Source organism: Chaetodon trifascialis, chromosome 23 (assembly GCF_039877785.1).
Source record: "Chaetodon trifascialis isolate fChaTrf1 chromosome 23, fChaTrf1.hap1, whole genome shotgun sequence".
Lineage (NCBI taxonomy): Eukaryota > Metazoa > Chordata > Actinopteri > Chaetodontiformes > Chaetodontidae > Chaetodon > Chaetodon trifascialis.
The window spans coordinates 17,134,285-17,246,023 of NC_092078.1; the positions used below are offsets into that span (position 1 = coordinate 17,134,285).

Below are 111,739 nucleotides of genomic sequence, written 5' to 3' on the forward strand. Positions count from 1 at the left end.
TCACGTTTTACACTGTGCCCCAGCTTTTTTAGAATCGGGGTTTTATCATACATGCATTGTGTATTGTTTATTGACAAATTCTCTGTGACAAAGCCACTAAAATAAACATTTACTTTACGTGTAACTGAAGAAATGAAAAAAGACAAAACACATGGCATCAAGGTGAATCTTCAGTACCATGGACAGCTCATTGCATTTTATAGTGCCATCATTGCAGGATAAAATCCACATTTTAAAGGACCTGCACACCCCTGCACTGTTTCCACTTATTCCGACTGACAAGATCTCTGCACATGAGATGTGTTTGGGGTTTTGTGATATCACTTGGTCAACTTGTCCAGCTGTAACAGTTGAAGCAAAACTAAGAGTAAGATGTCAATCAAGGACAACCTGTATACTCATGATCCAAAGCTGCAGTTAAACCTTTTAATCAGGTACAATGAGTGACAACACACGTGTGGGTGTAATATGGGTGTGTATGGTACACTAGAAGTGCATTTAGAAAGAATCTATTAATGGCCAAAATGAGTATGGAGGAATGATCACAGCAAGTGAAACATCTGGGTTTTAAATGTTATATTCAGGTTCTCCATTCAAATGTTGTAGCTCCTGGTTCCAGGAGTATTTCATCTTATCCAATAAAATAGGAGTCCCAAGTATCAAGAAGAGAATACCAGGGACCTCCATAAGCTCTTACAGAAGATTTTGGTTGAGGATAAACAAAATAGGAAGCTACACTGGTCGGCGGAGAGAGTGAACCAAAACAATGAGCTGAAAGAGGCTAAAAAGCTCAGTATAACCAAAGGGAATAGCTACATAGCTGGTGATAATTCTCCACGGGCTCTTCCTCGGAGTGATGGTCCATTGTGGATATAAAATGTAAGTTAATGCAGGTTTAAGTGCAATAATAATAATAATTTTCTGAAAAAAATTCTGAAAACCTTTGCTATCAGCTACATTTACAGTAGTATGGGCTATAAAAAGTGTGAAAAGAATAACGTGTAAGAACAGAAATACTGAGCTTTAGTGTCAGGATGAGACATAGAGACATTTAAGTGACTGGATCCATCGCTGTAACTTACAGTATGGCAGAACGCAGCCAGTGTCAGGGAGTCCAGTCTAATTGGAATGAATAACTTGGCATGCTGACGGTTGGCTAGGAGGGACCCTGAACTCACCACCAGGCTATGAAAGGGGTCATGATGTCTGCTGTTGGTAGGCAACAAACCCTCCCCATCACCCCCTGCCAGCAGTGTAATACAGTAGATGCTGAGTGGGAAACCAGAGATGACTCTGAGCTTAACTTGCTGAAATTCTGCTCTACTTGTGTCAAAGACTGAAATACAAGTATTCAACTCATATCCTACACGAACATGAGATGAAAGCGTTGTTGAAAAGAATCATGTAGAGAATATCTGTCATCCATGGTCTTACACCTGCAGGTGGTCTATGCTTCAGCTTGTTCTGAAGACAGAACAGTATGCAGCTTGAAGTCTTACTGTCGTCTTTCTGTCTAGGTGGTCCTGAAAGTGTCAGCTTTGTAGTGATACTGTTGCAGCTAAAATTTTCACAAGTTTGACATATAAGACAAATCTAATTTTATTCTGAGTCCATTCAGAGTGCAGGAACAATGGTTCAGACCAGATACTGATCATAGTTCAAGTGAGAAAAGTGTGCAACCCAGTGGGACCCAAAAGCCCCTGGTTTACTGTTCAGCTATTGGTTTGTGGCAGTATGATTAATGGCAATATTTTTAAGGAATAAAGAAATATGTATTGTTACAGAATAGGGATGTAACAATACCAAAAACACACATGATACAATATTTATTGCAATATTTTTTTAAAAAGAAAGAAAATTAATTATTTATTTTTTTTATTCCTATAAAATACGTTTTTAACTTGAAGTGCTTCTGCTTATTTTTCATAAAGTAAAATAAAAGTAGCCAGCCATGACTTCAGCATAAGCAGAGAATTGACATGAATTGTCTTCAGCAATGAGTGACTGAACCATGTACACTTTCAAAACAGAACCTGCTTTATTCGATGACCTCATCAATGACTAGTTTGTGTACTGGCAGGTGTAACAATCTGTTTGGTGGTCAGCTCAGCTGTAGTAGCTGACCTGTGGTGAAAAAACACTGCTAGAGGTCTCACTCGACCAATCATATGACTGGCATGGTCAATGTTCAAACCTGCTTTTGAAGCAAGATTTAAAGTGTGTGCAAGACACTTAATGTGTGTGGACAGTCTGGCCTCTCTCACCACTACGTCCATATTTCATTCATTGTCTGTAACCTCAGCAATACTGTGATGATTGTTGTTATTCTTCATGTCTCTCCAAAGCAGCACATTTCAAAACATCAGCTATGAGTTCAGCTTGAGTCCAGTGTGTTGGACAAAACTTTTCATTTCCATTCGCTGCTCATAACACGAGCTGTGACTGTAATACAGCTCTGAACAGCTCGTGATGTCCACCCATCTGTGGTTATTGAGATGCACTCTGCTTCTTTGAGGCTCTGTGTCACTTTAGCTTTTGTCTCTTGGTACAGAGCTGCTATCACTGTGCGACTGAAGTGTGGCCTTGATGGAATTTTATACTTTGGCTCCAGCAAGGCAAGGCAAGGCAAGGCAAATTTATTTGTATAGCACAATTCATACACTAGGCAATTCAAAGTGCTTTACAGAAGCATAAAAATCATACATTTTGATTAGAAGAGAACAAAAAAATAAAAATAAAATACAATTAAAGGAAAATTAAAAACAGACACCAGTAAAAGACAATAATTTAGCATTTAAAATGATTAAAACCATTGAGCAAATACATTTACTTTAAGTAAAAGCTGTAGCAAATAATAATGTTTTCAACCTGATTTAAATGAGCTGACACTTGGTGCAGACCTCAGGTGTGCAGGGAGAGTGTTCCACAGGTGAGGAGCATAATAACTGAAAGCTGCTTCACTTTGTTTGGTTCTGATTCTGGGAACACACAATAGACCTGTCCCTGATGACCTGAGAGGTCTGGATACTTCATATGGAATCAATAAATCTAGAATATATTTTGGTCCTAGACCATTTAATGCTTTATAGACCAACAGTAAGATTTTAAAGTCTATTCTTTGACTCACAGGAAGCCAATGTAGTGATCTGAGGACTGGTGTGATATGGTCCATTTTTCTGGTGTTTGTAAGGACTCATGCAGCCGCATTTTGGATCAGCTGTAGTTGCCTAATTGATTTTTTGTTTAGGCCAGTAAAGACTCCATTGCAATAGTCCAACCTACTGAAAATGCATGCATGAACAAGTTTTTCCATGTCTTCTTTGGACAGACATCCCTTGATTCTGGTTATATTTTTCAGGTGGTAGTAGGCTGATTTGGTAATCAGCTTTAAATGGTTGTTAAAATTCAGGTCCGAATCAATAATTACACCAAGATTTCTGGCTTTATCTGTTGTTGTCAGTGACATGGAGTTAAGTTGAGCAATGATCTTTGACCTTTCATTTTTGGGGCCAAAAACAATCACTTCTGTCTTATCTGCATTAAGCTGAAGAAAATTCTGGCACATCCACTCATTGATTTGATGAATACACTCACTCAGTGAAAGTAAGGGACTGTAGTCATGTGATGACACAGAAATATAAAGTTGTGTATCATCTGCGTAAGTATGATAAGAAATATTATGATGCTCCATAATCTGAGCTAGGGGCAACATGTAGATATTGAAAAGAAGTGGTCCGAGAATGGACCCTTGTGGCACCCCACACATCATCTTCTTTCGTTCAGACACATGCTCACCAATTGACACAAAGTAGTCTCTATCTTGTAAATAGGATTTGAACCAGTGTAGTACAGTGCCAGTAAGTCCCACCCACTTTTCCAGTCTGTCAAGAAGTATGTCATGATCAACTGTATCAAAGGCAGCACTGAGATCTAATAATACTAAGACTGAGGTTTTGGAAGCATCATTATTCAGATGTATGTCATTTAAAACTTTGATAAGTACAGTCTCAGTGCTGTGGTGTGGACGAAATCCAGACTGAAATGCATTAAAACGATTGTTCTGCATCATGAAAGCATGCGTTTGTTGAAAAACAACCCTTTCAATAATTTTTCCTAGAAAGGGAAGATTTGATATTGGCCTGTAGTTACAGGCGTTACAGGCGATGTAGTTGAAGCATCCAGATTAGTCTTTTTTAGCAGAGGTTTTATTACTGCAGTTTTCAAGGCCTGGGGAAACTGACCGGACTGAAGAGAATTATTTATTATCTGCAACACATCTGGAGCTATGCAATTAAAAACATTTTTAAAAAAGTTTGTTGGCAGAGTATCAAGGCAGCATGTTGTGGATTTTAACTGTGATACAGTTTCTGTCAGCCTTGTATGATCTAGAAGGTTAAAATGTGCTAGATTAACTGGAGAACAAGAAGGCACAGATGGACTTATCATTTTGCCTGAGTTGGAGCTGCACACTGTTTGTCTTATCCTTGAAATTTTATCTGTAAAAAAGGCTGCAAAATCATTGCATGACTTGTTGGACAGCAGCTCAGGAGGGACTGATGCTGTGGGGTTTGTCAGTCTGTCCACAACAGAAAATAAAGTGCGGGCATTATTACAGTTTCTGTTGATAATCTCTGAGAAGAATGCTTGCCTTGCTTTCTTTAGTTCATGGTTATAGGTGTGGAGACTGTTTTTGTAAATTTCATAATGAACCTGGAGTTTGGTTTTTCGCCACCTGCGCTCTGCCTGTCTGCAGACTCTCTTCTGGACTTTGACCAGTGTGGTGTTTCTCCAAGGTGCCTTTTTCCTTCCTGACAAAACTTTGGTCTTAATTGGAGCAATGGAGTCAATAATAGTCATAACTTTGGAACTGAAATCATTTACAAGGTCATCAGTTGACACTGAGGGCAGTGTTGGTGATGCTGTAAAAGACTGAGTGAACACTGCACAGGTGTTATCATTAATATAACGCTTTTTGATTACCTCTGTTCCACTTTTGTTACGAATAGCAGGTGTGGCCATTTTAAATGACACACAGTAATGATCAGAAAGAGCAACATCAGTCACCATAACCTCAGAGATATTAAGCCCTTTGGAGATAACCAAATCTAATATATGCCCTTTGTTATGTGTTGAATGTGTTACGTGCTGAGATAGGCCAAAATGTTCCAGGATGTTTAGAAGTTCTTGAGATTATCAACATGAATGTTTAAGTCACCCACTAACAGCATGTTTACTAACCTCTGAAATTCATTGTTGTCTATAACAGAAAGTGGCCTCAAGTCTTTGGCTATATATTCACCAATGCATCTTGTCATTTCTTCAGCTATTGGACTGTTATGGGGAAATGGGGCTCCAAATCCTTCTTTCAGGCTCCTTTGTCCTGGCTTGTTGTTGTCGTGCCAAATGGCCTCTCAGGTTTGATGAGTTTCCTGTAGTGTAGCTGACCATCGTCCAGCAGTATTTGCCAGTTGTTTTGCATTTGTCAGTTCCCTTTTTTGTCATTGTCAGTACTTGAAATAGGAAAACCTAAATGTTGCCATACATCGGTTCGAAAAGTCTTTTTATTATTTACATGTTCATCCATAATTTTCTGGTTGGGCTTACTTTTAGCAGCTTGGCTTGCATGCAAAGGATGACAGGAGTCTTCTTCAGCATCAGAATCAGAATCAGCATTCCTTTATTGATCCCCGAGGGGAAATTGTTTTTTGTACAGTGCTCCACACAAAACAGAATTACAGATTAGAATAAAAAAGAGAGAAAGAACAAGAAGGAATAAATATATATATAAAGGCAATATTAAGAGACAGAATATTAATACTAAAGATATATGTAAATAAGAAATATACAACACAAATTAAGAAATATACAACACAAAATATGCAACACAATGAAATGTACAGTAATAAAAATAAGTAATATACAGAGTATATTGGATGTGCAAAAAAATGTGCAAAATGGAATCAGATGTGCAAAGTGAAATTGTAAAATATACAACAGAACAGACCAGACAGTGACAGTGAAGTCCAAGGGTCATTCAGAGGGAGGAGTTGTACAAAGTTAGTTGACTACTATGATTACACCTTCTGCTGTTCAAACAAAAGCGAGAGACAGAGAGGGAGAGATAGTAAATAACCACGTGACATTAGGGTAGACAGTGTCACAGTACCACAATGGCACTGAGCCACATTTCTATCACAATATCACGAGATTCAAAGAAGAACAATGAGTGATATGGTCCATATGGTGTTTGGATAGTGTGAGTGATTTAATAGTGATAAAATCACCTTTCAGATTCAAATGCACAGCACAAAGTGCTCAAAACCTACTCATTAGGATAGTCTGAAATCAAAAGGCTCAGGGCCAGCCCAGTATCACACCAGACCCAGGTAGCAGACCCACTGATCCACTGGAGGGTTGTGCAGAGGACAATAATGACGGGAGCAAAGGACTAATGTAGTATATAGCGCAACGAGGTCCATGTATGGAGGAGTTCAGGGTGGACACAGGACTTTATCCAGGAGGCCGGTGTTTGTGTCCTGTGTGAAACCAAAAGTCAATGTTGACTACATAACTTACATCACGTACATACTTACATAACAAACATACTTATTTTAACCAAAACCATGATATTTTCCTAAACCTGTGACTGCTATCAGAAATGTTTCTTAGCAAACTTTATTTTGAAGTGTAACCTGATGTTGTATATGTATTATTGCTAACTTGACCACAGATTGAGAACGTGTCCTTTTCATGCCTTAGCAAGGCAGAGGGTGACACTGACAAGGTGGACCAGTGAGCCCATTACACACTTTGGTATGATATCGGGTTGGCATGGCCCAGGAAGGTATTCTTTTTTCTCCATCTGGTTCTTGACATGAAAGGTTTGGCCACCCCTGCAGTAGATGATCTGCAAAGGGGTGAGTGAGAGGATCGTTATATACGCTATGCAGGAGTTTTTCCAAATGAATTCATTTGCAGATTCGCCCTCCATGACAAGTTTTTTTTAGGTTTGGTGAAATTCCAACTGTCAAACCAGTATGAGAACCTCACTTGTTGCTCGTTATGTCGACTGGAGCTGAATAACTGTAAACCCAGTCGCACAAACAGGATATATTTAGCGTACTATTTTAGAGAGACGGCCTGGTGACTGCAGGTCTTGAGGAGATACAGTTACTTCTGGAGTCCACATTAAAACAGCAGGCGGTCAATCATGTCGGGCCATTAGTCAAAAGGGATTATGAAGGCAACATAAGTGGTTAACGAGGAGCATGCACTGACAAATACACCCTTCCTTTCCTGCAACATCCACTTCTGTAATTAGTCCTTGTCACAGCCTACAGTATGTCTCCATAGCAGCAAACATAAATGTATGCATATCACTGACATTTAGGTGGTACGTGTAATACAGTGTTTGGAGATCTGAGAAGTCAAGAAATAACTTGTAAAAGCTATCTGTGTCTCACAGCACAGCAAGACGTCTTTTTCACTAGCTAATAGACTCATTCAGGCACTCCATTTATCTGCATGATTCATGATTAAAGAGTCGCTGCTGATTTTACAGAGGAAGCTAAATTTACTCATCATGAGAAATACCATTCAGCCAGTGCAAATAGTTGTCATGTCTTCTGTTGCTCTTTCAGGAAAGCTCTGTCATGTAGCGGGCGGTTGCTGCCACGGCTGCCTTCCAGAATTCTGTTCTGAATCGATGGCAGACAGACACGATGCGGCCATGGCTCCAGGCAACATCCGATCCTGCTTACCTGTACACCACCTACTCAAATCTCATCACGTAGATAAACGCAGCTGGTTGTAGCTTTAAATAGAGGAGTTTTGGCTAGCAATGCACAATTAATATAGCAACTTTTGCTAACTAGTGTCATAAATGTAATTGTGCCAGACCAGATAATCAGACTATTAAATTGATGTTTCTCTTCACGTATCTGTTTTCTCAGATACAGTAAAATTATCTATCTTTTCCCTTTACTGTAGTTCCTGTGGTTGCCATGGCTACACGTTGGGCCACAGCAGCAAGTTGAAAGAGTTGAACCATCATAAACTCTGAATGTCGCGGCAAAGAGCCAGGTCTGCTGCTGTGTTTCAGTTTAGGTGGTGGCAACCGCTTCCTGTCTGAAGGCACCTTAACCCTGATGATGTCATCAGACATGCTGGAAGGAGTTTGTATCTGCAGTCTCAGAGACTACACCACACATCCACTTCAGTACACAGCACAACACACCACTGAGATCTTTTTCCTAAACCTAACCAAGTTGTTTTGAGGGTGTATCATGCAGTATGAGCGTCCTGTAGCTATGAGTCTGGAAATAGAACTACTTGGGAGGAACAGATAAAGTTGCATTATGTATTTTTGCAAAAGTCAGGCTATTTTGGCCTCTGCTTCTTCAACTTTACAGAAAGATAATATTGAATCACTGGACTACTTTTTGCCAAAGAAGTATGATGTTCATGTCGTGCAGTATAAAGTTGGACTAAATGGCTGACATGACATTGCAGTGTCATTGGTTTGTTAGTCCACCACTTTGGTCTAGACTGAAATGTCTCAACACCGACTGGATGGACTGTCATGAAATTTTGTTCAAACGTTCACGTCCCCCTCAGGATGAATTGCAATAACTTTGGTGATTGTTTGACTTTCATTTAGTGCTATGATCAGGTCAAAATTTTAATTTGGTACTTTAGTTTATGACCAAATATCTGCAAAACTAATGACATTCCCATCATCCTCAGTTTTACTTTGTGTTTTGTGCTAATTAGCAAATGTTAGCCTGCCAACATGCTTGACTGAGATGATGAATGTGATAAATATTGTAGTTGCTAAATTTCAGCATGGTATCATTGTCATTGGGAGCATGTTAGCATGCCAAAGTTTGCATTTAGCACTAAGCACCACTGTGCCTTTGTACAGCCCCATGGATCCAATAGCATGGCTGTAGGCTCTCAGTCTTTATCATGTATACACCTGTGACCCCATAACTATGCCAAAATCTAGTTGCTATGTACTAAATAAATGGAAATGGTTTGTAGGACATAATAAGATAAAGATGTCCAGTTGAGTAATTAACTATGAATAACTGTTGGTTGTTGAGATCACTTATTGCCATTCACTTTGCTCAGGTCACACGTTGCACTCTTGCTATTTAATGAAACTGTAATGCAGCCATATGAAATTATGTTTTATGTTTTAGTTATATGACCATCAGATTTCAAGCATGCCATAAAAGCCAACAGCCTGATTTCTGAAGGAAGGTACCACAGTCTACACCGGTGAACATCCAGGGCTTGGACATCGAGATCGTGGGGGATTACAATTACCTGGGTGTTCACCTCAACAGTAAACTGGGCAAAAATGTCCTGTACAGGAAGAAGACTGAGGTCCCTTGGAGTATGTAGGACACTGTTAAAAACATTTTATGACTATGTGGTGGCACCTGCAGTTTTCTACACAGTGGTCTGCTGGGGCTGTGGAAGCTCAGTGAGGGACAAAAACACTAAACAAACTGATCAGGAGAGCTGGCTCTGTCCTGGACACCATCGAGGAAGCGGGCAAGAGAAGGATGTTAGCCAAGCTGACATCAATCATGGACAACCCATCCCACCCCCTGCATGAGACAGCGGGGACCCAGCACCTTCAGCAACAGACTGCTGCATCCACTCTGTAAGAAGGAGCACTACCACAGGTCCTTCATTCCAAATGCAATCAGACTGTTCAACTCTAGTTTTGTCTGATGCAGCACTGTGTTTACATACCAACTGCTCTGCACTGTTTTGCACTGTGTGATTCTATGTTTTCACCATCATACCTTTACATCTAATGCAATATCTAGTGCAATATTACATTTGTATCTTCTTATATCAAGTCTATGCATATACATATTTTGTACACTGTACTCTGTTGTATAGAATATATATACAGAGTTTTGATTTTTAAAAATGTTCTATTTTGTATTTTATTCCTTTTTATGTCCCAAATTCACCTACGTAACTAACCCGCTGAGCTTTCATGTTCATAAATGAATTGACAAATAATCCTTTTTTCTTTTCTTTTCTTTTCTTTTCTTTTCTTTTCTTTTCTTTTCTTTTCTTTTCTTTTCTTTTCTTTTCAGTTTTCTGTCCTCTTTGCTTTTCACTGTGTCACAAAGAAACTCAATCTTGCTTGAGATCAACTTCTTTCTGCTTTAAACAAAGACCCACTTGCTATCATGGACCAATATCAGAGGCAGAATAAAATCACTGTTTTTAAGCCTGACACCACAGCAGGGGCAGAAAAGTCACAACACAGAGCACGTAGTCGAGTGCAGGGTTCTTGAGTTCAGCATAGCACTTGATACAGAAAATGAGCTGTAATTTCAGAGAGGATATGATAGTGCTAACAAGTAGCCGAGGTCCTGAGACCTTAGAACCACGTTAATCTGTTTTCCATCTGTCACTGGCCTTTCATCAGCGCAGCGAGGGGGCTGAGATAATAAAAGATTTGAAGTGTTCATATCCATCATGTGCCCTTCACTCTAAACTTGACTCTGAAACAGCCAATGAGTGTAATTATGTGCCCATCTGTGTAAGTTCCGTGATGAAATAGAGGCCTGTGCGTTTGTTATTCTGTGCCGTTCTCTCAATGCATGCTGGAATGAGCCGCAGTCGCCCGCTGCACTAAGAAGGAATACATTTCATCTTGGAGCTCCACTGCATACAGAGGGGGTATCTAAACCAGAGACCTCCTCTTTTGAACATAGCAGTTTTCACATGTAATGTTAGTTTTGACTAACCTTGCACAGTGAGCCAGGTTAAAACGTGCTAGCTTAGCATATACTGACAGACATAACAATGTCAGTTGGTGGTCTTAGGGAGGGTTAAATGCTGTAAATATTTCAGTCAGGTGTAGCTTCCTGGACTCATCACAGTGAGGGCTTCAGGTTTGATCCCATCATGCCTGAACAGACTCATGTAGACTGAACTGTTGCTCAGTGGTTCAAGCATGGAAACGGAATCAGAAACTAAAAGCAGTACATGAAAATGAGGTGAAAATAAACAAAAGTTGATAGTGTTTTTGCAGGGAGATACAGATACTCGCATTGTATTTTTTATCTTGGTTAAAGCATAATACGTCTCTGTCCTCACCTTGACCCTCAATGCCCTTTGACCCTGGTTGTGTTTTCTGCCACCCACACAGAGGAACAGCACAGAATACACACATAGTGTGTGTATTGCATTCTGAACATTTGTGACTATGTTTATAAAGCAGGCTGGGTTCAACTGTTATATGAAGTTTCTGTATTTTCTGCTGCTGTAAACCTAAAGACAGTCAGACAAGATGTTGGAAGTAAGGCTGAAGTAACTGATAAAAACTGTTTACTGCATTGATCTGTTATTGAAAGCTTGTTGCATGCCGAATGATCTGCCTCTGGGGAGCTTTTGTCTTGTGCATGCTGTCTAAATTCATTTGAGTTGAATCTGATAGCTGCAGGGTGAATTTATTCTTTCCACCACTAGAGATCAGTGCATGCTTTTTCACTGAGAGCGCCACCTGAGACTGTTATGTATTTGCCAACTCATGAAAGCCTGTACAGTGAAATGTTAAAGCTGCATCTCATTACAACACATTACAAGCACAAAAGTAGAATATATACACTTTTTAATTGATAAATCAATATGATGACTTACTGTTCAATTACAACTAGTACACAGATGTATCTGGCTTACAATTGTGTGTGTATCAAAGCCTGATGTATCTTATTCTTCTGTGCCATAGAGCTCCATTGTTGTCCAAACACTAAACACATCACTGTTGCATTGGGTAACTTTTTTTTTGGACTTGGTTCCAGTAGTTACTCCTCAATTCCCAAATATTCACTATAGCACATCGAATGTGGATTCATCTGCCGCTGAAAATAATCCCCAACAAATGCACTTTTTGGGGTAATGTTTGATAAAAACTGCAGTGACCAGCTGTTTTATGAAATTATTGAGCCTTTCTTAAAAATCAAACTATATTTTTCTGAGGTGTTTTTAAAGATCTGCATCTTTTTTAGGAGCCAGTGGATCTAAAGCAGAGTGCCCCAACATGTAATGTGTGCTGCTGGCTCAGTAACCACGGTGCTGGTGTTTGACTCAGTCCTGCTGCTAATCCCCACATTCTAGACATGTTGTGTGGTTGTGGCTCATTGTTCTCCCATGTTCCTTGCCTCCTCTCTCTCCTGAGCCTGTGTTTTTTGGCAGACAGCTCAGAGTCTTCTTTGAGGGGGCTGGGACTATCTGACGTCACAGTCACACATGGAATGTCCACTTCCTACTCGCTGTAAAGTCAGAACTTGAACAATCAGCCTGAGGTAGCGGCACAAAGAACAGATACTGCAGCATTTTTTTTTTGCTTCCAGTTGTGAATGAGGATGATGTAAGAGGCAGGAATCTGTTTACATGGAGAAAACCGCTGCAAAGAGCCACAAACTGTACCTGAAGGAGGATTCTAAGTCAGACAGGGATTATGAGCAGATCCTCTCACCTTCAACAACGGAGCTACAGAAGACTTCAGAAGGAGAATGTGAGTGAGTTTGTGTTTCACAGCGGTGCTCTCGCTGTGGGAGGAATGTTCTGTATCTACAAGGCGTAGTGAGGAATGTCAGGCTAATTTTCCACAAAGCTGCATTTACTGTCACCTTTCCAAGCACCAACAGCTGAAGTAGTGCAAAGAAGGATTAGAGTTCAGGATTAGTACTTACTTTGCAAGATTTATGTCCAAGAAGAGCTCAGAAAACATAAACACTGAGTTATAAGACTGCCCAAGATGACATTATTTTCATGACTAACTGCAGATGAAAAATAATCTGTCATCTCATGTCATGTGCAATAAAGACATATTATTTTCCACTGACATTATTGATATTATTATTAGCAACTGCAGAGTAACAGAATAATGAATGCGTTATTAGTTACGTGTTAGTCGTCTGGAATTTAAGACTATTCCTCAGCAGTTATTTACCTTATGCCAAGTTATTTAAAGGGATTCCTTTGTTTTATGTATTCACACCCAAAGGAAGTAAAAGGTTGGTTCTGTGGAACTTTTGAGGGTTTTGTAAATCTAATGAACATCTCATGGGTGCTTCAGAGGGTACAAGAGTTCTCTGAGGAGGTTTTATGAGCCACTGCCAGTTATCCTCAAATGAGTCATTGAATTTGGTTCCAGTGATAGAAGAAGTAGCCACATCCTCTTTAAGTAATATAAGTACCAGTGCAATGATGTAAAAACCCCACAAGTGAAAGTCCTGTATACAAAACCTTTGGCCTCTGTCCAAAGGTAAAGCTAATGGGTACATTGTGTCTGGTTTGTTGAATCTGTAATAGACAAGTAAAAATGACACACAAATCAGAAAGGTTTGATGAATGCATCTTTAAGTTCTGCTTCATTGCAGTACAATGTACTCTTCATGTAAATGCTGATGTATGAGGATTATCACAATCAAAAAACAGATCCTGACATTATGACTTGTCTAACAGGAAAATCACAGACTGTAACTAATTACACTAACAATAGCTCTGTTCTATTGGCTGTGCCAGCAAGCCAGCCCATAATGAATCAACAAAAATCAAATGTCAATTTTGGTAACTTGATAAGTGGATTTTTTTCTCTTGCAGGCTCAGCTTTAGGCTTGCCTACATTTTCTCGTATAACCTGTTCCAGTTCTGTGGACACACGTGGATACTGGCTAACAGCATAGCCAGGTTTCTCACATTTGGCCGAGGTAAGGTTTAACAGCCTAGTGGGCACCAAAAGGATGCGATCCTGTGCCATATGAATCTGCATTTGAAGCTTTTGGAGCTCAACATGAAAGACCATCTCTCTAAATCTTGATTGGTTTTAACGCAGGAGAGCAGGAACATATGCTAGTCTAATAAAATACCATCTTTCACTTTGCAGATGCCTTAGCAGACACGTTTTACTCTGTTGGCTTTGTGATGAGTCTGTGCCAGCTGCTCTCCATTCTGGAGCTCTTCCATATCGCAGATGGAATTGAGAAAGCCAGACTCCTTCCTCGCTTCGTTCAAGTGTGTATCACAGCTCAACCTCCTCATGGAACTGCATTATTTATCATGAGGACGTTATAAAACATAACAAATGAGATCTTTATCCATTTGAAGTGACTGGTGGACGGTGCGTGCTATTTGTTTTTCAGGTAATGGAGAAGAACATCTTGCTGATCATGGTCATCATGCTGGAAGAGATCCAGAGCAAACCAGTTGTGTGTGTACTGTTCTTCTTGTGGAACATTCTGGACCTTCTACGGTACGCACATAACTTATGGCTTGTCACATTTCACTTCATTCATCCCATTTGCGCTCTAGATAGATTACGCAATAGATAGACTGCAAATTTCAGGTCGCTTTAAGAGTATCTTTACAATGTTGATGCAAGAAGTGAAAGGCAGAGTCCTGAACTCCTTCAGAGGAACAGCACTGAGCCACTGGTTTACATATGTTGGTGAAATATTGGTCAAAAACAAAACCCAGGAAGTGCAAGCCTTCACAGAACACATCAACTCAGTGGACATTAGCAACACGCTCACAATAGAGGACGTCAGGGACAGCAGCTTGGTCTTTTTGGATGGTGCTGGACTCACTGAAGAGGACAGGAGCCTCCACACTGAAGTATACAGGAAACCCACACCAGGACCAATACTTACTCTTTGACTCTCACCGCCCACCAGAGCACAAGTTAGGAGTTATCAGAACCCAGAACACTGAGCTGATAGTGTACCAACAAGTGTCCAGGCCCAAGAGAAGAAGCACAAATATCTGAGGGATACACTTGAAGCTTGTGGATACCCCAACTGGACCTTTGAGAAAACACCAACACTAAGGAGGTGAAGAAAAGAGCAAACCAGCCACACACTAACACAGAAACTGTTCCACCTGAAAGACCGCACACCCGAACACAACAACAGCAATCAAGTGTGTGCAGTGTGACGCAGTGAGGAATGCAGACTTCTATATCGAGAAAACAACAACATTAAAGAAACACATGACTCCTCAAATCAAGACTCAGCAGCTCACCTCCACCTGAAACGTAAGGGACGCTCTCTCTGTGACAAAAATGCACATATTTTGGACCAAATGGTTTGAAAGAGGAATAAAGGAGGGTGTTTATTCAAATAGAGAAACTATCCCTCAACAGAGGAGGAGGTCTACGACACCACTTATCCCACCACCACGAACAATGCTGGGACGAGTGGCAACATGTCTTCAAGTCTCTACAACCAGTTGCTCCTGAGTCAAGCCTCAATGGATAAAGATTAGAGCAGCTTTCTAATTAGCTGAAAAATGCACAGGCAGCCTAGAAGCTAACATTGGGGTTCAAGCACTCTCCTGTTCGAGCTTGTAGAGTCTGGCAGGTCAAGCTGAATATACTTAACATACATTTGCAGGTATACGCAGAGTTGCAGCAGTATCATTGATTATAGTGAAGAGGAGTACTGAAGAATGGTCTTTCTACAACATACAGAGAGAGCTGCAAAGTGTAATGGTGAACAGCAGCGTGTCTTTGAGTGATAAAGGTCATGATCCAATCAACTGTCAGTTATTGTGTCATGGTGTGATATTATGCCCTCTAGTAAACATTCTGATGTGTACTGTTTGATGACAGATACCCACATGAACTGCTGTGTGTTCTAGACACACCCTCCATCGCCATGCTGTGGATACGCTACACACTCTGGATCCCCTTATACATCCTGTCAGTGGCCACTGAAGGTGACCAAATCATTTTATTAACTTCATTTCACTTACTGCAAAAGTGGCAGATTTAAAAACAGACCAAGTTGCTCAGCATGCTTCCTCTCTACATTTAGGGTCACAAACAGTCAGTTATACTGTATCTGACCTGACATATGCTGAGCAACATGAGCTGCTTTAATATGCCAATGGCAAAAGGGAAGTAGTGTCTGCATACAGGAAATGAGTTGGCAAAGCGGAGGCGATGATAAAATGTCAGGAAGCGTGATGAAAGTGCAGTCCAGCCTCTGCAGAGTGTGTGTGACAGAACACACTGAAGGCTGTGAAGCTAGACACTATCAGTAACACACAGGCGGGGTCAGTGAACGTCTCATCCTCTGGAGTGTGTGTCCTTTCAAAACACCAGATCGAGTGTTTCTTTATTAAGAAATGCTCTTTATTACACTCCTTTAGAGTAGTACAGTATGAACACTGTAAAGGAAAAGTTGTGTGTGTCCAATTCTGTGTTTTTATGTCTTCCCCAGGTGTTACTATATACCAGGCCCTGCCTTACATTGAGCCAACACCGCCAGTCTCATGCACGTTGAATTCAACAGTGTCAGCACACATTCACCTCCCCTTCCTCCTGATGCTCTACCTGCCTGTTCTTGCTCTCGGTAAGATGAGATGCTGTGTTACAACTGACAGAAACTGCACTGGTGAGGACAGACCAGTAACAGACCAGAGGCTTGAAGGCTTTTCATAATGTACAGAGGTTTATGATACCACAGCCCTGACTACTGTGTTCTTCTTAGGCGCCTCTGTAACAGTTTGGCAACTGCTGAAAGAGAGACGGCACCATCTGGAGAAATGGAACAAGAAGATGAAAAGGAAATGACGCTGAATGTTCGGGTGGTTCAAGTCCTTCAGGCACAACGGCAACTTAAGCAATCAAAGTCTTTTACTTACTAATTCAGGGAGTTCGATGTCACTGACATAAGTGTCCATAAAAGCAACATTGAAGCGAAGATCTTGACTCAACAGCCACAAAATCAAATGTAATACCATTTAATATTTCCTATATTTGATGAACTTTGACAGAGCGCATTCCTCTTGACGCTGTCATGCTCATATGTGACTGAAGCAGCGCTACAAAGGCAGTGTTTCCCTTTCAGTCCATGGCGCCGCGGCGAGCCTCAGTTGTCTCCACACCTGCCATGATCAGTGTGAGGCGCTTCCTCTGGGCTACCAGCCATACGCTCTGGTCCACACAGCTTTCTTCTTGAACTCAGCGGAGGACTTCAGGGCCAGCAGGGCAGCTGGAACGACGACACATGAGGGTGATCAGAAAAAGTTTTCATATCTGTCATGAATGTTGTTTGCTGTTGTGAATGTATGATGTCAATGTAATAGTGAAGGCAGGCTGTGTGTTTCAGGTTACACCTGTGTGGATATCTTATTATGTTGCCATAACAATACCAACATCAGTGTTTCCTCCCCTGGAGTTTTTAACAGATGTGTTAACAATCAGTTTCTCATGAAAACCAGTTACAATATAATGCCTTACAAACATGCTGAATGCATTTCCATCCTCATGTACATGTACAAAGTGCACTTCTTGTATATTTTGAACCTGCATGGCCTGCAAAATGAATGTATTATGAGAACTGGATGCCAGTTTCCAAGAGGACGTCCATAACCGCATGGCCCAGTTCCAAGCCTAACAGACTTTAATTAACATCACTCATGACATGACTGTTCATGCCTGAGCGCAGGAGGGTGTGAAGATGTCACACACCGTTGAGACATCACATTACCTGGACAGACATTTCTCAGGAGAGTTAATGGGGAGGCTGAAATTTAATACGAGGTGTAATTTCAGGTGTGTGCTGGTCTAAACACAGCAGCATATTCATTATTGTAGTGTAGCTGCTAATTCAGCTGCTCAGCAACACGATCAGCAGGACAGCAGCAGTGCTGGTGACACACAGCTCATGGACATGATTAAAGTGCTTGAACGCCATCAGTGAAAGGTTGATGCAATTTACACCAAAAACCTTTCTTCTTCTGCGTCATAAGAGTCAAATCTGAATGCACAGACATGGCACACACCTTCTCAAGGATATCATCATCTCTGATGTCCCTTGGAAATAATCCAGAAATCCACTCACAGTTGTCTGTACATCCTGTACACTGCAAGCATGACTTGCTAAGAGCTAATTTAGCATTCCTTTAATAGTGCCAATTAGACAAAATGGAAACATTTATAGGCTGACAACATGACATGCATTATGGCAGCTATAGTTCTTAAAATCAGCATGATTATCCACCAAATAAAATCAGAGAAAGAACAATAACAGGAGCACCGAAATCCATTAATGTGATTGTTTTTAATGTAACATATAAATAGCCTTTGACTATGCTGAGGCTCAGAATGTCCCATCAACATGACGGGTAGGGGTGGGGCTGACAAGGGGGGCTGTAAGGAGGCACAGTTGTCTCGATTTCGTCTGAGAGGTGACTTTGAACATTTCAGCCAGGCTTCACATTTTAAAATGTAGCGCTGTATGTTTTACCTTTGGCCGCGTTGACGGTCGAGGTCGACAGACAATGTTCAGGACCCTCTGTGATGCTGAACAGCCAGTCTATGAACTGAGAAACACACACACGGACATTCAGGCAAACTGACCCTTAACTTCATCACTCTTTTTCAAGTAAAAATCCAGCATATCTGACACACTAACCTTGGGTGTCTGGCTGCTCCAGGGCTCTTTGTCCAGAAGCAGAGTCAGACTGTGGGGCATTCCCAGCAGGCACTGGGGCAGGGCACAGTCAGTGAGGGACTCCTCACCGTACAGACTGTGTCGTAGAGCGTGGGGCTTGGAGCCAGGTTGCCATGGGAACCACTGGGCCCTAATGCCAAGGAGGAGGGGCATGAGGTGGTCGCCCCAGGAAACTACAGCAGCAGCAAAAACCTGAAACAGGAAGTCTGTAGCCTGCAGAAAAATAAAGGAAATCTGTGTTCGGTCCACTTTTAAATACGACAAACTTAAATGTTCAGCCTGTCTGCACATGTAACTTATAGTAGTGGACACACCCAACTGGACTGGAGCTGCATTCCAAACCGCCTCAGGAATGCCAGTTATTCCTGAGGCGCCCTTAACTCTCACCTACAGGCTGAGCCGCAGAGCTTTTGACATATGTGTTGTGCCACGTGTCAAGCAGTCACTGACAGCTCCAGAAATACCACACAGCAGTTTCCCAGCACGGCTCAGAAACATACCAGTTTGACGTCCCCGCATGGGATGGAGGTTGCACCATAGGCAACATTTCGCACGTGTCCCATCAGCTCCAGGAGCCACTCCATTCGTTTGGAAACACCTGGAACAAACACCAAACCGTGTTCATGTGTGGACACTTAATAGACTGCACTGTCTTGCACGAGATTTTCATTTCTGCATAATCATCGTCCTACACGATGTGAGTGCAGCGAGAGGAGCTTGACTCGTTTCTTGCCTGACCTGTGTGGGAGCTGGTGGCCAGACGACACTGGTAAAAGGTCTGCAGGAGGAGCCAGCCAACCCTGTGGCTTGGCCAGCCACGAAGCACACCAGCAATGACGTCATTGAGACCGAGGAGAGGAACTCTGCCTTGTGAGGTCAGGTAAGCCAGGATGAAGCAGGTCTTCTCCATCTGAGCCTGAGCAGTTCAGAGTCCGCACTTACAGACTGTCCAGCAGCTTTTTTTCATTTCTAGCTTTTTCAAAGCACCTTGTCAATCATTTGATAACCTTCAGTGCCATCGCTTCTCAGTGGTGTATCAAAAATGCTGCTAACCATGAGGCAGACAGTCAAGCTGCAGTTTACATCAGTCATTATTCAACACAACAACTCAGGAACAGAAGGGAAGACTGTGACCATATTTTACAATCATCCACATTTCACAGTGTGTAGCTTCTTTGCAGCAACATCCATATTTGAAGCACTGTAGTCACCACAAGCCTATTGGTTCTGCTGATTTCTAGCTTCAGGTGATTGCTGCACTAAAGTGAAAACTTCCATTTCATCAAAAAACACACTTAAAGCTGCAGTGGATAAGATCAAGAAGAGAGCAGACTTAGCCTGAAAAATTGAACCAACACAAGTTCACGTCACTCCCCCTCCCTCTCCGCTGCACTCGTGCCCTGCCTCCAAGCCCCTCCTCCCTGCGGTGTCTGCGCAGCTGCCGTGACAACCAGTACCATTAGCCTTAGCATCGGAAACAAGCTAACTCTGCCCAGCCGCTACATCGTAGTTGCTAACATACTGTACACACTGTGGAGTGTTACTGTAACAATCACCATATTAGCTTTATGGTTATTTGTTGTCTTAGCCGTATATGCTGTTGTTGACAGTGGCGGTATGGGCAGTTTCTCCTTTGCGGGTGGCTGTTGCTCCGCCATAGTTTTCACTAGCCTGCTGACGCCGCTCACAGCGCTGTTTAACTGAGCAGCAGCCGGCAGCATGAGCAGAGGGAGGAGGTGGTTCACAGTGTGTATGAGTAGTGATTGACAGATGTCAGACACTCCCTCAGATGCTCCTCTGGCTCTGGTTGGTTGTTTTGTGTCGGGCACGTTGGATTCTTGCAAATCGCAGTAGGAGCAGTAGGTGGGACCAATGGAGCTGTTTTATTTCACAGATTACATGTTTCATGTACTGCTGTCTGGGCATAGGGACAGTTTTAGCAAATATGACAAAAAATTACTTTTATGCAAGTTACCTACTGCAGCTTTAATACCTTTTATTAAATTCCTTCAAAGTTTTCACTACAGACAATATATGAGTCTGGACAGTCATGGATGTAAACTGCAATTTGACTGGAAGGTGGAGGCAGACAACCAGGAGGCAGTAATTTTAGCTTTCTGTGATTTTGTGCTTATTGGCTCTTGGTCAGATAATACTGTACCTCCGTGACTCGAGCGATTCGGTCAATCTCTGTATCTGACATCTCAGACAGACATTTGGTGATTCCCACATACAAATCCACTTCATCATCCTAAAACAAAAGAATTTATGGTCAGAAAAAAACTATCAGTGGAAATAGGAAGATATTCTTAGGTGAATGATGTGGTACAATAACAACTAATAGAGCACTAACTTCAAAACAAATCATGAAGTGTCTTAAAGTGTTTGCATGGGAGATGTTGGATGGGAGTTGCAGTTTCATTTCAAGCACTTTAAAGCAGGTAGAAAGTTGTTTCTGAATGCATAAACACTCATTTCTTTTCAGCTTTGGACCTGGATTTGGTTGGGCAGGAGGGTGAAGATCTTCTCGGTGGTGGCTCGGAGGATGGTCCAGCAGTTGTTGGGGGGGTTTGGGAGGGCCATGGCCTGAGCGAGGCCCTGCAGCACGGAGCGGCACATGAACAAACGCTGGCGTCGAAGGTCCTCCTGGAACTGCTGCAGGCCCAGACTCTCCACGTGGACCTGGAGCTTGTCCTCGGCAACATGCTTCATCCACAAACCCAGGTTCTCATACAGGTGCGCCCGAGTCTGGTACTGGAGGAGAAATACAGGTGGGGCTAGGTACTGAACATTAACAAATATTTTCAGACAGTTTTATGTGCAGGAAGCTTTTCAAAAGCAAATGTTATTGGATTTATGAATTTGAAGCTGAAAATATATCTGATATTTATTCAAGTTGGGATGTATTTATGGGTTACATAGTTTCAGTGCAATTATGATAAAAGAGCTGTGATGAACATGTGTGGTGAGCAGTACGTTTTACAGCTGTGACATAATCCTGACTGTGCTCTCTGGTGGACAAACTATGAAATGGAGATACTGGTAAATAACCTCAGACTTACTGTATCTTTTGCACTTCTTTCTGTACTGAGATGTTCTGACACATATGCAGAAACCAATACAGAGATAAGCTTATATCAGCCAATCATACCAACCATGCAGGAGGATCAGTCAGGCTCTACTCTGCAGGATTCAGCTGGGTAATAAAAGGGCTTACTGGGGAACTGATGCACAAATACTTAAGAGGAACTTACACTGAGGCTGTGCACAAGGGGTGGTGACAGCCAGGAGCCCAGAAAGAGAGACGCACTCTGAGAAGACTGGGCTTGGCACGCTGCCAGCACCACACACTGATGCTGCACATCCTCTCCTGTCAGAGGAAAAAGACGCTGAGCTCGGCGCTTTCACTCTGCTAGGCCTCAGGTACAAAGAGACAAATGGAGGGGAAATCTTACCGAAGCTGAGCCGCATCAGAGGAGACAGGACAGCACTCCAGTTGATGGGCGGGTACTGGAAACTGGCTCCAACTGAGGCCAGGGGGGTCAGAGCAGCCTTAACCAGAGCTGGACAGGCAAACTCTGGACCTGCATCCACAGGAAGAGGAAACACTCCCAAAATTAAGTGAAATTCTAATACATGCAAGACAGTATCTAGACATAGATTTCTAGATTCTCCTGAGGGGTTTAAAATTAAAGGAGGAGCTTAATTAAAAGAAAGCAAACCTTTTTTTCCTGCCTCTGTGAGGAAGTCAACGATGGATCTGATGACACTTTTCTCTGAGAGGTAACTGAAATCCTGAGGAACTGAGAGGATGACAGGAGAAGAGAAAGACAAATCACATCCATAGACAGACAATATCTAGAGGAGTCACCAGTCTAGTCAATTGCAGTAACACAGAGTCTCCTCCACTCTCAGCTACAGTACCTACCTGCTGTGTGACTGTGACTGGTGGACATATGGGCCAAATGCAAATGACCCACCAAACAAGCGCTGTTGGACTGCAAACCAATGGCTCCTGAGAATGTGATGACCTGCAGAGGAGAACCACAACAACCCGATGCACATAAAGAACAAAGGACAGCTCAATGCAATTAGAACTTACAAAACAAAGTAGTCTAAAATGTGCTTCACAAATGTCATGGCAACTGGCCCATTACATTATGCCGTATCTTCAGTGCGAGCAGAACATTTGCTGCGAGGGTGGCACAAGAAGAAAGGCAGAATCATCTGAATCACTGGAGGTTCACTGTCTGGGGAAAATTTCATGCCAAGCTGAGCATTAAATATCTCAAATCAAAAGTTATACAACGTTGTCCTAAGAGTGGCACCAGAGGACAGTTCATAGTTTCCAAAAAGGAAAGGTTAATCCTCCTGGGATGAGGAATACTTGATGGAAATGTGCGGTTTTGGTAGTGTTTATTGTGAGAGGAGGTCACATTTTCACAAATGAAGAACCAGCATTAAGTGTGTCTGCATACCTGCGTGACGGTGCGTATAACCTCATTCAGCCTGCTCTGCTGCTGGGAGGAAAGCTCCAGCTCACTCGTTAGCTGTAACACAGGACAACGAGCTGTATGAGGCTTTCAGGGCGGGACACATTCATGAGCTCATTCCAGCAAAAAGTGACACTACTTTGCTACTACTAGAAATACTTTGCTTCAAGATTAAAAAAAAAAAAAAAAGACCAATTTAATGCCAGCACAGCCCTGACTGCATGACAAAAGCACAGATTTGGAAAAGGCAGCCACTTCTGACTAAATGACACTTTTCATCAACAGCAGATCAGAGACAAAAACAAGACAGCAAGCGATGATAAACATGCTATTATGGTTTTATGATAAATATTCCAAAATGATCCCAGCTGATGAGTGGACTTCTCACCTGAATGAGGTAACTCTCCGACCCCACTAAAGCCACCAGGCCATTGACGGCAGCCAGTCGCTGCATAGTGGGACAGCCCTGAAACATAAAGAGCACTTCTCTACTGAACACACTCACTTTATGTAAATACAGTTTAAAGAAATTTTTTCATTTTATTTTTATTTTAATTCTTAAGTCAGAAAGAAAATGTAGTACCTCGGCCAGTAAGATCTTGATCCAAGCAGCCAGCAGTCGAGGATGGATATCCTCCGCTTTACCATGACCAGACATCGACAGGCCGTGGACCACCAACCCGAGAGCCAGGGAGAAGCCTGGAGTCTGAACATAAACAATACAAAAGCATGAGAAGAAAACAGGGGTGAGACAATCGATAATGCCTCAAAATTGTACTTAGTAGAGTGCAGCAAGTGTGCGGTAAAGTCTGAATTTCGGTGCATGCATGCTGCTGCTAACCTCCCTGAAACACTCGCACTGACGAGAACTTCTTTCCTACCTGCTGGCTCTCCTCGGTCAGAGTGCGCAGACTGTTCATGACCTCCTCAGCCTTGGCAGCGTCTATAATACCTCCACTGAAGGCTGAGACGCCCACGCACGCCACAGAGTACGCCAAGACCTGCACAGGTGGGCAAAAGCAATCCGCCTTTAAACACTATTCCACTATTCCAAATCATTTCCTGTCCTGTCAGTATGTAAACCAGCATTACATACAGCATTACAAAATCCTGGATCATATGTACGGTGGTTTGTACCTCCTGCAGCATGCGTCCCTGCTCACTGCTGTCCTGCAGGTTAGACAGCAGTTTGTCCAACATTTGGGTGACACGGACATGTTGGTCCGTTTGTCCACTACTGCAAAGCGCGGCGAGCACTAGAGCGAGACCCAACACACAGCCAGTTCTGAGGACAGAGGAGGAAAAAGGAGAGTATGAACTGTCAAATGTGCTGGGAGAAGATCACATGACCAGTGGAGCTGGCTGCAATAAGCGAAGTGTATGAGAACGTATGCACACTGTATCTTTGTCAGTCATTCTGCAGGTGGAAATATTTCAAAATAAAAGCGCAATACCAGAAATGCACAACCACTTCAACATCATTTTTCATGACAAAGTTGACTTACATGCTCACAAATGCTCATATTGTTACACTCCTACTAGTTAGTAGTTCACACCACGTCTAATGACTCGGCACTGACTTGTATTCCAGGTTGGGGTTGAAGGAGCAGCTTTCCAGAGCCTCCAGAGAGCTGAGGAGGAGATCATTGTCCTCCTGAGCAGAGACATCACTGGAAAACAGAGAGAAGGACGAGTGGAAACCACAGACTACCAGCGAATCGATAAATCACGGCTTACAGCATGAGTTTGAGTCATTGCACGCCCTACCTGAGGCGTTGGTGGTGCAGACTGGACAGCACCATGCCAAGCGCCAGGCCAGAGTGGAACTGGACGGCCTTGGAGTCGTCAGCTGTGGGGGAGTCCGGCAGGCCGGCCTGCAGCACCGACAGGACCTGGACCAGACCATCCCTCTGCCACACCACCAGCACCGGGACCAGCAGTGACAACGCCAGGCTGGCACAGGAGCGAGCGATGGCACTCGCTGTGTTCTCACCTGAGTAGGAACGCTGAGAGCAAAGGAGGAGCGTGTGAGCAGCAGGTTCGACTGACATTCTCAGTGCAGCACAGTCAGAAAACAGCAGAAACAAGGACACCTGCAGGAGTTTGAGGCTCGTTACATGTCAAATAGCCCATTCATGCTGTCAGCGTCAGATGGGCGAATTATGTAGATGCAACTTAAATGATGCTCTAATCAATATTCCTACGCACACGTTCGCTCTGTAAAGGTGAACTCCACTGATTTCACACATCAAAGTGTAATTCCAGGTATTGCGGAGTCAAGTCACCTGAGTCAGTGGCGGCGTTAGAAAGCAGTGATCTTACCAAACCTCTGTCTCCCACTCTTCATCTCTGCTGCAGGCTCAAGGCTAAGTTAGCCACCGCTAGCATAACTAATCTCAGACTGATCTGTTGGTAGTCGAGCTGCACTGTGAGTAATGAACACATCAGGTTTTGACAAGGAAGCAGAATGAGTGGGAATAAAAAACGATGGTTCTGCTGCATAAATTTTGATACTGACTTTTTAAAAACTTATACGCTTCCAGTGCAAGAAATTGTGAATAATATCCACAGCCTTTGTTCTGTGAAGAAACTCAGCTTCAGCTGGTATAAAGTTTGTGTTACTCTCCCTCTGGTGCTCAGTGTCCACAGGAACACAAAGAGGCAATCTGTAGAAAATAAGACTTTAACTGTGGAAGGTAGCTTGTGTCAAAGGCTGACGGTGGTGTAATGATGTTTTCTCGTCACAAAGCACTCCTCACCTCAACAGGATAAATAGCAACTTCAGTTTCCTCTGGCTTCCAGATCCCCACCCACACCACCACCACCAAAGGGGTGGAATACGAGGTTTTGCATTCACTGTCAAGCCAGTGAAAACAATATGCTTGTAGGGTTTCAGCTAACGATTAGGCACAACAACTATGAAACAAATGCATGTCTCATCACAGGAGGAGCCCAAACTTCAGATCAAGACTCAGCAGTTTACCTCAATCTGAAAGTCATTCACATCTGGCCTCAGGTGACTCCACCCACAGCCATTACTACAACCAGGAAAACTAATGACCGCAGTACAAGAGGCTGCTGTAAGGGAGGGTGAGACGAGGGGTATTCACTACTAGATGCCACTGAATCATACACATTTAATGGCTTTTTATGTCAAGCCTCAATGTAAAAGCAACAGTAAGACTGGGATATGAAGATTGAAATCTGGATTCAAAATGTCACAGATCTCTGATGTGACTTACATGGAGGAACCATGGGAAAACCTGTCCTCTGGCCTTGTAGCTGCTGCTGCTGATGCTGAGCAGCGTGTTGAGAACCATGGCCAACCAGCTGGACGTGGGTACAAACTCTGGTCCAGCCTACAGTGAGTACAGAATATTCAGAGCTTTCTACATTAGCTGGACTGTCCCTGACTTCCAAGGAGGACACAACAAGGTCATTTAAAGGTTGACAATGCAAACCCTTCAGAGGTTTTCATAATAACTTTAATAATACTAATCCTACTGCTAATAATAACAATAACTGTATTAATTCTCTTTAGTTTTACAATGACAGACATACTGTGTGCTCAATCACAGTGAGGGCTTCAAATATTGAGTATGTTACCCCAAGGCTGCCGTCGCTATCAGCAGGCAGGTTGCTCTCATATTTAGCGAGGACAGCAGCGAGGCCGCTCAGAGCCAGGATGGAGTTCCCCTGAACAACAGGACTGTCCCTGAGCAACACAGAGACCATCCCAGTGTTAGCATTAGCAAGTTGTACTGTAACCAACTATTTTGTGTCCTGTGAATCGAAAACTCACTTTGTAGCAGCTTTAATGACGTCTGCCAGCTGATCTCTGGCCCTGAGAGGGATGAAAGAGCAACAGAGAAACAGTGATTTCAGTCTTATCGCTGTGTGAAAGCAAGATCTTTCTTCTGCTAAAGCAATGATGGATGAATGACAGCATGCACTCAAAAACACAACCGCATGCTCTCTCCTTTCATCTCTGACTGGTGCATCAGTGACCTGGCTGCAACAGCAGATGTTCGCTCGGGCAGGATGTGCGTGTGTGTCTGTATTTGATGGTTAAGGCCAGTACCTGTGTTCTTCATGCATTTTGTTGACTGCTGATACTTCCATCAGAGTGATGTATACACTACACTATATATGTAGTACACTGTGGCTGTGTGTAAACATACAGGTACAGTATATTTGCTTTAAGTGATTCTCACCACAGCCAGGCACAGTGCTGTTTGTACTGTAGCTCCTGTGGGTCCTCTTTGCCTTGTTTCTGCTGCATCTCCAAATCAGCACGTCGACCCTGAAGCCACACACACACACACACACACACACACACACACACACACACACACACACACACACACACAGAGGTAACTTTACCATGGAGGACATCCAGTTCATTGTGTGACAGGAAGGGGTTTTTGAAGACAAAAAGGAAAAATGGAAATAAATAATTATGTAATTATTAGTAGTGACTGTGTCATTTATATACCATAATATACCATTTTCAGCAGTAACTGTAACGACCCGCTGTTATGAGGTTGGACAGTACGCTGTATGTTGACATGCTAACAGCATTTTTGGTTCATCACTCCAGCTTTCCAGATATAATGCAGCATCTTCAGAAGGAGACATACTCATTGAATTCCAGAGCTGCCAATATTAAAACAATCAAATTGAAGTCATTCTGTTAGACCAAAATTTAATTTTCAATTTCTGTGTGCAAGATGAAGGACAAAAATACCTATTGTTTGAAAATGTGTAATGCCAAAATGAAAATTAAAACTCGATTAGTAAATAATTTTCAGTGGAAATTTAATGTGAAATTAATCTTTTTTATCTTCAATTCAACAGAAAATGTGTAACTTAAACCTTAAACATACAAATGAACCAGCAAACTGGACTTTTCTGTGTAACAATAAAACCCACCTATCAGAAGCAGAGTCCAGTCCTAGTTTCTGTCCGTGGTTACCATGTCTGCTTATTATAAGCTATGATCTCTCTGCTCTACACAAAACGACCACCTGTTATCACATGAACAAAGATCCATGCGATAACAAATGAGTCACCGATAACAGCCATTCTCAATCAGTCAGAGCTCTATCTAGTGGTACTGCCTCGGCTGCAGCTGATGGAACTCTCAGAAGAGAGCAGCCTGAAGGTTCAGCTCACACAAGCTGACCTTGCTTTATTCAGGATACTGGCTGCCACTCAATATCCCTCTCTGCAAAACAGGCAAGCAAACCTATGTTGCCTTTCAACACCACCTGCTCATGTGAGTCAGGGTCTTCTATTGTGAGTGTCACACAATCAAAGGTTGAGAATCCCTGATCTATACTGCAACTGAGCAAACCATCAGCTGATGTAGTCTTGAGTTTGTCATAAATCATGCACACATGAATTCAAAATGGCACAAACCTGTAGGACGGCCTGGAAAGCTCGGCTCATGAACCCTCGCCAGGCCTGCGGCAGGAGGAGAGCTTGGTGCCACTCAGACGGCTGAATGTTCACCTGCACATCCAAAAACAACAAGCAGGAGTTTTGTTAAACCCAAAGAGGAGCGTGCGAGGCAGAGGAGGAGCAGGTTTGGACGTACTTCATGAATGAGGGCTGCCAGGGTCTGCTGGTAGCTGCGGCTGCGGCTGATGAGGAAACGATCGATTGGCCTGCCATCGCGGTCCGTCTGCACAGGCAGCCCGTAACAGAGCAGCAGTCCAGCTACGACACACACAATCAGCCGTCAGCATCCTATCACATCACCCTGACATCGTTTCTTTGTCATATACGTGAGGGGCACAGTCGCTGAGGGTGGACACAATAACGTAAACACCTGTTCAGTAATCAATCTTCAGGTTTACACAGACAGAGGGTGGATTCGGTCACCTGCTAGTCCAGGCTTCAGCCCAGGCTGCTTGTTTTTCTCGTAGGTTTTCAGCATGAATGCTGGAATTCCTGCCACTGTTTTGCCCTGGTCTGAACGCAGGTTTCCCCCCCTCAGGGCAGAGAAGTAGACCCCCCGCGGCATCTGGCTCATCTCCTGCTTCACCAGTGAGGTGAGGAAGAGCTCGAAGGCTGAGAAGAGAAAAAAAAGATGAGTGTGTGTAAGAAGGAGCTACGATTCAACTTCAGAATGATAATGATAAACTGGATCCACGCCTCCTGCCATTGCCTCAGTGTGTGGCCCAACTGGAACCACTACAGCACCATCATGAAGCACGACCATAAACCACAATGTGAGTGCACTTTACCTGGCAGAACAGACGCAGGGGTGAGTGCCATCAGCTTCACATACGATGAACCTGGGATGGAGAGATCCTTCTCTTCTTCCTCTTCTTTCTCCTTCCCCTCTTCATCCTCCTCGTTTTCAGGAACCTTTGTCGCTGGTCTGGCCTACAGAGCAGCAGCAACAGACACAGCAGATATTTATTTAGGCGTTAAACAATGATAAGGTCATATTGTGGCATCAGATTATATCCAACATTTAACCCGTGTCACCTGCTCGCTGCTGTTTGTGCTGTATTGTGGATGATCTAGGAGATGAGTAGATAAATATTAAGCATTTTGATGGAGTTAAAAGTGATTTACAGTGGGCAGCACAAGCTGTTGAAGACAGTAATGTAATCTTCATTTTTTTCTAATTTAGACCGAACAAGACTGCAGCCATGCTAGCAGCTCTGCAATGCTGTAGTTGGCAACAGCGGTCGATGAGCCAATTGTCAACATCAGCATGCTAATATGCTCACAAAGCTCACATGCTAACATTCTAAGGCTCTTATATTAGCAAGCTAGCATATCAGAAATTAGCAATAACACATAGTACAGCTAATGTTTAATTTATGCCCACTTTGCATATGAAAAAACACTGTCCACACATACTTTCTGTGTCCATGTGTGGAGGTCAAGCAATTCATCCACTAGAGGGCAGCACAGAGTCAAGAATTTCTAACAATTACAAACAAGGCAACGGTGAAGGAGATTATAATAATAAAACTATAGAGAAAGAGGCAAAAGTAGAGGTAGCGTTGGCTACACTGCGCCCATGGTTTGTTGTTAGCATGGCTAACTGCAAGCACAACACCCAGCTAACGGTGTTATATGGACATACAAGCTGTACACATGTGAAGACTGACATGGCAGTGGTAGAAAAAGATAAAAATACTGATATCTAAATCCATTTTTCCCACATATTTTAAAACCTTTCAACATCTGACATTTGAATAATTTGTTCTAAGACGTCTTTTTCTGCAGTACTCACATATGTTAAACTCAAGGCCTGCAAGCCAAAACCGGCCCATGATGGAATTACCTTTGGCCCATATGATAATATCTAATTATTTTTAGAGCTGGCCCGCCGGTATATTGCACGCACCACTACAAGTCCCACAATCCACTGCCAGTGCATTGGCATGTCAATCAAAGGCCCACGAGCGCAAGTCCCTGCCCCACTCGCTCATCAGCAGCCTGATGGAGCTCGTTACCTGTGGTCAACTTTCAGCTGCCCCCAAAAAATGGCTGAACGGAAGGTGGAATTTGAAAACAGGGGTTTTCAAGGCAGGTGGGAGGCAGAGTATGTGTTCACAGATATGAAGGACAAAGCTGTTTGTCTTCTGTGCAGAGACAGTGTGGCTGTCATGAAAGAATGTAACGTAAGAAGACACTAAACGACATTAAACACCATGACAGGTAAATTACTCTGGAAAAGCTGCATAAAGAGCCAGAAGAAGTGAATGCAACTGTATTTAATGTTTAATGTTGCTGTTTATAGATAAAAACGGTCTTATAAACTGTGTTAGTTCCAGATTCAAGGAAAGGAAATTATTTTTTGGCTGTTCTTGGCCTGTGGGAAAGTGTTTTCATTTATGGAAAGCTGCAGATAAAGCCATAAGAAATGAATGCAACTAATTTTTCATTTATTTAATGATTAATGTTGTTTTATAGGCAGTAACTTATAGGCTGTGTTAGTTCCAGGTACAATATGTGCAATAAGGTCATTTCAATCAGTTTTCAATAAACACTGAACCAGACTGGCCCTCGACTTGCAACACCCCTGCTCTAAAGTAATGCTGAAGATACAGTATATTAGTTCAACCAAATGCTAACTTTCCCGTAACTCATATATTTTCCACTCAGTCACTTGTATAACATTCTTGGAGGGAAAATCAGCAAATATAAACTGTGTGAAGAACAAATGTAGAATGTAAAGTTATACATTTGAGACTATTAGGAGAGTGGAGGACACTTACCACCTCAGGGAGGAGATTTATTGTGTGGGCCGCTTCAGGAAAATCTGCCAAAGCCCTGTACCCACAGCTGGCCACCTCTGGATCCTGTTGCAGCAAACACACACAGTTTTTCAGTGTCTTGTACGTACACAGATATGTAGAAGCTCTTTACTTTTGGGGTCGTCAAAGCAAAACCACAAGAGGTCATTTCACATAACACACAGTCATTTGATCCATTGTTGAGATGAAATGAACTATTAGTGCAGCTTTAAGAAGGTTCAGTTCAATAGCTGCCCTCACAAACCTGTGCAGTTAATTGTATGCCTGTCAGTCATCTAGCATTTGGTTTCACCCCCCCCCCCACACACACAGCAGATATCTCCAGTACACAGACCTTGCTCAAAGCGTAGTTCCAGAGAAAGCTGACCACCTCCTCTTTGAGTTTCTGAAGAAACAGAGATAAAAAGAATTTCAAAGGATTTAAGCATCTCATTTTCCAAAAGTAACAACATGTATTTTTAAAAAGGAGATTCAAGGCTCACCAAAGATAAGCTGTTATTCCATTTAGCCAGGGTTAATTGTAATTTACAAAAGGAGCTTCAGGCCCTCGGTGATCATCACCAGCTGAAGGATTTCTAGCTCATTTTCTTTTTACTGTGATTATCTACTTAATCCTTAGCTTTGGAAGCTTAAAAATCAGTATAAATTATGTATTTAATGTGTGTATGTGTATCTCTTAAATTGTTTTGACTGTTGAAGAATTAGTCATTGGATTTTTTGATGCTACCACAGGGGGGAGCCAAAGTTAAAAACAGACAGGAAGACACAAAAACACAAAGCTCCAGTGTCAAAGAGACGCTTTCCTGAAGGAGGTCAGATACCTCATACTCTTCTGACTTGACCGCGAGCTGCGGAACCAGAGCCAGAAGTCCAGCTATGGCTTTGACCATCAGTGGACGGGAGTCGCCGCTCAGCTCGGGCCCAAGACTTCTCCACGTTGAGATGATGTCCACTACCTGCAAAACAAGCCTCATAAATCTCTGTGGCTACGTTTGCCGTGCATGCAGTACACTGGTCTCAGGTGTGTGTGAGAGACCTCTGCCCGGCACAGCTCCTGTAGTCCTTGCAGGGCGAGAGCAGCAGGGGTTGCCAGGTCTGGTCTGGTGCACTGGTTTAAAGTGAGTGTAATGGCAGCTAACATGTCCCCTCCATGCTGGTAAGGCCTGACACACACAAACACACACAAGCAGATTTCTGTTCCTATTCACTCACTACACAATGAGGTGCTTGCAATTACACTGTATTTTAAATCAAATGTGCAGGACCAAACACACCATGTTCATATGCATGTTCTTAAATTAGCCTGAGCCCACTGACTGAAGGTGGCTGTGAAAGAACGGTGCAGTGTGCAGATGTACAGAAACTGCTTGGAGCAAAAGAAACATAATGATACCAAAGTACTGCAAAATAATATTACATTATGTTTCCTATCAATGATTTGTTCCACAGATTATGCGCAGATCATTCTACGTCTGCACAGAGCCACTGCCCTATCTTCAAGACCAGAGCTCCTGCTGTCAAGTCTTTGTCCGTTCTCACTGTGTTCAATCAGTCAATCAGACCCTCGTGTGAGACACCACGTGTGTGGTGGTCTGACCTCTCTCTACAGATGTCCCTGAGGCAGGCGGCCCTGGCCAGGACCTGTTCCCACTGGGTGTCCTTTCCCACCACCACCCTACTGTCCTGCTGGCCCAGCAGACGCTGCAGCTCCGGGTAGACTCGATCCTTTACAGGAAGGAATGAAGTCAGTTATGAGCGAACAAGAAGACGACAGAGAAAAAATAAAAGAACAAAGAAGGCCTACATATATAAACAAGACGATTAGAAGTTAGTGATACAGACCTGTTTCTTCCAGAGAACAGTCATGAGGCGCATTGCCACTGCTCTGAGCTTGGGGGCGCTGGCCAGCATGTGGAGCGTCTGCAGCACCATGGGGACACAGAGCTGGAACATTACAGCACATGGTGTTTGTTAATGGTTAAGATCATCTGAAATGAGCTTCCTGCTTATTCTCACAGGTCTGACAATGAGACCTCTGCATATGAGGTTTTCATACTCAGAGAATGAATTCTGCATGAAGAAGAACGATCAGTGGAGGTTTGTACTTTCTGTCATAACATCTTCACTGTAAAGGCAGACAGCGGAGGCCAGCTGTGCTCAGTACCTTGTGAGTCCCGAGGTTTGGCAGGCAGTTGAGCATAGCATGAGCCTGGCCTGGATTCTTCTCCTTCCCCAGTTTGAACAACAGAACAGGAATCAGGGAAGGGACCTGCAGACACACATGTGAGCTTGGATGTGGGAAACAGAAATGTCATACAAGAGCGAATATTTATCCAACATGTCAGTGAAATGAGTCCTTTCTCAGCTTTCTTAGCCTACAGACTCTCTGTGCTGACATTGAGGAGATCTAACCTGTTGGGAATCACCAGGTGTTCAGGCAGAGATATTAAAGAAGAGGGAGGGATTTTTGGGAAGGGTTGATGAGAATAAGCTTATTAAAAGATCACTCTGACGTGATCTTTTCTGTCCTTCTAGGCATCTGAATGGTCTGATATTGAACATTAAAGTTTTGTGTTCAGGGCTTTAGCGGTTCAGCTGCGCACCGCTGTCATCACACAAAGCACTCCACGTTACACTGTAAAAACCTTCATGCACTGTAAAAATGTCTTCTCATAAAGAGATGAGTGACCAGTGCCTTCGACTTTAAGTTAACTGAACTGGAGCAGAAGAGTTGTTCATTGTAAAATGTGTTCATTATAATGTTAAACATGTTCAGTCAGCTCAACCAAAGACACACACTTAAAAATAAGTTCAGTCAACAGCTGTTGAGCTTCTCTGATAAGAGCTGCGAGATAAGCTTGACTTCTGCTAATGCTCATTTTCCCCTAGTGCAGCAGTCTGAAGTCTGGTCCCTCCTGGTGCCTAATTATTAAAACGTTCTTTGTCTTCTGTCCAGGATAATTTCTGTCAGGAGATGGGCCAATTAGCAAATAGACACTGTGTCTGTTAATGGAGCTGCATATCATTGAGCAAAGGCAGTAAAATATCACATCATCAAACAATACTGGGGGATAAGCCATTAAAATGGAGTGTAACGAGAAATATTATAATATTATTAATCAATTACATCTACTTGTTAAAACAAATTTATTTTACTCTTTTGTTTGTCTTTCCTAGCTTATTTTACTTTTCAATTCCTTAATTTTCCGTTCTTTTGGCACAAAATGAATCAAACAAATATGTGTACTGTGTGTAATGTGAAAAATGTTCTTCAACTCTGCAATATCACTCATCCCTATAGAGCTGTTTTCAGTGAAAAAGCTTTAAAAACTCACGATACTTGAACTGCTCAGCACCAGAGCTAAAAGGAGATATTCATCAGGTGGACACAAGCATGTCTTCTAATGAATGACAATGTCTCTGGGGTGTGAAACACTGCAAGCACATCTTTAAAAGGTGAGAGTGAGAGAGCTGTGGTGTCAGTTTCAAGTCACACACATTAACATTAAGGCTATGGGCTGTCGTCCCCCCCCCCCCCAGTCTGAGCCACGGTCATGGACGTCTGAGTCCCAGCTCATTTCCACACTGATCAAATTAAGCTTCATGATACAAGTTAGAGAGCTGAATGACAGACAATGCAGGGTTGACAGTCCATCGTTCCCTTCAATGCTCAAGTCAAAAAACAGGAACATGTCAGGGTTCTTGGATGCATGTAGTCAACAGCTCTGCAGTGTAGCAGCCTTTAATTAACATAAAGCTCTTACTGCTGCCCTGCACCTTGGCCGTTGCATAGCAACCACTTCACCTGCTTGAGATTAAGTGAAGGGGCAGAGAAGAAGAATATTGAGGTTTTCCTTCAAGTCGAATCCCTGAAAAGTCTTCTGCTGACCATATTCCACAAACTTCAAATCAATGCATCATCATTCCAATAAAACATCACTAATAAATAAACAAATCTAAAGTCATCTTTCCTCCTGCATCTACACACGAAAGTTAGTTTTGTTATTTCTCTCATCGGTTGAGAAAAGAGAAACTGCAAACCTACAAGGTGTTTTGAGTGTTTGTCAGAGTAAACAGGCAGATGTGAGGTGATATGATACCATGAGGAGAGAAATCCAATGGATTCAAATATGCCAATAACCTTCTACTAACGCATCAAACGACCGGCACAAGTGGCACTCTGGGAGCAATTAAACCAGCAGCAGAATACTCTGAGGCATCTAACGAGCCCAAATAATGAGGGGCCTATAGCACCATGTGATATTTCACATCATCGTCTGGAGCTAGTGACTCCATTTACAGTCCCAGAGGGTCAGAGGTAAGTCTGTCAGATTAAACCTCTCTATACAACTGCAGAAAAGCTGAAGGGACGCAGGGTTTTTAAGGCTGCATTTCTAAGAATCAGTGTCAACGCTTCTGACACATTAGGTCCAAAACCAAAAATATCAATATGTTGTAAATGAAATAAACCATTCGTGCCCTTTGCTAGGTTTTAAAAAAGTCACTTTGGCAGACAGGAATAAAAATTGCCTTAAAATGTGCATTTATTGCAAATAACTGAAGAGGAGCTGCACTTCAAGAAGCTGGAATGGGAGCTGAAGCGCTGAAAGGGGTTGAAGGGTATTGTGAATGTAAGAGCTGATATATAATTAAAGATTGGGACACAATGCAGATGCAGTGGAGAACACCTTGGATGACATAATGTACGAGTCAGCCAATTCAGAAAAGTATGCAGACTGTGCAGGTCAGTTCGTCCTCAGGCTATACGGTGCTGTTAATTACTTTTAACAGCTTTGTTTTATCAACAAGGTGGACAATTTGAGTTCTTGTATGCAAGTGGATGATGTTAAACTGATAAAAGATGGTTGCGGGCAAAGTTTGACTTTCAGATGAAACATCTCCTGGAAAAGATAACCTGGATGGATATACATATGTATTTTTTTATTCACTTGTGGCTAGGTTGCTTTCCAAAGCAATATGTCATATCTTTAATAGATGTTTTCTCAGTGGAATCTGTGGAGAACTGCAGACCTATTAATAAAATGTGCTGAGTAAGATATTTGAGAAGATAATCTCCAAATGCTAAATCATTTTTGTAAAAATTGACTACTTACATCAGCACAGCATGCTTATAGACACACTCCACGAGCACTAGTACACATGACTGATGAATGGTTAACATACATGGATGACAGGAAACTAGTTGGTCTTGGATTTTACTGCAGCTTTTAATACCATCGCCCACAGTATTGCAACTGACAAGCTCAAACCTTGTGGTATGTCATAGCTCTCGTCTGGATGAAGAGTTACTTCTCCAACAGAAGACAGTGAGTGTTCTTCAATGGCAGCTTTTCTGACAGTAATAAAATATTTTGTGGTGTGTTTTTAAGCGGATCACCTGCACATTTTGTGTAAAACTGCTGTTTTGCAGGACTAGCATCACTTATTTTGCCTTGAGGTGAAATGTGCATATTTCAGTTTTAACTAAGCACCATAGTCAAATATTCAAGTCCCTTATTAAAAAGCTCCAGAGAAAATGCTTTGAGAGTCTCTGTGTTGCTAAGCCTTGTGGATTATCTACCTGGCAGGGGTCGGCTGCAGCGATGGCCTGGCTCGCATCCAGAGCCAGCTGGCAGACGTCCTCCTGACCCATGATGATGAGATGGGTCACAATGAGGGTGAGGGAGCAGAGCTGCTGCTGGCTCGACGACAGGGCCGAGCTGACAGACAGCAGCCAATCAGCCGCCGCTGCTGGATCATCTGCAAGTTTGCGCAGTATGGATAGAGCCACGCTGAGCTCGTTGTACCAGGAACTGAGAGCAAGTGCCAATGGTGGACCAGACTGGTGAGAAGGGGAGAGATCAAGAAATGAAAACAGCGATCAACGATCAACAATTCAACAAGTGACAGAGAAAGGTGTTAACATAGGAATTCTATATTTGCATGAGCTCTAAGTTGAGAGCTTCAGCAACAGTTCCAGGATTGAAAAAACTGTGAATGTGGCTAAAAGTGCTTTTAACCACCTTTGGCTGGTGAAGGCTGACACTGATACTGCCAAAATCTTTTCATCTGAACATTACCCATGATGATATGCCTCAGCGTTACCTGTCGGCGTTTGCCTGCCTCTCTGCTGATGCTGCGGAGCAGGCTGTGGGCTAAGTCCTGGTTGACACCGTGAGTCCGCCGGTCGGTCAGCGGCTCAATGAGGGCCGAGCAGGACAGGAGCTGCAGCACAGGAAGAACCAGCACTGGACTCAACCAGGGCGCCAGCTCAGCCTGCTCAGGGACTAAAGTCAGTGCTGTGAGAGGTAAACAAGACAGGACAAAAAAAAACTTTTAAGAAGGATCCAGGAAAATGTTTTGTAGTCACATAGTCGAAAATCCATTTAAACCTAAAAAAAATATGGTTTATTCTTCAGATGTGTGGACTTGCATGCTTGTCTGTAAAAACTTTTTATATTCTTACATATTCAGAAAACACGCTGTGCACAGACTAAAGGAATTTCTAGCTTCTGCTAGCAATCAGGAGAAAACCATTTCCCCTCTAATCACAGCAGTACTATACTGCAGAGTCATCCAGGAAGAATGATATGATATGTCACAGTACATATCAGCTCCTCTCTAGGAAACTAGGGGACCCAAGAAAAGCATTAGATCAATATAAGATATGTTCCACTGTGTTCACCAGCTAGTTTCTCCGTGTCTTGGCACTGTGCAGGTAGTGTACAGTGGGTTTGTCAGACTGTTTACTTTACTAAATGGATCTTCTTTTTAAGACAAAAAGAAACGACAACCGCATCAGCAAAAACTGCCTGTTCTCTTGAGGGGGTGGGTTCACTTTTTGGAATAAAAAAAAAATAATAAAAAATGTATCTGCTTCCTCTGGGCTCTGACGGCTTGCTAATGGGGTGTGAAATTTAATTTTTCATGTAGATCTGCTGTATCAAAACAAGCATGTGGTGCAGCCATAATAACAGTGATACAGTATAATAACCTATAATGAGTTTCATATCATGCACATGGGTATGATAGTCATTACAAAAGCAATTAGAGATGAAACGCTGTAAATGAGACCATTTGTAGGTGTTGGAGAGACACAAAGGATTTTTTTTTCAAAGATGATACTCGATGAGAGTCTTTGGCCTTGGCTTTGTTTCCTTGAAACATTTCATTTGGAGCTCAGGATTTGCCAGCAGGAGAGCTTTAACAACTGATGCACTGGATGCTGGAGGAGAACTTCTCAAAGCATACATATCATACCGCCATGAACTGTTACAGGGCAGATATATGACATATCATCTGACTGTGTGTCCAGCACTGCAAGTCTCAGCCTTAGTTGCCCAGTAGACATGTATTTAAGACAGTAATTACCCAGAGTGAGCAGGCTGGTCTGCTGAGCTGCAGGGGCCTCGAGCAGCAGCAGGGCCACGCCCATCAACAGCTCGTCCAATGGGAGCTCCTACAATAACAATAAAGGTTAGACACCAACCCTGAAATCTGAATGAATCTGATTGTTATGGGATGATGAGCCTCACCTGTTGGCAGGCAGGCAGGAGCTGCTGCAGTAAGTTGAGAAGAGGCCGACAGTCTCCGTTTAATTTGAGGCAGCGCTGGGAGGCACAGAGGAGCTGAAGAAGCAGCCCGACTCGCTCGGTCCTCCAGCGCTCCTCCAAGGCTGGGATGAGACCCTGAAGCAGAGCGTCTACGAATCCACAGAGCTCCAGCACTGCCTCCACACTGTCCACCTGGCACCACAGACACCAACACTTTGACATGCTTCCAACAAGTACTGTCCATGACAACACATTGTTGGAAGATAAATTCAACAAAGCTACTCTGTTTTGGGGGAAACTACTAATTTCTTAATGGGGGATGAGGTTTGTTTATATAAAAATGTAGCTACTGTACACCAGGGTCTTTTATTTGATCTTACCTAAAGCATATCTGATTTACCTGACGGTTGAAATGTCGCTCAGTCGTAAAAGGTTACACTATGCTAACTACACTGATTATTCCCTAAATGCACTCCAACATCAGGGCGTCACCTGCATGTGTGGCACCAGCTGACAGAGGCACTGCAGCAGGCTGTCAGACACTGGGGACGTCTGTGTCTGGTCCTTCTTCTGGAGGACCGATCCAGCTCCTGGACGCATGGGCAGCAGCACCCTGAGAAGGCCGTGTCGCAGGAGGGCGTGCTGGGGTTGCCTCTGAGGTTCACAGTACAGGTATCGCAGGAAGGGGACCAGCATGGTGACGTAGGCTGGTTCATTTCTGCAGCACATACACACACAGTGTGCTGATGAGCAGCTCCAACTCCACCACATAAGGTTGGCTAACATCAAAGATCGATACCACTCAAACAGGTGTGAAACTGAAACTTTCTCAGGCTGAAGCTTTGCAGAGAAACTCATCTATACTGTGGTGTGTGTGTATGTCCATATTTGTCAGTGTTGCATAATCACAGCTGTCAGTGGTGCGATGAGTTATTTGGCATGGGGTGCTTGTCACAGATGGCTTTGAAATGCATGCAGTGAAGGAGGGAGTGATTGGATGGAGGGTTCAAGGCCTCTGATGCAGCCATGCTAACCTGTCAGCAGCCTGCTGAATGAAGTCATCAATCTCCAGCAGCAGAGCCGGCCAGCAGTCCACTCGGTTCTCCAGGGCTGTGATGTATGGATGAGGGCTGCTCCTGCAAAACAACGGGACAGAGCAAAGGCCATGTTCACATCACGGATCCAGTCTCCACTTTCTCATTTTAATCTCATGCAGGGGACACAGATTTTATTAGAACTGCTAGAGTGAAAATTTAAGGCATCAGTAAAGTAATCTTGTGTGGAACATCAATCTCAAATTTCATGGTCATCCAGTAGTTGTTGAGGCATTTCACTTAAGACCAGAAAAAACTCATTATGGCACAACACAAGCAGCCAGAATATTGGGTGTCTGCGGATGCCCAGTCTGATCCAATACTTATATTAGTTCAAATGTTGATTAAATATGTATCTGACACATTGAAAAAACAGCTGTAGACTACCAAATCTGACACACCTCATTTTTCACAAGCTTCTTGATCCAAATGCTGAAGGTCCTGGTTCAAAATTCTGAAGCTGATCGGCCTGAAGTACTGATATGACGTGAATCAAGGTTTAACCAGAGGAGAGAGGTCTCAGTCTGTTGCAACTGTTTGCAAACTGTTTCACTGTTCATAAGCTACAAACACTCCCTGTCCAATAGCAGTCCAGTAAAACATGACGTGAGCCAGACGTCTCTAACATTCACATTCTGTCCTCATGATGATCATGTTTGCTTATTATTTGCAATACAATAGTCATTGAAAACCGAAGCTATCTTGATGGCTAAGGTGTCTCCATTACACCATTGTCACAAGTTTTCCCATCCTCCACCTGTCCTGTCCTGTCTTGTCCATATAAACAATGGACAGCCTCCATTACTCTTGAATTTGCACACCCATTAAGTCCAGACAAAACACTGAGGTCAAATCCAAGGTGAAGTCTGCGTTTTGTAACAGTTTGAGCTCACAGACAGGCCAGAGGTTAACACAATGGGGCTGGTGTTGGTGTGTGTGTCAGGGGACGGGGGGACCTCCATCAGGTCCACTTAACCAGTGTGTTCCATCAATCATCACAACATAAGTGTAGGAAGGAAGTTTAGTGACTGAGCGTGTCTGTTCCTGTGACAGCCTGCAGTGTGGCCCAGACATGGACCACTCAGCAGCTCGACTCCCCCCTCCTACTACTCCCTCTTCCCATGGTGTAATCTATCTGACCATCTCTGTGCCCCCTCCTCATGTTCCCTGCGGCCGTCTCCAAACCCTCCGCTTCAATACAGCTCCCATCCATCAGCCTCTGATAGCGCTCCCTACTTTTCAGCTGCCACACAAAGGAAGAGGCAGGAAGTCAAGGCAGGGACGTTCCTCCTTTTAGTTCAACCCCAAGTTCACAGCTGAATCAGAGTGCTGGCAGACAAATGGGCCAGGTAAGATCTGCCTGCTGCACCGCCCAGCGGAGCACAGATGTCTGCAGGTTACACCAACCTCTGAGGTGAAGTCTAGGTTTGGAGCATAGGTCTGATTTATTATCTGAAAGCAGGCAAACCTCACCAAAACATTACCCCTCACAAATCTCTGGGAGCCGCCTTTAATCTTTAAGCAATCTTTAACAGATAACATATGGCAGCTTCCTTACAAATGATCTACAGAACCGCTCTTCCTCACTCAACAACGGGATGGTCCTCATCCTAAAAAGGATGACATTCAGACAATGTGTCTCACTAACAAGCACAGAAACAGGTTTGGAAGTTGAGCCTTGGATAGCATGTATCCAATAAGCAGAACTGAAGTCAAGAAGCTTCAGTTTGTGAAGCAAAACATCTGAAACTCTAAAGAAACAGACTCATGCATGACAAGAACATAAAGTACATGACTGGAATTTAATGGATCCTTACTAGAAATGTTTGCATTTATCAGCTGATATATTATATTGTAACTGAACTCTTTCGAAGCAGGAAATATCTACATAGGCATCAGCCTCAAAGATCCAACCTCGCTGAGGCTAAAGTGACGTCTCAATGTAGGATTTTCCGTTAGTGACCTTTTCTTTGTCTGTTCAATGATGATTGCTACTGCTGCTAATGATAAGTACCCTGATTGACTGGAAACAAACCAAAATGTGGTTAGAGGGTTCCATTAAGTGGCTTTCAGCTGAATACCTGTTGTGTCATTGTAACACAGGCACAAATTTCAATATAAATGTGTCAGTTACACCCATACCTGAGCAGGCAGGCCAGATACATTGAGTATGTGGGAAAGCCTGCAGGGGACAGACGGGACAGACTGCGTTACCACAGCCAGACTCAGCACATGAGAAATAAGGTGGTGTGGCGGACTGAATCTTCCCTGATCCTGCTGGGGGCTGAAGTGGCTCAGAGTCTCAGTGGCAGATTGCACGGGGCAGCGGCGAGCAGACGGTCAACAATGGGCACCAGTATGCATCCTCCATTAATCCCGCAGCATTTACAGTTACCCAGCAGTGCTAGACCCAATGACCAATGGCGGGCCAGACTGCCAGGCCAACGGCGCCACCCTGCTGCCCTCAACACATTCATCTTCCCACCAGGGAGGTTCAGGCTGCCAGACAGAAGCAGACAGCAGAGACAGCGATGAAGACAGAAAGAGAAAGAAAAGGACAATGGGAAGGAGGAGAAGACTGTAGGAAAGAGAGAAAGAAGGGATAGAGATGTGGACAAAGAGGGGTTAAGAGGGAGCGAGGGAAAAAAAGAAGGAGGTAACCGTGTCAGAGGTAGAGAGAGAAACATGGAGTGCAGGAGGCAGGAAGGGAAACCTGAAGGAAAAGAAAAAAGACAAAGCAGCACAGTCTTTTTATCACCCGCTGTAACTGATTAAGGAGGCCCCAGGATCTTGGCAGAAGTGCAGATCTAAGACTGGAGGGGGAGGGGGGGGGGGGCTCTCAGCATTACACTGTATCAGCCTGAGGGTGTTCAACCAGTTAGACTGCCCTGCACCACAGAGAACGAGCCCTGCTCTGCATAGAGACTGAATCCTCTGCATTATCACATCAAGACAGCTCCCTGACCAAAAGCTTCCAATAAAATGTCTGTTTTCATTCAGCGAAAAGATAGGAACAAGGTCTCCATGTTTCAGCTGCGAGCGTTAAGTTAAAGCATCACTCTGTTGTTGAACATTTCGGTAAATCTGACCATCATTTCCAGTGGCTCAACTATTGAACAGTCACTGCTGACTTTAGAACATTGTGAAAATGCTAAAAAGTCGAGCAGGTCAAGAAAAACGGGCAGCCAAACAATCAGACAGGGTGTGAAGAAGCCAAAGTTTATCCAGATGAACTAAATAAAAACCGAAAATGAGTGAAATGTCGATAACAAACAGTGCAGAAATAGCACAGATGTTACTCATAACACTAACAATGACTCAGTTCTACTCAAGTGTTCCAGTAAGCCACGACAATGTGACAGTGAGCCAGCATGAACGATCCCAGAAGCCCATTGCTGCAGCTCTGTGAATCTAGGGTGCAAAGTTCACCCTGAACGATGCACTGAAGCTGGTTAGTTTGACGCTTAAGCTGTTCCAAAGTTTGGTTACACCAGAGAGATACTCCAGTAGTACTCCAAAATGAAGGATGCAGAAAATGACGTTTTCACTTCCTTCGGCCAATCAGTGAAAAGCACTATTCTTAAGAAGAAGAAGAAGAAGAAGAAGAAGAAGGAGGAGAAGAAGAAGAAGAAGAAGAAGAAGAAGAAGAAGAAGAAGAAGAAGAAATCACCTTTATTTATCACAGCACACAGAGAGTTACAGGGAGGGAACTGTATACGCCATGCAAGTGAAATTCTTTCTCAGCTTTTCACCTATCCTGGAATGTCATTCCTCCGCGGCAGACCAGGAGCGGTGGGCTGCCAGCCGACCGGTGCCCAGGGATCCAGCTTCCTTCCATCACCATTGGTCAGGTGGTGATCTTCTTGCATGTTTTTAGTGGGGGTATTTTAATGGAGGATACCCCAGGTGAGCATGGGGAGAACATGCAACCTCCACACAGAAAGGCCCTTTTTCCTCAAGCAGCAGGCACCGAAGGCATGGTGGAGCACACGCCCACAGCGGGAATCGAACCGGGACCTTCTAGCTGTGAGGCGACAGTGTTTCCACCGTGCCACCAAATGCAGCGTTGATCGCTTTGCTACCCCCTCACTTTGAGATGTGAAAGCAACGAGGCTAACAGCTAAAAATAGATAACGCTAACCACCAAAAAGTACGTGAACTAGGACAAAGCATTATGATGAGGCGATAACTATATGATCTTGATCTACAGCTGGTGCAAAAACAGTGACACCACGTGGTGAAACTGTGAACTACAGCACAGGGAAACAACGGTACCCTACATACATACACACACACACACACACACACACACACACACACACACAATGATTGCCTACACTAGCAAACTGTTCTATTAGTAGCTGGTGATTAGAAAGTTATCTAACTCTATATATTTGCTTGCCAACACTATAATGTTAATGTTTAATGTCATTGTGGGACATTTTGTTATAACAAGTGTGTGAATTTGTATTCATTATGGCCAAAAATGTGTTTGTGTGGTCTGTATCCAGATGCCATATCTTTGTGTTTAGACCTGCTCTCTTTAATGCACTCTTGATCAGCACCAGAAAACCTTAAAAACACATTTATACCTTGTATGTAGTGTTTCCATCCAGGCGATGGGTCTGGATACAGATGGAATTTTCATACCAGGTGTGAGTGGGTGGGGTCACAGAGACACAAGCTGAGACACTGTGTCCATGACAAAGACTGACCTGATGGAGTAAGGACAGGTGAAGAGGGTTTCTCTGTGTCTCTGGTCTGCCTGCATCTGGAGCAGCCGTCCAATGACCTTTATCAGCCCCTGGACATTTCTGTTCACAAGGCAAAAACAGAACACAGAGAAAGTCAAGAAACACCGAAAACACAATGACAGTTTTTTAAAGGAACAGCTAACTTGCTGGGAAATGAGCTTCTCTGTGTTCAAATATGCACCAACACCCCTTAAAGCTCACAGACTGTTGATGTGTCCCATTTGTTCAACCTGCACACACAACCTGCAGGAGAGAAATGTGAAAATGACATGTTGGGGTTTGAGGGGGGAGTTGTGTCGTGGAACTATTTCTTATCTCATCTAATTATCTCATCTAAAAGTGAAAAAAAAATACCGCTGCAGGACATCTCATTAAGTTTTGAACTGTTCCTTTAAACTTTCAAACAACATGAGGAGAATGTTTTACTCAGACAGACAGACAGACAGACAGACAGACAGACAGACAGACAGACAGACAGACAGACAAGAGAGTCCTTCAAAACTGTGGAGAAATAACTGAATCAGGCTGACTGATTCGTTCATATAGCCAATGATTAAAAACTGAAGATGTGCTTGAAATCTCAAGGAACTAGTGTGCTTGCCTTCATTTAATTAAGCTTTGTTTATTTGTCAAACTGTTGTTTCCAAGGTCAAGAATTAACTTCCACGCTCAGTTTTTCTATTTCTTAAATGATCGACCAAAGTTTCTTTTTTTGTTCTTTAAAACTGCATGAATTGACTTTTTGGCCACTTGGGGGCAACGCAACAACATGTAAAACACAATCTGACATTTTATGACCCTAAAAATGTGCTATGGCAAAGTGGTTAGCAAATTATGGTTTATTTATAACAAAGCAATGTGGGGATTCATTTGAAGTTCTGTTTGTGTCCTCTGATGAATGTAAGTCCAATACTGACTTGACAAGAGAAGAACATCAGGCTTGTTGGCTGTAAAATGCTCCACTAAGCACATCAGCTAGTCTCTAACTGTGACTGTGTGCTGTTTGGTGCCGGGGAGGTGTTGTACAGCTGCCTGCTGATGATGGAAACAGGCTGATGAGAGTGAGCCAAACTACGTTTTTGGGCTGCAAAACCAAAACAATGAGCTACAATTTGCTAAAAACCTCCACACAGCTGAGGAGAATTGAGACATTTGTGATAAATCTCATTGGATTCATCAAACAAGTGACTCCTTCCACGACCACACAGCCGTCATCTATTGTTTACAGAGAGGTATTGGTGAGTATTTTTTGTTCCATCAACCACTGGCAAAAAGGTCATTTAAAAATGCTGCCTCAGCTTTTTCCACCGAAGATGAGTCACATTATGTGGAAAAGAAAAGGTCATTCTGCAGTTAGACTTGATCCTCCTGCTCTGACGGTCGGGACATGAGAAGAATTAATGGATCCAAGTCAGCAGAGGGGGCAAGGACGAGGTGGCATTACAACTAAAAGCTTGGTTATGCTTCTGCATAGAGGTGCAGTGTCACCTACAGTATGAGTACACTGCGCCCAGAGATCCTTCAGGAAAGCTCTGTTCAACTAATCTTCGAGGTGTTCGTCTCTGGCGTTGGACTTAACTCTTGTTTTGTTGATGATGCTGTTGTCAAGCACTTTGTTGTTAATGTTGTTAATTGTAATGTCTTTTCTGTCATGGTTGTCTGACAGTCACCATGCAAAGAAAATTTCCAAAAGGACAATAAACCAAACTGAAATCCAGTTCATCATCATCATTCTTCATTTAAAGCTGCAGTAGGTAACTTGTATAAAAGTAATTTTTTTGTCTATACCCGACCATCCCTTTCAGGGTTGTGGGGGGGCTGGAGCCTATCCCAGCTGTCATTGGGCGGAGGGCGGGGTACACCCTGAACCAGTTGCCAGTCGATTGCAGGGCAACATACAAAGACAGACACCCATTCACGCTCACACTCACACCTAAGGACAATTTAGTCACCAATTAACCTAATGAGCATGTTTTTGGTCTGTGGGAGGAAGCTGGAGTGCCCGGAGAGAACCCACACATGCACGGGAAGAACATGCAAACTTCACACAGAAAGGCCCTGCCCGTCCCGGGGATCAAACCAGCGACCTTTTTGCTGTGAGGCACGTGCACTACCTGCTGCGCCACCGTGCTGCCTGTAATTTTTTGTCATATTTGCTAAAACTGTCCCTATGCCCACACAGCAGCACATGAAACATGTAATCTGTGAAATAAAACGGCTCCATTGGTCCCACCTACTGCTCCTACTGTGACTTACAAGAATCCACCGCGCCTGACACAAAACAACCAATCAGAGCCAGAGGAGTGTCTGAGGGAGTGTCTGACATCTGTCAATCACTACTCACACACTGCAAACCGCCCCCCTCTCTCCTCCCATGCTGCCGGCTGCCGCTCAGTCAAACAGCTCTGTGAGCGGCGTCAGGAGGCTAGTGAGCGCTATGGTGGGGCAACAGCCACCCGCAAAGGAGAAACTGCCCATACCGCCACTGTCAACAACAGCATATACGGCTAAGACAACAAATAACCATAAAGCTAATATGGTGATTGTTACAGTAACACTCTGCAGCATGTACGGTATGTTAGCGACTGTGATGTAGCGGCTGGGCAGAGTTAGCTTGTTTCCGATGCTAAGGCTAACGTTACTGGTTGTCATGGCAGCCGGCAGGGCATGAGTGCAGCGGAGAGGGAGGGGGAGTGACGTGAACTTGTGTTGGTTCAAATTTTCAGGCTAAGTCTGCTCTCTTCTCCATCTTACCTACTGCAGCTTTAAGCCAGTGAAAACTCAAATATAAAAATTTTTCTTCCAAATTCCTCTTTAGTGAACTCTAGTGAAAATATTTCGTCTCAGTTCATTGCCAGATCAACACTAACACTTAGCTTGCTTACACTGTCAACCATTGCATATTAAGGAACCACACTCAGTGATGACACACCCCTGAAAACATCTAAATGTACACTACCTATGACACAGATCAAATTAAGAGCGCTCTATCCTTCCTATTCGTGCATGCATTTTTCTCACATGCACACAAAAGCTGATATACAACCGCAATTATTATAACACCATTTCACAAGCTCAAAATATGAATGACCCTTATTTGCTTCCAGAAGCATCGAGCAACTTTTCTTTCCTTAATTCAATGTGAAAAACAGCTGGTTCTTATTTTCTGATTTACGTTTCTTAAGAAACACAAGGGAAAATGGAGACATCACTAATCTTTAGTGATCCATGTCCCCGGAACTCATGTAACGTTCTGCTCTCCTTTAACCTTTGTCGGTGTCCTTCAAAACACACGGGATCTGCTGATGACCCCCACACTCTGAGTTTACAGGCACGAAGCCGTCAGGGAGGCCAGGTGTCAATGTCTGTCATGTACCTGGCAGAGGGCAGGAGGTTGAGGACACTGTTGAGGACGTAGTGCTGGTCCGCGTGGCCTTGATCCACCAGCAGCACCAAGGCATCGCAGCAGGCTGAGCGCACCAGAGCGCAGTCACTGCAGCTCTGCTGCCACAGAGCCTCCAACGCTGGACCCTGACACACAGCAATGACACACACAACTCACCATTTTCATCCAATAGCTTAAAGATGCTTAAATCCGCCTTTACGAACTTGCTTTACTAAATGGAGTTATTCTGCTGTTCATAAACAAGGCAAAAACTGTCACATTTGGAATCGGTGCTCCAAAACCTTCAATCATATATGGAATACTATAGCATTTCAGAGTGAAGACAACCTTTCATGGAGCCTTCAGACTCACCTGGATGGAGGACTGTGTGATTTGCCCATTTGGCCCTTTTTCCTTTAGCACAGCAGCAACAAGATTCCTCACCGTCTGGAAGACAGAAAGCAGGCCGACATTTCTGATGAATGTAAGGTACTGTGGTTGGTCTGCTTAGCTGTTTAAGTGGCTACAACCCAGATGTTCTGTGTAACAGTCCTGTCAATGCATGCAAATAAAGTATTGATATCAATGCAAAAATGCTGATTACTCCAGATAAATCCTCCTCCTCCTGCACGCTCCACCCAGGAACCATCAAATCTAATCCTACTTGTGGAAATACTACAACTACTCCAAGCCAGTACATGGAGATATCTAAATGAGGCGGTGATTAGAAAGAACACAGGACCAGAAATGGGAACAAGGACCACAGAGAAAAGCTTCGCTCCCACGTCACCATCTGCTCTGACCGTGAGCTGGTAGCTTACCTGGGCTTGGATGACGGGGTTGGGGAAATCAAACCGTATCTTCAAACTCTCCGTCATATCTGTCGGTCGCGGCTGAGAGCAGAGGGAAACTAGAATAAGTTCACAAAACTGCACAGAATTCAACGAGTTGTCAGACAACGCTATAAAAGGAAACTTTTCCAGAGAGCGAGCCTCTATTTAACACAAGAATATCACATAACGGAGGTGCTACCTTTGAAACAAAAGCTAAGTGACACAGCCAGCTGTTGCTTCATGGTATTAATGGAGCGAGCGTTCCAGGGAGAAGCACTGCTTGGAGGTATTCAGAGTCGGACCCTTTGAAAGCTGATCCCTGCCGCTATCAAATTATTGGCCTGCAGCATTGACATAATTTTGCATTGAATTATTCACAAGTGTTCAGTATACCACAACACTCACTCACTCGCTCGCAGGTTGCTAAGCAAACGAGCGGCCCATCTCAGGTTGTCTCATTAAGTCTGACAATATGGCATTCAGGTGCTGACCACCAGCTGTCTGAGGCCTGTATACCACAGCTGCTCCTCTAGAAGGAACATCTGACTGGTCAGGGTTTTGAATTGGACTGGGTACAGAACTCATGCATGTTTTTGGTGCTGGAATATGTCTGCTGAGCATTACTAACTTAAAAATTAGCAGTACTGCAAATTTAAATCAAATTGAGTCCATTTTGGAGAGAAAACTACTTCAAAAAAGCTAACATTTAAAGCTTTCCTAGCCTAGCTTAGCATTGGATTGGAGACAGAGGGAAAAACCACAAGCTGCAGTTTTCACATTTCTGTTTGCGTACAGGTCAAACCGACAAGATACAGCATGGAAACCAGTGAGCTTTACAGGTGCTGCTGGGTGTATTTTTGGACTGTACCAGGTTAGCCATTTCCCCCTGATTGCAGTCTGCGTGCTAAGAAAAGCTAAGCTAATCGCTTACTGGCAACAACTCACGCTCACGTACAGGTGCAGTCTTGTGCAGTTGCTTGAGAAACAAACAAAAAGGGGCCCGCTCATCAAAACACTGTTCAGCAGCACCAGTGGGCAGAAATTCAACAGGTTACCTTTAATCAACAACTTGTGTGAATCAATAAAAATGCTCAACAATTACTGCTTTCAGCGTCTCCAATGTGAGGAGTATTTTTTTATATATATGTATATATCATTGCAAATTGAATCCCATTGCATTACGGACATTCAATAGACAGAACAACGGTTTCTTGAACGCCATGAAATAGTAAATAACATAGTAAATAATAAAATATATGTTATATATTAAATATCAATTCATGAAAACAGCTAAGAAAACCTTTTTCTCCTTACTGGTAATTCTTTAGTCCCTTGACCCCCAAAACATGTTCCTGTTAATCAATACCTGTAAACCACTGTATTGGTTTAACATTACTAAAGCCACAGGGAACACGAGCCTCGTGTAGCCTAACCCCTGCCACCCCCTCCCCAAACATAGTCACCCAACCCAAACCCCCCTGCTGTTATCTAACTGATAAGCCAGCCTACTTTGCTGCACTGTTCACCACCCTCCTCCTCCTGCTCGCTCTGCACCAGCTCCCACTGCCATTCAGCTTCATGGCCACATAAACAGGTAAGTCAGCAGCACCTGCTACTACATGACTACACTCCAAACTGACACTGAGCTGATATATTGATGTGTGTAGAAGATATGGCTGTTAATCATGAAATATATATTGTAAATCTAGCATACCTTTGCTTAACACTCTTAAAAATTAGTTATGTTTGAGGAGTTTGGCGAGTGCATGGGTGGTAAATTTTTCAATGAAACTAATTAGAAAGACCCAGTCATCACTTGTCATGTGTTGGAGTGATACCTAGCATTCAGAAACAAACTGGTCAGCTAAACCTAAAAAAGACAATAAAAAAGTTTGTTCACCAAACTGTTCCAGTAGTTTCTACTGCACATTTACCTTACAGCAAACAATATAGGCTGGCCTGTACTGCTAGGTCTGCATTAGCAATAGAAGAGAGGACAATGCACGGACAGTGTTGAGCCAACAATGCTTTAGAAATGACACCGCTGAGGCTTTACTGTGTGACACTCGCTGCGGCGCGCTGACACATGCCGGACCAGCGCGCAGGATTTCTGACGGCCTTTCAGGTGGCTCAACATGCACAGCCGTCCACAGCCGGGCTGGAAGGCACAGCAGCACAGAACGCAGCCATTGATTGCTTTCTTTGACATCTGACACAGTGGTCTACACAGCTTTTGATGAAACTGGTTGTTTAGGTGCTACTTTTGATTTGATTAATGTCCACTTCATTAGATGCATTATACTGGGGCTGGGCAGTAAATGAATATTATAGTTCAGCTTCTCAAAAACAAAAGATTTGCTCTTTTTCTCTATTTCATTACCAGGTAAAGTAATTATTTGGGGGGGTTTTAGTTATCTGGTCAAAACAAGCAATTTAAGGATGTTCCCATGGGCTCTGAGACATTATGATGGGCATTTTTCACACTTTTTCACACAAAATGTGAAATAACAACTTGGCAGCACTGGCTGACTTACTGAAAGAGCAGCACAGCGACAAATACATACACCACAAGATCTTTGTCAATTATTCAGTGAGAACTAAACACATAGGTGGCCAGCCCAGAAGATGAGGGGATGAAGGGATCCGACCAGGGCTCACGACCAACAGCGTCCTGCCATCCTGGGGACCATAGAGGATGTGTCTGGAAGGCCTTCGAGACCAAAGGGATTTTTGTATAACTATTGCTTAGCATACGACAAACCATCTTCTTGTACTGTTATGATAGTTACCATCACATATTATTGTGGTTGGTCCCTGCATCCATTCCTGCGTCCTGTGGAATCAGGACGTGGGAATGGATGCAGGGAATGAACAGTGGACATACCTGTTTTTTACCTGCTAACGCTACATTGTGAACAACAAGAGCTAGTTAGCTGTTAGCTGTTAGTAGCTGGAGGGCAGCAGAGACATCTGGTGTGTCCGGCTAACAGAGCTAATGACTAAAATAGCTAACAGAGCCAATGGAGCTAATAGCTTGCAGCTAACAGAACAAATAAAGCTAACAGAGCTAACAGCTAATGAAGCTTTAAACAGTGAACTGCAGTTTAATGTGAAAACACAACAGGTTTGCAGTAAATAAATGTACTGAAGTACTTCAGAGGAGTACAGTTTGGAGGTAAAAGTACTTTGAGTTTGCAGTTAACGTTACAGACACAAAGATATTTCAAAACCTGACATATTAAAGCGATTCCGTGGAGCTTTTGACCACAAGTACTGCTGTGGAGCAATGTTTTTAGGAGCAGTCTGTTTTCTTAAGTCTCATGCAAGCGCATGAGACCATGCACAGGGGGAGCAGACAGGTGACCATAAAGCCTGCATAAAGATGGACGACATGGCGGCCCCCCAGAGGTGAAGCCAAAATATCTTGATTGGCCCCCTGTAGCTGGTTTCTGTACAGGTCGTTAACCCAACCCCAATGCTTTTCATATGGTATGAAAATGAACATTAAGGGTTGGTGGTTCAATGCTCAGCTCCTTTTGCCCATATGTGACAGAGAAGCACTGATCCTCAAACTGCTCCCAGTGGCTGCTGTTAACTTTATAGACATTTGTACACCTTGTGGGAACATAAAGCCTAAAAATGTCACCATATATCCGCTCATAAGAGGAACACAATTGTCATGGAGATATATGTGTTTCGAGCTTAGACAAACTTCAACAGTCTCTATGTGCACAGTTGCGTTCAGGTATTTCACTGTCAGGTACAAAAACAGGTCCCTGTCAAGCAAAGATTTAGGTATTAAAGTGAGACTAGAGACTAGATAAACATAACCACGTGTTGCTCGTCGTGGCAGACTATCGTGACTGTTTTAGGCAACCTTAACTACACATCACATGAAACATTTTTCTGTTTTATAGCTACTTAACCTGCCTTAATCCATCCAGCAAGTGTTTCATCAGCAGAAGGATGCTGCTGTCGCCCAGGCTGGTGTGTTTTGGCAGCTGCTCGTTTTTCAAATCAGGCCCTTAGGTAGATTTTATGTGTGCCGAATGAAAGGATGCTCTCTGCTCCATCAGACAATGCATGTCGTGTTGTTCTGTGCACTACAGAGTTATAGTATTATGTGAGTGTAGTTTAAGTTGACTGATTTTCCAGTAAGGCTCAACATAGCGCGCTCTCTTTGCTTGTCGTGGTCCTAATCTCTACGTGTCGTGCATACAAAACCAGTCATGTAAGAACTTCAAATCTCTGATAGACAGGCCAAAAAAACTACAACATCCAGAGCTACAACATAACTATTATAAAATAAAATTTAATCGACCAAACAAGCTAGCATATATTAGCTGAATGAATAGCTACACTGGAGTTATCAACACAACAGCTAATGCTATTCAACAGGAAGTGGATTCGTAGTAATAAATACAGTTGAACTGTATTTCCTCCTGCAGTACACCGAGGAATATATCAGACTCTCAATTAAAAGATCATAAAAGTTATACGTGTTTTACCCAAACTTTACCTCTCATTCAGCCTCCCGTATACGCACATGTAACTACGGCGAGTACCGAGGACCGAAAACGATAAAAGAAGACCGACTGACTTTCTGCAAATCATGGTACAACGACGTCAGTGTACTAATGAAAACCTTCAGAAAAACTCACTCAGGAAGCTTTGAATAGCATATTTACATATACATGTGTATGCACCATTAAGTAATGGACTATAATGTTTTACACGAGAGAGACATGGAGCTGTCTAAGTCTGTGACTGTACACAGTTAGTCCCATTGAGTCCAAGATCTCATTCTCTAGACAGACCTGAGTTAGATATTACAAATAATACCGAATACTGGAGAGCAATGATACTCATGATAATATAATATAATATAATATAATATAATATAATATAATATAATATAATATAATATAATATAATATAATATAATATAATATAATATAATATAGCAAGGTGTGGCAATTAGCCCTGCAAAACTCTTTGTCAGTTAAGTCAGAATTTGTACAAACGTATGCATGTCTGTTCAAACACCATAAAAAGATCATTGTTTCCTAAGTTTTAAATGTTTAATATTTCAACAAATTAAAATGTGTCTATTTGCATATGCCATAGGGCAATAAAGCGTCAAGTTGATTAAATCATTTTAATTAAATGTCAGTAATGGAATGAGGACTTCCAGACAATGATAATATGCAAATTTCTGATTACATAGATTATGATCACATCATTTTGATCATTTATTTTGTTTTATACCCATCCCTGCAGAGGTCCAATTAGAGTAACTATACATGCAAACAACAAAAATGAAATTACTAAAGATGAGTAAACAATGGACTAAGTGGAGAATAATCTTAATATAGTCTACTATGAACCGTTTCTAGTTATATCCATAAAAATGTCTTCGCTTCAAAATAGCTTTTAAAAGTTGCCTTTCAGGTTTGTTTATTGAAAGTCAGATGCGGACGATGTATAGTTGTCACAATAACAATTTTAATCATTTTAACCGTACATGAATGTTGGCGTTTGACCGCTTCAGCCGAACTGAAGGTCTTACCACTGTTAGGGTCTGACGTGCTTCATTCGCCGGTTTTCCGCTGGGACGTTAAGGCAACATCATTACAGGACTGTTGCGACCACCTGATTGGAGGTCCGTATACCTGCTGGTCTCTCATTGGCTCTTTCCGTCTCGTGCTCTGTCTGCAGCCCCAGCGGGTACACCAAGCTGCGCGTGCGCTTCGACCCTCAGCATCGTTACTTCAACACAATTGAGGCGGACACGTAACGGAAATAAGAGATTTTATGGTTCAAAATAAAAGAATGGAAACTAATGGAAAATGTGTGATATTAAGTAGTTTTACTTTATCTTAATTTCAGTACTTTGGCTGTAGTTAAAGTAAATTGAAGAATATAAAATATACCCTTTAGAATCTGGTGTTAAAGTAATCAAGCAAAGTTAGCATTATCCTCCTATAACCATGTCTGGTTCGACACCGTGCTATTTTACTAATTGCTGCAAGTACATATGGCAAATGAGCAACTCATATACAATTGGTAGATTAAGCTAAAAAATTAACAATTTAAGGAAAGAGCCATGACTGACTTACCGACCGATATTGGTGCTATAAAGAGCAGCTGTTATATTACAGTTGCTTTGTACGGGTATAGAGTCAGTGTTTGTTCCCAGTGTCATGAATGGGAAGTTAACATAAATTTACTATAATGATAGCCAGCATACACATTGCGTTGTTGCAGGTTTCAGCCCTTTGACATGAAACAAAAAGGGGCCCAAGAATTTTTAATTCAACCATGCTGATAATTCAGTACTGAGACCACAGAAATGCAATAAGTCCCTGCCAAAAAGTTGTTGGATTACCATGAAGGCACACACCTGTCTTCAAACTTTCTCTCTTGGATGCTACATTATCACATTGCAATAATGTGATGTGGATCATTTTCACATGTTGATTTCAGTATCTATGCGTGGGTTCTCTCCAGGCACTCCGGCTTCCTCCCACAGACCAAAAACATGCTCGTTATGTTAATTGGTGACTCTAAATTGCCGCTAGGTGTGAGTGTGTGTGGATGGCTGTCTGTGTATATGTGTTGCCCTGCGATCGACTGGCGACCGGTCCAGGGTGTACCCCGCCTCTCGCCCGTTGACAGCTGGGATAGGCTCCAGCCCCCCATGACCCCGAAAGGGATAAGCGGCATAGAAAATGGATGGATGGATGGATTTCAGTATCTTGAGACTCAATATATTTCAATTTGACCACTTTTTGGCCAGCACTAAATAAATGAATGATTTCCACACCAGAATTGTATTCTTTGCATAGTATTTAGGGTTTCATAGGAAATACAATACAATAATCATAGGAATAGTTTAAAAGTTAACAAAATGTAAATATCATGACATTTCGACACATACATTAATTAATACCCAAAATGGTAAAAGCATTGCTTTAGTAGTAGCTATCGCTTTAGGTGAAATGGGTGGCGCTGCTGGAGTTTTATTTTGAAAGTACGCCGCGGATTCTTTCAAGGTTATTACGGGTTATTGACAGCCGGCGAGCCTTTGAAAGTCTCGAGTCTGACTTCAGTCCAGGAGAGACCATGTCTGCCGTCATAGGCAAACTGTACTCCCCTCTACTCTCATTTAAAACTAATTCTCCATGAAATAACAGTAACGCGGGGCCTCAAGGATGGCCAACTCGGTGAGTATCCAGTCGGAGGATTTGTTTGCAGGTCCGGTCTAATGGAGTACATGCTTGGACATTTTGCTCTTTTGTGACACCGGAGGTGTCGGTGGTTTTTACTCCGTAACGAGGATTTTCAAGCCGTACAGCTAGCTACAGCCGATACGTGCCGCTATCTCCTGAATGAGCAGTGCACTACAAGAAGCAACAAAAAAAACTGTCAGTTTAAATAAATTTATGCTTATCGTCAAAAAGACTTTTGTTAACGCGCAATTTAAGGCTGTATCAGAGTCCTTGCAGTCCATCCTTCAATTCGGCGTCATGAAATAAGACGTAAACCGGCTAAAATTCCAACTTTCTCCAGGGTGCTTCTTATTTTCATTAACGTTCAATTATCTTTTCACGGCCATGTAACGTCATCCACTGATAGAAAGCAAAGTGGGAACACATTGCAGACGTGTAAAGTTGGTGGAAATGTTTGCTGCTGTGTGGTGTTTATTGTCAATTTCCCTAAAGACTTAAACTGTTTGTCAAAACAGTTTGTCGCAAATCAGGTTCTGCAGGTGTGTCGAAAAACAGAGTTTCATTAGATAAGCAGATTTTTCAGTGGAGTTTTGCATGGCGGTGCTCGTGCAGGAGACAAGGCGACATAATGGACCGCTTTGTTAAAAAAAAAAAAAAAAAAAAAAGTAAAGCAGCAAATTAAAGCCAAAGAAGAGTTTATTTTAATGTCTCTTATCCATCTCTAATGTTCTCTTTAAAGGCTTTTTGTTTTCACTTTTCTTAAACTTTAGTAGTAACCCATCCTCATTTCATTTTACAGGGTGCTGTCCAGGTGAAACTAGAACTTGGTCATCGTGCCCAGGTCAGAAAGAAACCCACTGTGGAAGGCTTCACCCACGACTGGATGGTGTTTGTCCGAGGACCAGAGCACAGCAACATTCAGCACTTTGTGGAGAAAGTAGTTTTTCACCTGCACGAAAGCTTCCCTAAACCAAAAAGAGGTATGAGACCTGCTTTGGCTGCTTGAGTTTGGCCCTTGGCCTCTTGCTTTCTTTGGCACTGATTCTTCAGAGCAGCTGGGTTTGGCTGTGTTGTGCCCTTCCATCAATGAGCGGGGTTCAAACGCTCATACCAGCAAGCATCCACAGAGCTCATGTGTGCTGGATGGAGCCATTCAGTCCCTTAAGCTGACCTCTGACTTCTGTGGAGGGTGGCGGAAAAAGTGCATTTCCACGTGTTTGTAAATGTCTCAGTGGAGTTAAAATACATGCATATCGTGGAGAAAATGCAGTGCATTTTGGTTCTGTGTGTCCTGTTGCAAAGTGTAGGTCCTGATCAAATGAAGCAAGTTGTGTGTCCTTTCTCTGTAATTCTCAGAAGACAGAATGGAAAGGTTGGAAATAATGACACAAAATGCACTTTTATGCTGTCTTGACATCCGTTTGGCAGATTTTAATGTTTCTTCTTAATGTCACTCTGTACAGATGTGTTGTTTTGAAACCCTGCCAAACAGTTTCATACCTGATATTGCTTTTGGAAATGAAACAGACAAACCTTCAGTGTCAGAGCTGCTTGATTTGGGCGCTCGGTGTGTAAAAGTGAAGCAGCGACAGTTCGGACTTGTCTTGTTTGCAGCTCTGCAGGTGCTTGCCTCCTAACAAGCCAGGGAGCCGAAAAAACACAAGTATTTCAGAGTAGTCCTTGAAGTCGCTGCTAGACTGATAATTGCTATTCATCTTGAACTTAGCTGTGCCATCTCTCCACCACAAGTGGATGTATGGATATACACTGCACATGCACACATGCTTTAAGCTACCTGTACTCTGTGTAATAATAACAGTCTTGTAGGTTCATTGCAGGTCAAGCTGTGCAAGATTATAAACTCTGTTAATAGTTTTGTCTGTAAAATGTCAGGAAATAGTGAAAAATACCCATTTTAATATCCCAGAGGCCAGTCTGAAAGCTAACATTGTCCAGTTTACGATCACATATGACAAAGAACAACATCAGATCCTGAAATTTGAGAAGCTGGAACCAGCAAAGATTTATTATTTGCTTGAAAAAAATATTTGATTGATTGTCAAAACATTCGCAGATTGATTGTAATTAATTTTCTTTTCATCTGCTAATTGAATTCTCAATCAATCCTTGTAGCTCTGGATGAGTCTGAAATGTTCGATGCAATCTGGGTCAGACTGAATCCATAGTGGAAAAAAAAGTGTGTGTGTGTGTGTGTGTGTGTGTGTGTGTGAGTGTGAGTGTGAGAGGAAGAGAGAGAGGAAGAGAGGGAGTGTAAATGCGAGGAGAGATTCGGCATCTACGTGCACACGTCTATGGATTGATCAGTGTATTCTCATGCTGCATTCTGATTGGTCGGTTTGCAGATGAGTCGTACTAGCAGTCGTTGTGTAAATTATGTCCGGCATGGTCAGACTTTTGATGCACGTCTCTGGTCGGCGAGACTCTAAATTGGCCTGCAGTGGTTGTGTCTCACAGTGGGGTCCAGGATCACTGTTTTGGAATGATGACTAAAGATTCTTCACCGCGTTTCACAGCTTTCGCCTTGGACAGACCAAAGTCTCGCAGTGTATCAGGGCCTTTGGTCTTTGTGGTCGAGCATGATTGGGTGGCTGTGTAAGGTAGAGGAGTCTTAAAGGAGCGTCTGCCTAAGAAGGGATCAATTCAAATATCTTCTGTTTTAGGATTTTTGGCCCCAGTTCAGCCTTTCGTGAGTCTAGACTTGTCATCAGTTCGATGTTTATCTCTTGTTGTTCTTCATGTTACACAGGACAACATTAGATTTATTGTGGCAAATTCTTGTGGGTGTTTGCTTTTCTTCTTGTGGTCAGTTATTAGGCCAGTGATGACCACCTACAGGAAGTCTGATGGTTCCACCCTGGACACGACTGCATGCAGGCTGTCTGGAGCACCTGCAGTCAAACATGAATACATACAGGGCTGTTACTCATTTTACTGTTTCCTTTCATCATCAGTTAATCTGCGAGTCATTTTCTTAGAATATTTTTGGTTCAGAAAATGTCACAAAATGGTAAAAAAAAATTGCTATCACATTTTCCAACATTGTGAAATGATTCATTGACAATCACAATAGCTGCTGATTCCTTTTCTGTCGCTTTAACTTTTCGATTAATCGGCTAATTGTAAGACGTTCCCTGCTGAAAAAGTGTCATTAGTCTGGCTTCAGAGGAGACCGTGACAGCTGAGACTGGTGACAATACTTTTATAGTCCTATAAAAATACTGCTCAGTGTTTTCATTTTCTGATGCATATCCTGAACCTCGCATCAACCCTTCTAAGTATTTTAGTTATGTAGCTGTACTGGATGTCAGCACTGTGTTTTTAACAGTACACCCCTCTGTAACTGGCCTCTGTTAGATATCACCAATCAATAGTTTGATTGGTCCACATAGAGCTAGGATGATTAGCTGACAAACCTGAGCAATGATTTGCAAGTTTTAGATGACTCCAAGCAGCCAGAGATTGTTCTTTGTTCACAAGTCCTTAAATAATTTTTAACATTAATTTTATAAACTGCAACCCTTTCATCAAAGGAAAAACAGGCCAAGATTGACAGGGAACTAAAATAAATCAAGGCAACACTTTTGCTGAAACAAATCACTGCAACCATCTCTTTTGTGGCAACTTTTTGCTTGTTATGCTTATTTTGTAAAATGGAAATCGGAGTAGAAAAGCCTCCACCAAGTACTCTCCATAGTTCTGCTGCAGGCAACACAAACGCCTGGTCTTTATAAAATACAAGATCTAAAATGGTATTTCTATGTACGGTAATATGTAATCAGACTGGACTCAAGACTTTGGAGGAGATTAATAATGGATGATGGTGACGATGATGATGGAGTCGGCCATTAAAACGTCTATAATCATTTAATAATTTTAAAAGATGTTTACCTGCCAAGGAAGCATATCTCATCAACCTTTTCTGTAGATACATGAATGAGTTTGCAATACACACATTTTAATCAGTATTCTGAACGAAAGTTCCACCACCACCACTAAACTTTTTCTGGGATCCAGGAACCTTGTTAGGATCTCCGGAACCCAATTAGGGGCACAGACACTTTTTCTAGGATGTCATGAGCCTTTTTAGAATCTCAGGAACCTTGTCAGGAACTCTGGAAGTGTACCTGCATTTGTGAGCAGAGATACTTTGGTCTAAATTTAGTTCCTGCTGTATCGTTCCTGCCTTCAGAACCTGGCACCTTGATCTACACCACCTGATGGGCAACATGACAGAAACACTGAAGGGATTTTTTTTAGTTACAATATCTCCTGGACTTAATTTCCGGCAACTGTTTGGTGTAAAGTGGCCGTTAATGTAGCCCAGAGAGGGTTACCGGACCCAGAGGAATCTGTGGGTTAGCCTGTTGCCTCTAAGTCTGTCTGGGCTGAAACATTCAAAGTAATTCTTTTTTCAACATGCGAAAATCCTCGTTCTGAGCAGCTGGGAACACCTGAATCATCTGAAAGTTTGATAAATAACCAGCTCAGAAAATGACTTCAAAGCTGTCCAAAGTTCTGAAAAAAGATGTGCTTGGAGAGGGGCCGCATGCACACAGGAAGTTAGAAATCTGTGCTGGATTCATTTCCCCCACTGCCTCCAAGCTGTCTATAAATCAAATGCGATCTACTGACATGGAACCCTCAAAGCTTAAGTTTCTCCTAAAAGGCCTTTGATTACACAGTACCAAATGAGATTTGGCTTCTGCACACGCATCCCTCTCCCTGTACTGTGTGTGCTCCAGCCCAGTTTTGATAAATGTGACATGCAGTTTGAGGCCAAGCAGGCAAATACTTACAGTACCTACAGCAAGTCTCACGTGATGACACATTCCATGAGATCGCTCCAGTGTCTGTGACGTCTTTGGGACTTGTATATTTTTATGTGGTGACAAATTGTGAGCCGAAGTGCCTCCTGATCTGTTGAGAGTGTGTAGTTGGGATTAGTTGTAGTGATAGATTAATCGGTCGGCCAATGAATTGGACTGATATGTGGCATTTTCAGATAATCAGCATGGGCTCACAGGGAGATGATTTTATTTGTTCAAGTGAATTATACATTAGTGTTTGTTATTCATTGGCACCAAAACCACAGACGTGCTGCAGGGTGCTACTGTGTGCTAACATCATTTATTTATTCAATCTATTTATATAAGTTTTCATGTAGAAGTTTATTTATGAAGTGCACTGCGGACAGAATGCAAACCTAGACAATGCAGACGATTGACACACAATGCCTCTGTCAGTTTGATTGACAGCCGCTTCACCTGCCTCCTTGATCTGAAGTCATGCATGATTGTGAGATAAGATGTGCTGTGATTGGCAGGGGTCATGCGTGTAGTCACCTGACCAAGACACGGCAAGAGGTGATGGCACTGTGATCGTTAGATCTGACATGGTGACCATTGTGAAAGACAAAAGAAAAAGTCATGTAGTCTGAACCAGGCATCAGGTAAAATTCACCTTTGACGTTGTGTGATACACATATGCTTTACAGTCCAGTTATTTTGTGATGAAGTTTCTGTTTTTGCCTTCTACCAGCTCCATGTACTCATGCTACATTCAGAGATTTCCTGTGCTTTTTGACCACCTCCAGAGGCTTCTCTCTCTGCTGAACACATGCAAATAAAGGAGAGAAGTGTCAAATATTTCTGTCATGAAAAATGAGGAGCAGCAAAGATGGGAGGATGATGATTCACTGGCAGAGATTTAGAACCACCTGTCCAGGTTAAATTGTAGGTCTGGTGCCATTTTGGATTTCACTATGAATTACAATAGACAGTGATGTTCATTTTATACGCTCAGTGGTTTACTGTCAGACCTCAGACATTTATTGATATTCAGCATTGTTAGTTGCAACTTAGGGTGGCAATATGGCCAAAATCTTCAATCAGGGTAACTGTATATATCAAGGTATGCTAATTATTATGTCAACTGAATTAGAAGTGGTTTAAAATGTCCATCTCATTCCACACTTCAGCACATTTCTTCTTTTATTTGGAACTTCAATGCAAACAATAACAACTGTCTGTGTGAGACGTGTTCTCACTTCCTGGAAATATTCTGTTTGGTTTAGAGGAGATGTGGTGCCCGGGTAGACTGTGCAGGAAGAGGAGGATGAGGATGAGGAGGAGGAGGATTCATCCATAATGAAGGCTGTTTTTGTGTTGATTTCAGTACTACATGTATTCACAATGTCAACGAAAGAGTGTAAAACAACATAAAGGCAAGCAGAAAAGCGTACGAAGCAGCTGCGCTCCGTGATGTCACGCCCACTCGCTCGCCGTGCAGCAGGGCAGCAGTGCAGACACTGAGCGACGATGTGCCAAATCTCTACCTGTGGACACCTTTCTACTGTTGCACATATAGCATCACACCACCCACCCCGAGTTACAACCCCAGTGTGAGTACAGCTGGCTGGAAAGGCTGTTTTGGTAAAGTCAAGTATGTCAGTTCTTCTTGCATTGCTTAATTTTTATAATAGTAGAGTTTTTGTTAATATAACACTAACTAGTCAAAATCATCTAGTCAATTCCCATCAACTTGTTTTTTCAAACATAAGTGGTAAAATGACAGCATATTTTGAATGATTTGACAATTCATTTTCTGTTGATTAGTGGGTCTATAAAATGTCAGCAGATGGTCAAAAATTGACATCACATTTTCTCAGAACCTGAGGTGACCTCCTCCAGTGGATTGTTTTACTCAACCTGCGGTGTGAAACCCAAAGATATTCAGTTTACATATGCGTAAGACGCAGAGACGCCGTGAAAACCTCATGTTTAAGGAGCTGGAACCACAAAATGTTTGGCATTTCTGCTTCAAAATCAATCAATCATCACAGGGTTTCTTCATTTTCTTTGGATTAATCAGCTGTTCCGGCATTAGTGGAGTTGTGCATTGAATCAGAATTGACAGTTACAGGAACAAGGGATTGTGAAAGATGTCTGCATCATGTTGACAGAAGACTATGAAAAAACCTGTTTTCACCCAGTTTGTACACAGTGTTCTGGCCAGGCTTGTGTTTGACTGTGAGTATGAACATCTCACTAAGTAGTCCAGCACGGCCACAGCTGGCTCCACACATGCAGAAGGTTTTGCGGTCAACACCAACGATACCCACTTTCTCCTCTTTTTTCTCTGTGTTTTAGTTTTTTTTGCGGTTGTTCAAGACAACACTTTCCTCACTTCAGAGGGAGACTGGTGACTCCACTCTAAAAGATAATAGGAGGTATTTAAAGAGTCATAAGCACTGAGTAAACCTGTCAACAGGAACTCAGCGCTAACATTTAGCTTTCAGACTGTGTGCTGTTTGGAGTTAACAGATAACATTTTACTTTTTTTTTTTTTTTAACTTGTTTGGGCAGCAGGGATGCAGCGTGCAGTGTTTGGAAAGTAGCTATTATTGGTTACATACTGTGTAGCCTTGGAAACCTGATATTTAGTGTGAGAAGTGGGATGGTACTGGGAGGAAGGAGCCTGTCTCAAACTAAATGGACTGGAACATCATTTTTACTTCTCCCTGTTTCACCTGGTTGGTCAAAGGCATGTTTGGCAGCACAATGCCTGAATGGATTTTTTCCTTCAGTTCATTGTCTTTTAAGAAGCTAAAACATTACTGAATCCTTAAAAATGACCTGATGCATTTTGAATGTTTTGAACATGTGCTGGGATACCTCCACCTGGATCTTCCCTTACGTAACTGACAGCCGTGTTTGATAAATGGAGGTTAGGAGTGTGAACTTGGCTCCATGATTCTGTGAAAAGGATGGCAGCAGGAAAGCGTTTGTTATGTGGACCAGGGATCCCCAAACGGCCTGTCAGCGTTTCAGAGACTCCTATACAGATTCAAAAATGCAGTGAAATCTATCATTGCCGCTCGGCTCACTTGCAGGTTTAATTTATGAGGCGTGTATTGTTTAGATTTGTGTCAGTCGTGCTTCATTTGCTCCTGTAAAGATGCTGACAACAGAAGTAGGCTCATATGACAAGCTGATGGGATTTCAAACAGCTTTTCCACATCGGCTGTTTCTTTATTGCTCCAAAGACTGCCTTATCAACACGTCATCACTTTTCTGAGTTTCCACGCACACACAGTGTGTAGCAGGTAATAGCATAAAGCAGTTAGAGGGAGAAAGTGATAAGAGGCGGTGAGCGTAACCTGCCTTCCTTCCTAACCCTCGCCCGGTCCTCTCTTACCCTCAGCAGTGATTTGTTGTGCAGCTCAGAGAAGCTGCCAGACACACATTTAGATTAATGACGAATCAGTCAGTAAAGCTGCCACTGTGCTTCATTATTGCCATGCGGTTAACGGGCCAGCCTTGAGGTGTTGCCATGGAGATGGCCTAATGGCAATGCCATCTGAACAAATGGCGGTAAAGAAGCTCTTTGGAACCAGTGAAGGGGGTGCTATTTTGGCAATAGGCGGCAGCGGCTCATGCTGCTTAAGCACCTCATTTGGAGCCTCGGCTGCCATTTAATCTACTCTGGAGATGGCATCTCTTCAAAGGTGTTTGTGATATTTCAGAGGATTGTCACTTTTATGGAAAGATGTAAGATGGTGTAATGGGAAAGAAATGGGCGAGCTTGGTGAAAAGAGTTTGAGATTTGTCGTCTGTGCAGTGCACGAAGGATGCACAAGAGCTGAGGTTCTTTTCGTGTTTTGAAAGGTGAAACACAGATTTTTGTCCTGGTTGTCTTTTGGCTCGGCTGGACTGGCTCTGTGATCGAGGACAGAACCACACCTCTGATATTCTAATGTTACGCTTTTCAAACCACCAGCCTTGGCAAACATTAATATATTGCGTTGTGAATTGGAGGTGTTATGGCACAAAGAAATCCACTGTTTGGTTTGTGCCTTGGTTTTAGGATTTGGTGCATTTTTCTTTTTTCACAGAAAGAGAAACAAAAGGCAAAGGTTATTTTTTTCATTTATTTTGAAATATGAAAACAAATCCACAAGTGTGAGAGCTGCTGCTGAATGTGTGCCACTTGCACATGCTCGTGCATGTAAGGCAGGGTATAATTCCTGGATGACTGCAGCAGTTTATACTGTGCAGACAGAATTTACTGAGCGAAAGGTGCTGGAGTAAAAGAACAATACAACAGGGTTCAAAAACCATTCATGAAAAAAAATAATAATAATAATATAAATAAATAAATAAATATAAATAAATATAAATATATATATATATATATATATATAAATAAATAAATAAATATAAATGAATATATATATATATATATAAAAATGGACAAATAGTTAAGTCCGATCTACCTCTCTCTGTTCAGTGCCGCAGTAGCATCGCCCTAACGATAGTCTTCTCCAGCTTGTGTTTTAGACATTGTTATACGAGCTGTGCATCCAGGGGCTAACCCAGCATGGGTTGCTGCACAGATCACAACTGTCCCACTGCCAAAGCTGCCCAACTGGAGCTCTTCAGAATGTGCGCTCCGCAAGTGCCAAGATACAGACCTAATTAGAGTTCATGAGGCTAATTCAGCAGTAAATATTTGATTTACAAGGCGTACCAATCCGAAGAAAATCACAAGCCTAACTGCACTTCCTGTACCGAACAGCTTAGGAACAACCGAACACACTTACTGTAACATCTACATTAAAAATTCAGACGTTCAGTCCTGCCTTGTTCTCCTCTCCTGTCTTGAGGATTAGCACAGGCACATCCATTTTAACAGCAGTAACTCATCACTTTGCTTGTTCCCATTAGGAGAGTTTGTGAGTGGCTGTGGTCTTTTTATGTGACCACATTGAAATGATTGTCATTGTATTTCTAAATTTCTCATTATTTCATGACAACAGATCCTGTAGGCTTTCTAACGTGGAGAAGTTCATCTCAGACATAGCTCATGCTTCGTCTTCATCCAAGAACCTTCCTTACTTGAAAAAGTGAAATGTCTTGTCTGAAAATATGTTTTCAAGAGTGTCGTCTTATTTTCCTAAAAGCTGGAATTGGCCATTACTGCTCCTGTGATTTGAGACGTTTGAAGCTATCTGCAGCTTCAAGTTTGCACCTCCTGCCTTTGGGCTTTTGAAAAGTCCTTCTCTGAGACACAAAGAAAATCACGTACTGAAGTCAAGCTAAACAACAATAGTTGAGGGTGGAAGAGTATCTCCTTTCCTTGAAGAAAGAGCGCTCTGCTCTGTTAGCCAGATTGGCGACAGTGTAAGCCCCTTACAGTGTACATGCACACACACACACACACACACACACACACACACACACACACACACACACACACACACACACACAGATTGATGCATTAATGATTGGGCCAATATGTTAGCCTCTGGCCATCTCCTGGGCTCTGTGGAACATTCGCATGAAACCTTTTAACTCCCCTCATCCTCTGCTCAGGCTTAATTTGTGGCTTGTGTGCACATACCACATAAGTCAAGTCACTACAGTGACCTATACATAAGATATAGATCCTGAGGCTGAAGTACTGGATGTCTCCGAAGCTGCAGTGCATTCCTTTGCTCTTTGCTGCGACTTTGCTAATGTGATCTTTCTGAGCTCTGATGATACCAGCGTTGGTCTGGCTCTGTGGAGCAATGGATAGCGCACTGGACTCCTAGTTAAGCACTTGAGAAGTGATTTAAAGGTTGTGGGTTGGAGTCCCACCAGAGTCGGGCTTTCGGGGGCAGCAGTAGCTCAGTTTGTACAGATTTGGCTTGGGAACTGGAGGGTCGTCCAGCACAGATCACAGTACAAAATGTGTACTGGCAGCTGGAGAGGTGCCAGCTCACCTCCTGGGCACTGCGTCGGCACCCTGAGCAAGGCATAAAACCCCTAACTGCCTGGAGCTTCAATTATGTGACAGTCCTGTCACTTTGACATCTCTCTTGTGTGTGTGTGTGTGTGTGTGTGTGTGTGTGTGTGTGTGTGTGTGTGTGTGTGTGTGTGTGTGTGTGTGTGTGTGTGTGTGTGTGTGTGTGTGTGTGTGTGTGTGTGTGTGTGTGTGTGTGAGTAATAGAATTTCCCCAGTGCAGGACTGATAAAGGACTTCTTGCTTCTATCCTCACGGGAGATGAAGGATGTACACGAAGTATGTCTGTCTTAATTAAGTTTCAAACAGCAGTGACATCATTATACATAACTTCATTTAGTAAAATACTAGTGACTTTTTCCAGTGAAGAATACCACATTTCATGTGGGTTAAATATGTTGTAGGCCTCACATGATTATGTGCAGGTGAAATGGTTATTGGATGGACACTTAATATATTTCATAAAAATTTCTTCTGACAGTCGTGAGTGTGTTGTATGGTTCAGGTGAGGCGGGATGGATTACATGGATTCATTTAGATCCAACTCAGGCTTTCTTTCTCATTAGCAGTGAGCAGTGTAGTAAACATCCAGCAAGCAGCTCCTCATTTTTAAGCAGCGCTGACTGTCACTGTCATCAGTTAAAATGACAAATTAAAATGACACATGGCTGTTGTCAGCTTTCTGCGCTCTCTGCAGCTGTTTGTAAGAAAGGAAGGAGTTCCAGCATCTGATTCAGGAGTTGCATTCTTCAGTTAAACTCTTATTCATATCACATCAGTAATTTAATGGGATCAACTTTGCAGTTGTGAGTCAGGACCTTCAATGTTAAGACCAAGTCGTTCGGTATCAGATTCAGTTGAAACACGATGTTAAAGGGGCAGGCACCTTTGAGATTAGTTCGGCCGCTTTCAAGCTGAAATGCTCCTAGAACCTGGATCCTTGTTTTTTGTTTTTTCTTCTGACAGTCTCCACTTCCTGCCTGTTGACAATTTTTCTTCCAGTTTCAACTTGCGCAGTCAATGCACAGCAGCAGCTCTTAATGCAGCTTAATGCAATGTTTGCATGCATTTAAGCAACAGCTCTGTGCAGCAGTGTGATTTATCATGTAACCAAGAAACCTGTCTTTGTGTTTGAGGAAGGAGATTTAAGAAGCCTGATTTCTAGACGTGGGCTGCAACTAATACTGTTACTGATTCATCTACATGAGTTACACTGACCATAGTTTGTTATTATTTATTTTATTATATGGATTTTTAGTACAAGACCCGTAGTTATTTTGTTTGGTGAAACTAACCCTCCCCAAATTATCCTTATTCCTGACAATGGACGAAATGTGTTGTTTCTTTACCTCTGCCTCGTTAATTCACTCCCAACATTTGCGATGATTGTCTCATTTGTGGGGAGAAATGGTCAGTGTCAGTCAGGAGCAGGGAGCGTTTCCTATGCTGGTACAGGATTGTCTTCTTTAGGACTTCTTGAGTCCAGTTTTACAAAAAAATAGTGAAAGAATCCACAGAACAACATCAAAGAGAACCAGACCAATTATTGTGATCCAGGAGATGGAACTTTGTCTATAGCTGACACATGTTTGAAACAGCAATTTCTGAGTTGGTGTTTAAAAGTGAGCTCGTATGTGCAGCGTTTGTAGATGAAAATGCCCAACCTTGCGTGTAAAGGGCCCTGAGGACCCCCTACTCGTCCCCCTCTCCCAGTGTCTGGCAGAAATCAAAGAGCTGCAGGAATTTGCCAGTAATTGTTTTACGATTCCTCAGAAATCATACCTACTTGTATAGGTGAACACAAAGAAAGCAAGAGCCATGAAAGCTGCAGGCTGGCTGCTGCTGCTGCCATGAAAGGATGGGGAGGGGAGGTGCAGATAGACGGGGCAGCCACCACCAAATAACAGGAACTGAGCTGTAAATGCCGGCTCTCCCTCAGTTCAGTCAATGAAAGGAGCTTGCAGGAAGTGGTTTATTGAAGCATGGTTTATATGGGCTGTCTGTTGGCAGCTCTTTCACTCCTTTGTCACTCGCCCCGACCATAAAACATTTGTCTTTTATTTACAGCACCTCCACGCACCAAAGCTGCAAGACTTGAGTCAGGAATCACTGAAGGAGCCGTGGTCTCCCTTTCCATCAATGACATAAATGGAGCCAAAAATTGAAATAATTCACCACAACTAGCATCAGCTGTTACTGTACAGTCTTCACTGTGGTTTGAGTTTAATTTATACGGCCATTGACAGAAAATAAATCAAAATTAGGGAATTGTGGAAATCATTTATCAAGCCAAATGTCTAACATTCTCTGCTTCCAGATTCTCCAAAGCTCTTCTTATGTTTTACACAATCGTTAATTGAATCTTTTGGTTCGTACCGTCAGTCAGACGTCTCTCTGGTCCCTGGAAAATTACATCTGGTAATTTTCACCATTGATTCACAGAAGAAAATGAATGACAACTCAGCTGATAATGAATATCATCCTTTGTTGTAGCCCTGGCTAAATTTCCAGTGTTGTGCTAAAAAACTTTGAGTATGTCCTGTTTTTTACATTAATAATATATTTATATAGTATAAAGATCAACACATTATCCTAAAAACAAGGAGCTTTTGATTTGCAAAAGATCAGCTGTTTGCATCTTTTGAGTTAAATTATCATTCTGTCATAAACTATCATGACCGGCAGGATTTATATGAAAGGACACAGCTTGCTCTTTGTAATGCAATAGGTTTTTGTCCATGTTTGACCATTCTCTGTGATTTGACTCCGACATTGCATTGTTTTGCTACTCCAGGAAATGAGCACACTATATGTACTTGATTACTCTGTTGAGAAATCCAGATAAGGAGCAGCTCAAGCAAAGGTCACTGACTCAAGTCTTCATTGTTAAGTGGCGGAATCCCTGTTTTTCATATCGATGAAACTGGCAAGTAATTTGGCCATACTTTGATGTGCATTTGCTGTTTAAAAAGTAGAGAAGTTTGTTAGTGTGCACGTCCAGGCCTAGATGGGTGCAGGTGCAGTACAAAGTCAGCATCGCACAGTAGGAAAAAGAATTGTACCCTCTGAGTTTTATAAGCTTTCGAGTATCAAAGAAGTGTTTCACACAAGGTCAGACCAGGAAGGTCTTTCTGGCTCAGACAATTTTCCCAGAAAAGATGCACCTGAGCTTTTATCAGCAGGTAGTATGTTAAGACCATCATATGGAGTAGACTACAATAGATATTTAGACAAATACTGGAATGAAAATGCTGCAGATTGTTTCAGTAGTGCTGTGCCACTGTCAGATTGAATGGTTGGTGCTGACATATGATTGACTGCTCCCCTGGGGATCAAGAAGTACTGACTGTAGCTTTCCGTTTGCCCATCCTCAGGCCAAAACATTAGCTGTGCATGCAGAATGTCTCATAATCTACTGAAAGAAAACACAGGTTTCAACCATGTGAATATATATTTTTGTGCATTATGTCCGTAAGAGGGTAAGCCAATATGAGAGACATGCTACCTGTATGTTATTTCACTGTAACTACTCTTTTAAAGATCTACATACCCACACATTAGAAAAACAACATTTTTCGCTTGTTTCAGCTTGACCTACATTTCATTTTCAATCAGTCAAAGTGACATTTTGTGCACAGTTTCTAATTGGTGCCGTCCACGTGTCCTGGAAGATTTCAGTGTCCCGGACAAACAGGAAAAATTGCTGTCATGTATGATCTGATAATATACCCTGTTTTCCCATGCCTTTGTATCCAAGTGACTAATGGAGACAACGATGTTTGAAACGGGCCAGTATTTAGCGAGAGCGCTGCAGCCGGCAGCCACTATACAGGCTGCAATGTAATTCCTTCGGGTGTTTGCGCACCATCAATGGACGTCCACTAAAAGTGTTTGTTTTTGCCACTGACAGGCTCCGATTATTATTCTATGTGTCTGACAACATGATGGAAAAGATCTTAACAGAGATAGAGCGTTTTGTTAAAGACTAAGACGAGAACCATTGCATCGCTTTCACCAAAGCCACCAAACTCCATTTACAGAAACAGTCATTTTAGCATTTTTTCTATTCATTGACAGCCTTACTGGAAGTTTGCTCTCACAGCAGATCATCATTAAATAAAGTTAACATGTCACATGTCACACATGTCACTGGGCTCTCTGAGGTTAGGGTAGATAGATCTCTGTAGAGCCGTCTCTTCCTGAACGTTCCCTCTAGTGCTGACAATGTTCTGTTACTTACGTCAGTTGCCATGTCCTCCTGAGCAAATAGCTCCTTAAGGGCAGAGAGCTTTGGTCGCTTCTGCAAACAAGAAAGAGAAGGAAAAACAGACACTATCAGGGTAGACACAAGCGGTGTTCCTCAGACATCCTGCAAGACAAAAACCTAATATAGTCGTCAGGTCAGAATACCTAAAACAACCGAATAATCAATATGATAATGCTACGCATTTGGCATTGTTTCCCTAAGATGGTCTGAGTCTGATGCAGGGTTGGACTCCTTTCAGCCGAATGCTCATGGTTCAAGTATAAAGCATTTTCATGTCTTTGACAAACTGCTCTGCTTTTCTGAAATGCTCATCAGAAACTTTCTCCAGTCTGAAAAAATATACACATTCAGCTAGACTACAATCTTATGAGCAAACTGGTTCATATTGACAAAAGAATAAGCTCAAATCAATGTCCGTCCTTCTCTACAATGCCTGTCCTTCTCCATTGATTTCTTTAGCCGAGGGTCTGTGGAGGCTGTTCCAGCTGTTCTTTACATGCAGGATGACAGCATGTTCTTGAAGGCCAAGAGAGATGAGAAAATGGTGTGTCTCTACTATTGTGTACATCTGTGCTCCACTACCTTGAGTGTGCATGTCAGAGGGAAAACAGTCTGGGTATATGAGCATGATCTGTGTGTCTGCTTAATTTTACACTAACTTTGGTCTTTTTTGAGTTATACTTACTGAGAAGACGCTGCTTCTCCCCTTCATCCACTCCACCATTGCTCTGACTCCTCCTGCCCACTGTGAGACTTGGTCTACATGCATATTTGCTGCATTTTCTAAAGTTACAGCAGCTACTTATTCTATGAATTCCTCCAGAATATCCCCTATCTCTGCAGCTACATCACCCCCTGCCTGAAATGTGTAAGCTGACCTTGTATGCAGGATTTTCTCGTTCCTTACACATAGTGAAACTGTCAAGTAGTCCTGGTCCGCCCATCACCAGTCATTGCCACATCCCTCACATCTTGCAGCTCTCTCTTGACATTTTCCTTCTTTACTGCATACCATCCTGGTATGAGTGGATTTGACAGTATATTTCTGCTGGGGGACTGATACTTAGGGCTTTAAGCTCCTCATCAGCTTGCTATAATTGACATGAGAACACAAAACATCAACACTAGCATGGTTGGATTATTATTGCTTACTATGAAAGTCAGAAAACATGAACTGTGCTAAACAATTAGCAGAGCAATATTGGTCAATTACTGCACCGTTACGTTACAACCTCACGGTTTACTTGCCTCCACCACAGAGCCTCCACTGTTGAGAAAGACAGCAAACCTTTAGCAATAAAGACTTGTTGCTGGGAAGATGGATGCATATTGTTGCATACATATATTGAGTTGCATGCAATATGTACAAGCCTGATTAAAAATAAAGCCACATTTTGATCTCTTCTTAGGCATTTTTAGACCTAATGCGACACACAGTGTAAGCGTCTCAAAATACAGCAACACACACCCATGTGAGCCCTGTCTCTAGCCATAGCTTAGTGTTTTTGCTGCAGGACTCGTTGGACAGCCAATCACCACCAGCGTTAATTAGATCTTGGTACAAACTTTCTGCATGCTTATTGGCTCACTGATGCTTATGAGACACTAATTAGGTACTTTTTGATAGTTGATAGTATGTAAGAAAGTTCAGTAGCCAGCCCTATTGATTGGTCAGTTTCTTATTACTTATCTGCTATGATCTTTACTGATAATTCTTTAATAATCCAATATCAGCATGGCCAATTAATCGGTCTATCTTAAGTTGTTATCAGTCAATAAGAAAATAGCTTGGAAGGTGGAACTTGCAGTGATGTGGGCGGTGGGCTGCCAAAAGTAACAAATTAAAGTGTGTGACTGCAGAGATAAAGGCGAGCATGGCTGTTTGCCTTAGAAGATGGTTGCAGAGGCTTCCGAGCAGGGCTGGGCAGTACAGCGATGTATGCTGTGAGTGATTAGGGCTTTGTCAACTGTCAGAGATTTTACTATGCATTTTTGCCACGATAGCTACAGTATCCCTCTAATATAGACTAATGTGGGCAGTGTTGCAAATCCATTTTATCTGATTTTTGAATCCTCTTGATGAAGCACAATTTGTCAGATTTGTCAGGTGTCTTATAGAGCAGGGCAGATATTTACTTATCACAGATTTATTGTATTGGTGAATATGTTTGCCAACAAGTAGCAAGAAATTGCAGTACAAAAATGCCAAAGATGTGTTTCATACAGTGTCCATGTCTTTATGACATGACATATCCGAGAACGCCGGCCATTTTTTTCTGCTTGTCAGTGCTCAACTTGTCACTACATGTCTTAGTCACAATTCTTTAGTAGACAAGCAATCCTATATGTATGTGTAATCTCTACTTATTTACTTTCCCTTTTTGCATCTCTTGGCTAACTTTGTTAAGACTCTTGTTAAGCGTCTCATTGAAGACATGATGTTTCAAATCCAGCATGTTGACTATAGATGTCTTGTGCAAAATGAGTTTGTAATGACTGGCTCATAGAGCAAACAGCTACATGTCTTAAATCTCTCAAATATCTACAGGTACATGCAAAAATGTGGATACCCCTGGTCTATATTTCTATCATTGTAAATAGCTAAGGGAGTAAAAGAGGTTTTCGCCAGCTTTGCATATTGTGCAGGTGTAGCTGCACAAATATGACATGGTATGGTGTCAGAGTATTTCTAAAGCTCTGAAATTTGCATCACTTGGCCTCTCCTAATCAAACTCATTAAGGTCAGAGAACTTGGTAAAAGTTATGAGCTCAAATCTCTTGAGTCGCATAAACATTTTTTTAGTGCTCCTCTCTTTTTTTCACTCTATAATTATACAACAAAACCCAAAAAATTGCACAAATCTTGCCTCAAGTGTTGAAGAGGATGTTTAAGTTTTATGCCTTTTTGAGATCGGCTCATCTTCTACTCACTTAACTATTCACAATAGCATAAATTTTGACATTTTTCAAACAGCTGTTTATGGTTTTTGGCCCAAAAAAGCCAGAATCAGCAAGGCTATATAGTCTTTGATTTCTTGGATTTGTCCAAAACAGTTATTCCTGTTCATTTAGTTTATCCACTGACATTTTTTGATTATTTTCTAGGAAATGTATTATGTCTCAACATTTATATCGTTATTGCAATATTTACTTATACCACGATACAGACAGTTCACCGTATTACCCACTGCTACTTCCAATCAGTATGGCAGTTTCTGTCTGCTCTGCTGCATCTATGGAACGAGTAAGAACAGTGTGGTCACAAGATGGACTTGAAGTGGGTGAGGGTTGCTGGAGGTCAGGAGCAGATGGATGCTGGCCACCAGTGTGGACTGGTCAACTGGAGGGTGGTCGAGATATGAAATTTCTAATTGCAGTAGTTACATTTAAAGAAGATGTAGCATCAGATGTCAGATATGCAATATAATGGTTGTCAAGGGAGGACTGGGAGTCTGTTGGCAGCACCTTGTCCCACTGTGTCTGTTGTTTGTCTGGGATTTGCTATCAGGAGCATCCCTATGATCAATCCTCCTGTTCTCCTTTCCATCTGTGTTTGGTCCCTTGAGATAGGTGTGGTGTTAGTCTGGGATATGCATATGGTGTTGTTTATGTCTAATTTCTTGTCATACAACATCTGTTTCTTTTTTATATTTTATATTCTTTATATATATATATATATATATATATATATATATATATATATATATATATATATATATGCTTCTCTGTGTTTTTTCCAAGCTTTACCTGCTTCTGGTGCAGCTAGTTTGGGTACTGACGGGGAGAATGCGTAACCTGGTTTGTTAATTCAAATCAGCCCCAGCCTAACCAAATGAAGATACCGTACATGATGAGAAATGAGGAGTGTGTGCAATTGTCCTGACCCCCATTCAACCTTTAACTGACCCACACTTGCCACCTGTGGGGCCACTTAACCAGTGAGTCGGCATATAACACAAAGCTCTCCCTTCCATTCTGGCCTTTAATCTTAGCAGACTAATCTTGATCCCGTTTGTGTTCTAGGGTCTTGTTAGCTGATTAGTGTGAGGTCGTTTGGGTCAGAGTTCCTGCAGGACTATGGAGAAAACTTAAAAAGTGTGAGGTTGTTTTTAAGGGACTGTGCTCAGTCAACCAGAGACGGCATCCCTACTAAGCTGCTAATCACCAACCACCATTGTTAGAGCAGCTCGTATCAGGACTACTCCATGTTTTTAGACTGCTGTACTATCATATGATTCTTGTTTGTTCCACAAAACATTTAGCACTCAGTACATTTTTACTTCAAAGACTGTTTAATCAGATTTCTTTCTGGTCGACTGGATTTGTCAGGACCAGGCCTGGGATTCAAACCTGTCACTTTTTGACAGTTTAGTGTTTCTACTGTGGTCACTTCCTCCTGGACTTTGTAGAAACCAGCTAAATCACTGTCATAGATGTTTAGTTAAGACCCCTTTTAGACATGTTTTCTAAAAAGTCTCAAGTGGCTTTTACACCAAAATTACCTTGTTTAAAATTCATGAAATGACATCTACCACTTCCCTCTCCTTGGAAAAAAATGAAACATTAATATGCAAATGTTATTTTATTTTCAACACTTCACTGCTGCATACAAAATGTGTATTCTCGGTGTATGTGCACCAGAGGATTCATGCTTGTATCATGAATCCTCATGATACAAGCATGACAGTGCCATCATTATGCCACATCATGTTGGTATCATTTCCATACTAGACCACAATTGGCATCTTCTGATATTACAAAGTCCTACTTTTTGGTATGCTGAGTGTCAGATAGTGATAGCAGCAAAGGCAAAAATGCCCAAAGAAATCCTAGAATGTCCCTAAACTGTGATCAAGGGGCAAAAATTACCCCCAAGATTTCAGGCCAAAATCTTAATCTTATATCAAGCCATCGTTTTATAAGGCCAGGCATTCCATCACCTGCAGTGAAGTTGGCTTCACTGGACCAGTACCTCATTAAAAAAGCTCCAACTGATTCAGAAGAAAGCAACCTGAATCCTGGGCAATCACCAGCACCACCCCCGGCAAATAAGAGTGCAGAGTAGCTGCTTCTACAATGAAGTGAATGAGAGTCTCCTCTTCTGTGAATCATGCAGGGCTCACCCACCCAAACGTAGCTGGACAGCTAAAAGCTAATCGTGACTATATTAATGTAAGGAAACATATACAATCCAGTAACACACAAACCCCAGAGTCTGGTGTGCAAGATAACATAGTCAGTCGGCAGTTAAGGTTAACTAGCGATCATTAGCAGCAAATGTTAGCCAGCTAGTGCTAAAGTTACAGCCTACATGTGGGTTATGCCAACTAATGTTACTGAGCTCACTGCACCCAGTGAAGTAAGTTTTTAAGTCCCAAATCTAGAAAATCTTTTTTCTGTGATGCAGTGCTGAATATTTGGGCTTGTAATTTTATTTCAAATGATCAGCAGGGTGAAATTTGAGGTTGAAATAAAGTGTGCTAAAATGTTATTTCCAGAACTGTGTCAAAGAGAAGGAATAATACACTAGTTTTGACTGTTGTGACAGTGCTTGTCTGTACTAGTCTGTAATTTTGTGGAACACCTGAGGCTGTGGCATGCAGTGCACACACCAGGGAAAAGTTCTCCATCAGGGCTTTCTGGCTTTCTGACCCTATTCTATGCACATGCAGACACTTCTCTTTAAAACATCAATAGTATCCATGTTATTTACTCATCTTGGGACAAGGCGTGATCACTGAACACATTTTAATCTGGGTTCATTTCACTTTAAAACAGCAACCTTGTGCACTAATTACTATTTTTGTCTGGACAGCAACCGCAGGACTAGCACTGCAATCGTGGTTGTGTGTGACTGACTGAGTAGCTAAGTGACGAAGTCACACCAGTGGTGTGGACAGCTGAATGTTGAAGATTAGCTGTTAGCTCTTTCAAAATGAATCTGCATCAACTGTTGTCTATTATGCCATCAGGGGCATTTACAGCAAACACATTTCTATTAAGTCTCAGCACTGATGTGTTGATTGTTTCTGAGTTCATCAGAATTTTCTCAAATTCAGACACACAGACATTTCATCACCCTTTACTGGTCTCTGGAGGCTATTTTGCTTTTTAGATTCAGTCAAGGAGTACTAGCTTTCCAGATTTCTTTATTGTGTGTTGTTTTGATGTATGACTGTTTTTTGTTTTTTTCAAATATTAACTTTCATAATTGGAGTGGCTGTTTTCAGTGATTTCAAACATTTCCATACGTGCAGCAATGCCTCTGCAGCAAATATCATGGGACATATAAGTTGCAAAAACTAAAATCTCTACTTATAAACTTGACAGGCTGATGTTTGAGAATTGTTTGGTGTATTTAAACAGAAGCATTTTTGATAAGGCTCTGTAAAATGTGTTAAAGAAGATGAGTGAGGAAATGTCAGTGTTTGCTGCTTGATGGAAATGGTCATGCTTTTTCTTTGTCTATGCTGCAGTTTCTTGCACAGCTTTATGCTGAGGGAAATGCTTCCGTTAGGACGAAGAGGGATTAACAGTTAATTAGCGAGCGGAAGGAGCTCATATTTGAGCCACAAGCCCCACTAAAGAATTTCTTATTTTCAGTTTTGTCTTTTGTTTTATGGTCAGGTCTGTTGTCTCGCCCAGCCTCATTACAAACCAGTCTGTGTAGGAAGGGCAAATACATAGTGACTGGCATTGTTCTGTGATTGGCATCTGGGTTTAAACCAAGGCCATGTTAATAAACGACACAGCTCTGTCCCTCTTTGAAAGCTTCGGTGACCACTGGCAAGTTTTCTGTTACAGGTCAGTGGTTGCATTGTACACCACTGCCTCTCAGACGCTCCTTCAGATAATATTAACCTTTTCAACCTGAACTACTGAACCCCAGCCAAGATGCTGTACTGACTTCTCCTTTATATTAGCTGGGTTTGTAGCTTCAAGGTTTTTAATTTTACATTTCTATTTTAACTTTTCTCTATTTTAACCTTTTACTTGGAATCTGTGTTGAGGGAAAGATTATATTTGTTGCAGTTGCAAAACCATGAGTGTTTCTTGACGGTGAGTTTGGTCAGTATTCACAGACGGTGTTTATTGCTAAAGACATGTGGACATCAAACCATGATAAACATGGCAGGGTTTGTCCAGGACATTGTCTACTGAAAGTGTTGATTAGCATCAAGATCAATTTAGTTTCATGTCTAAAAATGTTTAAACAGTAATCAAACTAATTAAATATATTGCTTATGCTGTGTATTGTTTTGGGCTGCAACAAGCTTTTTTTAATTTAATTTTGTCTATAATCATTTGGTCTATGAAATTTCAGAAAATGATGAAAAATGTTCTACACGATTTCTGCGTTCAAGGAAGCATCTTCAGATATTTTGTTTTGTTTGACCCAACATTCCAAAAGCCAAATACATTGAGTTTGAATGACACAAGATAGAAGAGCAGCGAACCCTCACATTGGTGAAGCTATGGTTTGCTTTAAAAGTAACTAAAATGATTAATCAATGAAAAAACTGGTTGCCGATCCATTTTCTTTCAGTCAATAGATCGACTAATCCTTTCAGCTTTGTTCGTATTTGAGAATGATATTAGCAAAGGGCATCTGCATTTCTACTGTAAAATGCTGCAGCACTGACATGATATCATACACATTTATTTAGTTTTATTTTTCTAAGAATAGTAAGTTTATATTGACCATAATTTGTGTATTGGCATACAGAAATGTGAAATATAATTATTTATTAATTGAAAGTGTTGTTTTTCCATGGTGCACCTGTTAGTTTAGCACTGAAACTGACAAATATTTTCTAATCTTTCACTGTATTTTCCTATAAAATGGCAGAAAATGGTGGTTAATACCCATATAATTTCCCATTGCTCAAAGTTACATATTGATATTTGTATTTGTGACCATAAGTCAAAGATATTCAGCGTACTATCATACTGTATATGACAATTGCAAGCTTCAAGTTCTTACATTTTGAGGCTGAATCACCGCAAATTTGTACAAAAAAAAAAGGTTATTGGAAAATAACCAGTAAGGTACCAGAAATGGTAGCACAGAATTGCTTAACATAGGTTTGAGGTAATTTTGGTACATTTTGGTTTTAAGGGAATATCTACCAATATACCATTTTATACCAACTTTGTAACCGTCATTGATATCAGTGGTCTAATTGTACGTTAACTCTAGCTGCACTGAAAATGTCTCCGCATGACCTCACGTCTAACCAGTTGTTCATGCAAATAAGAAAAATATACTAACACATGTCACGAGTTGATGTGCTTGAGTGTGAATTTTTCTTTCCATTCTGATGCGGTTCAGCCCGTCTCCTCCTCCACCTCGGTTCATGTAAAGGTGTGCTAGTGAATGGGCTCTTTTAGTTGGATGTAATTGAACCTGACCCACATGCACAATTAACTCTAACCCATAATATTTGCTCAGCGGTATTGGGTTTTGGCTGGCTCGGCCCCAGTGGTGAGGTCGACCTCGGTGTAGTCAGCTGAGCCATCAATCACTGCTGCTCCCTGAAGGGGCAGGGCTCCAAAAAGAAACAGGAGAGCAAAGGGATGATTTGGTTGGTGCCAGAGCTTGGTCAGTCAGAGGATGACTCAAAGTATTTCCAAGGTCTCCTGCATTGCTGAAAGCCAAGCTGTCAGCTGTATGCAAAAAAGCTATTACGTTTTTCCAGACGTCTGATGTGTCCACCTCAGGATTGGCTGAAAGACCAAATAGTTCTTGAGCTCCTGTCAAGAACAGATGTATGACACCAAATGCTCAATCAGAGTCTTAGTCTGTTTGCATTTTATCATGAGCAGCTATATGCTGATTTTTTTAAATGTGTTTGTTTTATACTGTTATAAACATGTTGAAAAAAAAATAACGTCTTTTTTTTGTTTTGGCACCAATGAAAAGTGGCATCCAGTCTGAACCCTCGCAGGGTTCCGCTTCACCTGAGATATGAAACAGTCTGTGGTACCTTTCTTGATGTTTGCAATTTAATATTGATAATGTTTTAGTGTTATGATTCAATATTATCATAATATGCCTCAGTATTGTGTTTTTTGCAATATTATGTAATAGTCATTGCTGATACAGCTATAATGATTACAAAAATTACAATGATTGTAATGATAATGTCAAGATGGCAACCATGAAATGTATTTGACACTTGGCTCCAGTCCACCTGCAGAGCTCACAATATTGCTTTTACTGGCAATTTCAATTTGTTTTGGGATCATTCCTCGCTTTCAAAGGCTGACGGGGTGGGCATCTGTGTGCTAGCAGCTAACTTGCAGCACGCCATGCAGTCGTCTTGACTTGAGTCAGTGTTTACATCCAACATTCTCTCCCTGAAACCTCCATCTCAGCCTATAGTGGCTCCTCAGAGTACTGTTCCCCCTGCTAGCTCCCCCCAGCAACCCCATCTGTCATTCACCCTCTCAATGGGAACTTTTTCCTTATAGACCACACCGTATCATACTGCAGTACCCAGAAGATCGCATCCATTTAATTCCCTCGAACCCCCTTCCTGCTCCCACCCTCTTACTGCTGGAACAAATGGACTACAATGACAGTCCCCTCTGTTCCTTGGTACACACCTGAACTACGTCAGTTCAAGACTTTAGGTCAACCCAGAGACTCTACCAAGACTGGACTTGCTGTCCATAAGCAAATGTATTGTGATCATGTACTCCACTACAGAAATGCCATCTCAGCTAAAACCTCTTGTTGTACAAACATCATCAATACAGGTGAAGGGAAATTTCTCTTATCCACAGTGAAAAGGTTACTTCAGACCACCTCAAGTCAGAATGAATAGGAAGTTTTTCAGCTCTTCATAAGCACCTGGCTCTGCTAACATGATGCAGACCAACTTACCATCAACAAGTGTCATGAAACTGCCACCATCCACTGTCCTATGAGACTTCAGTCCAACAGAAAATCCCATTTTTGCGCTCATTTCTCAGTCCTACACCTCTCTATGTCACCTGATTCCAATCCCCACGACCCGAGTTAGATCATGTCTTCCCTGATAGCCACCATTATCATCTCCTCCTTCCACTAAAAGTTGCCTTAATCAGACCAACACTGAAAAAACCTGGGCCTTAACGACTACCAGCCATCTGAAGTTCAGTTCTACTTGACAACAATAATCTCTGTGAACAATTTCAATCCAGCTTCTGCCCGAAAAGTGGCACATAACGATCTCTCAGTTGCATCCTATTTTTCACTACAGTATTGTTTTCTAACTCATTTGTTGAGCTTTGTCCCTGTGCTTACTGCATATCTCACTATTAACTATGTTGGTGTGTAATTTCTGATGCTTTGCTGTTTAGTCTGTTATTTTATTGTTGATCTTTTATGATGTAAGATAACCCTGATAACAATGAAAGTCACCATAAAATCAAACCTATTGTTATTATCAGCGGTAGTAGTGGTGATGGTTGTCATAGTTTGACAAACAACACCTCCATTTACTGGCATTTACTCAGAGCAAATTGATTGAGTTTGATTGAATGAGGAAACTAATAGGAATTTTTGTTAAACTGTTTTCAAGGGCAAAATTAAATTTTCTCAATCAACAATAGTTGTGTATTTCCATTAAAGCTTAAAAGATGAGTCGATTCTTCATTTAATCTGCGGATAAACTAAGCAGGCAACTATCTTATAAATCACACAGTCAATCAACAGATATGGAAAATAATCATCAGGTTAATTGAAAACGGAAACAGCCATTAGTTGCAGCCCGAATTGGAATGAGTTGTTTTACATGATGCTTATTTCTATTATCACTGCATCTGAAATTCTTGTCTGATCTCCAAGGAAGCAACTAATGAGGATCCGAACAAAGTAGCTTATGTATGATTCATTATAGAACATAATGGATGGGAGCAAGTTTTCCATTCATGCTTTGAGTCAGAGTGACACGATCTACAGATGAACCAAAGCTAAGACCAGCCTTTATGTGTGCTCTCAGTAAACACACTCCGGTCTCCACATACATGGACTTAATTGGTACTTCTTCTATGGAGTCCGCTGGGAGTGAGGCTGACAAACACAGTCCTCCAGGGAAGAACACCTGAGCACCTGATTGTGTTTGTCTTTAAAGGCCCATGGGGATGAGGAGTCTTCACCTTGTCATGAGCTGGGTGGATTCACGAGCTATAAAGGCCCTGCTTCTAATTTAAGCCACTTTTTTTGTATTGCTCTCAGCACAGGTAATGAAAATGGGAGTTAATTAGATCTCATGAGAATGGGGCTGCAGGTTTAGTGGCTCAGTGCATTCAGTGACACGCTGAAAGACTTTCAAAAGCCATCGCCACAGTCACCATTGATTTCATACGCTACTTCACCTGATTTTTGTGTCCAGAATGGTGAGGGAATGTGATAGATATAATAATAGCAACGGCCACCACACACACAGGCTGCTGCTGTGCACTCAAAAGCGATTGGATGAGGGCAGCTGCTTTGTATTTCATAGAACTTGATGAATTTAAACCAGTCTTTCTGCTTTGCTAGTCACCTTGTGTTAAAGGTCGATGGTCTCTCTTTAATATTACATTTATTTTTCATTTCAGTGTGCAAGGATCCACCATACAAAGTGGAGGAGTCTGGATACGCTGGCTTCATCTTGCCCATTGAAGTTTACTTCAAAAACAAGGTGCATTTAAGTGTTAATCACCAGCAAAGTGAACATGACTTGGGTAAGTTCTGATAGACTGACTGTGACTGTTTGCCTCTTTTCTCTCTATGGGTGGATCACCACTTTTCCTTAGGAAGAACCGAAGAAAGTTCGCTTTGATTACGACCTGTTCCTCCACCTGGAGGGCCACCCGCCTGTCAATCATCTCCGCTGTGAGAAGCTCACCTTCAACAATCCAACAGAGGAGTTTCGTAGGAAGCTACTGAAAGCCGGAGGGGTAGGAGTGTGAGGGATTGAGTGACATCTCTTAATGTGATACAGAAACTTCTGTTACTTCTACGTAACGGCAAAAACATTGTCTCTATTTTTCCAGGGAAAGTCGATGGAGATTGTTGTTTTCCAGAAATACTCTTGTACCCTCTCACACATACTTCTACACCATCAATCTGCAATTTGAAAGTCGATGATTCAAGTCACTAGTTGAGAAGTCAACTTGCATTTTATCAGTCAAATCACATCATCGTACACAGAGCAGTGCAGGAGCAACAGAATGGAAGGATGTAAACTTGACAAACCAAGTCACTAAATGACAACAAAGCAAACTGATGGAAGTGGAGAAGCGCGATGGAAACAGGGAGCAGCATGGCTTGTTTCTGTTCACTGCTCCAACACTCTCAGCTCCAGTGCTGAGTGTGAGTGAAGTCTGCTAAACTAGTTTAGAACCAGATGCTGTTGCAAACTCCTCTACTGCCATCCACTGTGACTGAGTGTTTGGCTCACAGAGCTGTCAGAAGCCTGGCTGGAGAGATTTTAGAGCTGAACGATAAGCAGTATGCACATTTATTATTTCTCTGAGTGGAAATCTGATGTTTTCACATCACAGATAGCAAACAAAAGCATTAACATGTGTGTCTTACAGATAAAACATGATACACAAGTTTGGAGTTCAGTATTCCAAGAGTAAAATCTGATAAATGATGCCAGATTTTATTTAATGGCACAGTCACGTTTTTTTTCTAACATTTTCAGACCTGAGAAACTGCTCTTTGTTGAACTCTGAGGCACCACAGCTGTTATTCACAGGAGGACTGTGACTGTGAGCACCAAATCATTCTGTTACAGTACATTAGGTGTAACCGAACCGCTCCTGTTATCTGTTCTCCTGCTCTGAAGAGGCTGCTTTATTGTTTGACCGGTATTGTCTGAGCTTCTCTTCAATTTTATCATTTCATTTAAGAATTATTCTTCAGTGTACAGGATATGATGAAATCCATACAGTGCAGAGCGAATGACTTTAAATGTAGCCAGCACTTAGATAAGCTGATCTAGTCATTGCCCTGATACCGGTCCAATAAAGTCCAATCTGATATTTGGCCCACCTCACTGTTCAAGTCTTGGCTCAAAGCTATGAAGTTGATAAGCTTAAATTATTGACATGATGGAGATAAAAGTTTAATATGGGGAGTGTGACTCCTGAGACGGACATGATGCAATGAGCTACAGTAGAGAGAAGTCACAATTACAGAAACACTCATTCCACTCGCTGGTGTACAGTGGTGCTTCTGTTACCTCATAAACAATCTTTAGATGAGTGCACCGGCTTGCAGAGAGCACAAAAAGATGACAACAGGCAAGCTAAAGTTTGGCCTGTCATCAAGTTACTCACAAGCTGCCCCCAGCATTGTTTGTCATTTTAAATGGTGAGGGCGACGGCCTGTGCCAGCTAAAAATGAGAAGCTGCTTGCTGACTGTTGTGTTAATTGCTTTTTGCTAATAAGAGAGGAGAGATAACAGCTTCATTATAGTCGGAGCTAGCTGAGTCAATAACCAGTGCAACCAAATAATGTTTCACATTCTCTAATTGTGACTCGCATTTGAAGCTAAATGCGTGCAGTGCAGAGGCCAGCTGTCATTAAGGAGAGCCATGCTGCAGCATTACTAGGCTGATGTCAACAAAATACAACAGAGATCAGTTATCTGCTTTATTTCAGTCAAAAAGATCATTAAAATATGCACAAATCTGCCCTGATATCGAGCCTTAGGATCAGTTTGGGACACGCTAGCTGCTTCTTCAGTGCTGGGTGCAGTCAGTCTGTTGGCACACAGCCAGAGGACCCCTGTAGTCTGGAGGTTTTATGACTGGTGCTAAGTGCTCTGTATTTACTTTGCCCTGCACTCCCACCTTAGCCTCGGAAAGGACTCAAGTGCTGACACAGATCACGTCAAAGCTTACATTCTCTTTTGTCAAGATGAGAGTCTGAAGGGTCTTCAGTGTTGTTACACTGTAAACATAACACTGTGTTCTACAGATATGGACATTGATAAATAATGCTAATAACAATTTGGCTAATCTTAAATTATTTGAATTGTATAGGATTAAGCTGTATATGATAATTATCTCTCTCTTTTGTCGTCCCTCTCTTAAACAGCAGCGGGATCCCCACAAACGAAGTGCAGAAGACTCAAAAGTAAGATTTCCAGCATGCTTTGGGGGTCATGGATGAAAAAAGCTTCTCTAAAGATGACTGAAGATTTGGACACCTCTATAAAGTGGTTTCAAATAGCTTTTGGTGTAATGATAGCAGCACTCCTTGGCTGGCCGGGAGATTTACCATTGTGTTCCTCAGCACTCCAATACAGTCACACTGAGGCAGCTGTGTTGTCTTTACTTGCATATTCTGGCTATCTTTGTAGCCGTGTAACGTCTGCAAGATGTTCCAGGAAAAACAGGCAGCTTTACATGTTAGAATGTTTGACATTTGAGGCTCTTGGCAATGAAGATGGCAATGCACTAATGCATTACTATTAAGTCATCCTTGAGTCTAATAAACGATTACTCTTACTGGACCACTTGAAGTAACCAACAGTCACTTTGCTTTCCAAACAATTCTAGATTGATTGTATTGGTTTTCATTCGTGTGACAAGAGTGAGGTGTCAATACTTACCAACACCTCTAGAGTTCAGCAATTAACTTGTTATATCTTGTTTGTTCAATCCATACCAACGGTACTGAAAAGGATTTAACTTCGATACCCAGCCCTCCTTCTCAACTTGACCCAAAGCAAAATCTTTCAAAGCAAAGACGCCTCTGATTATTTCGGTCTGTTGCTCTTCCTCTGGCAGGTGATGGTAATGCAGGAGGGCTCCTCCTCCCTGTTCGGCCAGCACCTGAAGCTGCCTACACTTCCCAACAGCTCGCTGACATCCACCTTCTCTGACCCGAAGAAGAGCAAAAGCTTCCATGGGTCAAAGGTCAGTGTTGTTTCCAGACACAGCCTGGAGCAAAACAACCTTCTCCTCTGCCTCTGCTCTCAGCCCCATCCAGCTCTGAAACTTTTTACCCCTTCAAAGTCTCCAGTCCCTAATCCCCCACATATTTGGCAGGTTCAAAGACGTCCAATATATTTAAACTCAGGGATTTCAAAGACATCCCACTTTGGCTCGAGCAAACTATATCTTGGCTGCCGCTCGGCCGTAAGCACTTGCTCCACTGACTCAGACGTGCTGTGATTCTTCAACAACCTGAGGGCTTGAAGAAGCCCACATTTTGCTCGAATGTCCTTAAAAGCTTGCTATGCACAGAAGTTTCAGACAATAATGTTGTGCAGCGTCAGTGAAGAGAATTGAAGAGGGAGATAGAGGAAAAAGGCGCAATGATGGTCCGAGCAGCTACACATGTGATTTGAGACATGTTGTCCAGCACTAAATCATGTATGTCAATAAGCTCTCATGTTGTTTCCATTATGTGTTATTTTTAGTCCCTTTTAAATAGTGTCATTTAAGAGCCAGGTTAGAGAGGCCCATTTCACATGGAAACAGTTTCCAGTCTAAACACAGTGTGTGATGAATTACTTGCAGAGCAGGAGGTCACACACACACACACACACACACACACACACACACACACACACACATATCCTGAGAAGCCCTAAATGCTTACATTTTACCCCATTATTTAAGTCCTATTATGATACTATTGCACCTGATATACAGTGTTTAATATAAAAAATGTGTTTTTAAAATAAGATAAACCTTTATTGAGTAAAATCTTACAGCAGCATACCTGTCAATGCTTGGATTTGAGGCCATCCCACCATCCATACCAATGTCCACATACTCCTTAGATTTAGAAAACACATTGAATCCTAAAATCAGAGCAACAAGGATTGTAGTGCTAATATAATGATATACTGTGTGTATTGTACACACTGTAAGGTATTTATATAGTAAAAAATGTATAGATGGAGAGAGCTATTGTATGAAATACAATGAAAGTGTGAATTGATATAATGTATGCAGGTCTTAAAAATAGTTTTTCCTCATAAAAGGCCTTAGAGGGTATTAAATAGTCCTAGATTTAATTTACATTCAGTTGATAAAGTCTTGAATATTTTCACTTGCCTGCTATAGGCATTAATTGTATTAAATGTATCATCAGGAGTTATGTAATAATCATTTTTAGGCCTACACCTGCACAGGTTTTCCATTACACTTTCATGCTTTTGTTGGTATGATTGTGAAACAGGTGTTAAACGGTGTTCAGTGTGGGATTAAAAAGCTCTTAAAAAGTCTTAGATGTAACTTGGTGGACTCTGCTAAAACCCTTAGAATAAGGTAAAAATGTATTCTGTATCTGGTTGTAATTATGATGTGCTTTCAGTTCCACTCCAACAGTAGTATTATTATAGGCCCTTTAGTGATTTACATCAGCTCGGGTCACCTGCTAACCTCCCAATGTCACGGTGCTGAAAGGTTTGTTAAAAAGTGCCACTTTAGTGATCTCTTCAATGTTGATGGCAGTAGAGGCACTGTGTGTCCCCTCCAGAGCACTAAACCAGTTTTTATGTTGGGCTGCCCTGGGAGGGAAATGGGTTCACTGCATGCAGGAGTTTGGAATGAGCCAGCAGCTTTACATCCTGAGGTCCCAGGGTCACCAGCAGATAGACAAAATGAAAGGTTTTAGTGGTGATTGGGCAGAGTTGTAACACACCCTGTCGTCTAGACTGCTTTAATGGGTTTACTGCATTGATGAAATATTGACAAGGGGGCTGGAGGTGAGACCCAGGGACAAATGGCCCCCGTCGTTAGAAGGAATGCATTTCCTCCTTTCTCCACACTGCTCTTCGCTCCACTTTTAAAGTTGTGCATGTGTGGCTGTTGAAAAGGCCCCTTCACCCCACTGAACAGCACTGTTCAAAAGAGGTCCTGAGTTTGCTCTTTAAGCCCATAGATGGGGACTAAGAAGATCCTTTTGATTTTCTTTTAAGAATAGACCTCTTTTCACAGATGGTAATGCCAAACCGCAGGGTGGCATGCATGTTTTCTCTTGTGTAAAAAGCAGAGGATTAATCTTCATTTGACCTCACTGCCTGGTTTTTGCTCACTTTGTTGTTTGGCACTATGCATTGTAGAAGTTCTACATGTTGTCTAAAGCACCGTCCAAAGTCCACTCAATGCAAACAGACAGAAGACAATATAATCACAGTAGCCACACTGAACACTGCTCAGAAAAGATGAGATTTAAAAATAAATAAATAAATTAAAAAAAAAAATCATATTTTGGATAATTGAGTTATTATCAGGTGTATTTGCTTTCAGTTGTTACCACAGCAGCACAGGTCCAGGTCCATCCTCAGACAGCAGGATTTCTCATTGGCCAGTTTTGTCCTCGTCCTATTATGCTTGCCCACTGACCTAAAGTGGGATTTCCCTCTACCCTGCTGCATAATCCTGAGAGCTGAAGTTTTTTCTTTTGTATCTTAGATGATTCTGTGTAATTCTGTTCTAACACGTTGTTGGACGGAATTTCTTGTTTTTTCGCACAGGACTTAACTTGCCATCATACCGGTGAACATCATGATTTAGACAACTAGCAACCAAAAAATGAATGTTTTGCTTATTGTCTTTTGTTCTGCAAGATGTGTTCATACGCATGGCTTTAATCCACAGGATGGTTCCAAAGGAAGCTGTACTACCCTTCTTACCACCGCCACAACCACCAGCACCAACAGCAGCTTCTCCAAACTCCACAAACCCTCCAAGGACCATAAAGACAAGCCTCCAAAAGACTTGAAAGAGCCCAAAAGTGCCTTCAGAGACTCTGGCTGGGAACCCAGCAAAGCCTCCAAAGAACCTTCCAGGAAACCCAAAGAGAACCAGCCACTTAGAGATATCAATCCTAAGATGGGCTTCAAGGAACCCAAGTCTTTGTCCAAGGAGCATCGGACTGATGGAATGAACCATGTGTCAGGGCCAAACAAGCGTCTGTCCATCCCTGAAGGTGACGATCACCTGACCAAAAAACGTAAAAAGGGATTTGGGGATGCATCAGGGAAGCAGACGTCAAGCTTAGACGCTCACCATTTGGATAAGAAACTCTTGAAGGATAAATCACAGATGCGAACAAGTAAATTGCGACAGGAAGGTGATGAGGCAGAGCGCAGGAAGGTGTCGACACTACCACCATTCCAGGAGCTGGTGGACCCCAATGACTCTGACATGGAAGACCAGTCTACCAAATCAGATGTAAGTAGTACATCTTTCTAGAATCTTTTTGGACTTTTAAATATTATCGAAACCAAGAGTCACAGTTGTATGTTAACTATTTATGCACATAGCACCGGAGCTGCAGAGGATAAAAGTTTTGTAGCACAAGTGTAAAATGTCTGTTACCAAATCTAAAAACAACCACAAGTAGTGCAGTTCATCACTTAAACAGGCATGTGACTGGCAGAGGACATGAATGCTGCATACAGGGCACCATCCAAACCTTTACAGGAAATGTTTTCAGACAAATATTTTCTTCATTTGACCATAGAGGTAAATTGCTGTACAAAACGCCTATATTACACTTCAAATGAGCAGAACAGATCTCAGTGAATTTATGCCATCATACATACAATATCATTTCATTTTGTGCTGCTTTTGGATGTCCTAAGGCAAGAAATCCCAAAACCAAGCAACAGGGAATAACATTTCACAGGCATGAAGTTATTTTGCAATATTTTACCCTTACAAATGTGTTGAATTTGGTACATGACAATAAGTTGTCCTTATTTCAAGATAACATGACTGTCCTGATACTAAATTAAGCTAATTTAACCTATGTCAAATTTATTAAAAAAAAGGAAAACAAAAGACAATTTTTATTAAAGGTATACATCAGTACGATGTTGTAAATGATATCTATCCTATTGTGTATTTTTCATCTCTCTTGTATAAACATGCAGCCTTAAATTTGTTGATTATTATGTATTATGTTATACTGCTGCTCTACAGAACCCTACTGATAAACTGGATGTGCTGTTTATATTTTTACAGCAGTGTGTGCATGTGTGTCTAAAAATAAGTACATGTCAATATATAAGTGCCCTTTACAAGACTCAAGCATCATATTTAGTATATGTATACACTTACAGCAAGGAGACCCATGTTCCTTTTAACATGATGGAGGTTTTAGAAGCAGCTGACTGGTACTTGTACAAGTCCAGCATATTGAACTCTGATTTGAGCTTTCAGACCACTTAACTGGAAAAAGTGGTGCAGGGAGGGGTTGTGGAAAGGTATCCAATTCTTCCAAGGCTTTAAGGGGGAAGATCTGTTGGTGGTCAGTCCTTCCTCTGCGTGGAAGGGCTATAAAATCAAAGAACCAGCAGCAAGAGAGTATTCTTTAATGGTGGTCTGGTGGACTCCAGGGGGTTGGACGGTAGAATGGGAGAGAAGGGGTGTGCACCAATAAACCTTGTGGGAGTTCAGCTGCGTTTGTCTGGGTGGCCTGACAGGAAGTGGCCAAAACTGAAGTACAGTTTTGTTGCCTTGTTGACAGCAAATGATTTTTGTCCACTTAAAATATGTTCATATTGGAAATAATTGAATACAGATCTAGTATGTGCTCACTTACAAACTTCTAAAGTGTTCCTCTGCACCTCCACCTCAAGAGAAGGATTAGAAAAACTGTCTACAGTGGCTCCTTTCATGTATAGGCATTTGACTGGGTTGCCTGGTCTGCGCACATTTGGTGGGGAACCTTCCCATAAAGAAGGGCTGTTTTCAAGCGAAATGGAAGACAAGAAAGATTTATGGGTTTACAACACCTGAGGAGAAAGGGGGGACGCGGCAGTGAATAGCATGGAGTTCCCCTTTAATCCTTTCAGCTTTTGAAAGAAGAAAAAGGGTGAGCGTTTGTGGAAGAAAGGTCTGAATCCCCCTGCTTTGAGCAGTTTCATTTTATGTGATGGTGTTTTCATTTCTATTCTCAAATGTTTGTGTAAAGCGTGGGTCTTTATGTATGGTTCTCTGTCAGGATAGCTTGTTTAGCCAGGGGAGTGCTACTTAGCACTAGCAGAATCTGTGTTTTTGTCTGCACTGTATGTAAATGCCTTTCAGTTCTCCCATAGAGGGACTGGGGGTCGAGTTGGTTGTAAAGGGGATGCGGGGTGACAAATGCCAGGTGTTTGACTCTCCCCAGGCTAGCAACCCCGGTGGCCGACACAGCGCGCCGCTCTCATTTCTCATGTGACCACTTGTTTGATCTCAGTCTTTTCCACTGAGCACTGGGCCAGAAACAGCAGAGAGGAGGAAATGTGGAGTAGGTAATGACATGAAGGGAAGTAGGCTGGCGTGTTAGCATGAGAGCCTGGTTTTTAGCACACTGGATATGGTCACAGGCTGAGTGTAGATGTGTAGATGGCTTTTTGTTCAAATCTTCAGGTATGTGATATTACAAGGATGACTCATGTAATATTATTGCCAATGTTCAAGCACAAGTTTGATTGACGGTGAATTAATGCACATTTAATATCTGTAATTTGTGCTGCAAACCACAGCAGTGTCAGTGTAAATGAGTTGGCTTTGTTTGAATGAATCCACAGTGTCAAACTGAAAGGCTTCTTAATTCACATTAAAATAGTTTTGTTTGGACAGCCCCTGCTGGATCACACAAGCAAACCAAATAGTCTTGGTCAGTATGGTCTTGTTTGCTGGCATTTCTTTTTGGCTGTCCTAACTGTGCCAAGAGTTAAGGGATGATGCCAGATTGATGCCAGAGACTCTGACTAAAGACTATTTATTTTCTTTGAAGAGGGCAGCTTTGGTGGCTTTGAGTGAAGCAGGACAAAAGCCCTAAAAGAGGAGCGGTGGTAAGATTTATGGCACCCTGAAGAAGCTGTCCCATAAACCAACAGACCAGCTGTGTGTTGTTTGTAGGAGGTGACAGCCATTGAAGTCACTCTGCCTTTTGTCCTCACTCCTCTTTTTCTCTCTGGTTTCTGCTGGAGGTACCTTTATCGCCACTTTTCTGTTTTCTTGTGCCGCTTGCAGCCTCCTCTTTACACTAATATTGAGGTGCATTTTAAGCTCCCTTTAGACCGACACAGTGACACACTTTAAACCCACATTTCCACTCGATGTGAGTGGTTGACACACATCATGCAGCATGGCCTCCCAAGCCTCCTCCCAACTGTGGTCAGATGCTGCTTGGCTTTTGGAAACAAGGCTTTCCATGACATGTGTGAATTTCACTGAATAATGACTTTTGAATTAGGTCAAAACGACCAAGTATGTGTGCACTTAGAAGGAATTTGACTCTGGTTTAAACATTGCACGCAATGTAGTGTAACTATGTGTAATATGAGAAAACGCTGCTTGACAACAGAAGTTTGAAGAACTTGTAAATCTTTGGGATCTTCATTGTAGTTCTGCTGTATTTTTCACGCTTCAAATGCACACAATCTGAAAAAACGCAACATCACAAGTAGCTATTAGAGATGTGCTGCTACACCGGTTTACTATATTTTGTGGTGAAACATTCTGATGCCAACAGTAACAAAGCCGCTAACCAACTTTCTATTTCTGTGCGTCTCACTGGTTTCAGAGGTCGTCACAAATCCAACACTCCTGCGTCCATGTGCAGTTTTATTTTGATTTTCCACAGGTTTACCAGTCAAACAGATGCAGAGCAGCCACAGCAGGACCAGTAAACCAGGCTCCTTGTCTGTTTAGCTCTAACCAGCCTGCATTTTAGGTGACTGACCAAGAGGAAAATCCCTACGTCAAGATCGCAGTTGTCATGTTCCTCCTCTCAACTGTGGTAGTGGTTTTTGTTAGTAGTGTTATGGAGATGGTGTACAGACAGGCAGGTGGTGCTAGTAACCTGTAAGAGCCCAAGATAACTTCACTGCAGTCCATCACTGTTATGGTCTAATGCTCTGCCTTTTAACTGTTAATGCCCAGCAGATGACAAAGCAGATTTCTTGCACTCCAGAAAGTCTTACAGACGCAAGCGTTGGACCATCAACTGTGAAAGAGGCAAAAAAAAGATTACACAAGTCCATGAATTTTACCATCAGAAGGTTTGAGGACCGCAACATTGCAAATAAAGTGAGGACAAATGAGGCTTGTATGTCTGGTACTCTTCATTGTTTAGCTGCAACTCCTGATTATTTTCTTTTTGATTCATTTGTCAGCTGTTATCTCAATAAATTGATTAGCCATTTGTTTAGTAGAATATCAGAAAGTTATGAAAAATGTCCATCCCAATTTCCCCAAGGTGACGTGTTTGAAGCTCTTGTTTTTGTCCAATTAACAGTCCGATACTCAAAGTTATTGAGTTTATTATCATAGAGGAGCGTAAAACAGCTGAAACCAGAGAATTTTGTCTCCAAAAGTGACTCAAACTGAGTATCAGTTATCAAAAGTTGTCGCAGCTGTGCTGTTATTGTTCTTTCTTTGTAAGTGTTGGTTGTCCTGGTCAGTATAGATTCAGTTGTGAAACAGCAGTTATGGTTGTTCGGTTTGTTACAGTTGTCCTTGTTTTGATGTGACGTCACATGTGCTTGACCCGTCTCAATGGACAGCCCCTGAAAGTACCTGCAGCACACTGCGGCTTGTATAAACTGAAAACTTGCCATTTAATAAAACACACACATAGCATTTTGGAAAAAGGCTGTAATTAAATGAAACGGTTAAATTAAGAAACACATTGACCATTTTATAATAGAGCATTAAGAAACACACTGTAAGAGAGATTGAGGAAAAACTGCACTTCATTAGTAGATTAATTGACCTCCCAGTGATTCCACAATTTCTTTGGCAGTTATCCCAAACCACAGCACTTACAGCTGGGCAAAAGGCAGGGAATAGCATTCACTTTCAAGGCTCTTCAGCGCTGTCAACAAATCAGGAGCCAGATAATCACATCTGACTGTCTGGATGTTCATTTCATCTGCAGCCAAGACTGCTAGCATGAGCTCCTTCTTCCCCTGAGCACTCACACTCTCACACTGCATCCATGTTGAATTTTATGTGCTGTGAAACTTCCAAGAGGATGGAGAGCAACAAATGATTCTGTATCAAAGTGATCAGAGGTAGCCAGCGGAGGACAGAGTGTTTGGTTTTCTAACTAGCTGGTTAGGTACTGTGATACCTCTGTCATACGACAAGCATGCACATAACCCACATTAAACTGAGAATTAAAAAAAAGAATGACTGTGACTCCGCTGTCTCCTGCCTGCAGCTCTGATTGCTGCCATGTGTGCGAGCTCATTGACCGAAGGAGTAAACATTTTTTCTCAGAGCCTTTCCTTTTTGTACACCATTTCCTACAACTGATGAACAATTTCACTTGCGCGGTGCATTTCTGGTCGCTTCCCACTGTTGGAACACACGTGGTGATTTCATGTATTTCCTCTGCTCGTTTCTGAGATGAGTCAAGCAGTGAAAGAAAATATCAGCTCATGTGAGAGCGCAGTGAAGGCGATTCCTGCAGCGTGCCTGTCGATGCTGGAAAAGGGGGTCTTGAAAAGTCTCACAAAGTATTGGATTCTGTTGCCTTAAAATGGCTTTAGAAGGAATAAAAGTCTTACATGTAACACCTTTAAAGTTAATGTGAGATTGGTGCGACAGGTATTGTCAGCAGGTCATATTCCCTTTTTCTGTCCTTAAACAACACGAGTCCCTCATTTAACACTGAATCAGTGATTCAGACCTGCATCCAGTTGGCACAAATGGCTTGTTAGATATTTGTTGCAGCACTGTGCAGTGTGTTTGCCACTGTGTCCTGAAGACAGTCATGAGGCTGAAGTCAGGTGCCCGTTCGAAGCTTCGTCAGAGGAAGTGTCCTATTATGAGGCATGATGGTCTTCTGATATTTGCCAGAGAGTTCATGTGGTTTGCCAGAACAAGCACACAAGGAAGCCTGCCCACAGAAATATGAAGATTTTTCTGATAGCAGTGAACCAAACTGGCACAGATATTTCCTTGGCTGTTGTTCAGAACTTATCTCTGTTTCATTAGCATTCTCCCAATGCCTCTCTAAAAGTCTGCTATTACGGCCAACAGGCAGTTTGTGCAACTCTGCAGTGGCAGAAGTGCATGTCAGGAATGTGGAGAAGAGAATCTGTGCAGTGTTTGGAGCTCTAACCATTCTCTCACCTGTGCACACCTGGGATCCCTGCAGAGAGCAGATGTGGCCGACTGATTGGTGCTGTCTAACAGATCCAAAAACTGACGTTGACATTTACCCTTGAGAAACAGCCAGCTCATCCTGATAGATTCAAAGTCTCTCACTCTTTTTTTATGAGTTCTGTTACCAGAAGAGTCATTAAAACTCAAAATGTCTTGTGTTTGGACCTACAACCAAACCACAAGCCAGTCTCTGTGATGGACTGACGTGATGATTTGAGCACAGTCACACGCATGACGTTGAACTTAAACATTCCACACTAAATGCAGTGAGCGCTCTTATGCCTCAGCTCTGTCTCTGTGTCGTTTGCTGCATGTGTGCAGCAAATCATTAGGCAGAGTGATTTATGGGGTGAAGTGTAGACCTGAGGAATGAGCGGTAAAGACGGCCTGGCTCTTTTCACATGAAGCCGGTAGCACGGCTGAACTCTGTGCAGGTTTGCTGGATGGATGTTGGCCCTGACACTCGGAGACTTCAAAGAATTAGCGCTGACAAAGACAGACTAATATGCCACCTCACAACGAAAGCAGCACTTAAACTCACTTCAAAGTCTTCTGTCAGTGAGCCAGCTGGCTGCTGACACGCAGAAGTCTCTGAATGTGATGAAACCGTGTCCACGAGGGCTGAGCTGTAAGGCCAGAAGATAAATGCTTTTCTTCCAGAAGTCATATTAGTCCAGCTCTAAAAAAAGGTGGAGCCTGTTCCCATCAGGCCAATAGAATCTCTATCTACATTGTGTCTTTTATTTCTAACTCTTTTCCTTTCTCTTCTTCCTCCCAGTCTGAACAGCCCAGTCCAGCCAGTTCCAGCTCCAGTTCAGGCTTTGCTCCCACGCACCACAAACACCAAGGTAATTATGTGGAACATGCATAATTTCCAGCTGATTGGATGTTTGTTGTCCCTTTCAGTCAGTCGTACGCTGCATGTGGTGGTTTCAGTGAAACCTCTGGTTCAGTGTGTTTGGCTGAAATGAAAGGAGTTGAGTCAATGTTAGAATTTAAACTGCACTGTTATCCATTTTTTTTCTGACCGAACACACGGAGCATTGTTATCTGGCCTGTTTGCTCTGAGATTAAAGACACTTTAAGATATGGAATACCTGCTCACTGCATGCCTACTGGAATGTAAATAGAGGAGAGTGTGTTCAGACAAATGATGAAATGAGGGACTGCACTGCAAAGATTTGATCTGAGAAAAGGAGACTTTCTCAGAAGAGGCAGCTGAATTTGGGCCACTGTTGGAGGGGAAAAAAGTCAGCATTTCAAGGATTAAGTGAAAAAAAAAAACATTATACTGTTGTAAGAATAATGATGGAATTTTGAGAAAGCGTTATAAGTGAAAAGTTGTAAAAGTCTATTTCTGGATTACAAGGTGAGAATATTTAAAGTCAGAATGTTCTGTTTTTCAGTTACCTTTTCCCATGACTTTTTTACTCCATTCTGACTTAATTCTCAAAATATTTGGACTTTATTCAAAGTATTTATTCCACTGCAATCCCCAGATCTACTGCATGTATAGAGTGAAAGTTATCGTGATGATGATGATGTCCAGAACTATAGACACTAGAAATAAAAAATGTTTTAAATGCACTAGAAGTCCTCGGCCGGCCCAGGTGAGTCTTAAATGTATTGTTTGGTCCAGAATATGGGACATGTCTTTGCGTCTTTCCTTGAGGGTGACCACTGCTTGTTTGTCTAATTTTCTCTGGATGCAGTGGTGGACTTCATCATCAGGAAAAGGGTGGCTATTCCTGCCCCCACTCACACAGGTAACAGTTCCTCTGTGACCTGTGAGGCTCCCAGCATCCTTTGCACATCTGCATGGAGACTATTTTTCCAGCTTGTCTATATGCATGAAAGCTCATGCATCTCTCTGCAGTCATGTTCATGGGGTATTAGACCATGGATGTGGTACCACCCTCCAGAGCACTCATCACTGCTGAGCCAGCAACACACTGCACATGTGTCCTCTCGCACCCTATGATGACCTCCACTACACATCAGTGAGCCCCGGTGTTGCACAGGGTGACCCTTCATTACCATGAACACACACTGTCCCACACACACCGGCCTGCCTCCCTAAACACTCGCTAGAGCATCAAATGTGGATTAATCCACCACTGAAAATAGTCCCCAACAAATGCACACTTTCCTTCTGTTTCAGTAACGTTTGTCCAGCTGTTTTTACGAAACTATGTATTTGTGATCCATTTTTAAAGAAGTACACCTTCAGTGGGTTTGGAGCTGAGAGTCACAGACACGATAGGGAAGCAAACAAGTGCCACAAGGTCTCCTGGACCATCTCTGCATCTCACAGCATGATGCGCTGCCTTGTGCATGTTTTTACGTGTGCTTCATTGGAAATGATAACAAAAAAAAAAAGAAAAGAAATCAATGTCAGTGTGGTCTTCTGTGTTCTGCTGGCACAGTGCTGGGTCCGTTGCAGTCGGTCATGCAGGATCTGCACTCAGACGACAACGATGACGATTCAGAGGATGACGATGACAACGACATGGACTCTGACCTGGAGCGACCAGCGCACACACATCTCACACACCATCAACGCAGGTTAGTAAACAGTCACAACGAGCCAGGTTCTTGACTGACCTATGTGACACACATTTGTTTCTTGAAACTGTAACAGGCAGCAAACACTGAGGGGATGCAGAAGCCGTAGACTTCTGAACAGATGAGTGCAGTTGTGTGGGCTGTTGGGGAGCAGGTTTGAGAATTCTGGCGTGTCCTCACAAGCAGAATGGTGAGCTTGCTGTCAAGAACAAGTCTGTGTTTGGCATAGGGCTCTGATCACCGCATAGTGCGGAAGACTCCAGTCAGAACTTGTCTAAATTTATGCTTTACGCTCAATTTACTTCCCTGTACCCTTTCCTGAGTGCCAGGAAATATGCTTTCAGGTTGGCTATACCACTGCAGCAAGGGCGCCATTGCTAAATATATAAAAGAATAAATCAGTCTGCAGACTGATGATGGCTTAAACTACTATCCCGTTGATGCCAAGACATGTTGTTTTTAAAAAATTTTAGGATTTCTGGCCATTAAAGCTGTGTTATACTGCACGAAAGACTTTTTTTTGAGTGCTCCATTGTAGTCATAGCTGTGCAGGACTTGCATATTGCGCTGAAAAACAAATAGTGAGTAGCTTAAAAGCCAGATATTTTTCACAGGGTTTGGTGGAGATCAAGATCAGAGCCAGTCAGTATTCATCAGGTGGACACAAACACAACTTCAAACGACTGCCAATATCGCTCTGTGTCTGCAGGATGTGTTTGCTAACACATTAGCCATATCAGCTTTTTAAAGTGATAAGATGTCAGATGTTGTGTTTACAGCTTGTTCTGCTGCCCTCAAGCAGCCAAAAAAAATCAGTTATTTGATGGGTTTGCAAAAAAAAAACCTGACCTTCTCTAAAGCGTACTATATCACAGCGTAAAGTGACATTATGCCCTTCAAAGAGGTTTAAAGCATCTTCTGCTACACTGAAGACTTTGTTGTTTGTCTTTTCTCCTGTGACCCCCTCCAGGGTCAGTTTGAGTGATGGTAGTGAGAGTGACAGCTCCTCGCCCTCACCCCCATCCCGCAATGAAGCCCCACCATTAATAAAGACTACTAGTAACCAGGTGAGCTGATGTAATATCATGTATCAGGTATTTTGTCTGTGTAATGTATCGTACCACAAGGGGACCCCAGGTGTTAATTTGTTAAATTCTACGTCACGCAGAGTTTGACTCGATGTGTTTACTCTGTCCTCAGATACTGGAAGTGAAGAGTCCCACCAAGCAGAACAAGCAGGACAAGAACAAAAACCTAGATTGTGACAAGGTACGCAAGGAGTCTGTGTTTAGATTTTCAGTATAAAATGCGGAACATGTTGGCAAAGAATAGACATGTGAAACTGTCATATTTGTCCAAATTTAAAGCTACTTTAGGGGAAAACTGGCAGCTCTGTTGTTAACTTCTAGTTAGATTCATAATCTTATTTACTTTCTGAATCATATGGATCCTAATTTAAATCAAAATGTTGTCGCACAGCTGCTTGCGTTGATGTTGAGAACTTCGGCTTCTTGTGCTGCGTGGAAGAAAGGGGTTTTGTGGATAATAGATCATTTATATTTCTGAATGTTATGCATCAAGAACGTATCAAAAAGGTATTAAAGCTCGGGTATCATATCAGCGCTAGTATTGAAGCCTTACAGCTGTGTGTGTGTAAGACGGGAGCTGGGTCTTTGTGAAATGCTGCAGCCTGAGACGAGACGCTGGTTGAGCGTGTGTTCATGATCCGCGCCTTACGCCAGCTTTCTGTGTAAAGTGGCACATTAAAGCCAAAGTAACATCATGTTGCTCTGTGTTTCTCAGGCTTACCTGGATGAGCTGGTGGAACTGCACAAAAGACTGATGACACTAAGAGAAGGTCATATACTACAACAGGTGTGTACCATACACTGCGGTGGATCATCGCTGTGTGAATTGAAGGTGTAACAACTCCAGGCACACACTCCAGATTCAGCATGCTGCACCGCAGTCCTCTGAGGCAGCTGATGGTTGAAGCTGCTTCCTCTGCAGTGCTGTATTATTGTTAAAAAGGCTGGAACTCTACAGTCTCTCTAGGAAATGATGAGCTCTAGAGGGAATAGCTTGGTGTGAACGCCGAAGGACGACATCATTATGCCTCCGCGTTGGTGACAGTCGCTGCATGCATTATGTTTCCAGGTTGTCCGTCCGTCCCATTCTCATGAACGCAGCATCTCAGCAGCGCCCTGAGGGAAGTTCTTCACATCTGACACAAACACTCGGACTCAAAGATGAAATGATTAGAATTTGGTCATCAAAGGTTACTGTGACCACACAAAACACATTTTTGGCCATAACTCAGGAATTAATTTGCTAATTATGACACAATTTCCCACAAATTACATTTTATATCCAAAGGGTCAAAGGTCAGCTTCACAGTGACATCATAATGTTGTGTAAAAACACTTTTCTGTCCATGTTTCAACTCCATAACTCAGGAACAGAAGGAGACCATATTTCACGTTTGATCAGACACTGAACTGGTGACTCTAATCTTGAAACTGTGCTGCTTGTAAAGATCTTCTGTATAGATCTTCACTACATACATTATGAGCATCTTGGCTGGTTGGTGGAGGCAAACAACTGAGAGGCAGAAATTCTAGTTTTCAAGATGAACTGAGAATATTTTTCCTGTCTCCCTTCTCCGTAGTGCAGTTGAACTGAATTACTCAGACTGTGTGGGTGGATGGGTTGGCCAGAGATTGTGTCGCTGTTGTGTGCCATGTTTTTTGACTCTTTTACACTTGAACACTTTTCATTAAAAAAACGGAGTGCACCCAAAAGCTTCATTTGCATGATAAAATAGTAACAATGCCCTCAGCCCCCCTGTTTGGGTACAGTTTTGTAACTGTCACCCGTTTCCTCCCACTTGAGTTGAGCAGACCTGATAACGTCACTACAACTTTCCCTGAGTGTCTGTAAGGGGGTCTGATGGAGAGGGAAGCGCCACTCTGCTGTTTTGATATGATAAAAAGTTAACAAGTGGTTTGAGTGTTTTTGCTGTCGGTGAAAGGTCTAGTGCCGGCTGTGGGTCAGTTCCTCAAAGTTAAGGGCTTGAAAGCATCTGTGTAGTCAGCTGACAGAAGTCAAAATCACTCAGTATTACCTCGGTGATATCAATATTTTCATTTCATTACCTGAAGCAGGAGCTCTGAAGCACCATGTACTCGTGTGAAACTGTACTGCGTTAGCAAGTTGCTCAACAGCCAGCGTGAGACAACACACTAGCATGTTTGTGGTGGTCTTCCCTAACTGGTATGGACTCAAGTGACGTCACTTGAGGACATTCATCAGACTTCAGACAGCTCCAACTGGAGGCACTTTTTTCACAAATGCATGTACGCTGATGTATAAAATCAGTGGAGTTCCCCTTTAAATATGTCAGTAATGGGGCTATTTTGGTCAGATTTTCTAGAAACAGATTAACATTGAACGTTAGTTATAAATTAGTAAACACTGGTGATTATATTCTGGAACAATATTAGAACCACTGTCCAGTATAGATATATACAGTGTGACTTCTTAGAAACACAGAAAATCCAGAAACAAAAAAATAAGAAGAGATCAAGTACACATGGAATTTAGGAGACCAGAAAGATTGAAAAAACAGTCTACTGTTCGGTAAATAAGATTAGAATAAGTAAATTAATGCAAATTAAAAAGAAGATAGCCCTAGCATTGAAGTAGGTAAGCAGGCTGCCATATAATAAGAGATGCAGCATGGCGCATACAGCTTGTGATTAGGCAGACATCGTTCAAACAGTGACCTAATCTGGTGTTTTACTGGAAATTTCCTGACATAACATCATTTAGTTTATGTTTGGGTCATAACCAATGAAAATGACTACATCTCAAGTGTTCAGTGGATGGTGACGTCTTTAGAAGAATCAGTCCATTGCCAGTAAGAAAACAGTGAATGTAGTTGAGGTTTAGGCTGTGATATTATCACTGACATTCCTGCTTTATTATCTTCTGTGAAAAGTTACACTGACCTGCAAAGATTCAGATTAAAAAAGGAAAAAAAAAAATTGTATTGGCTAGCTTCCTGTAGTTTTCACTGATCTCAGCATCATATCGCTCCGCGCCTGATCTATTCGTCAGCTATATTGTTGCGTCGGATTAGAAGAGGAGCTGTGATCTGTTACAGATCCTCTGCAATCTGCAGCTTCATCTGGAAGCAATGAATTATTTGGTTAACCTCTCCCCACCTAAGAGACTGCATGTTTCTTGCTTATATTCTCGCGGTGTATCATATTACGGTATTAGTGGATCTTCCCAGCTGCAGCTGCCAAGTTCTGCCTCGCTCCCCTAACAAGACGTCTGGCTCCGAGGAAACAAGAAATCCCATCCAAAGCGGCGCACAGCTTTAACTTGCACAGTAATCAAGCTAATCTACCAGAGTTCACCAACTGGCTCCACTTCCTGTTACAAGAGATGGAAATGATTAACTCGCAGCCTCTCCTGTGCGCTGGTGGGGACCACATATGGAATCACAGAGAGCGCTGCAGTGCAGATGGTCCTCAGACCGTCGAGCATGACATGAGTTTGGTAGCTGTTTCCAGTTGAAGTGGATCCTAAACAGCGATGAAAATGAGCAAACAGGCCAAATCGACAACCACCAGACCAACACAAGGCACCAGAGTGGAATAAGAGGCGCGAGGCGCGATCGTCTGACTTAGATCTTCTCTGTCATGAAAACAAGCTGTAATTTTTCCCACATTTCTGAGAAATACACCAAGATATATAGTATGGTGTTGCTTGTGCTCCCCCAGGACTCCCAACCCCAAGCTTTCATTTCCACCACTGGTTACATGTTCTGAAACCAGTAAAACAGAGCAAAGGCGCATGAGGGAGGAGGCCATGGTCATTTTCATTACATTAGATTAGAAGCTTTGCCCAAAATGTAAAACACTTCGACCCCACGTCCAACCGGATCAAATGCGTCCACACACTCTTCTCTTTTTGCTCGTAAAGCAGAACTTCTCTGCTGAGCTGCCACTGTTTGTTTGTTTGTGTGTCTGTGTGTGTGGGTTTTATTTGAACTCCATTAAAGAAAAATGAGATTAAGTGGATTGTTAAGTTGGTTATTGTTTGCGGTGAGAGAGGCTGTGCACTGATGTTATTTCAGCTCCTTTCATTTGCTTGCTTTGGCTTCATATTTAGTTAATCGTAAACTGTTTACTTGCATATGCAATTAGCATTTTCTCACAGAGCTGTGATTACAGACAGAAACCCATGCTGTTCTTACCCACTGTGCTCTCTGCTCTCCAGATTGTGAACCTCATTGAAGAGACTGGACACTTCCACATCACAAACACTACTTTTGATTTCGACCTTTGCTCCTTGGACAGAAGTACAGTCAGAAAGCTCCAGAGTTACCTGGAAACCTCTGGACTGTCCTGAGGCTCTGAGCAGCTGGCTGCTGGATCTCTGTCTCCACACAGACTTTTGATTTTTCTTGAATAAACTCCAATTTTGGATGCAATGCAAAAGCCCCACTGTGGCTGGGTCCAGTTGCTGCGCGTCCAGCCTGCAGGTTGGACTGGGCTCTCTGAATGAAGAGGCAGTCCCGCTACTGAAACCAGAGCCGGGTGTCGTGGGGATGAGCCCTGTCGATCAGGAGATCACCCAGAAAGCCTTGAAAACTTCACATGATTTATAGGAAAGAAAAAGCGGCGACGTTGTTGCTCTTAATGAATGTGCATATTTTACCATGTATGTGTCTTGATTTGTTGTTCATTGTGACAAATGCATGGTCAACATTGCCTTACAACATTGTAAGTCTTATTTATTGAATTTAATTTGCAGGTGTGTGTGTGTGTGTGTGTGTGTGTGTGTGTGTGTGTGTGTGTGTGTGTGTGTGTGTGTGTGTGTGTGTGTGTGCGTGCGTGTGTGTGTACTTGAAATGGCAAAAAAAAAAAGAAAAACAGCAGAATAAGACTTTGTTGAAGCACTTCACAAGAGGCATATGTTTGAATCTGTGTGACAGCTGATCATTACTACAACACTCAACACGTCAGTGACTTGAAGTGAAGCTGATTGTCAAACTGAATCATTTCACTGGGAACAAAACACTGCCAGCAGGCACGAAGGCCACGCTGATAGATTTCCATTACCATCCATAGCAAACATGATATGTGTGTGCGACACTGTTGGAACTTTGGTATTTTGTTTTCGGAGATGGTATTTGTTCATGTGCAGCTTGCATTGTGCAAAAAACTACTTTTCAGCAGCCTTGCAGAAGCACTCCTCAATCTCGCAAGGTCAGTTTTTGGGAGAATCCAGCAAGAGGTCAGGCCAGTCAGTGAAGGTATTTTCAAAATACAATGGGGATAGGATTGGGTAAAAGCCTGGTCCAGCTGTATCCCTGTGTGATGGAAGTCTTTTCCTTCACCTGCAAACAAGTTTCAGTGCACTGACACAAGCAAATACAACAAGACACTACAAACCACGAATGTGTTTCAAGAGCCAAAACACAAAGGTCCACTTGACCATTTGCTAAGCCCCGCCCCCTTAGTTACTGTTGCTACGCCTGTCAGTCTTTTCAGACATAACAGTGGCAGATTTAGCAGATTTAGAAAAACTACATCCGATTCTTCAGAAGTTTAAACAAAAGCAGGCTCATCCCTCGCTGACAGCTGTGGATCCTTTCAGCTAAAAGTACATCTTGTTAGCAGATTGTGTGTAGCTCACTTATGGAAGCTAATGCTAATGGTTAAACTTCAGAGTCAGCTCAGAAGTCTGTCCAGCTGATGTTTCCATGTGACTCATTTTAAAACGAGAACCTTGAAAAGAGTCTTCTCGACGTCCTGATCAAGTTGCATCTTAGCTCAGCGGATGTGTCAATTACTGCTGTAGGTAAGCTGCTTTAGGGCAGATAGTGCTCTAAACTCTTGAGATACCAGGTATCACACTTTGTAGAGCTTCATGCACACTGCCTACTTGCAGTTGCAAAGCTATGATTGGACAGTAGCTGTTTGGAGGTGGGGTTTAGCCAAAGGCTAGCTGGAATCTCAAAGTGTAAATTTGCCTGGCCTGTGGATAATGGCACACATTTCAGATATCTCAGAGACGTTCATGGTGTTGCACCCTGTTGAAAGTGCTGCTGCTCAATTTCACACCTCTGTACACCTGACCAGTCAGGTAAAGTAGCTGTTATTGGTCGATTGTCTGCTTCAGAAAGTTAGGAAATGTTTCAGATTCCCATTTGAATAGATGCGTCTGCAATGGTGTTTCAGATTTTGTCGGACAAATCAGAAAGCACGGTGTTTGAAGCAAAATGAGGCATTCGGTGTGCAGGCATTACTCGAGCTTTGATGCACTGCATCTGAGTTTCAGCTAAAAACAGCCATTTTTTGGTCAAGCCTCTCTGTGCTGCATTTTAGAATATTCTGTTTTGGTACGCCCAGTGGTAGCATAAAAAAAAATCTCCCTCCCCTCTGCCTCATGGATGTTGCCAACACAACCATTTTTACTGGAAACATCAGCTGTTGGTACAAACACCCCCCACCCCCCCACCCCCATGCATGCATGAAGAACTTCAGTTACAGTGGACACACACAGATTGACTTCCCAGCTTTCAGAATTTAAGGAGCACATCATCACATCATTTCACACGGCCGGCATCTTTTGGCAGTTGTTTATTCCCATATTGTGACACTGTATAAAGTAAGACAAGTGTAACTGCTGGAGTGAGCTGAGCACAAATCACAGAAGTGGAAGTTCTCACGATACAATCGAAGATCCGTTTTTACCAAATCCAGGACTAACTAATGACCTGCTTATCGGCTGTTTATTGTGTCTGCTCATTTTCTGCTACAGGGCCAATAGATTCAGTGGACACTACTAATGTTTGTATACAGGATATGATTTAAAGGAAGCATCATCTCTTTGCCATCGGGGCTAAATGATTTGTAGAGCAGACCGAAGACCCTGGAAGAGGAAAACAGAGGAGAACTCCTGATGACTCCTGATGTCAGAGATGAGAGATTAGACGGCTCCTGTGTGCATCTCTCAAATGTTTTGGGTAAATTTAACAAAAAAAAAATGAAGCCAGTGGGAATTTCGGCTGACATACTGTTTACGGGTGTAATAAGAAAAAAAAAAAGATCTTTTAATTTATTTTGTGGGAATTTGAGTTGTTAAATCAAAGTGCAGCATTCGTTTTCTAAGGAGGAGGCCTTTGTTTGATTTGTAACAAGACACTTTTGCTAGTCTGATGAATCCAAGTTCAGGATGGTAAACCGTGGTGGTCCTTTCCAAAATGACCTTAAAGGGTTTTTTCTTACCCTCTGTTCTGTCTTATGGTTTCTTGTGTATTTTGAGGACATTTAATAAATATTCTGTATGATGTACAGATGAGTTATTAAGCAACTTGTGGGTGAGCTTTTTATTTTTTGGCATAGTTTCCTTTTAAGTCTTTTCTTTTCCCAGTTCAAGTTAAAGCCCCCTATGTGTCTGATTTGAAAATATCTGGCTTTGGCGCCCCCCGGTGCATGGTTGACATGCAGGAGGGTGCCGGGTCCAGCCCCACCACAGAGCTCCAATGAGGCAATGCAGCAGGAAACCATCGAGGATCACCTGCAGCTGATGGCTCTCAGTAGATGTCATGGCCTGTAGCAGCTGCTAAGATTTAGTGTTAATTAGCATAAATGATTCCTAGAGTGCTACCTGTACCACGGCACACGACTCAGAGTGCCTCTGTTAGGGAGGGTGGATCGCTGGCCTCAGTGCTCACGTGTGATTTTGACCAAAATACATTTTGAACATTAACATTTTGCCCAGTGTAGGATGCTGTATGTGATAATGATAATGATTGATGAGGAGAAACATTGACTTCTAAGTGATAACTGCCTTCTATTATCAGAATTGGGTGATAGTTTGTGGAGGTCAGGTCTTTCAAATTCCACATTTCAACACTAATAGTAAAGTATCGTAGCTGCTCAGCAGGCTCTGTACCATTCCAAAGGCTCCAAACATGCAATCTCTCATTTGCTTACAGTTAGAAACCCCCTTCAGTGTGTCTATAGCAGCTCTCAGTATCCCACAGGCTTGTCCACACTTGTCTCTTGGTAATGGTGCATTTGGGTGGTGGAAAATCAAATGTGACCAGTTCATATTCGCCATGTGCTTGCATTCACACGGTTATGACTGGGAAACACATTTAGAAAAAATGGATGGATGGAAAAAGTCATGGCAGGATGTAAATAATGGAAGCGGGACAAAACAATCCTCCAAGTGTGAGGTATTTACCCCCAAACAGGAAGGATCTAAAAATCGATGGGTGGGTGTCTTTAATTCAGTTTTACACTCGATATGTCACATCTTGCTGATTTAAGGACAGCTAAATTGAACAGTAGATATTATGGTATGTTCGGGTTAGGATAGAAGAAGGCTTAAAAGCAGCAGGCTTGGACTCCCCGCATGATTCTGCAGACAGCCATGCTCTGGTGAGGACAGTATTATCATAACTGACGAACTGACAGCCACAACTCCAAAAATAAAGCACAAGTTGAAATGAACTGCAATGTTTAAAATCTCCTGTACACTGATTTTCCAGATTTCCAAAGAGGATCACAGCGCCGTTTTGTTGTTGTTTTGTCCTGGACGCATAATGACATACACTCTGTCTCTGAGATCCCTGCTCAGATCCAGTCTTCTTCCACTTAAGTCCACTTCAGTCCAAGCACTCTCTGACAAATCTAGACTTTAAAAGAATAAATTTACCCACACTGAAGGCCCAGATGTCAAAACGAAATAAAACTGGAGTGTGGAGTAGTGTTTGGAGAGCTACACACACTTGGTGTATGAGGGGCACTGACGGTGGGCGTATCAAACGCACGGTGCTGCTGTACAGTGAGGATCCCCTCTATAAGGAGAAACCTCTATGTGAAACATTCGTGCGGCAAGTTGTTGTGACTTTAAACCTCAAACAGAAAAATTATATGAATCTGTCATGCAAGCAGTGTTGATGAAACTTTAATTAATCAAAGTGTAAAGGGGTAAAAGGTCAGTAACAGAGTGAATTATTGGGTCTGAGGATCAAAATGTTGATCTCCCTCCTCTAGTGGATGACCAAAATTGTGCCGTGCATGTTCTTTTTATGTCAGTCTAAGTGGGTGGTCGGATAGAAGAAAAGTTGGAAGTCATCCAGTTTCCCCATTTATTGTGGGCGAGGAAGACTCGCACATGCTTTCATCAGTCTCTGTGTCACACATCTTTGCAGGCCTGCGCTGGAACAACCTGTTCTTGCTGACTGTAGGCTAAATGTAAAAATGTCTCTGTGGAGGAGTTGGTAGGTGTTCAGCGGTGGGCTCCTATATTTAGTTGTGGTGCAAATCTGTACCTTTCCGGTCCATTTTCACCCTGTGGATCTTATGCACAAGTCATGTGTTCGCCCCACCAGCAGCGCCACCATCACACAAACACCTCTATCAGAGCCAGGTTCACGTGCCTTTTGATTTTAATGTGGTCTTTCCCCTCAGGACCATTTTTTTGTAAAAACCTCAGCATGCTTCTTATCATCATGTGTCCACTCCTCTGACCATGCCTGCAGGCAAGAGTGTGTATATCTGTTTCCACCGCAATGTATAAAAAACCTGCTAAATACATGCAAAAACTCTAGTAGTTTCATGTATGTGTGTAATTTTTACTGGAGTTTTTAGCCAAGCTAGCAGCAGCGCTGTAGGGTGGAAGCATTGCATTGGTGATCCTCATATAGTGCCATGATCAGGTCAGAAAGCACTGCTGTGTCGAATTCCACATGCTTAACTTATGCTGTTCATGGAACAAATTATTGATGTAACTTCTGACCCTGGAACAGCACAGCAGTGCTTTTTGCCGGATATAATTGGTCAAAGCCACCATGTAGCATTAAGGAAAAGCGAGTCCTCGCTGTATCAGAATCTCTATCCTTATTCATGTGATCAAGAGCAGAACAGTCTGGACAATTCCAAAATATCTGTGACCCAACGGTCAGCGGATCCAACGTCCACAGGGGGGCGCGAGTCCGTGACTGCCCGTCATTCACCTCCACAATGACTGACTTCTGGTCTCTGCTGATCTGTCAGTGCATGAAGCGATGCATGCAGCATAACTTCAGGCTTGCATGGCTGCTAGCATAGCTGCAGCAGACTCGACCCTCGGGATTGCTCTTCATGTTGTTTTGTAGACTGTCAGGGAGGAACCTCCATTATATCAGAGCTGGAAAACACTGACTGAAAATCTAAAACTGCCAGACATGCTAATGATACACAGTTTGACACATTATTCAAGACATACCACAAAGCATTTATCATGCTTTAATCATATTATTGTGGATTCTCTACCTCTTTAACAGCCAGTGCACGCTGAAGCCTGAGCTGCTACGGTCCTGCAGCACACTGGCTGCACTGCTCCAGCTGGGTTTCGTCCACATGCCGCAGCTCTGGGATCAGGCCTTTTTGATTATTTTCAGATCTTTTTTTTTTTCTTTTTGCAGTGTTTGGATGATCCACCGTGCAAACCCAACACACTCCCACTCCTCTAATGTTTAACTGAGCCCAAATTGCCTCTTTAAAAGGTCATAAGGTCAATGCTAATAGTGAGGGAGGCCGAGTGCGAACCCCACATATGTCATGAGCAGCTAACTACTGTGAAAACCTCTGCGTGCAGATTTGTCAAACACTCTAAAGAATGATCAAATATTTATATTGGATCAAAGAGTGGAATTGTGTTCAGTAATCAAAAGGCTACAACAAAAACCATAGACCATATGAAACGTGGACATGGTCTCTGTGACGTCACCCACAGGTTTCTGAAGAGCATAGTGGAGCTCAGTCACTGGTTCTGGATGGCGCCGTCTTGACAGTGTCCAGTAACTCCTGGTTAATCCAAAAATGTGCAACGAGGTGGAGTGTGAAGCCTGGTCGCTGAAACCTAGCAGTTAGCTGTCACTCAAAGCGGCCATGTCCATAATTATGCAGAACTTTAAGCCTTAATATAATCAGTTATATAAGAATTCACCCCTATAGAGTTGTCATGAATGGGGAAATTAGCAATAGAGACTATAGACTTTAGCAATAGAAGTCATTTTTACTCTTACTTTAAAGTTGGGCATTTTAATATGGAGGTCTATGGGGATCAACTCGCTTTTGAAGCCACACAGAACAGATGATTATAGATAAGATTCCAGTAAAAGCTTCAGTCAACTATCTTTCCAAAAATCACATGATGGGTCCAAACTTCAGTTCCCGCTCTCCTGTAACTGAGGCTGCTGTTCCACAAAGGTTCCATGGGCTTGCTTTAATGTCATGTCTGTCATGGTTTGCAGCTTACATGGCAATTAGGCGGGACATTTGGAAGAATCACCCATCTGCTCTGGGTGGGGTTGCAGGTGAAAAGATAAAGGCATGTCCGTGCTAACGTGGATGGATCTGGAAACACATTTATCTCAAACAGTGTTCTGAGCATGCGAGCATTTCAATAAAATGCCAGAACATTTGGAAAAGGTTCAACGTCATTTTCTTGCTCTGCTTTTGATTAGCCAACAGTAAAATGGGGCATCGAGTCAGGAGTGGCTCTGAATGCAGGCATGGCTGGATATCCAACTGGTCATCAACTTAAAGTTTCGTTAGTTCACTTTTCTCTGTGACCTCTCTTTACACAGCTTTCAAATACTCCTCACTGTTTTCAAAAGGATCAGCATTTAGGCATTTGAACAGCGGCCTGGAAAAGTTCAGCTTTTGAAATTAGTGGCATGAGACAGTAAAACTCTATCTGCACCTTTAAATCCTGAGTACTGAATTTGTTCACATGGCATCGTCTCCTGCAGACAAGACCTATCAAAGGCTTCGGTTCTAGCAGGGAAGTTTTATTTGTGAATGATTTCTCTGCTATTCCAAATGGAGACAAGAAAAAGAGAAGTGGCTGCTTAGACTCCTGGATTAATTTAAGCTTTTTTCCTCTGAGAGAATGGAGCAGAGGGAGGGGAGGGGGGTATAGAGGAAGAATGGAGCCTGAGGGGGTGGGGAAACGGTTCAGAGTCCAGGCCAGTCAGCAGGACATCCTGTTTGAGCTCCAAATACCATTTCCTCCAATAAAAAGGGGGGGACCTTCGAAATAATCTCCCACAGAAGAGACACAGAGACATTGATTGTCACCCTGGCACGAGGCCAAGGCTGAGGAGGAAGGCTCGCCTCCTGCCGAGCCTCTGGACGGCAGTCAAAAAGCACCTTGAGGAAGTCATTAAAGCTCAAGGTTGATGAAAAGTCTCTCCTTCCTCCTTCACCTCACCTCCCTGCTCTGTCTGAAGGCATGCTGCTCCAAGACAAACACCTTCCACCCTTCGGAGTTATTTGCACAGAAGCAGGTGTAGCTTCCAGGGCCACATGACGCAGATGTAATCTTGATAAACTACAGTCCGAAAAAAATGCCTTCTACTCAATCACTCACATTCTTAAATTGCTATTACTGCCAAATTTGGTGTGCTAGCTGAAAAAAAATACACACTATTTTTACACACAACACTCGCAACACTGTAGCTATCATTCTGAATATGTCAAAAACAGACACACTGCACCGAGGCAACCCCTTCATGAACCCCGGCAACCATGTCAAACACACAGATTTTGATGCTGTCACGGTATATTAGCAAGTGGTAGCTAGCAACACCTTTGTTACTGCATTATCCCTTATGTTCTGTATAGGAAACCACGCACACACCTAAACATCAAAGGAAAACTTTTAAGTACGCTCTACTTAACAAAATAATTAAATAATCTTTGAGGAGGCAGCATCGCTAAATAGAGCTCTAGATAACACTATCATTTGAGGATCCATCCATCCATTATCTATACCG

At 42.3% G+C, this 111,739-nt stretch overlaps 3 protein-coding genes across 4 annotated transcripts; 2 read left to right on the forward strand and 1 right to left on the reverse strand.

The window, feature by feature from the left end:
* Window positions 1-12,292: 12,292 nt before the first annotated feature.
* On the forward strand, window positions 12,293-16,650 carry hacd4 (3-hydroxyacyl-CoA dehydratase 4). Its single transcript, XM_070993519.1, has 7 exons — window positions 12,293-12,553; window positions 13,645-13,751; window positions 13,928-14,055; window positions 14,184-14,293; window positions 15,650-15,756; window positions 16,263-16,394; window positions 16,533-16,650. Coding segments are annotated over exons 1-7 (669 nt in total). The 5' UTR covers window positions 12,293-12,551; the 3' UTR covers window positions 16,616-16,650.
* A 262-nt stretch (window positions 16,651-16,912) lies between these two features.
* On the reverse strand, window positions 16,913-48,942 carry focad (focadhesin). Its single transcript, XM_070993518.1, has 43 exons — window positions 48,886-48,942; window positions 48,437-48,511; window positions 48,056-48,210; window positions 44,641-44,739; window positions 39,866-39,967; window positions 39,324-39,549; window positions 38,814-39,023; window positions 38,650-38,737; window positions 37,384-37,577; window positions 36,860-37,120; window positions 33,443-33,547; window positions 33,121-33,222; window positions 32,876-33,003; window positions 32,315-32,441; window positions 32,100-32,234; window positions 31,613-31,663; window positions 31,240-31,323; window positions 29,245-29,386; window positions 28,880-29,068; window positions 28,593-28,714; window positions 28,415-28,507; window positions 27,208-27,296; window positions 26,796-26,837; window positions 26,600-26,708; window positions 26,236-26,352; window positions 24,761-24,999; window positions 24,574-24,663; window positions 24,131-24,278; window positions 23,875-23,994; window positions 23,577-23,699; window positions 23,382-23,459; window positions 22,979-23,050; window positions 22,429-22,531; window positions 22,223-22,303; window positions 21,956-22,084; window positions 21,755-21,870; window positions 20,994-21,254; window positions 20,662-20,751; window positions 19,239-19,416; window positions 19,001-19,098; window positions 18,462-18,713; window positions 18,294-18,369; window positions 16,913-17,036 (listed from the first exon to the last, which is right to left on the reverse strand). Exons 1-43 carry the CDS (start codon window positions 48,940-48,942, stop codon window positions 16,963-16,965), a joined length of 5,430 nt encoding a protein of 1,809 aa, XP_070849619.1. The 3' UTR covers window positions 16,913-16,962.
* A 7,044-nt stretch (window positions 48,943-55,986) lies between these two features.
* On the forward strand, window positions 55,987-103,812 carry mllt3 (MLLT3 super elongation complex subunit). Of its 2 annotated transcripts, XM_070993854.1 has the most exons (14): window positions 55,987-56,123; window positions 56,929-57,109; window positions 82,792-82,874; window positions 82,990-83,133; window positions 85,286-85,324; window positions 85,981-86,109; window positions 88,807-89,382; window positions 96,098-96,167; window positions 97,032-97,085; window positions 97,746-97,884; window positions 98,855-98,951; window positions 99,085-99,153; window positions 99,688-99,759; window positions 103,174-103,812. In XM_070993854.1, exons 1-14 carry the CDS (start codon window positions 56,112-56,114, stop codon window positions 103,303-103,305), a joined length of 1,797 nt encoding a protein of 598 aa, XP_070849955.1. In that variant the 5' UTR covers window positions 55,987-56,111; the 3' UTR covers window positions 103,306-103,812. The 2 variants fall into 2 exon arrangements, with proteins under 2 accessions (XP_070849955.1, XP_070849956.1); XM_070993855.1 differs by lacking the exon at window positions 97,032-97,085.
* Window positions 103,813-111,739: the final 7,927 nt, after the last annotated feature.

What these genes read in the sequence shown, in the direction of transcription:
- focad (XM_070993518.1), bottom strand. Translation starts at nt 48,942, where the DNA reads ATGACGGAGAGTTTGAAGATACGGTTTGATTTCCCCAACCCCGTCATC. An exon ending in TCCTGCCCAACCAAATCCAG is followed by an intron (nt 20,752 to 20,993) that starts GTCCAAAGCTGA and finishes CTTTTGTTTTAG; the next exon opens with GATGATGAAGTGGATTTGTA. An exon ending in GGAGCAGCCAGACACCCAAG is followed by an intron (nt 18,370 to 18,461) that starts GTTAGTGTGTCA and finishes TGTGTTTCTCAG; the next exon opens with TTCATAGACTGGCTGTTCAG.
- hacd4 (XM_070993519.1), top strand. An exon ending in CCTGTCAGTGGCCACTGAAG is followed by an intron (nt 15,757 to 16,262) that starts GTGACCAAATCA and finishes TGTCTTCCCCAG; the next exon opens with GTGTTACTATATACCAGGCC. An exon ending in CCTGCCTGTTCTTGCTCTCG is followed by an intron (nt 16,395 to 16,532) that starts GTAAGATGAGAT and finishes TGTTCTTCTTAG; the next exon opens with GCGCCTCTGTAACAGTTTGG.
- mllt3 (XM_070993854.1), top strand. An exon ending in ACCAGTCTACCAAATCAGAT is followed by an intron (nt 89,383 to 96,097) that starts GTAAGTAGTACA and finishes TCTTCCTCCCAG; the next exon opens with TCTGAACAGCCCAGTCCAGC. An exon ending in CTCACACACCATCAACGCAG is followed by an intron (nt 97,885 to 98,854) that starts GTTAGTAAACAG and finishes GACCCCCTCCAG; the next exon opens with GGTCAGTTTGAGTGATGGTA.